General features: G+C 41.4%; 4 protein-coding genes across 6 annotated transcripts; 3 read left to right on the top strand and 1 right to left on the bottom strand.

The window, feature by feature from the left end:
* The first annotated feature begins 9,306 nt into the window (after positions 1–9,306).
* Positions 9,307–20,762, top strand: parp10 (poly(ADP-ribose) polymerase family member 10). Its single transcript, XM_047605707.1, has 11 exons — positions 9,307–9,381; positions 10,353–10,528; positions 12,751–12,993; positions 13,806–14,036; positions 14,128–15,158; positions 15,304–15,516; positions 16,329–16,440; positions 16,512–17,519; positions 18,858–18,991; positions 19,105–19,279; positions 19,364–20,762. The coding sequence occupies exons 2-11, from the start codon at positions 10,354–10,356 to the stop codon at positions 19,660–19,662; spliced, it is 3,621 nt and encodes a 1,206-aa protein (XP_047461663.1). The 5' UTR covers positions 9,307–9,381; position 10,353; the 3' UTR covers positions 19,663–20,762.
* Positions 20,763–23,715: 2,953 nt separating this feature from the next.
* Positions 23,716–39,399, top strand: cpsf1 (cleavage and polyadenylation specific factor 1). 2 transcript variants are annotated; one of them, XM_047605175.1, is made up of 38 exons: positions 23,716–23,829; positions 24,713–24,878; positions 24,963–24,990; positions 25,097–25,230; positions 25,325–25,405; positions 25,509–25,660; positions 25,746–25,892; positions 26,013–26,152; positions 26,277–26,387; positions 26,497–26,590; positions 26,674–26,761; positions 27,098–27,241; positions 28,027–28,078; positions 28,869–28,942; positions 29,046–29,120; positions 29,213–29,293; positions 29,596–29,691; positions 29,803–29,982; positions 30,156–30,297; positions 30,425–30,603; positions 30,768–30,907; positions 30,987–31,167; positions 31,481–31,687; positions 31,783–31,872; positions 31,952–32,098; positions 32,204–32,356; positions 33,228–33,344; positions 33,620–33,710; positions 34,645–34,729; positions 36,206–36,347; positions 36,435–36,587; positions 37,019–37,195; positions 37,383–37,449; positions 37,523–37,570; positions 37,647–37,802; positions 38,771–38,900; positions 38,981–39,119; positions 39,196–39,399. In XM_047605175.1, the coding sequence occupies exons 2-38, from the start codon at positions 24,735–24,737 to the stop codon at positions 39,241–39,243; spliced, it is 4,413 nt and encodes a 1,470-aa protein (XP_047461131.1). In that variant the 5' UTR covers positions 23,716–23,829; positions 24,713–24,734; the 3' UTR covers positions 39,244–39,399. The 2 variants fall into 2 exon arrangements, with proteins under 2 accessions (XP_047461131.1, XP_047461130.1); XM_047605174.1 differs by having other exon boundaries at positions 23,766–23,926.
* A 933-nt stretch (positions 39,400–40,332) lies between these two features.
* adck5 (aarF domain containing kinase 5) lies at positions 40,333–47,905 on the bottom strand. Of its 2 annotated transcripts, XM_047605176.1 has the most exons (15): positions 47,522–47,905; positions 46,750–46,841; positions 46,487–46,636; positions 45,051–45,126; positions 44,345–44,545; positions 44,118–44,258; positions 43,918–44,031; positions 43,695–43,826; positions 43,521–43,604; positions 43,349–43,430; positions 42,483–42,561; positions 42,311–42,402; positions 41,975–42,227; positions 40,842–40,958; positions 40,333–40,742 (listed from the first exon to the last, which is right to left on the bottom strand). In XM_047605176.1, the coding sequence occupies exons 1-15, from the start codon at positions 47,558–47,560 to the stop codon at positions 40,640–40,642; spliced, it is 1,755 nt and encodes a 584-aa protein (XP_047461132.1). In that variant the 5' UTR covers positions 47,561–47,905; the 3' UTR covers positions 40,333–40,639. The 2 variants fall into 2 exon arrangements, with proteins under 2 accessions (XP_047461132.1, XP_047461133.1); XM_047605177.1 differs by lacking the exon at positions 47,522–47,905 and having other exon boundaries at positions 44,345–44,540; positions 46,750–47,003.
* Positions 47,906–50,747: 2,842 nt separating this feature from the next.
* ctdp1 (CTD (carboxy-terminal domain, RNA polymerase II, polypeptide A) phosphatase, subunit 1) lies at positions 50,748–125,197 on the top strand. The gene is made up of 13 exons (XM_047605514.1): positions 50,748–51,444; positions 52,736–52,819; positions 53,411–53,504; positions 54,198–54,326; positions 55,651–55,801; positions 56,710–56,800; positions 58,318–58,484; positions 61,776–62,804; positions 64,929–65,070; positions 65,183–65,401; positions 67,136–67,289; positions 86,663–86,928; positions 122,388–125,197. Exons 1-13 carry the CDS (start codon positions 51,134–51,136, stop codon positions 122,569–122,571), a joined length of 3,021 nt encoding a protein of 1,006 aa, XP_047461470.1. The 5' UTR covers positions 50,748–51,133; the 3' UTR covers positions 122,572–125,197.
* The last annotated feature ends 16,578 nt before the right edge of the window (positions 125,198–141,775 follow it).

Genomic DNA, 141,775 nt, shown 5'->3' with positions numbered 1-141,775 from the left:
TGTGCAGCAGCTGATTAAGCAGTCATACTTCTTATTAATATAGTTTTCTTTTTTTCAAGACATTTGTTGTCCTCGTGTCTTCTTTTACTGTGAGGTACAGAATGCATTAAGATCTACCATGTCTTCTTCATTCCCATTGTATTTATAGTTCAGCCTTTATGCGCTATACATGTCACATAAAAATTTCAAAAAGCCCAGTGCGGCTCAGCAAATATCTTTGTATAAGCTCATAACAATGACATGGAAAGTTAATATAATATGATCATATATAATGAATGCACCAAACTGTAGAGTTAGTTTAGCTTCTGCTTGATTTACAGTGAATTAAAAAAGTTTTTGTGTAGATGTTCAAATTCCCACTGGGTAGGTGTGTCATAGGTGCCAGATTAATTCTGCAGCATCACAATGGGCCCAAGCTTACAGCCAGAATCATAGTTCAAAGGCAGGTTGGAGAGGACGCTCTGCAGAAGATCCCAATCTAAGGCCTAATCTCTTCATCACGCTCCACTTTTAAGATTTAAATTTTTTTTATTTTTGTCTTATTCTATTTTTTCTCCTTGACTCGTACTCTTATGTCTATGTCTGAATCAGCCAGCCTCTCCAGGACATCTGGAACAGGTGTCCTCAAACCACATTGGGTTTTGGGATGCTCTGATTTGATTTGACCTTAACATCTGGATATAGTTGTCATTCACAACAATGGAAAAAAAAAAAAAAAAAAAAAAAAAAAAATGATAAAAAGGAGCTCTGTTGGGTTGAGATCTGGTGACTGTGGAGGCCATTGAGGTACAGTGAACTCATTGTCATGTTCAAGAAACCAGTTTGAGATGATATGAGCTTTGTGACATGGTGCATTATCCTGCTGGAAGTAGCCGTCAGAAGATGGTACACTGTGGTCATAAAGGGATGGACATGGTCAGCAACAATACTCAGGTAGGCTGTGGCTTTTAAACCATGCTCAGTTTGTACTAAGGAGCTCAAAGTGTTCCAAGAAAATATCCCTCACACCATCACACCACCACCACCAGCCTGAACCGTTGATACAAGGCAGGATGGATCCATGTTTTCATGTTGTTTACACCAAATTCTGACCCTGCCATCTGAATGTCACAGCTGAAATCGAGATTCATCAGACCAGGCAACATTTTTCCAGTCTTCTATTGTCCAGTTTTGGTGAGCCTGTGTGAACTGTAGTCTCAGTTTCCTGTTCTTAGCTGACAGGAGTGACACCTGGTGTGGTCTTCTGCTGTTGTAGCCCATCTTCTTCAAGGTTGGACGTGTTGTGTTCAGAGAGTTCTACATTCCTTGGTTGTAATGAGTGGTTATTTGAGTTACTGTTGCCTTTCTATCATCTCCAACCAGTCTGTCCGTTCTCCTCTGACTTCTCACAAGGCATTTTCATCCACACAACTAAAGCTCACTGGATAGTGTCTCTTTTTTGGATTCTGGATTTTGGATTCTCTGTAAACCCTAGAGATGGTTGTGTGTTAAAACCCAAGTAGATCAACAGTTTCTGAAATACTCAGACCAACCCGTCTGGCACCAACAACCATACCACGTTCAAAGTCACTTAAATCTCCTTTGTTGTCCATTCTGATGTTTGGTTTGAACTTCAGGAAGTTATCTTGATCATCTCTACATGACTAAAGGCACTGAATTGCAGCCATGTGATTGGCTGATTAGCTGCAGAAGCTGCCTGTTAAGAAGCTATTTAACAGGTGTACCTAATAAAATGGCACATCAAAAGCAGCCTGTCACCGAAACGAGCTTCTCTGACTATGGTAACTAGTGCTAATAGGTAAGTATACTGTAATGAACTGTTTATGAACTATTATGTATGAACTCTTTTTTTTAATTACTACTGAAAATGAAATACTGATGAAATTACTTTTTATTTTTTATAGGTACCCTTTGAGTTCCTTTTAGCCTCCCTCTGAAGCACTCTTACCTTAAACCAGGCATGTCAAACATACGGCCCGCAGGCCGGACCCGGCCCGTTGGGTCATTTAATCCGGCCCGGCATAAATTTCTGAGTATGTCAAAAAAAGAAGCGAGTCTCTAGCTAATTTCTATTAAAAGTTGTGATTTTTTAAAATAAATACAAACCAAATGCTCCCTCCGGCCGCTAGAGGGCAGTAAATGTGTAAAAGCGCTCACGTCAAGCATGCGGCACTGACACGAGTTAGTCACAGGAAATAAACATTCGCAACGTGATGTGTCCAAGTAAAAATAAACCGGCAATGTTGCTTCACCATTCACCACTACTAAACAAGTTATCGGTCAACACACCCTTCCCAAAATGGCACTGTCAAAAAAAGAAGAGTGGACACGGAGTGCAGAGTTTTCCAGGAGAAATGGACCGAGAAGTATTTATTCACAGAAGTGAATGCAAAACCAGTGTGCTTGGTATGTAATCAGCAAGTTGCAGTGTTCAAAGAGTTTAATATTCGGCGCCACTCATCATAAAGACAAGTATGTCATATTAAAGACAATTAATATTGTGCAGTATATTCTCAGCTTCAGTAGGCCCAGCCTAGTAGTTTGATCTGATGTAGTCTAATCCTATCGCCCATGCACTGCTATAACTTTTTTATTTATTTTATTTTATTTTGTATTTCTTTTTTCATTATTTCAAAGCAGTATGACAATTAAGGCGAAAATATTTTTTTTATAGCTCCCACTTGAGTTTGTTTAGTGTGGTGAGTTGGTTCAGGTGTAAAACTGCATTCACTCAACTGTTAAAATAAACCAGTTGTTAACACATTCACGGCCAAACATGAAAAATAATTTTTTTTCCCATTGGTTTTGAATAAATGTGCTGTGCTTAGAAAAGATCCCTTGTCATCCGTGATTATAATATGTAGGGTAGGCTACAAATGTAGGCTGAATGATAAAGCATAGTACTGAAAAACAAAGCTAAATATTTGGAGTTGACATTCTTTTACTGATCCGGCCCCAGAGCCAAACTGAGTTTGACATGCCTGCCTTAAACCCAAGTACGCACTAGAATGTCTACATACACATAAACAATGCTATTTATAAAATACCATAGAAAAAATGAATAGATACAGGTAAGTTTTAACAATTTACTTTTGTAACTATTAGACACACAAATATTTCAATAATGGAAAATAAAAAAATAAAAGTAATATTCAAGTTCAAATCAGACTTATTTGTCCCTTTAAATCACGAGACCAATCAATAAATTTAAAGAACCAGTTTCTCTGCCAGTTCAATGTCTTTTTTTTCAACATGCACCCAAGTTTCAAAAGCACAACATATAAATTATTTCACCTATATTCGGCACTTTCATTCTCTAAATGAAAATAAAATGCAATTAAACGGAAAAGGATGGGATGGAATGGGTACCCAATGTGTCAGTGGAGTGATGCAGGCCTGGGTCGATGCTTGCGTTCGTGGGAGCCCGAAAACAACAATGGCTGCTTCGCGCCACCGCGCTCAAGAAACGATGGCAAACTCACGGCAGTAATGGCGTCCTCGATCTTGACCTTTCCGCGGTACAGCGGGTTGCTGCGGCCTGGGCCATAGACAATTCCTCCCCGCCGTTCTCCGTGGTAGACACTAACCGCAGATCCTCTCATGCAGGTCGTTTACACAGCAGGCTAAAAGGCTTCACATTCGCGAGGAGCTGAATGAGCTGTTCGGTCGTGAAGGCCTTCAGGCTACATTAGCTTTTAGCTGCGCTTCTCTCGAACACTCTTTTCCAGAAAGCTCTTCCTGTAGACTCACGCACGGTGCTACATTGACTGAACAGTCATTCTGAGACCCACTGTCCGTTTGTCTCGATGTACGTTCCTCAACCAGCGTGTTAACTTCTCAAAGTATTTTGCTTTGCCGTAATGTTTCGGCCGCCATGCAGTTTCTCACTCTCCTCTCCGTCTTCTCCCTCGCGGTTCTCTGTGATCCCTCTTCCGGTTCCGGCCGAACTCTCACTCTGATCACGGATTGGTTTAGTTCTCCAACAGGTAAGTAAAACATGAACTAATGTATATTTTTACATTAAAATGATACCTTTATATACTTTTACCAAAAAATATGTATTATCACAGGAAATAATAAAATAAAAGAGATATACAAAAAATAATAAATGAATGCTTTTCTTTACCCATTATTTATTTCTATATATTTTTTACTGGGTTACACTACCATTTATGATTTCAGATGCCATAGGAATTATTTGTTTTAAACTTAGCATCACTCGAAGTGGACCTACTGAAATATTTATCACAAGCAAGAAATATTAAACAGCACAGGAGCTGTGCGGCAAGTGCCTCATGAGTAAAGTGACAGATACAGGTGAGTGACTCGTGACAGATTTACGTGGTGTCACAATCATATCATACTTTTTATTGACCCAAAGCTAGAAGCATTGGTTGTTTTATTGGTGCAGCGGTCACCACATGTAATTATTCACCTTTTTAATGATATAACCTATTAGAAATGATTTTGTGGACCCCCAAGCTATGGCTTGGGGACCGCCAGGGGTCCAGGGACCCCACTTTGAGAACCGTTGGTGTAGAGGGTGGTGGCCATGATGGACCTGGAGTTTGTTCAAGGTTCTTGCCTCCACAGAGCCCACCTTCTGTATCACTTTGTCCAGTTGCGAGGTGTCCTTCTTCTTAGTGCTGCCTCCCGAGCACATACAGCGTAGAAGAGGGTACTGGCAAGGATAGTGTGGTAGAACATGTCCAGATATTAAACAGCCTTAGCCTCCTTAGGAAATACAGACGACTCTGACATTTTTTTTAATATACTGAGTCTATGTTAGCTGACCAGTCCAATTTGTGACCCAGCTGTTACTTATAGGTCTGAACCGCCTCTACACACTCCCAGTTGATGGTTAAAGGCTGCAAGTGGAGCCTGGACCTCTGGGAATACACTACCATCTCCTTGGTTTTGATCAGAAGTTATAGGTGAGAAGGCGACATGTGAGATCGTCTTTAGACCCCCTACAGTTTGCCTACCAGCCCAGTCTGGGGGTGGATGACGCTGTCATCTATCTGCTTCAGCTCACTCACACCTGGATGGTGGTGGAGGCTCAGTGAGAATCACTTTCTTTGATTTCTCCAGCGCCTTCAACACCATCCAGCCTTTGTTGCTGGGTGAGAAGCTGCGGTGTTGGTGCATCCACTGTCTCCTGGATCACTGACTACCTGACAGACAGGCCACAATTTGTGCGTCTTGTAAGTATCCTGGCTGATGTGGTGGTGAGTGGTGTGGGAGCCCCACAGGGGACTGTACTTGCTCCGTTCCTGTTCACCTTATACACCACTGACTTTCAGCACAACTCAGAGTCATGTCACATCCAGAAATTTTCCGATGACTCTGCAGTTGTGGGTTGTATAAGAGGTGGATGGGATGAGAAGTATAGTAGTAGTCTCCACAAATCTGGTGGACAGATTTGTGGAGTGGGCAGGAAGGAATCACCTGCTGCTTAACGTGGGCAAGACCAGAGATGGTGATTGACTTCAGGAGGAAGGGAACAGCTCCTCAGCCCCTCAGCATCCTTGCCAGGGATGTGGATGTGGTGGGGGAGTACAAACACCTGGGAGTGACCATCGACCACAGACTGAACTGGAGGACCAACAGTACAGCTGTGTACAAGAAAGCCTGCAGCAGACTCTACTTCCTGAGGAAGCTGAGATCCTTCAACGTGTGCAGTAAGATACTGGAGATCTTCTACCAGTCTTTTGTGGCCAGCACCCTTTTCTCTGATCTGGTCTGCTGGGGGAACAGCATTGCAGCCAGTTACGCCAACAAACTGAATAAACTGATCAGGAAGGCTGGCTCTGTCATTGGCTGCACACAGGAAACATTTGAGGTGGTGGTGGAGAGGAGGACACTTAACAAACTGTTACCAATCATGGATAATCCTAACCACCCTCTCCACCAGATGATAGACAGACAACAGAGCTCCTTCTCCAAGAGACTCAGACAACTCCGTTATGTCAAAGAACGCTACAGGAAATCTTTCCTGCCTCCAGCCACATGCCTGTTCAACTCCTCACGTGCATGTGACAAATAACACTCTGTACATTATTTCTTTTCCCTCCTTGTATACACTTTTTGTTTCAATTCACTTATTTTTTATAATTCTGGAAACTTTTCGGGAGCGTCTCCATCAGGCTTGTCAGTTAGCCCGTGAAAATTTGGCACAAAGCCAAGCTAAAAACTATTTATAACGAAAAGCATCTCCATCCTGTCAGAGTGTGATTTCATCCAGGTGAACAAGTTTTGGTGCTGCTTCCACTACCGGGATCCAGCTTACAGGCACAGTTCTCCGGGCCATACACAGTGGGAAAAAAAGTCAGTGACACCGATTATGTGATTCAAACCCCTGATCGGAACGGGAAATCTCAAGTATGTCACATAACTATGCTAAAGCATTACTTTTCCAGAGAGAGTGTTCCCCTGCCGCCTCCTGCTGGGCCTGTGATGACCGTGGCTGCTGCGCCCCTCCAATACCATCTCGCTGATGACGGGTTGTCGAAGAAAAGTGGTTTGATGCCAGCTTCTCGATTAAGAAACTTGGAGGAATGAAGTGATTTAGAGGGTTTTTTGGCTCATCTCGCTCAGTCAACTCGTGCAGATATCATAACGTTAATTGAAGACAACTTGTTGCTTTTTTCCAACCATTCCAGTCAAACCTCTGTTTTGTATCATGACATCGATGTGGAGGGCCACAAACCCATTAAGCAGCATGCCTATAGAGTAAATCCAACTAAACGGGCCGTGATGGCACAAGAGGTGAGCTATCTTGTTGAACATAATCTAGCTGTCCCCAGTATGAGTGCATGGAGCTCTCCCTGTGTGTTTGTCCCAAAACCCGACAACACTCCTCGCTTTTGCAGTGACTATCGTAAAGTAAACGCTGTCATGAAGCCAGACTCTTTTCCACTCCCTAGGATGGAGGATTGTATAGACCGAGTAGGCTCCGCCACCTTCGTAACAAAGCTGGACCTGTTAAAAGGTTACTGGCAAGTTCCTTTAACCCCACGGGCTGCTTTTGTTACCCCCAACGTTTTTCTCCAATACATGGTCATGCCATTTGGGTTGCCTAACGCTCCCGCTACATTCCAACGTCTCATGCACACCGCTTTAGTAGGAGTTGAAAATTGCGAGGCTTATCTAGACGACGTGGTTGTCTACTCCTCCACCTGGTCTGACTATCTCCACACTCTGTCCCGTTTTCAGCCGACTCCGCAATGCCTCCCTCACTCTCAACCTGGCAAAATGCGAATTCGGAAAAGCTACTCTAACGTACCTGGGTAAACAGGTGGGTCAGGGACAGGTTCTGCCCTTGACAGAAAAGGTTCAGGCTATTATTGATTTTCCAGTCCCCCAGACCAAGAAAGCCCTGCGCCGCTTCCTTGGGATGTGTGGGTATTATCGAGGATTTTGTGGATTTTGTAGAACAACTTTTCAGATGTGGTGGCTCCGCTCACTAGCCTCGTTAGTCCCCTGAAAAGTTTTGTTTGGACCTCTGCTTGTCAGGCTGCTTTTGAATCCGCTAAGACGTTACTGTGTAGTGCACCTGTCCTTGCCGCGCCTTGCTTCACCAGGCCCTTTAAATTAGAAGTAGACGCCAGCACATGTGGGGCAGGCGCTGTGCTTATGCAGGAAGACCACCAAGCAATTGACCATCCTGCCTGTTATTTTTCAAAAAAATTTTAACAAACACCAGTCCAACTATAGTACTATTGAGAAGGAAGCTCTTGCTGTTCTGCTTGCCTTACAGTACTTTGAAGTCTATCTCGGGTCCAGTTCGCAGCCAATCCAAGTATTCACCGATCACAACCCCTTAGTGTTCCTTGCAAATATGCGAAATTGTAACCAACGCTTTATGCGCTGGTGCCTCCTTCTGCGGGATTTTAACCTGCAGATTTGTCATAAGAAGGGCACAGACAACATGATGGCCGATGCTTTGTCGAGGTCTTCTTAAAATTCTTAGAAATTAAACATCATAGGGGGATGTTTAATTTTTAGGTATGGGGATGTTCCGACTCTCGTCGTAGGCCCCCATTAGTTTGTTTCAGGTGTGTGCTGCACGGAGGAGATGATTGGTGTGGGAGGCTCCGGTCCTGGACCCTGATTGGCCGCGGCTGACGGAGGATGCCTATATAAATATCCAAGATGGCGGCCAGGGCTGGCGGCAGGTTTTCTCTCATCTCCCTCTGCTCCCAACCAGCCACAACGTTTGAACCTTTGTTAAGTCGTAGGGGTGGACTGCCATTTTTGTTCTCATGTTTTCTCCTGTTTATTTAGTTAGGGAGGTAAGTGTTGTTAGGTTATTGAATTAATTTCAAGATATGGTTGTTTCGTTTGTTATGTTGGCCTTGGTCCACCCTGAAGTCAGAATTTCATTTGTTTCTCTGTTGTAAATAAATAACCAACTTTACATTATAAATCTTTTGATTGTCTTGGTGGCTATTTGGGACAAGGGGAAGATGGGAGCCTAATCATGCTGTGTCCTAGACACCCCTGTATGGGGCATAACAAATGTGTATGTAGTAGATTGTGTTTTTTTTTTCCCAGTTATATATTTATAGTATGTATGGTGTTGAGTGGCTGTACTTTGCTGCTGTAACAGTGAAATCTCAGTTTGGGACTAATAAAGCATCTATCTATCTATCTATCTATCTATCTATCTATCTATCTATCTATCTATCTATCTATCTATCTATCTATCTATCTATATATATATATATATATATATATATAGAGAGAGAGAGAGAGAGAGAGAGAGAGAGAGAGAGAAAATTGCAACACAGTATGCAGGGCTTCAAGACACTCACAGAAATCATTATGACTGCACACCATGCCATTAAAAAAAACAATTCTGTGTAACAAATTAAATGTTTCATAAGAGTCAGTAAATGCATCTAAGTAAAAAGTGCTAAAGAGTCTAAATATATGTACATTTAACAACATAATAAGCTATAAGTAATGACAAGATTTTTTCCATGTGTTTTAGTGAAAAGATTAACAAGTAAAATAGGAATTTATTAGGATTAATAAACTATCTTTATCCTCAAATTTGGGCATATTGCTGTCCGTTGTTTAGTCCTGTGTCTCACTGTTGTGGTCCACTTCTCTGATTAAATAACTTTACAGATTAGGTTATTTTCATTGAAGAATTGTAGTCTGGCGTGCCGCTTTTGGCCCGCGGACCGTGTGTTTGACACCTGTGGCTTGACAATGTTGAACTTGGTCTCTCTTCTTCTCGTCTTTAATAAGACAATATCCCTTTAACACGTGCAGCCCATTACGCCTCCCGCCGTCCAACAGCAGCACAACACGGAAGTAGGTTCAGCCGTCGAAGTGGAACTGCGGAGAGCAGATGTTTTCCTTGTAGCACAGGTAAGCAATTTAAGATAAACTCAACAACGTCCCAAACTCCACTGTATAAAAATGAAACTATAATACCGTGCTTATCGGCCGCCGAAGTACATATATTTTACGGCTTCAGCGTCCAAACACGGCAAGTGTAGCAAGTGGTTTCACTTTACTTATTGGGGAAATGTCAGCGCATACACGTACTCTAACGTTACTGTACAGGAACTTCAAATAAACTACGCAGTAAATAAACCGTACTATCGCCACGGTTTCTGTAAAACTGTTAGGAATTGTCCGCTTTTTAAACACCAGCATGGCACTGTGGTCCTGAAACTATGCGTGCTGAAGGTGTCGTAAAGGCCGTGGTTCCTGAGAGCTGTGAGGTAGCTATGAGCTCTCAGTGGTGTGTGTCGGCCATGACAGTCAGCCCAAGCGTCGTGCTGACTCCTTGTCAACAAACACCCAAATCAACTTCTTCAACTCGTTTGAGTCAGAAAAAAAGCTCCAGTTTAGCGTTGTTTGAGCTTGAAATGTACTCGCTCAGAAGTATGACTGGTGTGGAATTTACTGTATGTGTTGTAATTACTAGTAAACACATGGATAACCATACATTTGTTACAAATGAGATACGTCATGTAAAAGAAAATTTTACAGTGTTATGACAATGAACTCATGTAAAATGTAAAGTGCCAGCCATCTATAATACATAAATGTATAATACTCAGTACTACTTAGTGTATTAGAATGTAGTCAGACAAATAATCATATGTGATCCAAATAATACAAACATTATGCTGTAATTAGTTATTGGTAAATTCAAATGTTCAGTCTTGTACTAATTATGTTTCACAACAAAAAAAAATTGACAAAATACAGAATAAAACACCGCCATGATCTTTCACTGGCTTGAGTAACTTCTCTCAAGTTCTGTTGCAGGGCCAACAAATGATTTAAAAGCCCTGAGTGAGTAACATATATGTGTCCTGTGTTTTTAGGATGCCTGTTGAAAATACGGAGGAGAAGACTCTGGAGGTGCTGGCTCTGCCTGAAGGAGTAGATGAGGAACTACTGTGTCTGTACTTTGAGAATAAACGGCGCTCAGGTGGAGGGCCTCTTATATCTGTGGAAAAGAAGGGCAACCGTGCTGTACTGATTTTTGAAGAGGCTGAAGGCAAGTCGCAACAGTATCCATTTGCTACTTTTGTCTGTTGAAAACCTGCCCAAAGCTCTGAATATAATTAGAACCATGAAAGCCTCCAAATACATGTAATAGTGTCCATGCTGTGCTCTTTGCAGCAGTTGCCGTGTTTCCAATACCCCTGGAAATGTGCAAAACCTAAATATCGCAATAAAAACCTGGTAAATGAAAAAAAAAAAAAGAAAACTCTCAAATACAACTTTTAAACACTTTTATGCTCTCACGAGGCTGATTTCCATAAGCATTGATATAAAAGTGTATCACAAAATTACAATGGAAACACTTTTCGCAATTCCCCATCACCAGAGTCACTGGAGATGACGCAGGGGGTTTTGCCACCAGTTAATTTTGTCCTTGTTCCTCAACGTGAAATCTCACGTGATGAGTATTTAAGAGAATTATGTGTCATTGCAAGATGAGACTTTACATCTCATTCACAAAACACCTTTCAATGCGCAGTTTTATTTCAGAAATATTGCGTTTATTCCGCTTTAATGGAAACGCAGCTAATGATAATGAACAATCTTTGATAATAAAGGCCCTACTGAGAAAAAGTTTAAATCTAATTTAACACATGCTGTTTGTTGTATTGTTTTGCTTTATTTATTAGTTTAATTAGTTAACATCTACAGTGACAAAAGATATTTAAAGGTTTTTCCTGCTGATGATTAGACAACACTAACGTACTTTTGCCTTTTCTGGTGGTCCATCATTCATAATAGTGCCTGTTTTCTCCTGAGGTGCAGCCCACGGTACAAGCCACTGTTTTGTTTTGTGCTCATTTAAAATACTCCTGTACTTTAAAGTGTGAAATGAATGAAGCAAAAGTCCCGTTGTGCAGGGGAGGTCATTTGAGGTCACAGCAATGCTTCATCAATGTGGCCCTGTTACACTACTAAAACACTGTGGTCACATGCAGCCCAGTCCTGCTCTAACTGGTCTAATGTCATGTTCAGACCCTGCATTAAGGTCTGATCTGGGATATCCAATAGCCAGCTTTAGGTATACGTGTTGACACCTGGAATTTACATGCGTCTCCAGCCGGCTCTTCAGCTCCAGCCCTGAATGTTTTCAAACGCACCGTCGTCTCTGATAATAAAGATAAATGAGGACACAGTGAATAAGGAAATGAACACTTGCCTCCTTATACAATATATCAAGATAACCTCACCAGTAATGAACCACATGCTGATACATTATGTAATGACACAATCACACTCATGTACTCAAATTAAATATTTTCATTTTAGTAGGTAATTCTTGTTTAGGTGTATTTATTTTGTAGTTCATTAACAGCCACAAGGATGAAATATTTTAACAGTCTAAAAAACAGACATCACTTATGGTGCTTTTTCTGTTCAGGCGATCGTTTATAATATAGGTCATGTTTTTGGTCAATGAAGAGTGCCCATGTTGAGTGTAGGTGATCTTTAATGTGAGTCGGGACGATTGAGGTCACGCTACCATAGGAACCCAGACCACCTCCAAATGTGGTCAGAGATGACATCTCTCAAACGCGATCTCAGAGCATCCTGGGGGTTTTCACACACCTGTCTTTTATGCCACTTTCGATCGGATCACCCAGATCAGATCTTAATGCGAGGTCTGAACAAACCTAAGTGATCGGCCTCAATCCATCCTGCAACCTAAATGTCCTTTATCCGAGTTTCTTAAAAGTTTTACACATTAAATATAGGACTATAGGAACAGGTCATTTCAAAATTACAGTAATATTACTGGCATTACTTTCAACATTTCTATAGCTTTTGCTATGTAAGTAGGAAGTTTATACTTCACAATCCATCTCATCTCATCTCATCTCATCTCATCTCATCTCATCTCATCTCATCTCATCTCATCTCCTACTACAGCTTAATCCTCACTAGGGTCACGGGTTTGCTGGAGCCTATCCCAGGTCTCAGTGGGGGTGACAGAGGTGGGGTACACCCTGGACAGGTCGCCAACCTATTGCAGGGCCAACAGCATAAAATACTTCATTAAAAATCTTCCCCTGAAGGTTTAAAAAGCTTGTAAACATCACTCTGTCCTTTCTCCAGAAGCATGGAAGAAGATGCAGCACTATGCTAATCACTATGAAAATACTAACTGAAGACAATGAATGTAGATGGTGCATTCATTTGTCTAGAATATACTGTGTGCTAATTATTTTGTATCTGCTCTGATCATTTTGACAGTTGCTGCCCGAGTGTTGTCTCAAGGGCACCACGTTCTGCATAATGTCGAGCTGAGTGTGAGAAAGCCTGCGTCGAAGGACCGACGCAGGCTGCTGCTGCGGGGTGTCAACCCCAACACCAGCACAGAGATGATAGAGCTGTACGTGGAGAACATGATGGGTCTCAACGTACAAGACTACACCCTGTGTCCCTCCCCAGGGAGAGATTTCATCCTCATTCATCTCACTCAACCCTTCTCAAAAGGTCTGCTAAATGACATTTTTTTTTCTTATAGACCACCTCAAATGAAAATCAGGGTTTTAACTCATTCATAGGGTTTTTATATGCTAGAAGATGTATGAAGAGCAAAATAAGCCTCATACATACAAACATAAATTTATCCAGCAAGGGTTTCAAACTGTAACAGACTTAAGGAGCATCAACTTGTCTGAGATCTAAAGAGTTTCTTCCTAATGGCATATTACGTTTCCAAGATAACCCGGTTGTCAGAGCCGTGGCCGCAAACACTATCATCCTCCTGATAATGTAGTCACGCTGGCGGCTCATGGTATCTATCATGGTAACATTTCTAACATTGTAGAAATGTATTCAAATTAAGATACCTGTCAGTGACCCTGTACAGTTTGTTCTACTTCTACTTTTTCTTTGTGACCCTTTCACTTTTTACAATCCGGTGACTACAAAATGGATTATCTTCTCAGTAGTTATTTGGCTGGCCTTTCATACCTTTTATAGATAGGTAGTAGCGTAGAGACACGGGAGCAATAGTGTGAGCTAGGGCACAGACTGCAATCACACCTTAAAACTGATGTTTTATCCATGTCCCTAAAGCTTTATTTGGTCTTTGCTACTATTTAGCAAATGTCTCAGACCAACATTCTAAACTGCAAATCATCAGTATATTAGCATTGTCACTGTAGAAGTGTTTGCAGGCCAACATTAGAATTTAGCTCAAAGAATGTTTGTGTCACAGTACAGCTACATAGAGTTTTGAACATCAGGTTGTAATTCATGTCTTTTTTTAAATTATTTTTTTTACTATTGTTTATTCACAGATTTCCAACATCTCAGCACAAATATATCCAAAAGGAAACTTGATGGGGCTCAGGTAATTCTCGAACAGATTAACCAAACTGACGCCATCTTGGTGGAGAACCTGCACCCTGGCATCAATTCAGACATGCTCACCTTGTACTTTGAGAGCACGCGAGGTGGGAATCATGACGTAAAGGGGGTCACCATGCTGTCAGAGAGTACAGCAGTTGTGTCCTTTGTTAACTGTGATTGTAAGTATTGCATTATATAACCTTTAAAACGCTTGTTTTTTTGTTTTCTTCAGTTAATTTAAATAGGAAATGTGTCTGTTTGCATTTACAGCTGTGGATGCTGTTCTGGATCACACACACAAACTGGGTGATGCCAACCTTGTAGTCAAGCCCTATTTTGACTTTCTTCAACCTATGGAAAGTTCAGCATCACAAGACTCTGGATATGAAAGGCAAGAAATAACGCGGAGTAACTCTGAGGATCTGAGTGATAGTCAGATGCAGACCAGTCCTCCCGCAGTGGTCGGTTCCAGCAGTCCACCATCTGCCTCCACCTCCTCTTGTCAGACTGCTTCACAGCCACTTGCTGCCTATGAGGCAGAAGAAGAAGAAGCCATGGAAGATCAAACTGAGGATACAGATTCACTATCAAGCCACATTGCGATTACTAATCCAGTAAAACATTCTTTGCTTCGGTGCAGCATCTTTCAGCGGGACTTAAAACAGGCTAATCCAAATTTTACCATCCAAGTTAACGATGATGGTGTGTATATTGCAGGACCTGACAAACTAAAGGTTGAGCAACTGAAAGACACCATCTTGGACTTTCTTGGTAACATGACAGAGACTAATTTTACCCTGGAGCCAGAAATGGCTCAGTTCCTTGCAAGAAGTGATGTAAAAGAGCGGCTGTTAGAAAGCCTGAATCAAACCGGCTCCTCTACTGTTTACACAGTGTTAGGCTCCCAAGTCATGGTAACTTCCCTGTCCCAGGACTCAGCCTACCAGGCATGTAGCTTTTTAAAATCTCAAGTGTGTCGCTTCAGCATACCCATGGACACGGAAAATGAAGGCCTGCTGTATTGCAGAGAGTGGTCAGAGTTTTTGGAGGCTCTTAGCTTCTCCTCTGTCAAGGTGGCAGAACATGGAGGGAATATTGATGTTCTGACTCTGAAAGGGATGGAGGAGGAGAAGCAGACTGCAATCCTGAACTTTCTGACTACACCTATTGAAAGGGAGACGGTCATCTCTATGGAGCCAGGCATGCTGAAGTACATTCAGAACCACTGTCATCAGCTGTTGGCTGACATGGACCAAGTATCTATTTTCCCACTCGAAGGCGAAGATTGTTGTGGGTTAAAGGTATGTGATGTATCTTATGTGAAAGCATGCAATGTGACTGCAGGGGTAAATGTCCTTACATTTTATTTTGTCATGTCATTGTTTTTAAATTCTCACCAGATTATTTCAGCAATATGTTACACGTATTTGTCAATCCACCCAACAGATCCATGGCCATGCTGTTGCATGCCAAATGGCAGAGGAAGTTCTGCAAGGTATCGTCTCCTCTATCTGCACCAGAACCATCACAGTAAACACTCCAGGGGTGACTCGCTTTTTAGGCGAACAGGACTGCATTAACGTTCTGAATGAGATGGAGAGAAAGTTTCAAGTCTACATCAACATCGTCCACGTGCCCTGGAAGCCCCTCCCACATCAGGTAACCTAAGACAGAGCAAAGCAAAAATGTTGTTTTCCTGCATTTCAACTTGTTAGGCCAGTTGTCATTTATCACGATGGATGGAGTGCCTCGAGGACTTATTTAGCGTATGTATGTAGCCTGAGAAAGCCTGAGTGTTTTTCTACTGTCTGACATATTATTTCTATATATTACATTGCAGATATATTTGCTTGAATTTATCATTTACAAAGTTACATCTTAAGAATAAATACACCCATTTAGACAATTTTGTAAAGTAATGTACATTTACTTTACTATGAATGACATATAGGGATCAAAAAGTCCTAAAAAGTCATAAGGTTACTTTCATCTTTTAGTAATGAGGGATCTCCAGATACTTTCAAATATTTAAGTTAACCTTTCCACTGGAAGAATTGCTAACATTAGCCTTATCCACAGGGTAGTGCTTCGCCGGTGAATGTTTGTCTTAACAGTCCAGTACTTTTTGGCATACGTAAAATTAAGGTTTACAAATTCGCCTTAATTTCATCTTCTGAACTTTATCAAAGAATTCACCTTTGCAACCATAAAATCAAATTTGGCTTCTATTTTCATTCTATACTACTATGATAGGACACTATCATAGTTTTTGGACTGAAAACATAAAAACATGAAAAATGTAGTAGGTATCTGGGTTAGTTTTTCTCCTCTCGTGTACAAAGAATCTCCATCAAAAGTCTAATTACATTACATCAAGTTAGACGATGTTAGTTAACATGGAATTGTTAATTTAGGTTTCTCTGCACGGAAGCATCTGATCTCCAAAGAAACATTGTATTTTTTTATTCCAGGATATTTTTAAAACTGCATGGCAGATGATGTCCCACAAAAATTTCCAGAAATTTGCACAGGAGCTGAAGTCAGATTCAGTGCAAGCCGTTCATAATGGAGTTTCAGACCAAGGTAGCTTCTTACTTCCTCATTCATTTCTCTTATTTCTGTGAAGTTTCAAACAATCTGCTTTCCTCTTTTAGGACTTTTGGAAGAGGCAAAGAAAATTGTCTCAGCTGTTGATGAAAGACCGCTGACTGGGGTGTCCCCTGTAGACCAGCTCGTTGACATGGACAACCTGGACCTGTACACTGCAGAGGAACCGAGCAGCCCCACGGACCAGGGTGCTGATCTGACAGTCGTTGATGGTTCTCAGTCCTCAGATGAACAGAACGCTAACACTGGGTTGCCCCTGAATAATGATGGAGCTATGGGCCTTTCTAGCGATCTGGAAGAAGAGGCCCAACTCTCTTTAGCCATCCAGTACTCTATGGAGTCAAGTCATTGGTCTTTGGAGGATGAGGAGCAACAGCTGCAAAAAGCCTTGGAGTTGTCCAAGGAAATGATCCAACATGAAGGTTGTTCTTCTAGTGGAAATAACAAAAGCCCACTGGTGGACCAGAAGGGAAAGACCTCCTTACAGGATGCAATCACGGCAGCAAACACCCTGCAGCTAATTGTGTTTGCAGGTTACAACTCTGACTTGATTCGGGTGGACATAGCCTTTAATAAGAAGGTTAGCCAGAGACAGGTTGAGGAGAAGGTGGAGCACAGGGGCATAAGACATTTGTCAGAGTATCACAAGATGTGTCTGGAGATGATCAAAAGGAAGCATGCAGTGGAAATTGAAGTTCAGGGCACCATAATTACAGTCTCTGGGTTTAAGGAGTTTGTGACTGGGGGTGTGTGGGATTTGAAGCTGCTCCTGGAGACATTGTCCAATTCCGTGTCTGACCAGGAAATCCTGAAGACTGTCCAGTGGGTGCGGCATGACCCCGCCTCCTCAGCCACGACATCATACTCTGCCGAAGCCACAGTATTCATTGAGAACATTTGGAGGATGAAGATGAACAAAGTCGATATCTTGCTAGACAATCAGCCCCACGTAATCAACTTTGAGAAGATGGAAGAATACAACATAGCTGCAGGGAAATCTGCCAAAGTCTCCAGGAAGTTGCTGGACTTAGGGGACGTGAATGAGGATGTACCAGGTACAGTAAAAGAATGAATTGTGCCATAGGGCATGATGTTTTCTGTATAATAATCATCCTGTGTATGGAGCCACAGAACTGACAAACTGTAGTAGCACATTAACAGACCAGTCAAAAATATAACTCAGTACAGGTTTGCTAATGATGGAGGTAACTAGCCAACGGAGTTGTCGAGTATCTAATCTATCTTTATTTATTTAATCTGTTTTCAAGTACATGTTTCTTTACTGCGCAACTTTGTGTCATTTCCTCGTACTGATCACACTCTTACTTAAATATTCTAAATAACCATGAGTTATAAGTTATGGACCCATTGCAGTTTAACATGACATGTTCTGGCTGGTGTTGCTGATGAGGAGCGTTGGCCAGCGCGAGGTTAGCTGTGATTTCAAGCCGGGTCGCCCCACATTTGTATTGATTTCTCCATTGATGCTTCATGTCATGTTGCACACGGTGTAAGCATGAGGAAAAACTGGAAATGTGGGTAGTAAAATGGGAAATAATTGAATGCGAGACAAGTCAAAATAAAAGGTTGCAGAGCTGGTTGTACACTAATTAGGGCTGGCGGGTCGATCCCTGGCGCCTGTCCACATGTCTAAGTGTTGTGCCCTTGGGTAAGAGGCTGCATCTGGCATGGAAACTATTGGTGAGTGTGTGTGTGTGTGTGTGTGTGTGTGTGTGAATGAAAGGCAAAGTACTTTGTAAACTTTTAGGATAGAAAAATAGTGTGAGCTAAAGTCTGAACATTGCAGACTAGCATGAAAGGGAGAGTTGCCTCCTGCTGTGGGTTGGTTTCTCTTCTGCTCACAAGTCGTGTTGACTTACGCCACAAACCTCCAGGTAAAATACTGTGTCAACTTTTTATTCAGTTTGGAGTTTTGCTGTGAGAGATCCAAGGATCCTTCATGGTCTGGTCTTTATTCTTCAGTGCCGTGTGCACATGAACACAGGGACTGCACTGGAATATCCTGATTAGCTTGGTGCAGCCTTGTTCGCTCTCTGAGGACTGGCATTGGTTACCTCCAGAGTACATTAAATATGTTTGCTGGGGCCACATGATTGGATCAATGTGGAGTGGTGTTACCATTAGCGTTTGTTGCTTGGGAACATGCTTGAACCCTAAAATTAAGTCTGAAATTACCTGTCAAAACAAGTTTAAGATTTCCACAACTGTAGTTAGCATACAAGTATATATTGTGCGTTCATTCTAAGTAACGCATTGTTTATTTATCGATGTGTTCAACTGTATTTTTTTTACTTGTCTGTTTTTTTTTAAGTCAGTTTTGGGGCCTCATGTCTGTGTTGATAAATGATACAAACTCAATTGTGTGTTAACAGAAGAGGAGTACTCTCTGCTGTCAAATCTGCCAGAAGCAAGCAAAGTAGACGAGGAATCGGACGAATTTCAGAGTGTGGTGAAGAGTTTCTATGAGACCATACAGGAATACCACAGCAAAATCAGAATCATCCAGGTAACAAGAAGAATTACGATATATAGTGTTCAACAAACTATTGTGTTGTGCCCGTGGTAACATGGAATATGACCGTTTTTTTTTTTTGTTTTGTTTTGTTTTTTTATTCACAGGTGGAGAAGCTCATGAATCGACTGCTGTACAACCAGTACAAGCTGAAGAAGGCGAGTGTACTTCAGCGTTCCACGTTCCCACAAGTCGAACGGACTCTGTACCACGGCACAAGTGAGACGAGCGTGAAAGAGATATGCATTCATGGCTTCAACAGAAGCTTCTGTGGAAAGAATGGTATGTTTCACTTTCCTTTTATCAGTTCTGATGACTCAGTTCGTCTCATCTGTCGACTTCTAATGTTGTGATTCCTCCACACAGCCACGGTCTACGGTCAGGGGGTGTATTTTGCCGTCAACTCCCATCTGTCCGTCCAGGATCAGTATTCGCCCCCAAACGCAGACGGATACAAGTTTATTTTCGTATCAAAGGTTCTTACAGGAGACTACACTAAAGGCTGCCATTCGATGAAGGCGGCCCCGCTGAAGGAGACTGGTGATATTCCCCTCAGATACGACAGCGTGACCGACAACATCACCAAGCCGACGATGTTTGTCATCTTCAACGACACGCAAGCTTTTCCAGAATATCTCATTACGTGCCAGAGAATCCACCGCTGAAAGCGCTGAATGCTTAGTCACAAGAGAATAAACATAACATTTTCTATGTTTTACGTTTCGACCTTGATTTAAGAAGTGCATTTGATTAAAGGGCTAATGTGTTGCAGTGCACAGTCTGATCAATCATCAAACCTTATTCAACTCCTTCACCTTCATTGGTTTCTGTGCTTTTCAGATAAGTGAACAAAAATCCAACAGCTGAACCTACAAAGCCAGTTTCAGCACATTATGTCTCAGTGTGTCTTGTCCTGACATAGGTGTGACTCAGCAGTGATAGTCACTTTGGTGTTTCTTAACATCACTCCTAAACTCCAGTGAATATTAACCTTGGTTAAACTCATAAGCATCCAAATAAGACTGTATGTATGGTGTAAAAATGTAATTGCACGTAGTACTTGATCTTGATAAATACATGTAACTATCATGTAATGCTTTGATGTGTACTACTCCAGCCTGCTGACAGAGATAAATAGACACTACTTCTAACAGTAGGCGCACAATGCAAATCAACAAGTGTGTTTATTTTACTTTCAGGTTAAGTTGTTTGCTGCAGTGTCCATGTTCAGCAGATCTCTCTCTTGGTCTTGCAAAGATAGCCCCTAAATGTAGCTAAAAGTTTTTTAGTGAAGCAGCAGTTGCATTGTGCATTGACAAAATGGGACAATTAAGACCCTGGGTGACAATGATCGAAGCCACACAGTGACTGTGCACTTTAAATACATGTGTTTTTATTTTAATATAAGTAAATCAATTGTCAGTTATAGTTCTTATAGTTCTTATCGCCCTGTTCATCTATTCCTTTCTTAACGATGATTGTGGACATCATGGTATATTTGTTTACCTGTTTCCTCTTTTAAGTGCTCTGACAACAAATATTTAGATTGATTGAAATCTGGCACTACAGCCTGGGAATGTGTTGATCATAGATCTTTGTTTTAATTTCTTATTGCAAATGTACCCCAAAAATACTATTATGCTGGCTTTTTGACTGTAATTTCTTATTTTGCTATTTGTTTTTTTAAGGAAATGTGAAGTATTGCAGTCTTAAAAAATATTATGATAATTTTTTTTAAGAAAAATAAAATGCTTAATATAAGAAACCCTTTGAAATTCGTGGGAATTTTTTGGTATCATCTACAGTGGTGGGGAAAAGGTTTTTGGACACTCCATGCATTTGTGAAATATTGCATTAAGAATCACTCTTAGGTCTTAAAGTGCAATTTCTTTTAGTACAATCACAGACAAAATACCAAACAAATCCTAAAACAGCCATTAAAAACTTAAACTGAATGGGTTCCATAAAAATACACAAGACATTTATGAGTATTGATTGGTCCCAGTGATTCACTAATGAAGGCCCTGCTTTTTAAGAGACACATGTTTTTGTTGCCATGCTTTGTGTCTATATAAAGTCAGTACATTTGGAAGTTCTTCAGAGACATAAATAGCTAAAACAAGGAACCTAATGCAGGAAACGCCTGGAGATACAGATTCTCAGCCTGGAAGGATACAGCTGCCTCCAGACCACCAGGAAGAGTTTTGTTTTTCTTGTGAACAATAAACTAAATAAATATAATTTGTATTTGTTTGTGTCTGTCTAATGTCTAAAAGGTTTTTCCACAAATATTTCATGATAATATTTGAGACTGTGTAAAATTTGAAGAGTGACCGAAAACTTTTTTCCACCACTGTTTTTTATTATCGTATGCTGCTATAAATATAAAACTGTGTGAGGCCCGTTTTTCACACAAGATCTTTATTGAATATTGTGATCATAATAAACGATCAAAATAATAGGAACATGTGTCAGTACAGGACATTACAATTCAATGATACTATAAAACATGGCCAGCAATAAGAAAATACAGTTGAATCAATAGCTCACTCTGTTAGTAAATTATTTATTGTAATATTCAGTGCTGTGTGTTTATGCACTGCCTGGCCTTCTCCTATACCTCCCGAAGATTCTCAATGGGATTAAGGTCTGGACTCTGTGGAGGCCAATCCATGTGTGAAAATTATATCTCATGCCCACTGAACCACTCTTTCATTATTTGAGCCTGATGAATCCTGACATTGTCATCTTGGAATATGACTGTGCCATCAGGTAAGAAAAATCCACTGATGGAATAACCTGGTCAGTCAGTATATTCAGGTAGTCAGCTGACCTCATTCTTTGAACATAATATTGCTGAATCTAGACCTCCTCAACTGCAGCAACCCCAGACAGTAGGCATTAGGCATGATGGGCGCATCACTTAATCTGCCTTTCTTTTTACCCTGATGCCGCATCGTGATGGTTCCCGACTATCCTTAGAGTTTTTAATAATGCATTGGGCATTAACTCAATTTGAATAGTTTCTGCTTCAATCTCCTGAGAGGTTTTCTCTCCTTGATGCAGCCAATGATATGACCCTTCTCAAACAGATTAGCATCTTTTCCACAACCACAGGATGTGTCTTTCCACGTGGTTGTTTAGGAAATGGGAAACTAGTCATTGCATCAGTTGGGGCTGAATAACTTATTGCCAGCTGAAAGATAATCGCCCATGCAGCAATTATCCAATAGGAGTCTCGTGCCTATTTGCAGTGTATTAGAATCTGGGACAGCTGGTATAAATGGGCTAACAGGGCTCCGCCCTCCCAAGCTAACACAAAAAAAGATGAGAAAAATATTTTGTGGATTGTTTTAAGTTTTGTAAACCAAAGGTAGCAACACCACCAAAAAGTCAAAAGAAAAACAGAATATCTCTAAATGAGCTGATTTTTTTTTTTGTTTTTTTTTTGACAGCACACCTGGTCCACTTTCATTCATTCATTCATTCATTCATTCATTCATTCATTCATTCATTCATTCATTCATTCATTCAGTCGTTTAATTCTTGTAAGTGATTGGCAGATGTCATGTCACGCCCCATCATTCACTGATCATTTGGGCTAAATCCAGTCAGCCCTCAGGCTGCTGGTAAATAGTCAAAAGTGTGGCTGGTGTCAGAATGGGAGGATGGAGAAGAAGTTCAGCATGAAGCAGGTGGATCACTTGATTTCTAATCCATTTTCCTCAATGTCTTTGGAGGAAAAATTCGAAGTCAAACGATGGGCAAATAACTCAAAGTGACAAATGACAAAATCATAAGTTTTGTGTTTTCTGGTTTGAAAGAAAGGGCTGGCTAGGACTGGCAAGTGTAGCCAAGAATTCACTTTTTCTGACATATTTTTGTTTTTCCCCCCATAGTGTAATGCAGTGTTGGTTGTCATAGATTCAGTTAAGTGAGGATTCTCAGCCAAAGCTACATAATTTGAGTTTTTTCATTTTTTGTTAATATTTCTGAGTAGTTGCATTTTTAAAAAAGGAATTTTACATGAGAACGCCAACTGAGTGTTAAGAATAGCTGGTAATGAAGTGTTCTGATTGTCATGTCAGCCTTATGATTAATGCTTGAATAAGTGACTAAATAGTTTTAATAGAACAACAACAATGAGATAGCCAAAGCTACATATTTTGGGCCTACTACTTCTGAGTAGTTTTTATATATTTGGTTGGTTGGTTCTGAATTAAAATGCAGCTAATTTAGCGTAAGAGGGAATAGATCCCTCTCTAGCATTGTCACTTTCTGGTCGTTTTGCTTTCTCATTGCGTTTGTTTTTTGTGTGTTTTCATACTGTGATATTCTACTATCTCAGGTTTAAACTTCTCAATTTTTTTTATTCCATAAATTTGAAAAGTTGATAATTTTCTTACATTTAGGTCTTATCTTGTCATTAAAGGGTGATTAAGGGGTCCAGAAGCCAGACCACTTGTGATCCACTGATGTAGAGCTTTAAAAAAGTATAGTGTACCTGTAACTGATGGAACTGTGTGTATAGCAGGTGATATTTCTTTTCCTGCTGTGTTAAGTATTTAATCGGTATTGTATGCATTTGTAAGCCCACCCACCAAATTAGAATATATTCGTTGTAACCCGTGTATCTAGTACGCGTAGCCTAATTCTAAAAAACAATTCTGCCACCCACATTTGGAATCTGTTGGAGCAGTAGTTCGCCTCGGTGCGGTTGGTGCGTCTGAAAAACAGCATCAGAAGAAGAGCGGCCGCGGCCCGCGCAGGCGCAGACGCGACCACAACACAACGACGGCTAACTGCTAGCTCACCTGGCTCAGCTAGCTTGAGTTAGTATTCCACCCAAAATATGACGCGCTAAATGTGAACCGTAGACGAGTCAATAAAGCTACGAGCTCAGATAATTTGTCGGACGCGTGTACGTTGGTATGTTAATTTATCATTCAGTAAAACTAACCAGACACTGCACCATGGGGCTGGCGCTATGGCACGCTAACTATCTTGCTAGCTATCATGCTATCTATGGATGGGGACATTAGCGCTGCTGCCGGCTGTCCCATACATTCTCTATCTGGAGCTAACTGTTACAGCCAAGAGCGTTTAAAAGAGCAACTGGACTTGTTGAGTTTAGAGAAGACGCTTCGCCATTCGCCCGAGTAGCTTCTTCAGTTCTGAGGGAAGGGTTTCTGTCTTAAAAAGTCTAAAATTTGATAATCCCAATTTAAGGCCTTAAAAGTCTTAAATATGAACATATTTTGCATTGTATGCATTGCATGTTCTAAGCTACAATTAGTCAAGTCCTAAATCCATTTATTACCACTTCATTTGTAGTATGACCCCCTCTGGCCCCGGCCTATTATGTTCCTGTTCCTCATTAGTGGAGCCCACCCCAGAGATGTCCTGAGTTGATGGTTGAATGACGATAAATTTTATTTTGAAAGTAATTCTGGCTCTCCCATAATGGTGTTAAAAAGTTGTAAGTTTCACTTCAACCTTCAAAACCTTCAGAAAACCCCGAAGGAACTGGTGGGAAGTTTGAAGTTTAACTAGGGAACTCTGTTATCTGAGTAGAAGATTAATATTTAACAGATGCAATCTTAATGTAGATTTTGCATATGGCAAATCAGAGCTGGCTAGTAGTCATCCTGGAATAATGTTTGTAGCTAATTTAACTTTTTGTATTCCGCTGACTCGAGTGCTGTCACCTCTCAGGTGCTGAAAACGGCCTTCCACAATGTATGCCGTGTACAGACAAGCTCATACCCCCACTGCTGTGGAGTTTTCTGTCTACTGCAACTTTATATCCAGCAAGGAGAAGAATTTGGTCGTTGCTGGAACGTCTCAACTGTTTGTCTACCGGATCATCCACGATGTGGAGGTAAGTGACCGTCAGCTTCAGTGTAAAGTACAAGCATTACAGGGCTTGTGTGTTGTATGTAACGTTTTTTTTTCATTATTTCAGAGTACATCCAAGAGTGAGAAGTCCTCGGGTATGTCTGGGCCTCCTTCTCAAACATATGTTTTGTTATTGATAATGATAGATGTGACAGATGTAGCTGTTGACTTTTAGCTGAGACTTGCCTCCTTGTCCTACAGAGTCCAAATCTCGTAAGGAGAAGCTGGAGCAGGTGGCATCCTTTTCTCTCTTTGGCAATGTTATGTCAATGGCCAGCGTTCAGCTTGTAGGAGCCAACAGGGATGCTCTCCTCCTCAGTTTCAAAGATGCAAAGGTATGACTGTCTAAAATGTTCGAAGCTTAAACAAACTTTTAATTCCCTTGAATTGTTTTTCTCTGACCTCCGGATGTGTTTGCTTTCTCTAAAGTTGTCCGTAGTGGAGTATGACCCAGGGACACATGACCTGAAGACGCTGTCTCTGCATTACTTTGAGGAGCCGGAGCTCAGAGTACGTTGAAAAAGAAAAAAAAAAAAGAAATAAACTGAAGTAAATGTTGACAGGTACAAGGGAGTTATTATAAAAATAACTTGCGCTCTAATTGCATTTTCAGGATGGGTTTGTACAGAATGTACACATTCCCATTGTTCGTGTGGATCCAGAGAATCGCTGTGCTGTAATGCTTGTTTATGGCACCAAACTTGTGGTGCTGCCGTTCCGAAAGGACACGCTCACCGATGAGCAGGAGGGTGGAGTTGGAGAAGGGTACGGCCGGAGTCTTCTATGCATTCTGCTCGTTAATATCTCTTTGTATCTGAATGGGCTAACTATCTTTCTGTTTCATCTACAGGCCTAAATCCAACTTCCTACCTAGCTACATCATTGACGTTCGGGAGCTAGATGAAAAGCTACTGAACATCATCGACATGAAGTTCCTCCATGGCTACTACGAGCCCACGCTTCTCATTCTGTTTGAGCCCAACCAGACATGGCCTGGGTCAGTTCATCACCGCTAGAGTGGCAACTAAATGTTGTTTTGTGAAATTCCGATCATCCACTTTGTGCTTGATTCAGAGAGTTTTCACTTGTTTCACCTCTGTTGTATGGTCTCTTGCAGGCGTGTGGCTGTGCGTCAGGACACTTGTAGCATTGTTGCCATCTCCCTCAACATCATGCAGAAGGTTCATCCTGTCATCTGGTCTCTCAGTAATCTACCTTTTGACTGTACACAGGTCATGGCTGTTCCCAAGCCTATCGGTGAGCTCAGTGTTTTTCAAATACCCGCCAAGATGATTTCATCGAACAGATATAGATTTTCAGTATGTAAGGAAGCGTGTTGTGTTGTCAAAGTGCGAGTGCTGACCACACAAATGGTTTCTAGGTGGCGTTGTGGTGTTTGCTGTGAACTCTTTGCTGTATCTGAACCAAAGCGTTCCGCCGTATGGAGTTTCTCTCAATTCACAGACAAATGGGACCACAGCGTTTCCTCTGCGTAAGTATCGCGTGAAACAACAAACCTTTACTTTTATTTTTGATGCTTTTCTTGTTACAGAATGCACCATGTGAGGTTTATTAGTGGATAACATGTTCTGCTTATGCAGGTGTTCAAGATGAAGTGAAGATCATGCTAGACTGTGCTCAGTCTGACTTTATTGCTTATGACAAGATGGTCATCTCCCTGAAAGGAGGGGAAATGTGAGTTGCTGTAATTGTCATCATGATTTATGCAAAGCCTGATGGAAGAGTATGATTTAATGCTGGCTCGTTTTGCCTTGCAGTTACGTGCTGACCCTGATAACTGATGGCATGAGGAGCGTGCGGGCTTTTCACTTTGACAAAGCTGCTGCCAGCGTCCTGACAACCTGTGTAAGTAATGCCTTTATCCGCGATGGTCTGATAATGCAGGAGGTGTGTGACGTAAACGCATACGTTTACTTTTGTGTGTCTGTAGACAAACACATACGGCAGGAGGGATTATGTTTAGACAGGCATGGGGCTTTAAGATTAAAGAATGCTGGAGGAAACTCTTTAGACATTACCTTAAACCCATAAGTTGATTATATTTGACCGACCTTTCAGGATATAGGGTATAAAGTAGGGTATAAAAGTATATACTGAATATTCTGCATATCATACTTTCCAGCTTTTAGAGAATTTCAAATAAAGGGTTTTGGAAACTGACGTTGGACGTTTCTTCTTCAGATGGTGACTATGGAGCCAGGCTACCTTTTCCTGGGTTCCCGCCTCGGAAACTCTCTACTTCTGAAGTACACTGAGAAGCTGCAGGAGACACCAGCAGAAGAAGGCAAAGAAAAGCAGGACAAAGACAAAGATAAAGATAAGCAGGCACGTTTGTGTTCATAAAACTTTTGTGGAAACATTATGCAGATTTAGGGACATGTGTTTTTTTTCAGCAAGTATTGAGCAATTCATTTAGATTATGTGCTTTCAGCCTGTCACTATTAAAACGTCAGTGCGTTTGCATGCATGTTAAAAAGTGGATGTAAACACGTCACTTGGACTAAAATCGGAGTTCTCTTTATCCGATTGAGACACCCAGGTAATAGGACTGGAATTCGGTTTTCTCCACCATGTATACGTTTAATGGGACTACAATCAGATAACGCGTGTGCACGTGCTCCACAACTGCTGCGTAAGCGTGTGACCCCGGAACAAAAACATCCAAGAAAGCCGGTCGCAGAAGAAGACGCTAAACAGAGTCGGTAGAAGAACCACCGGAGGGATAGCACATATCTTACTTGCACCACAAGTAGCGTGCACTTTACGTAGAAGGTTAAAAAATGTAGTATTATATGTCTGGTTGTCGTTTGAAATGCCGGTCTGCTGCATGAACGACTCTTGTTTATTATATCACGTAATAGGTCAACTGGAAAGTGGGCCGTATTAACGTGTTGTCAACCCGCTGAAAAGACACATATCGCCACCTAGTGTGGAGGAGGAGCACATGTTCCCGTCAGTTATTCGATTTTCTCGCGTTGCATGTAAACTGGGACAAGGACTGTAGTCAGAAAGTTGAATTTCGAGCATAGCTCGATTAAGCTCTGCATGTAAACGCACTGTTATATTTTTTGTTCTTTAAATAGTCTAAGATCATTGCTAATGCTTTCCAGGAGGAACCACCAAGCAAAAAGAAGCGGGTCGAGTCTTCTGCCAATTGGACTGGTATGTTCATTGTCACTCTGATGTGCACCATGCTTGTGCACGAGCTAACAGTCTGTGATTGTGTTTACCAGTGTCCTGGTTATGAGGCTTGATAATATACAGGACATACTGTTATATTGAACGCAGAGAAATGTGGTTATTCATATCACTTTCATCCTGGTTAGTGATTGCTGCCTGCTGTTAGTGCAGGTGGCTGTGATGTGCTTTCATGCAAACTTGCAATGAGTGAATGGAAAATATGGAAAATACTTAAGATAGATATGGCTAAATTTAATGGTTAATGGTCGAGGCTCGGCATACATTTATTCCGTTAGTAAAGCCGATGTCATCAACAATATCTTTTCAGGTGGTTCTGATGTCTTGCCTTATGTTTCTTTTCATTTGTGACCTTAGTTTGTCCACTGTACGTGTTTGGAAACTGGCCGTCTATAGCCTTATTAGACATTGTTTAATGCTTGTTTTCCACATCTAAACTGCCAAGAATGTTTTGTGTTACCAGAGGGAAAAACTTCTTTATTGCTCCAGAAGTGAGCTTTTATTGCCTTCAAAGATGTGTTTACGTTATATCATCTTGCTCCTGTGCATTCAGTCTGCAGCATCAGAGACAAAGATAAGATGTTTAAATGCGACAATATCCTAGTTTGTTTCAGAGTACTCTACTGCGCATAAGTGGCTTTTTCAAAACTGCAATATCAACGGCTTCTCAAATTGGATTGTGATGTTTACACGCACAGACACAAAAATGAACTAAATGGGCAAAAGATTTGTTACACCCTTTTTGTTTTGTCAGATGAGGTGGATGAGATAGAGGTGTACGGAAGTGAGGCCCAGTCAGGCACTCAGCTGGCCACCTACTCCTTTGAGGTAAAAAAAAACAAAAAAAGCTTAATTGCCTTTCCTAATGTTTTCTGTAGGCGTACACGTCTCTAGATAACGATGAAGGGTGTTTTCTGGTGTTTTCTTACAGGTGTGTGATAGCATACTCAACATTGGACCTTGTGCAGATGCCTCTATGGGTGAACCTGCTTTCTTGTCTGAAGAGGTACACACATGGGAAAGATTTTCAACTCTTTAATCTGGATGTTGCTGTTTTCTGTTAGACTACAAAAAAAAAAATATTTCTTACACCCACAGTTTCAGAGCAACCCTGAGCCTGACCTGGAGGTTGTTGTATGCTCTGGCTTCGGCAAGAATGGTGCACTGTCTGTACTTCAGGTAAATCTTCTTAACTTTTTAGTCTGTCGTGTCACGCATGGGGACATAGATTGTTGTATGCTCGATTACTGTCACCGCACCGTCCTAAAACCTGTGGTCGCAAGGGCCGTCTGCCACAGGTCCAGTGACGGTGCTAAAGTAACGTCTGGGTCTACCAGGGCTGCCTCAGAGATCGACGGAGTAGCCTGTAAACACCCCAGATACAGCCTCACTGAGCAAAAGCTTGTGTCTGTCACATGAAAATTCAGTATCAGTATGTTTTCCTGCTTTCTTTCATGCTGTTATGTTTCTTCCGTTCTCAGAGGAGCATTCGGCCACAAGTTGTCACTACGTTTGAGTTGCCAGGTTGCCACGACATGTGGACGGTCATCTCAAGTGAAGTCAAGGAAGACAAGAAAGTACTGTCTATTTCAACACTGTCAAGTTTTCAGCTCAATGTTTAAATCGCTCCATCGTCTTTTTCTTTTTTTTTTTTTTTACCTTTTTTTTTTTTTTTGCTTCTTCCTCAGGCTGCAAAAAGTGATGAGTCAGAGGATGGAGGAGAGACTGAGCCCGGTGAGGATGGCGAAGAGGGAGAGAAGGACAAGGAGGAGACTGAGAAAGAAGAGGAGAAGAAGACAGAGCCTCCCCTGGAGGATGATGCAAAGAAGCACGGATTTCTTATCCTAAGCAGAGAAGACTCAACCATGGTAAAAACGCACGTCAACGCATTTCGCTGAGTTTTGAATTGCTTAAATCATGGTTGAAGTGGACACACAGCTTGGATTGAAAAAATACCTAAAAAACAGTTATGAAATGTTGTATTTCCTTATGATGATTTAGCTTTTATGTTGATAATTTGACTGTAAGTGTTTTCCTGTAGATCCTTCAGACAGGTCAGGAGATCATGGAGCTGGACACCAGTGGTTTTGCCACTCAGGGACCCACTGTGTTCGCTGGAAACATTGGCGATAACAAGTACATCATCCAGGTCTCCCCTATGGGCCTTCGACTCCTGGAAGGAGGTAAAGCGACAGTGATTTTTGCATTTGGAATGGAAAGTAAATGGAAAATACTATGAATACATTCATGTAGTTCCAATATTTTGTGACACTTTTTTTTTTTTTTTTTTTTAAATCAATTCTGCTTCAGTGAAACAGCTGCACTTCATCCCGGTGGACCTGGGCTCTCCCATAGTGCATTGCTCAGTGGCAGACCCTTACGTGGTCATCATGACTGCCGAGGGAGTGGTCACCATGTTTGTGCTGAAGATTGACACATACATGGGGAAAACGCACAGACTGGCTCTGCAGAAACCACAGATTCCCACTGTGAGTAAGAACGTGCTCAGTAGCACTTTTCAGGTGGTCTTTATCTGACAAACACGCCCCCTCCTGGCCAAACCAAAGCCCCCACAGTTAAATTACAGCATCTTCACCTCAGATATTGAGCAGGTGGATCCAATGTTTAACCCACTGCCTCTCTCATATAACAGCAATCTCGTGTGATCACACTGTGCGCGTACCGAGACGTGAGTGGGATGTTCACCACAGAAAACAAAGTGAGCTGCTCCATCAAGGAGGACAGCATGATCAGGAGTCAGTCAGAGACGGAGACCATCATCCAGGACCTCTCGTAAGAATTCACGCTGACGCACCCGACCGCTTCCTGTCTGTTCACAGTTGTTGACTGTTGATTGAATGTGTGCGTGCAGCAACACGGTGGACGATGAGGAGGAAATGCTGTACGGAGACTCCGGTGCCGGCGCGTCAGCTGTAAGGGAGGACGTCGCCCGCAACTCATCAGCAATGGGGCCTTTTGGAAATGACGGAAGCTCAGTAAAAGCAGAGCCCACCCACTGGTGTATGATCATCAGGGAGAATGGTGTGATGGAGGTATGGCACATGAGGAGTTGAAGGTGGATTTACGGCTGTTTATTTGCAACTGGTACAGGAAAACTGAGTTGATATACATAAGGAAGTCGGTTAGATGCTTTAAAACGGTTAAAGAAAGACTGTGAGATCTGATTACGAGTGTTTCTTGACTTGAGAATTCATCTTGGCTGTGTTCCTGATTGCAATTCCCTACATCTGAGAAAGATGTTGCTTCTGATTTGTGTTTTTTCTCTTTAGACTAAAATATTGGGATTATTCATTGACAGGACTTTTTCTATACGCATGTCTTTTTACATTTCCTTTCTTCTGATAGATTTTCCAGCTGCCAGAGTGGCGACTAGTGTTCCTGGTGAAGAACTTCCCAGTAGGCCAAAGAGTGCTGGTGGACAGTTCCTCTGGCCAGTCAGCAACACAGGGGGAAGGTAAAAAAGAAGAGGTGACTCGCCAAGGAGAAATCCCATTAGTCAAAGAGGTTTCTTTGGTCTCCCTCGGCTACAATCACAGCAGACCGTATTTGCTGGTGAGTCCACTGAAGTCCTTGATCTCATCTGACATGTTGGGAAAAAAGAAACTGAACGAGAACAGGGTTTGACTGAATGTTTTCTTTCTTTCTAGGTCCACGTGGAACAGGAGCTTTTGATCTATGAAGCGTTCCCGTACGATCAACAGCAGCCACAAAACAACCTGAAAGTCCGCTTCAAAAAAGTAAGAGTCACGACTGATTAGACCACAGCAAGTCACTTTCTCATGAAGTCAGTATTAACAGTGTTACTGCTCCACGCAGGTGCCCCACAACATTAACTTCAGAGAGAAGAAATCAAAGCTTAAGAAAGATAAGAAGGCGGAGAGCAGTGTCACTGAGGAAAGTTCAGGCGTGAAGGGACGTATTGCCAGGTTCAGGTACTTCGAGGACATCTCTGGATACTCAGGGGTAAGGAAGCCACTTTTAATAATTCAATAATTCACCTAATTATCCTAAAACCACGCTATAATCTCTGGTAACCATTCAACTCTCTACACTTCCTCGTCGGTGCAGGTGTTTATCTGCGGTCCGTCTCCTCACTGGATGTTGGTCACCTCTCGGGGAGCGATGAGGCTTCATCCAATGACCATCGATGGCCCCATCGAGTCTTTCTCCCCCTTCCACAATATCAACTGCCCCAAAGGTTTCCTCTACTTCAACAAAGCGGTACACAGCACACATTTTCACTTTACACAAACATGTTTTCACAGTAATGCACTGACCAAAAGGTTTCCAATCATCTCAGTCTAGTTTCTGAGATGTTATTTCATCAGGTGTGGCAGGACTCATAGCTTGAAGTAGTACATTAAAATATTGTGAATAATCTGCACTTTATTTTTTTTTTTCTCAGTTATGCACCTATACTTCTATTTTTCCCTGTGTGCTATGTGTAATTGTTACTGTCTGTACTGTATTACTTGTTTATCATTGGCTACAGGTGCAACAATACATTTCTCCTTGCATTGTACTATGTATAACTGCAAAAACCTATTTTATCTCATCTACATTATCCAAGCTATAAAATTGGAGCTTCCTCTTTGTTGTTGCAGTTGAGTGCATGATAACATACGTTAGCACTGGTCCTTAAATTCACTTCATCTTGGACTGACGTCAGTAGCTGCAGATAGTAAAATCCGTTTTCTCTACAGCATTAGCTTCAACTCACGAGTTGGAGTTAATGTTTCAGTTTTATTCCCAGACTCCTTTGGACTTTTTATTAATAAATATCCAGATATTTGTTCATCTGTCCCTGTAATCATTCGACCGAGAGTTTCATTTCCATCCAAGATATGGAGGAGGATAGTTTTTAGAAGAAAAGGATGAGTTTTGACTTGTATCACTAGGGATTCCTGAAATAGCTTTTTATCTCAATCATTTGTTTTTTTCCAAACGTGCATGAGAGCCACTTTAACAAGCACTGGAAGTGTGAGAAGTTCACTTAAAACTGTGAAAATAGTTCAGAAACGGCTCTTTCTCTGTTTGACTTTTCTTCCACTTTGTAAGTCTCTTGACCAGTCTTCTGTGTGTTCTCCCGCAGGGCGAGCTGAGGATCAGTGTCCTGCCCACCTATCTCTCCTACGATGCCCCGTGGCCAGTGAGAAAAATCCCGCTGAGATGCACCGTCCACTACGTCTCCTACCACGTCGAATCAAAGGCGAGTCTCCTCTCACTGAGCCCCCGCGGCACCAGAAGCACCAGCGCTGCGACGTGACGCGAATTCAAGGCCAGCCGCGTTCCCGGACACCTCCATATGCATGACACGATGCAAAATAAAAGCATATCGATCGAGCTGCTTTGAAAAGTTTCACATGAAAAGACTCGGGCCTTGAAGTTTTCCTACTGCGAAGGGGGAAAAAAATCAATGCGGGTGACTTTGAAGGGATTAGTCTTTGATGTGAACTTTTTCTGTGTGTTTTTTTTCCCTCTCAGGTGTACGCTGTGTGCACCAGTGTGAAAGAGCTCTGTACTCGCATCCCCAGGATGACTGGAGAGGAGAAAGAGTATGAAACCATTGACAGAGGTCAGACAACACACACTCATATCTAATTCCCAACCTTACGTTTAAGTGTCTACAAATTAGAATTAGATTAAATAGATTCTAACCACTCGTCCTCATTGTCACCTAGTCAGAGCGCAGCATTGGACATTTACAGACACCTGTCGTTGAGGCTGGTTATCTCTGCTGATTCCTGATCGATTTAGTTCATCATTCCTGTATTTCATTGGCTGGTCTTTGGTTTCAGAGACATTTTACCTCTTGCTGGCTCGTGTTGCCTGTGGCTTGGCTTTGCTCAGCTCTTGACCGTGCTCTCAGTCTGAGTTTCTGTCATGTTTTGGATCTCCTCCACACACGGGTTAAACTTGTTGAGCTGCGATGCTATCTCAACATGGCAGCCACATTCTTAACAAGAGGATGCAGGAAATTAAATATTTTTTTTAAAAAAATGGTTCAAAATTTTCAAATTTGAATGGGAAAATGGATTTATTTATTTATTTTTAACTTGGCCCTACCTACCTGCAGCTACTGCTGGTTACAGTGGTTTAATTCTACAGCTCACTGATTTCTGGGGGCGGCAAAACAAACTATTAGTGTTTTTAATAAAAAAGTCGGTCGATAATTATTCGTTGAACAACTGCGTCTAACATCATTTATTCTGTGGACAGCAGGACCCTGTGAAAGGAGCTGTAGCTCTTCATCTAACAGCTCACTATGGTCCTTTTTATTCTATTACTCCCTGAGTTAGTTCAAACTGATTCACTGTTGGAAAATGATCGCCAGTAACTTTATTAGTTGTTGCCAAAATTAAAATTTGCTATTTATGATAATATATTATATTTGTAGCTACCTTGAGCCTCAGTTTTAAACCGAATTTTAAATTAGTTTTTGCATTACACTGTCTGTAATCCTTATTTTTCTGTGTATTTTTCTGTGTGGCTCCTCTTCCACTCTGCAGATGAGCGTTACATTAATCCTCAGCAGGAGAAGTTCTCCATCCAGCTCATCTCTCCAGTGAGCTGGGAGGCCATTCCCAACGCACGGTAAAAAACAGTCTCTTTTACACATCTTTAGCCCTTTGAATGGGACAAGTGCAGCTTGAGAGTGTTGTTTTAACAGACAATGGTCAGCTAAGAACAAATTGCATTGCATGAGATCGGGCCCGTTTTGTTTTCTCATTTTCTCTGCAACGGGTCGAGCCACTGGAGGCTCTGTGCTGCTTTCAGAGACGTGTGGGCTTTAATTGAAAATCTTGGCTCATTAATCCAGGCTGTGGACAATTAATCTAGTCTCACTTGGCTGCTTACCTTCATTTCATTCAGGGTCAGTTGCAATTATTGAATAATTTATTCAAGTTCCTGGTCATTTAACTGCTGCAGCTGCATTATTACAAACTGCAGAGGAGCTCAAGTTCAACTTGAACATCCTCTGACTGATAGATGTTTGAACATAAACACAGAGACACTTAAGACGACTAGCTTGGTTAAGTTAATCAAAGGGAGCTGGGATGCATGCATGCTTTTGTAATTATACTTTGTGATTATATTTGGTTAAAGCCTAAAATTTCTCCGACCGAAAGATTTTAGTGGGTGAAGTTTGGTCTGGAGTCTCCACTGGGAACTGATTGTGCTCCAACAAAGATCTGCCAGACCAATCGAAACTTTTGGGTGAGCTAGTGGACAGAAGAGTAACCAGAACAGCTCATAAGTCCACGTGCTGTGGTAGCCAGGAAAATTTGTTGTTGCTTAGTTTTTGAATCTTAGAATAGAATTCACTATTCATCATTTATTAAGGGGAAAACTGAAATACAAATGGCAACAGATTCAGTTTTATGCTTCACATTTAGATGTTAGTTTGAAATGTGTCATTTTTTTTAAGGGCCGATACCAATACCTATTATTTTTCTTTCTTTTTTTTTAACACCAATCTTGACCAATATGTGCTGCTGATTTTTCTGAGCCCATACTGCTTTTTCCCCATTTACATGATAAAAAATGACAGTGATAAAAAATGTTCCAAGTTTCAATTTAAGTATATGCATCAGCGAAGGCACCCGCGTATCGGCTCATGCTGAAACCAGTCTATAGTGTGTGTTTTTATTTGGACTTGGTCGGAGCAGAAATGTCCCAGCTCTGTTTTCACAGATGACTACAAACAAAGGACAAGTGTGAATGTGGAGAAATCCTGGCCATAGTTAACAAAACGACTGGATGAGTTGCTCTGAATTCTCACTTAAGTGTTTGTCTAGTAGTTTTAAGAGATCAGGCTATAGATGATGTATGGATACGTAGGGAAGAGGATGTAGATCAGCTCTATAGTCACATCTCAGCACAGTCCTAAAACTTTAGACCCTAAAAGTAATGAGGATGCCATGCGTTCATACAGAGGAGAAAAAAAGAATATGCCTCATGTTGTTGAGATGTTTTCAAATCATTGATACCAGTCCTTTGTCTAAAAATGTCATGGAAATTGTGAACACAGCGTAATGATGGAGATCATTCTATCTGTGTCCCCTTAAGGATCGACCTGGAGGAGTGGGAACATGTGACCTGTATGAAGACGGTAGCTCTGAGGAGTCAGGAGACGGTGTCTGGACTGAAGGGCTACATCGCAGCAGGAACCTGCCTGATGCAGGGGGAGGAGGTCACCTGCAGGGGCCGGGTGAGACCATCAACACGCACCTTCTCTCCAAAATAGAGGCGGGGCCGCTTTGGTTCTGTCATTTCATGGTTTGCCTCTCGCGTTCAGATTCTGATCCTGGATGTGATCGAAGTGGTGCCGGAGCCGGGCCAGCCCCTCACCAAGAACAAGTTCAAAGTGCTCTACGAGAAGGAGCAGAAGGGACCGGTGACGGCTCTGTGCCACTGCCACGGCTACCTGGTGTCAGCCATCGGACAGAAGGTCTCCACCACACTCTCACATCACACACGGGAAATCACAAAAGTCTCACCGTGTAGAGCTGTGACACACTAGCAGAGCTGGAGCCATTCTCTCATCTTAGCAGGGAACGTGTCTCTTCCCTTCTGTCTACCCTGTCTTAGGAATGGATCGATGTTCTGTATTATATTTGCATGTGATATTTCTTCAGCTGACTAAAACGAGTCATATTGTCAAACTACATTTCAGTAGTTTAGAATTGTGTGAACCAACATATTCTGTCAATTGTTTAAGCTTGATAATGCACGAAAATATCATTATTGGAGCATTTTCCTTAATAATTTGTCTCATTTATTGGGAGCTGTTCAGTGAGTCCTCAGCAGTTCTTGAATTGTGAACTTTGAAGATGTAAACATGTAAAACCCCAGAGTGTAACGCCGTCCATGTCCGTGCAGATCTTCCTGTGGGTCCTGAAGGACAACGACCTGACGGGCATGGCCTTCATCGACACGCAGCTCTACATCCACCAGATGTTCAGCATCAAGAATTTCATCCTGGCTGCAGACCTGATGAAGAGCATCTCACTGCTCCGCTACCAGGAGGAGAGCAAGACGCTGTCTCTCGTCAGCAGGGTGAGGAAGTAACAGCAGCACTGAGCAACACTGCACGGCCAGTTGAGCAAAAGATAAATTTATAGCATTTAATGCTAAGGAGAAGGTTCTTAGTCAACCTGTACTGTTCTATTTAGTTAATCTTGAAACATAGCTGCCTTTGTTGGAACTGACCTTTTTTTTTTTTAAATTATTGTTTTGGTAACAGGATGCAAAGCCCTTAGAGGTTTACAGCATTGAATTCATGGTGGATAACAACCAGCTGGGATTCTTAGGTAATGATCAGCTCAAGCAAGTTGCGTTTAATTAGCAGCTACTGTTCTCATTAATGCTTTACTTTCATTTCAGTGTCGGATCGAGACAAGAACCTCTATGTATATATGTATCTACCTGAAGGTATGTATTACAGGTGCACCTCCAAATTTAAGCCAAGTTATTATCCAGTCTCACGATGCGTGGTGTGTGTTGGCAGCTAAAGAGAGCTTCGGGGGCATGCGTCTGCTGAGGCGAGCCGACTTCAACGCCGGAGCCAACATTAACACTTTCTGGCGGATGCCGTGCAGAGGAGCGCTGGAGGCCGCCAGTAAAAAGGCTCTAACCTGGGACAACAAGCACATCACCTGGTTTGGTAGGTGGCAAAGACCTTTACAATCGGCCTGTGCAGTTCATTTACAAAAATACTAAACACAGACGTAGCATTCTATAGACAAATAAGTGTTAGATTAAATGATCAGCAGAGAAACCTAATTTATAGTAAGAAAGTTGGCTTTTTTTTGTAGCTCTTATAAAATTGAGCTGTCTGGAGTTGTTTCTTTGGAAATCTCTTGTGGACTAAATGTCCAGAGCACAAACATCTGGTTTTGAAAAGTGGCAGCAACGTCAATTTTTATTAGTGAACAACACAAATAACTTCTTGTGCTCTGTGTCGTTTTCTCTGTTGGGTACCTGTGTGTGTTGGGGAGGGCAGGGAAGAGAGATGCTTTCAACAGCAATAGGAAAAACACAACGTGGTTTGAAACATGCAAAAATATTCATTTTGAGACCACTGCGGTGTAAATTAGACCCTGGTGGGCCGCCGTAGTATTAACACTTTATCGGAAACACTGCTAACAGTATCAGTTTCTCCCTGTGAAAAACCCCTCATGCTAAAAAATAGTGTCTTTATTCCGTCCTATTGTTTTTGTCTTCTTGTGGAGAACATCCCACATCCTGAGAGCTGACGTCTTTTCTACTGTTAATGAAGGTTGAGAGGGTCCAGACATGTCCTGTTGACGTCAGTCAGATCTTGTAGTTTGGAGACTGATTTTGAGAGGTCTTGGCAGCGCCTCGCTCCACTTGAGCAGATTCAGACCCTACCTACCCGCCACTAAAAGCAGCCACAACTTTAATGCTGCACAACTAACTCCTGTGCAGCTGTTTTATGTGGGAAGATTCATTACATTAATAGTTAGGTATTTAAATAAGTTTGTCCATTGAAGCCAACCTCAAGAGGCCATTTGTGGAACTACAGTTTTTGTCACTGAGCTTAACTGAAAACATCAAAACTACTCATTTTGTGTACATAATAAAAGTGAACTAAACCTTGTGCTCCCACAGCGACCCTGGACGGAGGAGTTGGGATGCTCCTCCCCATGCAGGAGAAGACGTATCGTCGTCTGCTGATGTTGCAAAACGCTCTTAACACCATGCTGCCTCATCACGCTGGGCTGAACCCGAAGGCCTTCAGGTTGTTGGATGTGGTTCACGTTGATGTGTGTTGTCTGTCTGAGGACTGGATAAACTGATGCGTTACTGTCTCCCATCCAGAATGCTGCACACTGACAGGCGGAGTCTGCAGAACGCCGTGAGAAACATCCTGGATGGAGAGCTCCTCAACAAGTACTTGTACCTGAGCACCATGGAGCGCAGTGAGCTGGCCAAGAAGATCGGGACCACTCAGGACATCGTGAGTATCCGGGACAGCAGGACAGACCAGCAGCTGGTTTTCTCATGGTCTGACTGTATCCTCCTCCTCTCAACAGATCCTGGATGACCTTCTGGAAATCGACAGAGTAACGGCTCATTTCTGAGCACCACATTCCTCCACCTTCTCCACTGAATGCTGTTTTATAGTGAATGGAGAAAAGGCCATTTTTGTGCAAACCTTGTTTTTCTTACTCGTCAGACAAAGAGGCCTCTCATGTTTTGTTAGAATATTTTGTATTAAAAAACAAAACCAAAAAAAACACCAAGTACCACTTGTGGTTTGTTCACATTGACTTTGAATGTATTAAGAGGAGGTAGAACCTTTTATTAACATGTTAAAATATCATTTGGTTCGATGCCACTGGAATATTCTTAGAACTGGTGCTGGTTGAACTGAGAAGACTGGAAGACTGACAGCATAGATTCAATTAAAGTAACCCTGAAGTCATTCTTGTATTGCACTGCCTTCATCCAGACTGTAGTGTCTCACCGAAATATCTCAGGGGACATGTGTTCTCAGAGGAGACGGAGCTGCATTCTTCTGTGTAGTTACACAAATCAAATTAAGATAGAATTTCTTCAAAACATACAGTTAGATCCATACGTATTTGGACACTGACACCATTCGTTGTTTTAACTGTTTCCTGATCCTTTCAAGCTACAATTGTTCAACGTATCTGGGCTTCAAGTTCTATAGTATGTAGCTCCCTACATAGCTGACTAAAAAAGGCTTCTCATGGCAATGTGAGGGATGCTCCTTCATTATTTCTTCATCAGTGAAGCAGGTAAAAGGTTTAGAGTTCATTACAAGCGTGGCATTTGTACTTCAGTGTTTTCAGAATGAATATGAAACAGGCTCCGCTTAGCATATAACACCAAAATCAATCCATCAGAGAGCCAGCATGAACAACAAAAAAAAAACCCTTGGGACATTCTGAGGATATGAAAGCCTGGATGTCAACAGAAGATGGCAGGGCATGGCTTCCATGGTAAAGAAAAACCCCGTCCACAGCTGATAAACAGTCTCCAAGAGGTAGGCGCATCATTACCCAGGTCGACCATAAAGACATGAGTTCAGGAGAGCATGGATAGATGGACCACGACAAGGTGCAAGCCATCAGAAAAATGCAGAAAAATGAAGAGCTCAGATTCAGCCAAGAGACTGTCACCGGTAAATTATTTCAGGACATAACTTCATCTTAAAATATCTCAAATCTGAGCATGATTTATTTCATAAGATTATATTAAAACCACTAAAAAAAGACTAATATTTAAATTAACTAAAATGCTACTCTGGAGTGGGGGCTTGGTGCATGGCCGTCCTGTTGTTCAGTACACACTTGTCCATCTTGACGTGAATGATTTGGCAACATTGCGCACATTGAGCAGCACCGCAACCAGCAGGTCCCTAAGGTAGTGAAGAGCTCCTTGCTGCAGAGCTGCACTGACTTGGTTCGGATGGATCCTTATCCTGCGTTCCTTGGTGGCAACAGGAGTTCATTATGTCAGGTACTCGTACACATCGGCGTCCAAAGAGGCAAAGCCAAAGTACTCGAGCAGCCTTAGGAACACGCGCGTCAGATTCATCATGGCCATCTCTGACCTGGAAAAGGAGCCGTATCGATAGCATCTTGTGTGTTCAATAGCAAAACATACAGGAAGAAGGACCTTTGTTGCTGATACAAACTAAATGAACGCTCACCTCAAAGCCACTTCGAACTTGAGGCTTTCCCACGCTGCCCTCCCCCAGGTGAAGATCCGGAGTCTAGGCAGTAGCCCAGATTTCTCTGCCTGAATCTTTCCCCAGCCTCGCACAGCACTAAAGTAAAATTAGAAAGAACATAAATAAAAAAAAATGTGCCCAGGGTCTCGCTAAGATTTTACACTACAATGTGTATCACACTACAAGCGGTTCATAAAATAAAGCAAAAAAGGATAAATTCAAACCAACCAGATGAGTCTAAAGTGCATTTTATGCACTTTAGATTTTGCACCCTTCTGGGTGTACAGTAAAAATAATTTGGTCCCAAAACTGATCCTTGAGGGACACCATGGAAAAAATAAAAGATATCGTAGTTATTGATGGAGACAGAACTTTTGGTTTGAAAATTAAGAATTGAACCTAAATATTCTTGCCATGTGCCTCATGCCATGCTCATTGCTGTATGGATGTTCCTAAATTCTAAGGGATTTTGGAATTTTGGAAATTGGCCTGGGATTACACTCCTGGTAAATTTAGAGCAAAAAACTTCGGCTCAGCAAAGTTTGGAGCTCATACACTAGAGAACTAATCCTCCTTTTTTCTCCTTTCCTGCAGGGCTACGGCCAGGACTTTAAAACATCTGGATCCTGAGGTGCACAGACACAGCCCCCTCCACCCTCTAGGAAACTTGATGAGAAAGGTTTGGAATAATTATTAAACAGTGAATTCATTCTCCTCTCGTGACAGTTCTGTTATTAAACAGATTGATAACCTATTTATTCTGTAAGCTTTATTCCCCAGCAGATGCGAAAGATCCTGAACTACCTCTATTTAGCTCTGTATTGTTCCTTTCAGGCGGTTGTTGTAACTTAAATGGGTGACATGTCCTTGAAAACCACACAGGACATTAAGGTCTAAAAGTTAAAAGCCTTAATAGACAGACAAACAAAAACAGAGTCACTAGTACAAAGATGTACATTGAATCTTGGGAGCTGTTCCACAAAGAGAGATTAGTGTCTAAGTAGGTCCATTTCACAGTCTTCAATCTTCACCTCTTGGTTTGGAGCCATGGGCCAGTGTGTAATGAAATCTGAATGTGATTCAAGTTGATCTTAAGTTGTGACTGCACTTACCACTTGGCCATGACAAAGTAGCGGTCTACCGGCGCCCCGAGCGTGATGTTGATGCTTCGGACCGTGTTGACGTTCCGGATGACGAGCAGCATGGGCCGAGGCATTGACTTCAGCACCTTCATGATGCTCTCAAAGCGTTCTGTGGCCATTTTGCGCATGTAGGCTGTCTCTTCTTTGCTCAGGATGTTGGACATACCCAACTTCTTCAGGTTGATGGGCCGCTGCAGCAGCATCTCGCTGAAGAGCAAGTACTCTGCATAGCAAGAGTGAGTGGCCAAATGCATTTCTTACAGATTTACTGACATAATATGTTTGAACAGTTATTCATCTACTCACGTTTGACACCGAGGGCTTTGGAATACTTCTCCATGGCAGCCTCATCTCTCAGGACTACGGACCTCCAGAGTTTACAGAAGGCCTCTCTGTCACTGAGGTCAGAGATCATAGTTAGAGCTGAAAGCACATCGTTCTTAAGAGTTTTTATTGATGCAACTAATCCAGCTCTTACTGTTGACTGAGGTGTTCATACAAGCCGTGGTCCAGCAGCACCAGCTCCGCTTTGGCGTCAGGACCTCGTCTCACGAGAACTGCCGACACAGAATATGCAAACGTGGAAAAATTTATTCAGGGGTCAAATTATCTTTCATTTCAACCTCTTCTTTTTGTACAAATCATAATGCCAGATAAAGAGTGATTCATTCAAATATCAGCCATTTTTCAAGTCATCAACTAACTGAAAGCTTTAAAAAAAAAAATACACCATGCTGTTCACTGTTTACCTCGCACTGTAATGTACTTAAATGCGTAATGATGATGTTGTCGACGTGATGACGCGTGAGACGCAGGAAAAAAACAGCAGGAGGTCTGCTGGCCATGTGAAAGCGCACCGGAGGCAGCTCGACCCGGGTCTGACAATCCCGTGTCAACCTGGGATCTTCAGACCAAGATGTGAAAGGGCTACAAGAGACTGTTTACGCCACATTTCAAGAAATTCCCTCAAGGCGTTCCTGAGATACTGCGTCCAGGAGAATACGCCACAGGTACGTCATTCAGACAATTTATGATACTGGATTTATTACAGTGAACAAAAAGCTGATGTGTATTTCAGAATACACACAAATCATTTCTGATATGGTTTCCACACATGTATTTTAAGTTTGATTAGTGACAATACGTACAGGGTTTTTATTAATACTGTACATGCAAACGCATTTACTCCCATTCAACACTACGGCTACTGTAGCTACTTATGGTTACATACTGGCTGCCACATTTGCAAATACAAACCTATCTGAGGAAAAGAAGATACTGACCAAGCCCATGCATGAGACCAGTTCTACTAGTGAGACATACTGAACACTCTGCTGTACCTACCATTTCCAGGATGAGGGTCAGCATGGATGAAACCAGTGTAGAATATCTGCTCAGCAAACGTTCGGATCAGTTTATCTGCTGTCTGGAAAAACAAGAGTTTGACGAGGTATTTCAGACACCACTTCAGTGATAATACGCTGTGTGAGCCGTCAGGCAGAGTGGATCAACTCACATCTTTCAAACTTAATCCTTGTCGTTTGATTTCTTCCACGTTGTTGATTTTGCAGCCATCGCAAAACTCTGCGGTCAACACCCTCTTTGTAGAGGAGAGGAGAAAGGGACACACCAATGAAAAAAGGTGGACAGTATCGAAGTAGTTATTTTGCACCAAAGGTAAGATCCTCACCTTGCTGGTTTGTTCCCACATGACTTTGGGTACGACAATGAATTTCAGATGCTTCAGCTCCTCTGCGCACCTCTCAGAATTCCTGCCCTCATTCTCAAAGTCCAGCTCTTGAGCCAGTGTACCCTTCAAGTCCTACAGAATTTTCAGTTAAAAATACATAAGGGAGGGCTTTCTCTTGGACACACACAGTGGATCAGACAAGTAACGCAACATTTTTCCTGACCTTAAGGACCCATCGGAATCCAAAACTGGGGTGCATGAATTTAATAATATCCAGCAGGATCTCCAGCGTTCTGATGTCACCATCAAACCGATCCCTGAGGTCAATGTACTGCACCTGCAGAAGAGGTCGGGGAAAAAAAAAATAAATAAAAATCAGCACTGTGAACACTTTGGACCAAAAATAAATGCTGAAGTTCTCACCTTCACAGCGACAGGAGTCCCATCTAACAGTTCTGCCTTGTGGACCTGAGCTAAGCTGGCAGCAGCTATGGGTTCATAGTCAAACGTCTTAAAAAGCTGCTCTGGGGTTTTATTGAAGTCTTCTTGAAAGAGCGCATCCACCTGGTACACAAACACAATCATGAGAAACGTCAAGCTGTCCTTCATCAGTGAGCTGCGCTGCTGCTGTTTTGAGTCGCAGTCCTCACCTCTTTGTACCTCCTGTCCAAGGCCCTGTCTTCCAGGACTTGCAGGGTGCGGATGTACTCGGGGGGCAGCAGGTGGTTGAAGGAGCACAGGCCTTGGCCCAGTTTGATGTATATGCCTCCGTTCCTGATGGCTCCTTCCACTATGTGGTCTGCTGCCCTCTGGTGGCAGGCTGACATCTCGCTCACGTAGGATGAGCTGCTCTAGCAGGCGAGGACAGAGGTAAGACATGATTGCACAACCAAACGAAATTAGTGTGAAAGCTAATCCCAGTCACGTCTTCAGCTTCAATCCAAATTTCTCTGAGAGTCAACTAAACATCTGAGCAACACTTTAATGGTGCATTTTTGGTGCATTTTAGCAGCTGGTGCAAGTAGTAACATTTTGAAAAAACTTGAAAATGATCAGCAAGGGGAAGAAAAATAGTTTTCCCACTCTGCTGGGTGAACAGCCAGCTGGTTCGTGAAGGCGATGTGAAAGTAATTGGTACACTGAGGCCATTATGATGGACATTTTCAGACAGTCTTGCCCAGAAAGCATTTGCAATCTTGCACTGTAAGTGAAAAGTGCCAAAAAAAAGTGCCAGAGCTTTTTAAAAAAAAACGTATGAATCCAAGTCTTTCTACTCTAGCACTTCTCATTCAGGAGTGTGGCCGGGGCCACACCAGCCAAACCTCCTTTGGCCCGCTCTGTTTATATGAAACTTACCTCATCTTCTCCGCGCAGAGCCACATTAGTGGTCCACCAGTAATCCACAGAGATATATATTCCCACAGAGAGAGATCTGAGGACACAGAGATGAGACGCTCACTGGGACTTCTGAAGGTTTCTGATGTTTGACTTGTGTATGACATATTCATTGTACGATCAGTACGTTTGGGTTGTCAGAGTAATGGTGTGGTAAAGTATGGTAAAGCCTGTAGAATCTTGGGAGAAGGTAGTGAAATACCTACAAACATGCGGACGGGTTTCATGCAGCCATGGCCTCATAAACACATAAACCAGGAGTGTACTTTTAAATCTTTGGCTACAAACACAGCATCAGCACAAGTTCAATAAACGTTTACTGTAAAAGAAGGCACCAGATGAATGTTGAATGGGGTAATAGTGTGTTTTTAATACGCGACTTTATCCAGTCAGTAGTACCTTCTTGCACTGCAGAAACTAAACCCTGTTTCTGAAACAGCTGAGTCACTGCGTGAAATGTAAAAAAAAGCAAACTGACTTGGATCCAGTGAATAGTATTGTTAGCTAAACGTACACATCCTACAGGGATAAATGTGATGGAAGTACATCATACAACAGTCAGCCGAGAGAAATGTCCAGAAGGCGCCTGCTCGCGGCTCAACATGTGTAAACAGCGCTGAGGGAGACGGGGGCGCTCAAAGGCAAAGCTGGTGTTTGCTGCTGTCAGGTCCACTGTGACTACATGACACAACCAGGTGAGTGTTTTGCATAATGCAACTAACTCACATAGATATGAAATGCACACAGAATACGATTATAACCACCATATTAATAGTCAAGTGAGTAACACTAATTTTCTTGTTAAAACAGCACCTGTCAGTGGGCGAGGTATATTAGGCAGCGAGTCAACATTTTTGTCCTCAGTGTTGATGCGTGAGAAAAAGGAATAAATGAGCAAATAAAGGATTTGAGTGATTTGACAAGGGCCAGATATTAATGGCTGCACCAATTGGGTCATGGGTAAGCGAGGCCCACTGACGCCGGCCTGTGAGGTCCGATCCAACAGATGGCTGAAAAGGTTAATGCTGATAGAAAAGTGTCAGAAGACACCGTGCATCACATTTTGTTTTTGTATAGGGACGTGTACCCAGTCAAGGTGACCAGGATGACCCCTGTCCACTGCTGATATCACCTGCAATGGCCCTGTGAGCATCAGAACTGGACCAAGGAGACGTGGAAGAAGGTGGTCTAAGGTCATGAATTACACCTTCTTCATACATATCACTTATCCGGAGAATGTGCGGCGCCAGGTTGCAAGAAGCACCTCCTTGCTGCTGACACGGGTGTGTGCTTGCTCTACAATAATGCTTAGCTGATCTGAAGGAGATTACACTGCAGCAGGCTGGTGTATCGCAGGGCTCATTTTCTGTTTGCACAAAAAAAATACGCAGACAAACCTGCAGAAGCGGTGGAATCCTTCTATCACGATCCTCATCTTCCTCCTCTCTCTGGGCTCCGACACGACATACCTCACACCCACCGCCACAGGCGCGCCGACCGAGAGGCCAACAAGAGTCTTCCACAGCAGCCCTCTGCGCTTACCTTCCCTGGAAGGAGCGAGAAAGAAAAAAAAAGATAACATAAGATAACAACAATAATAACCATTTATTCATGGATTGGCACACATGTGTGATGGTGCCCTCGACTATATACTTGGTACCTGAGTGAACTGAAGGATCTGGCTTTTGGGGGCGACCAGCTGGGATGAGGACTTCTTCGGAACAGAGCAAAGTGACGCAGGCATAATCTTAACTAAAGAAAAGAAAGAACAGCACAGCATGAGTCTTTCAGGATCACATCTGAAGCCAGGTGTCACAGAATGATGAAATAATAAATAGCGTCTTATCTGACTGTCATCCTGGCCCCTGAGTTATGTGAAGGATGAAGCGGTGGCTTGGTTTGGAACAGAGACTGAACTCTGGACTCTGACAAGGGCCATATTCCACAAACGACCTCCCCAGTAAACATGAGAGTATGTGTGTTTGGAGTTGTTGTGTTTGGGAAAAAAAAAAAAAAAAAAAAAAAAAGAGGGGGCGGAGGGGTCGAGATCAAGGCCAATATTATACGACCAACCGGGATACTCTGTTGTTTTTGCTCGCTGTGTGTGTGCGTGTGTTTTTTTTTTTATCTGAGGGACAAACTGTCTCCACTGCTGTCACATTGATTTACTGATAGCAGCCAAGTCAGGGACCTAAGACACCAAACGAGCCCTGTCACTTAAAACCCCAGAAAAAAAAGGCAGTCACTGACGAGGAATAGTTAACGGTCCGGAGTTAACAGTTGATGACAGCAGCAGAAATTATGCTACAACACCGACACTTTTTTAATGAAATATTACGTGTTTAGTTGCTACCGTGACCAGCTTATTTCAACTGTCAGTGAACTGCATCAAACCCTATATGGACAAATGGTTAAGAAATATAATAAATTACCATTCTAGACGTTTCCCCTGTCGCGTCTATCGGTTTCATAAACAGCTCAGCTTGTGGAGGTGAATTTATGTCCAAGACGTCTTTCCTATGCTGAAAGTCGCGATAGTCCGTGCAGCCACTTATTCTTCTTCTTCTTCGCGTATTGCTGTTCTTCTTCTGTGGTGCTTCTACGGCAGCTTGTATCCAGGGTGTCGCGTTGCTGCCATTGCCACTTCCACGTGACTTTTCACTTTTCACTTTTCAGTGAGCTTTTGGCCCGAACTTCTAGTCCATGTATCACCCGTCCCACTCCCGCAATTTTGTCGCCACAGAGTGCTTTTCATGTGTATATTTCACGCACGAACTGAAATAATGCTCCAGACTGCTGCTGACTAGGGTTTAGCCAAAGAGTAAGTAATAACAGCGAGAAGGTACACACCCACCTACTTCCGGTTCGTGATTTCTGAGAGCATGTTAGTCTACGTTTGTTACTCCTTCCTGTTTTGTTTTTAAAGCAATATCAATGACCTATTTAGAAAATATTGAAAAATGTTTAAACCCCAAAGCGACCAAAACAAGAAGACTGTGTGACAAAAGAACATTGCCTGAACATTGCCTAACTGCATATTATCCATTTCATCCATACACTGCATTAGTGTACTTTTTCTGAATATATTTTGTCAATAATAATAATAAAAATAACTCCTTCCTTCCTGTTTTCATATCTTAGCCTGTATGTATGTATGTAGGTATGTGTGTGTGTGTGTGTGTGTGTGTGTGTGTGTGTGTATACACGATGTCCAACCAGAAAGGCCTGCCTCAAACCCAGACCTTCTCACCGGGAGGCATTAGTGGGCTGTGCCGCCCCCATTCACTGATCATTTGGGCTAAATCCAGTCAGTCGTCAGGCCCCTGGTCATTGTTCAAAAGTGCTGCTGGTGCCAGAGTGGGAGGATGGAGAAGAAGTTCAGTTGTAACGGCGGCTTTAGCACCAAGGAGGTGGATTATTTGCTTACTAATTACCATTTTTACTATTTTCCTCAATGTCTTTGGGGGAAAGTTGGAGGACAAGGGAGGAAGCTAAGGCCTGTGTTCAACAACAAGCAGAGGAGACCACTAAAGTTAAAGCTGCATAAATGATACATTTTTGTCCCTCAACTTAAAAGTTCTAGCAAATATCTGATTTCCTTTTCATTTCAGTTACAATACATTTCTATTTCTAGCTATTTGAAGGACAGAGCTAACGTTATGTGATAGGACAACACATGTGAGACAAACAGTTTTGGCTTGTTTTTTCAAAAAATGTGTCGACCACATGTTAGCTAATGTCAGGCCCCTCACTTGAAAGGGAGACATAGACATACTGCAGTGAGTGGAGGCAAAGATTAAAGATTAACATCATAAGTAAACATGACATTTTCCAAAATACTGTTGAAAAGTAACAAAAAGTTATGAAAAGTAATCAAAAATAACAAAACTAATTAAAACTAGCTAAAAGAAAGGACACATGAATAAAAGGAATAAATAGGTAAAAGGTTATTATTATTATATACATGTGTCGCTCCCAGATTATATTATCTTAAGTGTGACTGGCATCTCCAGCTTCACACATTACAGTGTTATATACAAAAACACAAAAGACTTTCAAATTAAAAACCCGCTGAAACTCAACAATAGCTTGGATGTTGACAAAAAGCCACAATTTTAAACCACTGCTGTAGATCATAAGCTTTGTGAGGCTAAAGCTCATTACATTCTCCACAAGTAATGAAAACTTGTTGTTGTTCCTTAAGTGAGTCAGATCAAGGACAATGTTTGTTCTATTCTTCACAAGAAACTCAAATGCAGAGCTCTGGGAAAGTCTTCATAGAGCTTTTCCACTGCATCATACGTCACACACATCTTCTACTTGATCAGTTTGGAATCTAGAGAATTTGGAGGCTGCATCCTGCCATCAAGGAGTGTCATTGCCATGAGGTGGGTGTGCCTCGCCTGGTCTGTGTGGGTGGTGCATGTCTATTGCACAGTTTATATCCACGTCAATTTGACGCCATCAGTCCAAACCCCGCGCAGATCCTATTCAGAACCGTTGCAGCCTGACGTGCACCTTCTTAGAAATGTAACTACACATCACGGCAAAGCAGCCTACTTATTAGGCAGTATTTAAGTTGTTTAGGTTTATTTATTAGTTCGTTAAAAACTGAACAGGACGATAGATATTAAAAGGCTGTATTTTATGCACTTCTTTGGTGCCTTTTTTGGAGGTTTGTCATTGACTATATTGCATGTGTGGGTAAACAAGGGTAAATGCCAACTTTTTCATTTACAATCATTTGTTGTACCTTAATGTAAAATTTTTTGAGAAGGTGGCACTACTAAAGCTGCATTTCTATTACAGATTTTCGCAAAAAACAAACAAAAAATGATATTTCTGAAATTTGGATAAATTACAATTGTGCTTTCTACATGTTTCCATTGAAAGGTGTTTCGCGAATGAGCTGTAACTCATAATTATGTATCCCAGAAATCTCTTAGGAAGGTGGACGTCAAATGAACTGGTCACATGACCCCTCACGTCATTGTCAAAAAAAGTGTTTCCATTGAACTTTTTGCGATAAACTTTTATATCGATGCATCTGAAAAAACACCTAATGAGAGCGTAAAAGAATTTTAGCGATAATTGAGAAGATTTTCGAAATGTACTTACTGAAAATGAAAAAATTAAATTCATCTGTTTTATTTCCTTCGTCTATCGAGCAGCGCCTTCCTAATTTCCTTTGTGTATTTTGAAAGAATAACAGCCCCTGACAACAGTTGTAAATTATTCCACCACAAACAAATAAGCGTCCCTCAACTGCCCCGCACGGGACACTGGCGCGGTATTGTTCACATCTTACATCATCTTACATCAGGAAACGTCATGTCTCTGTGGGTTAGATTTAAGCCTTAAATTAAAGTTGTAGGAAAAGGGGAAAATGCTGCGATGGCTTGAGTGCACTTTGTGATCACCGCCACATCTTGTTTTGAGTGTCATTTTTAATTGTGACACAGCGTTACAAATGTAAAAAACTTTTTTTCTCTTTTCTTTTTACGCGCGTGTCGTAAATACTATCGGTGAAGACATGGAAAAGTAGTCTGGCCTTCAAAATAAACGTTGCAATATAATCAACTAAAAACATCAACATATATTTAATATTTCATATAAAAAACAAAACAAAGAATGATACGACCAGTACAACAATCGGATAACGTACGCAATAAAATTGTAGTTTTAAAATGCTTCCCCGACCCACGCGACGCTGGTATTTTATACAGAGTTTTATTTTGAAATCGCTAGCTAATGATTGTTTTTGATGCAGCTTCTTGCAGTAGTAGTGTACCGGATGCTGTAGCGAGCCGTGTCGCTGCAGTGTTGCGCTTTCCTGTTTACGGGCGGGAAGAGCGAACGTAGCTGACTGTCTGTCTGTGGAGTCTCTACTGTGTTTAAATCTGAAGCAAATTTCTTTTAATTCCGGTCAGTGCGGATGGCTTGCGCGTTTTAATGATACCAGAAGCACTGCAAGGTCTACAGGAGACGGTTTAAGAGGACCATTGCAGAAAACTAAGGGGATTTTTTTGGAGCGTGTAGGGCAGATGGAGGATCCTCCTGCAGATTCTGGTGGTGGCGGCGGCGGCGGCGGCGCAGCAGCAGCAGCAGCGGAGGGCCCCGCGGTGCAGGTGGCGGATATCTGCTGGCCGACCGGGGCTCTTCCTCTGCGGCTTCTAGAGTGGAAAGTCAAGCCTGGGACTCTCGTTAACGTGGACTCGGTGCTAGCACTGTGTGCTCCCATAAGCCAGGAGAAGGGGGCAGAGGCTGCCAGGCTGCCAGAGAAGAAGGTGAAATCGGACCGTGCTGGAGTGGTGAAGGAGCTATGCTGTCGACTCGGACAAGTCATACCTCCCGGGTGAGTCACACTGCTTGCTATAGCTAGCTAATGTTAGGTGACCTGTCCCCTGCTTGGAGAGCCTGTACGCGGTGTGTCAGCTTACATCCCCAACACCAGCGTACGTCAGCCAGCTAACGAGCTAACAGCGCTACGTTGATGTTAGCATGTTTGCTAGTAGCCTCACTCAACCCAACGCTCGGCATCAAGTCCGTCAAAACAAACAAGCTTACTCTTAAAAGGGACATTCACAATAAAGGCGCATTTTATTGAAAAATCACATTTTTGCGCCTTTACATGCGCCGCAATGACAGTGCAAGAGCAAATCAATTGCCTGTGGATTTTTCATCAAACATTAAGTGACTTCATTAGTCCCAAATTAAATGAACCTGCTGTAAAACTTTCAGACAAAATATGTTACACTTTTATTTTGAAGGGACATCCCGCTTGTAGTATCGTATCGTGCGCCTGACTTGACACGGCCACCCCTCGCGTGCTCATAGTGTGTACAGGTTGACAGGTGGGAAGCTAGCATGTAGTCAGCGGTTGAAAGGAGCGTGGCCGGTATTTCTTTTTCTTTTTAATCTCTCGTCAACAAACAAACACCACGTATTTTACGCTTTAGCTGCTTAATTAAACTTGCCCTGTTTGCATTCGTTTTTAAAACAGTCCCCCCTGCTGTTTGGGGTTTACTTTCAAATAACAACTAATAAACAGAAGCTTTTTTCATTCACATAAAATTGGAAATAATTATTTTAACACGTTTTGATATTGTTAAACATTTACCATGTAAATAAAACAAACAAACAAAAAAACATTCAGGTTTGTGCTGCCTGAATAATGTGACGGTAAAGCCATAGCTAGACAGCAAGCTTATGCCCCTTATTAAAAATGTATACTGCAGGTTTGAAAGTCTCTGTTACTCAGATCTCAGTCCGGGTGATTGCTCGAATAACACTAGACATGAACTTAGTCCACATTAGTTTGTTTACATTCGTCTGCAGTAGTAACAAATGCACTCCCTTAATTACAGGCAAAGCCACTTTGTGTGTGACACTAAGCTTTTCATTTCTGGTCATGGGGCTATGTTTAGATGATAGGATTTACAGCTTGGTTTCTAAAGTTTTGAGCCAACATTTGCTGTTAAATCAAAGCAGACCTTCAAGGTTTAATTCACATCTTCATCTACATATAGGCCTTCCATTTTGCAGAGGTCACGCAAAAGTTCATTTAAAAAGAGAAAAGAAGAAGAAAAAAGCAGAACTAATGAACTGTAGTAGTTTGCTCACTGTTGTTTCTTTTCTTTTTTCAGGGGTGTCATCATCAGAATACAAGAATGCAGCCATCCCATAGTCATGAAGGGCTTGTGTGCTGAATGCGGTCAGGATCTGACTCAGTAAGCAAATGAAAACTCATGACACTTTTTCGTGTGTTAAATGCACCTCGTTAGAGGACAATTCAAAACTTTGTACTCATAATAAAAAGTTACACAGTGATTTGGTGTTTGTAGCCAGTGGTATTCATAGTTGATCCTGTTTCATTTAGTGCCATCAGGTGGCATCAGAGATCATAAATGGAGAGCAGAGCACTGCTCAGGCCGTGCGGTGTTCATCGCTCAGCACTTGTGTCACTTATTATCAGGTATTATTCAAAAGTCAAAGTGTGGTCGGGTTTAAAGGTGCTGCCAACGTTCAGCGCCTCAGTTTGCACTGTCTGGTTACATGATGTGGACACCTGTTGCCACATAAATGTTAAACAGCAGGGAATACTTTGAAATGTCACTGTAGCGTGACAGGCGAGGTGAGTCTGAATTAGCTCATAACTGCTAGCAATCAGCTGCACAGCCGTGTCTGCGCCCACTGCAGAGGCTGTCACGTCAAGCCAATTTGTGTTTGCATATTTCTTTCTTTCTTCGGCATGTTCCAGGAGTCGAGAGAGGCACAAAACTCATGACTCCCACTGCTTCTTTTTTTTTCCCTTTTCTCAGACTCCAGAGCACAAATGGGAACCAGCAAACTCCCATCTCCACAGCAACAGTCTCCATGGTGCACAGTGTTCCCGAGCTGATGGTCAGCTCCGAGGTGAGTCATATGATGGAGATACCTGGAAGCCTGGGCTAGCAGGGCCCTGCAACACCTCACCCTCTGTGTGAGTTGCTCTTGGAAGCCAGGTGCCCCTTACCCTTTGTAATAACTTTCCAAGCTTTTACACTCGCTATAGTTTGTCAAATATCATAATCAAAATATGTTTATACAACACAACACAGATCAGTACACAAAACACAGTTAAGTCAACAGCTCTCAGGCTTATTGGAAACAAAGGCTGAATACCGTAACCATCATGAAGCAGAGATCTAGTGCAGAACTGTTACATTCTAGTTATATTATATGTCACCAGTGTCACTAATGAACTAGAGTGAGTGTATATCGATTTACTTTAGTGCTTTAAATGTAAAACTTTCAACAGCATTTAAAGCACATAGCTCGTTAAGGAGAGTAATTCTAATATACATAAACATGCTCATGTTAATATGTAATTAAAAGCAAGCAATTTGAGCATATCAGAGCGTTTTCATTTTGAATAAAGAAAAAAAAAATAATTCACATTGTTAATCACAAACCAACTCCAAACTTTAAGCCTGTATGCAACTTCACACAGGGCCTGAAGTAATTATTGGTTACGTAATACACGCTGAGAGACTTTACCAGAACGTATAATGGTAGTTGGTCAGATTTTTCTCACATCCTGCCCCTTGTCTTCCTTGACTGCAACAGCAAGCTGAACAGCTGGGCCGGGAAGACCAGCAGAGACTACACCGGAACAAAAAGCTGGTTCTCATGGTGGATCTGGACCAGACTCTGATCCACACCACTGAACAGCACTGCCAGCGTATGTCCAACAAGGTAGTAGTGCCTCAAATCATTATTAAACACGCGCGTACAAAAAATAACATGCAACTTTTCTTTTGGTAAATCCACCATGTTTTCTGTTGTGCTACAAACTTTATTCTGTAATAGTTTATTCATTTAATGCCACAACAAGTCTGTGTGACAAGTTACCAATATAGACCCAGACACTGACTACTGACATAAAACAAATGGCGAAACTGAATTGTTGCCTCACGTTGCCTGTTCCTTACGCTGCTAAAATGTATTGCTTTTGGTGCTATCAAAGAATTAAAACTTTAAATCAGATTAATCACCAGGTTACTGTGATTAATTTTGATTAATCATGATTAAATCTCATTTATTTTGAATCTATATTAATCGCGTTTTGGATTCTAAATTGACCTTAGGTGTGAGTGTGAGTGCGAATGGTTGTTTATTTCTGAGTTGGCTCTGTGTTAGACTGGGGACCAATCCAGGGTGTTCCCCGCCTCTTGTCTGATGTCAGCTGGGACAGAGTCCAGCAACCACTGTGACCCTAGTGAGGATAAGCAATAGTAGAAGATGAGATGAATTACATTTCATTTTGCACGAGCAAGTGGACTCAAGGAACAAGGGAATATATTTGCACTTAACGTGTTGATTAAACACCTTCAGCAGTTTCGGCAAAACAACTTAACAACTCTTTGTCTCTTTTTCCGCATTAATGTGGCCCTGTTACTGCTCTTTCAGCAGCTACTAAGACAAACTAACTTGTTGACATAGACCGAGAGGAGAGCTGACCACTTCTTATTTACAGTGTACCTGCAGCTGAGAACAGTCTCTCACACAGAGCAGTGGTTGCTGGAGAGGACAGAAATGTGCAAGCCAGCATCGCCTGCTTGTCTTTGTCTTGGTTTGTCTGAAGCTGGCTCACACGTTAACTGAAGTGCTTCCAGAATTCCAGACTAACATATGCCAGTGTGCATAATACTTAATGTTGGTCAACTTCTCCGTCTTGTTTTTTTTTGTACTCAAATTTCCCAAAGAGAGGGCCAACGTGCTGTTTAGTGTCTTCCATCTTTATTGCTTGGTTCTGTTACCTGTCACCACCAGATCAACTGCCCATTTGCACACGACGTGGCAGTCACTCTACATGAACAAACTGCCCTAAATTAGTTGCCAGAGACATTCAGAGTCATTCTCCGCTGCAGATGGGTTAATTGGGTTAAAATGTCTAATCTGATTAATCATGATGTTGGATTAATCGTGTGCATATTCATTTTGGCAGCTTTAGATGTTGAGCTGTAACGCTAGCTTTGGTGTGGTTGTGTCATAGTTAATGCTCTTGTATTTCCTCCAGGGCATTTTTCACTTCCAGCTCGGCCGAGGAGAGCCCATGCTCCACACGCGACTACGCCCACACTGCAAGGAATTCCTGGAAAAAATTGCTAAACTGTATGAGTTGCATGTCTTCACGTTCGGGAGCCGCCTCTATGCACACACCATTGCTGGTAATGGACGGACCGCTTTACACTCAACACTATTTTTGCGTCATAAGAGTATTTTAGCCACAGACTCGGTTCTTCAAACATTTCATTGTGGTGTCAGAATGAAACAGGATACGTAGTGTTTAGAGTTAAACGGTTGGTGAGCCTCTTCGTTTTGTACTGACTGTTTGTGTCCATAAGAGGGAAGTATCTGCTCACACTTTCTGTTCCAGCTCATGCTATTTTAGTTCAGTGTTGTGCGTCTGCTGTCATGTTTTTGCGAGCAGCAGGGGTGCTCAGTTTTAAAATGCATATTAAGGCGGATCGTATTTTGCTGGTTACCTGACAAACGGGTAGGTAGTGTAGAAAAGTTTTCCATTTCACGCTGAGTTTATGAGTTACAAGTCTGATCCTGCTTTCCTTTTAAATCACAAAGATTTCTCAGTTTCATCATTCAAGGTTGAGTCTTACTGTTGGTGTTTATACAGTAACCTTTTGGTATTCAGGATGCAGTCTTTCATTATACTTTATATAATGGGGCAGCCCCGGTCGAGTACTGTTCAGCCTCTACATGATGAATGTTTAATGCATTTTGTATTGGATTTTATTACTGTCTCTGATCCAGGGAGGTCAGCATGTTTCAGAGCAGCGCTCCGCTTGTTGCCAGATTCTTTTGTGTTTAGAGCAGAAATTACTACAGCTCTCTTGTTCAAACAGGGTAGATCTCTGCTCCATTATGAAGTCTCATTATGTCTTTTTAAACATAATAGGAAAGTCGACGCACGATTTTGTTCATTTGAACACTGAAAAAAGTCCCAAAATTGTCTTTAAAAGCCCACTTTCTCTACAAGTGAATTCCCTCCTGCAGTCTTGGAGGAGAAGTTACAGCTGAGCTGGCATTCAATTATGCATTCTTTTTTCCCTTGTTTTAGGCTTTCTGGATCCTGAAAAGAAGCTTTTCTCCCACCGAATCCTGTCTAGAGATGAATGCATTGATCCGTTCTCCAAGACGGGGAATCTTAGGTGAGAATTGGCCTCTGCCAAAGATGACAGCTAAATCAATCTCTGGCACTTTAAACTGTGGGGATCCTACACTCGCCCTCTCTCTGAACTGTATTGGAAACCAATTTTGTTTTCAGGCAAACTGAGTGACTTAGATTTTGTCTTGTGGTTTTCCTATAAGTTTATGAAGGGGATTTGATCCTATTCTCTCCACTGGGATGGCAGCAGTAATTTTGTTCTAGGCATGCAGCAGTACTCTTTTTTTTGTCAGACTAAGTGCAGCTACTTCCATTTGGTACCAATCACTGATATGAGCGCTGAATTCACTTCAATACATGTATATTTATATAGTGTCAAAAACAGTCCATGCTGTCTCAAGATGCTTTACAGATCCCAGGTCTGATAGTGTCACGTTTTTTGTTTTGTTTTATTTTCAGGTCAAATTATGTGTTGTATCATTTGATATTTTCAGATTAAATCGTGCGTCACTGCTCCAGCATCTCACTTAAGTTTAACCTGTAACCCATTCAGTGGATTTCAGTAACCAATAACGTACCACTCTTAAAGAACAAGTCTGGAATGATCACTTAAAATGTATGTTGTGCTGTTTGTGCTGCCACTTCCAGCATTGAGTCTCTTCATCTACAGTAGGTGAGCCGCTGAATATGTGCTGCTGCTGGACAAGAGTTGGAAATCGCAATTTGTAAACCCCCCACCACAGATTTAAACCCTCATCAACCCACTTTATTTTTTTGTTATGGACCATCATTAGTCCTCACCGTGGAGAGGATTATTCTTACTGGGGTCCAAGTATTCACGCTTAAAAATGATCTGAAATAAAATGGAAATTAATTCCTTAAATTTTTGAAGGCAAACAGAAACCAAACAACAACAACACAAAACCAATTCTACAGAATCAGAATTTCAACTCAGTGTGCCGACGCAAATATTCCCTATGAAGCTGAAATGTCCTGCAGCAAACAGCTGGTGCTCTTTTCCACAATAGTTTCTGTGATGTGGTGAAGGTTAGGAATCACTTGCTTGGACTCTGGTACATTTAGAAGATGTTTGAGCTCCATTATCTGATCATCAAGAGCAGTGAACTACAAAAGAGCTTTTGCTGTTGTATCTAATATTTTAATATTACTTTAGTAGTGTTTGCTCGAAAGCTTGTTACCACTGTTGGCATTAGCAAATTCCTTGGATGCAGCACTCTCCATCTCAGAAACTCGGTTAACAGTTAGCTTTACCTTTGTCGTCACTTCTTAAATTGTGTCAGATTGTGGATGTTGCTGCTTCTACATCTAGCTACATTGCTAACAAGGGGCTTGTTCCTTGAGGAATCTGTCCATATTATATTTACTGTACCAACAGTAAATATATTTTTTTCTCCTCAGAGTCACTAGTAGTCACTTAGTGGCTCCAAAAACTTGCCATGTGTCACTAAAACAACCCAACAGTCAAAGACAAAAAAGGTAATGGCTTGTCAAGTAGCTCCGTAGTTTTACTAGTGTTTTGCGCTTCATTTTTCACGACAGGAACCTTTTCCCTTGTGGGGATTCGATGGTCTGCATAATCGACGACCGGGAGGATGTTTGGAAGTTTGCACCTAACCTCATCACTGTGAAGAAGTACATCTACTTCCAGGGAACAGGAGACATAAACGCTCCCCCTGGATCGCGGGATGCTCAGGTTGCACGGAAAGGTACGTCGCTCCCTCACATCTCTGATGACGCAGTGTGTTTGTGGAAGGAGCCGGCAGCAGTGAAACTGCTGACGCTATATGCAACACAAGGGGTCAAATGGGAAACCCAACGTAAGCACTGTGGAATGAGTTTTTTCCACTACAATGCACACTTCGCTGTGAGAGACACTCTGAGCTAAAGTTAATAAGCAAGGAGTGAAATTCAGTCCGTTACACTGAGAAGCACCCGAGTGTATCAGCGTACTTTAGATGAACGGATACTTAAAAGGGTTTTTTATTGCAAATGCTCTGTAATTGCATGTTCCTTGTCATTTTCAGTGATAAGGGGTTACCATGTTAATGATGGCTTCAGTTTATGACCACATTATCACATTATAGATTGTGATGACGGATGGCGGCCGGCCCAGACTTAAGTATGTCCAAAGCTAATGGAAAAGTCGTTATGGGGCTTTAAGGAGTAATTCATGGTTTCCATATGCGGCTACCTACTGCTGGATGTGGCAGTCCCCTGATTATCATTATTATTGAGCACTACCATTACATTTGTAACAGATTTTTATTTTCCACAAAATAAGAATAGTTAAAACTGCCATCATCTTCATCTATCATTATCAGCTAATGTTCTGTGCCAAAACATCAAACCTACACGGACAACGATGGACATTGTCTGGTGAGTCTTTGTCTTACGTGCAAAGAGTCAACCATGTAAATTCTAACATTTTGGAAAATTTCATTTTACAAAACATAAAATTAAAAGATATTTTATTTTGTTTTTGTTTTTTTAGAATATTATCAAAGCGTGAAATTTGAGGATTTTAAGTTTGTAGCTACAATTTAAGTTAAAGGTTTTATAACATAGTTTGAAACGTTTATTCTTTAGTTTTAAAGATTCTGAGAATGTTCCATTTCATTTCATAAAATCTGTAGCCTCTGTGCAGACCAGGCTCAGCTCTGAGCTGAACCTAAATTTAGTTTATCACTCTTTACTCTTCAGTCGGACAGCAAGACTAAACAACATAGATTCCTGTTGCACTGACTTGCGAAGAGAATCTCAAGAATTATAACATCTATATAAATACTATCAAGAATATAAATGGTTTATATTATCAGACATTTGATTAATTGATCATGGTCCTACACACCTCCAGCCCCAAACCTCATTATGAATCGAGAGCACAATGAAGAATAGTAGAATGTCTATAAGGGTTTCAATGCTTTCTCCTTTGTATGTCCTTCTAAGCTGTCAGCTCGTAAGTAGCGTCCCTTCATAAAAGGAGTCATGTCAATGGTGCAGTATTACTCTCTCGATCATCATAACGGGAAACAAGCTTCTTGGAGACAGCCAGTGTGTCTCCTTGGGATCTGCTGTGGGACCCTTATTTACACCCACTCTCAGGCTGTCACATCAATTAGCTCATAACTGCTTGTACTGGTCCCAGGTTACTAGAGCAGCCAGTCACAGTAATGACACATGTACATAATCCATCAGTTTGCTACAGAAGTGGGGCACACACTGGACCTCGTTTATGTCACTCTATTATATTTTAATCTGAACTGATATGAATCTGAATTTGTTTTAATGTAGACGCACAAAAGATTTAAACATGTGTCCTTGGTCAGTGTCCTGCTGCAAGTCAAACAGTTCATGCAGATGTTAAACTGTACCAATTTAAATGTGACCACATTTACAAATGATGGATCAGCAGTTTGATTTGTGGCAGCATTTTTACTAATGCCATTTGAAAATAGAATAAAAAAATTATTAAATAATTATTATATTACCTGACACTTTTCATCAGCACACCAAGGTTGTATACACAATATTTGCATAATACCTTGTTAGCGTTAGAGTGAGCTTCAGAGACTTAAAAACCAAAGCAATCAGCAAACAAATCCTGTCACTTCACATGTGGTCCTCTGACCTGTTGATGTTACAAACAAATGATTACAAAAAATGTAGAGATATGTCCTGTTACGTTTTAATTCTTGACTAACAAGCTCTAAATCGTCATGTGTAATTAATGCCGAGTCTGTCATTTTTGTTTGAAATTCACATATTAAAATCAACCTTTATGTAACGTCAATTGATTTTTTAAGTACATAGTATAAACTCGGCTGACGAACTCAAGTATTAAACGCTACCAGCCAGAAGTTTGCACACACTTTCTCACTGAATTGATTAAGAAGGTGTGTCCTTTTGTTGAAAGCGAGGCAGGTAGTAGAAACAAATATTAACGTGATTGGCAAAAAAGACACAGCACCAGCGAGCTGTTGTTTAAGAACAAGTCAGACCGACGAGTTGTGCCAGTAAAAATAACTCACACTGGCGAAGGCTACGTGAGTTACGGCGTTTATGTCTCGCAGTTCTCTGAAAGAGCCTTAAGGTTAAAGGCTTCTTTCTGTTTGGGGAATGTATTAAACAGAGTTGAAAGGTTTTGCCCACAGTATAATTCCCTGTATTCTTATTCTGATAACTGGCCTGCTCTAGCGTGTCCTGTCTCCTCGTTTTATGTCTCTTCCCTTTCTTGTCCATCCAGCCCAGTTGGTACAAGTGATGCATTACGCTTGAACAAACAAACTTGTACGTTATTCAGTTTACAGAAAAACTTTCTGTACCAGTCAAACATTACGTGCTTGGTCTCGTATTTCTCAAGCTCTCATTTCTCAAGTTTGACTGTCACGGTATCAGTGCAACAGTTTATATAATTCTGCCTTGTTGACAAGCTTGACAATTTTACTTTTACGCTGAAACAGAGTCACTTAACACTGGAATGACTCCATGTACCCAGGAAGGAGGAGGAAGATCCTGCTCCAAGAATTGTTTGCCAACAGGGGCAAGCCCAGTAGATCTTCTTGAGTTGAGCTAAAATCACGATTATGCCTTGCATGTTTATGAGTGTGAAACATTAAGAAGGTTTATAATTCTAGAGCTACAGACCATAGAGTCATAGAGTGCACATAGAAAGTACATGTTGGACCAGGCCACATCTATCAATGCAAATCAGGTTTTGTGGTTCCTAGTAATGTCATGTCATTTAAAGCAAATGGATACACTTGATTTTAAATTTAAAAAATGATCAATAAATGAATTTGGTTGTATTGTTGGCTGCTTAAATAGCCTGATAGTTCAAGTTTCTCGTCGGTAGCTCTACAATTTTTGGGGGTTTAGAGTTTTTGTTCTAGATGTGACAGGGAAGTACTTGTTAATCAGTATCTTGCTGTAGCCTCACATATTAATGCTGATGCACCTGTCCTTGAATACTACATGACTCTCATTTCTTGTTCCGGCAGGAGGCCCCTCAAATCGATCGTCAGAGAGCCCAGAACAAGGAGGGGCGCCCGGGGCCGATGAGCAAAATAATGGTCTCAGGAAAAAGGCAAAAGACCACGGTGTTTCTGGAAAGGACGAGTCCGCGACACCTCAGTCTTCTCAGGGAGTACCAACAAATGAACGGACACATGCCACAGGGGTCGTGGAGGGTGAATTAAGTCAGAGTAAAGGGTCGGGGACTGAGGCAGAATCTCAGGAGGGTGACAAAGCAAGCATTCATGATGATAGTAACAGGACACAAGTGGCACAGGAAAGTGCAAACTCATCCGCACCGAGCCATGAATCCAATAATCTAGACTTTGATCTTTCAAGTGACAGTGACAACGACTCTGTTACAGACAAACCTCCTTCATCAGACAGATCATCAGATAGTGAGGGCAGGTCTGGCCGGACAAAAGAGCCTGGTCAGGAAGGGGTCACGCAGGAGACCGCTGATGCGGACGGGGCAAAGGAAGGAGACAGTAAAGGTCAGGGCGAAAGCGAAAACAGCTCTGACGTAGCGGAATCTTCGGGAGTCCTTCTCCCCGATCCAGAGCTTGGGAATGGCTGCTCAGATAGGAGAGAGCCAGAAACAGAGTCCCAGAATAGTGAACAATCTGGGGTTACCATGGGCGAAGAGCTCCTGGACCAGAGTATGGAGGACGAGGAGGAAGAGGAGGAAGAAGCCGATAACGACCAGGACGATCACTTAATCTACCTGGAGGAAGTGCTTGAAAGGATTCACGCGGACTACTACGCCCGTTACGAGACCTTCCTGAAGAAGGACGTGTCGGAAATGCCGGATATTCGCAAGATTGTCCCAGAGCTCAAGAGCAAAACACTGGAGGGCACGACGATAGTGTTCAGCGGTCTGTACCCCACCAACTACCCCATGGAGAGGACCCGTGAGTACTACCATGCCACAGCACTGGGTGCCAAGATTGGCAAGAATCTGGTTTTTAACTCTAAAGACCCTAATCGGACGACGCATCTCATCGCTGCACGAGCAGGTACGCAGACATGCATGCTGTTGAATAGATTTTATTTATTTGCTGATTTGACAAAGATTGAATTTTCTAACTCAAGTTATTCTTGTGTCTGACACAGTAAATACAGTGTCATAGCTATTAATGTGTCTTAATTGACAGAGGCACCTCTCATGTGGCAGGATGTTTCTGTTTCTGTGTGAGTTAGGAGCAACTTAAAATAACTCTGATATGATACAAAGAGGATGACTTATAAAAAGCAAGGTAGTTATCAATTGGTACGTTTACATGCACATGAAAAAAGCAAATTATTACTGGTGTATGACCCTTGGTCGCAGACCACAAGGGATAGCGCACATCTTATCAGCACCATAACTCTGCATTACCTTCGAGATTAAAAAAGCTGAACTGTTACACATCTTGTTGTTGTTTTAAATGCTGGTCTTCCACATTAGACACATCGCCACCTAGTGTCGAGGACGAGGACATGTTGCCATCATTTATTTGATTTTCTCTGTTGCATGTAAACTGGGACAAAGACCACATTCACAAAGTCGACTTTTGAAAGGGTTGCTTTGAATATAAATTCCTTAAAAAGCTTACATTTCTGACAAGACAAACTCAAGTGGCAGAAACGCAGTAAACTGCATCCTAATTTTACATGTGTTTGCGTACATGTTTTCTTTTTGTTGTTGTTTTTTTGAGGACCTTAAATCAAATGGTTCCATTTTTCCAGCCATTTTCCAGCCAAAACAGTACTCTTCACAGAAAAGGCCAAAGCTGCTTTTACCAAAAAAAAAAAAAGCCTGTCTGAAGAGCACCAAAAAGTGGATTAGCACCAATCCTGCTATCCAGTTTGCCATCTGAAAACAAGCACAGGAAGTGGCACTGTTGCCTTGGGAGCCGGCCCCGCTGAGAGCAGCATCGCCAATCACTCTCCTCATGCAGCAGCAGGAGAGAAAAATCAGAGATGGAATCAGGGCAATATGAGCGGCAGGTCGTTTAGTCTGGAAATAACTGCTGAAATTGCCTGTTGTGTTGCATCAAGAGCATATTTGCCAGACATTCATCACATGTGTCAGATTGTTAATTGTCGCTTTTAACAACCGTTGCTATTTACCTGTGTAAGGTACAGCTGGAAGTGGTGCGCCTCCCCCACAGTTGTCTCGATGATACAAGTATTTGCAAAAAGTCATGCAATTTGGAGAAAAAGGGACTTTCCGGAAGACATGATTCACAGAAAATAGCCACATGGGACAAAGTTAGATATTTATATCCAAAAATGTCTGTGTCTGGCTTTTAATCTGCAAAACTGAACAAAAAAGGTAAATGTCAGGGTGTTTAATTCCTCATCTGATCCAGGCTGGAATATCTAAAAAGTATGACTTATCGTAAAAGTTGAGCCAATCGTTAATGGTCTTTAAAGGGTAAATCCTCATTCTTAAATGAATGCAAAACTGAAAACATTCCTCCACTCTGCTAATTCTAATAGTTGTTTCTAGCTAACAAATGCTACCGTGCTGTCATTCATAACTGAGATGATGCTGTGACCTTGTGATTGAATTGCACCACCTTAGTGCAGTTAACTGGTCCACTAGCATGGCCTGGAGACACTGCCTCTAGGCTTGGGCTGGGGGAGAACTCGAAGGTTTACTTCACCTTTGACCTGCCTTTCCCACTTTAATTTCATTTTCTCGAAATCATAGAAATCTCTGTTCCAATTTACAACCAAACCTGTACTCCAGCTGAACAGCAGATGTGTCCAAATGATGGTTGTCCGTATGCAAAGAAGAGGGAAGCGTTTGATTTTTAGCAATGCATTTTAAAAACTAACCTTTGCTCAATAGGTTTCTGTGCTCAGGGAATCAATTTGGATTTGGAGTCAAATATGGTGTTATTCAAGCAGAAACAGTTCTCTCTGTTGACTTCACCAAACTAAGCTTGGAAAAGCATAAAGTGAAAAGGGGGTAATTCCCAAAGACAAATCCTCCTCATAACCTTTCAAATAATATTGAGCAGGTAGTTATTTTTTCCGTTCTCTTTGAGGAAAGAGACCATTGATCTGAATGACGGCGCAGATGCTGCATTTGATAATAGCTTGTGATTTGAATGTCAAAACACCCATTCCCTTTCATTCTTGTCAACCAGGCACAGAGAAGGTTCGCCAGGCCCAAGGATGCAAGCACCTGTATGTTGTTAACCCAGACTGGCTGTGGAGTTGTCTGGAGCGCTGGGAAAGAGTGGAGGAGATGCTGTACCCACTGAAAGAGGAATACTCCAAGACCCCACGGTAAGAGGGCCGTGGTCTCATCATGAATCTCGCTGATATAACCCGATAACGTGTCAAAGTGACGACGTTAAATCCAGCTGTGCGGGCGTTCTGTTTTCTTCGATGTGTAAAGGTGCAACAGTCCGGCAGCGTTCCCTGACAATCAAGGCTCCCTACCGAAGCCTATTTTTCATCCATCCCCCATCCACCCCAGACCTTCAGCTCCAGCTCCAGAGGTTCGGACCTATGACCCGGTGACAGGGAAGCTGATCCGCCGGGGGCCTCAGGTGTCACGGCGACCGCCCTACCTCCAGGCGTCTGGGTCTGATCCCAGAGAGCCATCCGGTCTCAGGTAATGCAGGAGCTAGGCCATGAGATAGCCTGAACATACTAGGTGCCTTCTCTGCCATGTGAGTGCCACATACATATCATATTGTAAATTGCAGTTGTATTGGAGTCAACCAGGATGATATCCATTTTTAAGCACAGACAGTGTCCAACATATATAAGCTAATTAGTTTTTAACAAACAAACCAGGAGCAGTTATATCCTATAGAATGGAAGATAACTCATTCTCGGACAGTTTAATTCCCTGTCAATAGGTCATGCATCTTTTTGCAGCATACAGTAATAACCCCTAATAACGCCACAAGGGAGCATTCACATACAGAAATGTTGTATGAACGGCAAAATGGCCTTCACGGGAATTTTATATTCCCAAATGGTTCCAACTGAGACTTCCACCCAGAGCAGGGTTAAATTTTCTTTCTTTCGATAAGTGAATTCCCTGAAATCAACAGTAAAATTCATCAGCCTGTTCATCCCATCCCATTATTCTCATTCATCATTTTAAATAGACAGTGGAAGTCCCCCTGCACTGCTTTTCTCCAGAAATACTGACCCTTGGGGGGTAGTGCCAAACGGTAGGAGGAATGCTATTGACATATTTGTTAAGTATCGACCACAAGAATGGCTCAGAAAAGTCCTTAAATGCATAGATTTGTCCTCTAAGCCTCATTTCCATCCATACCTTCTCTGTAAACTAAAACAGCTGCTAGTGTAATGATTCCGTACTGCATGAATTACCCCCCATAGAGGTCTTAAACTTCTTCAGTGATCAATCGAGGAGCGATAAAACCCTCCAACAACCCTTTATGGATGGATGGATGTCGTTTGGGGATTGGGGATCATGTGCAGTCTGCAGCTCCTAGACGAGCCTCCAACCTCGTGTCGTGTGTTTTATCAGCCCGTTGGAACTCAAACAAAAGCACCGTCGAATTCAGGTTGTTGTAAAGTCTTATTTTTCCTCATGTAGTCATTTGATTTCCCACCTACAGTCTGACAGGGATGATGTGGCAGGTGCAAGAAAGGTTTCTCAGTTCCTCAAAGCCACCTCGCTCTGTGATCGTTCATCTGCCAGTCATGAATGCTAATGAAGAGAGTGTGTTCTTTGTTTATCTGAAGGTCATTTCAGTGCCATAAGGAACCTGGGGGGGGGGATTTGTAAATAACGATATGAATACATTCGTGTGCACGTATTACTCCTAAATGCAACTTAAAACCTTATTAAATGGAATACATCTGTGATGATGCTGTCTAATTAATAATCTCCTGCTGAAAATTGGCCCACTTTATTAAAGGATTAGAGGCAGTGTGAAGTTTTCAAGGAGTTGCATAAACTTGGATGGAAGCATCAAAGAAGATCTGCTCAATTAAGCACTGCCAAGAGGGAGCGTGGAAACATTTACATATACAGTACATCTACTGGGCCCTTGTTACCGAGAGAAAGCCTAGTCACTCAGGGTTTTTTCTCTAGCCTTAACCTCCATGCTTTGTAGTTATGAGATATATATGCTGATTATGTGCAGTGTTTGCGAATGAATTCAGTTCCTTTGTTATTGCTTTACGAAGAACGCAAAGAATGAAAGAACAGAGTGACTGAAAAATAAGTAGTTTCAGATATAAAAGCTAATTTCTTGACACAAGTACGAATAAAAACCCTCAGCTTTCTGTTTCTATCTATTTAGCCATTAACCCTGCTCCACACACCCAGATTTGTGTTATTCTCTCTGTCACTTTATTCTAGGGGAACCACAAAGGGTCAGCAAGACGAGGCGGCCGGGTCCAGTCAAGACGACGAGCAGCCGGGGCCGTCTCGTCGCAAAAGGCAGCCGAGCATGTCAGAAACAATGCCCCTGTACACGCTTTGCAAGGAGGATCTGGAGAGCATGGACAAAGAGGTAAGGCTTTGCTTCTACTTTCAGCCCTGATGCTGCTGGGAGAAAAAGTGAGCAGTCTTCAGAAAGGGTGCAGAGATCTGTCATGTTAGCAAGTGTTTTACCTTCAGAGTCATTTGCTGTGTGTACTTTGACAGACAGCGCAAACGTAGCTAACAAGGTATTCCAGTATAAATTTCCGCTGCAGCCTCTTAGCACGGAACAAGTGCATCCACCCGCACCGGTGTTACTCTACGTTTGAAGCTCACACTGTGCCAGTTCCCTTAACGGAAATAAACGTGGCTGATTTCAACGTATATGGCTTAATTTTCAGGAGACTTTCATCTTCATGATCTGAATTTACTGCTTTTTAGCATGCATTCCATTAATAGCCGGCTATGATGTGATTTATATTTATTTATTTGTTTATTTTGCATCTGACCAAAAATACATGCACATGGCATAGGTACATGGAGCACCATCAGATATTTATATCCAAAAATATTTCTGTCTGTGTTGGTATTAGTGATTGTTTTCTCATGCTGATTTGCTGCACAACACCTGTAGGTCAGAAATTGTGTTAAATTAAATCTAAAAAGTGACCAGCAGCACTTATCTAAATACAATTCTGCTCTAGTTCTGTTAAAGATGTAAACATCAACTGCATTTTGTAATTTCTGGTCTCATCTTATATTTTTCTGTGTACGGTAGCTGATTCAACAATATCTATATTCTGTTGCTCGTTGTTTTTGGAAAGAAAAGCTTCATGCAGACAGTATGCTCTTAAAAGCTCTCCTTTCGTTGTATGGATGAAATGCTATAGAGTAGAGCGACATGGATAGACTAGTAGACAGCTTCTGGCAAATGTCAGTCAGTGAAAAACGGTATGAACCTTTAAAACATAAGAGCGAAACATGCTTAAATGCTATATACGTCTGCCTTGCCATCTATTCTGACGTTCACATCCTTCCATATGCTAACAAGTCTGCTCTCTGAGTTTAATATTTATTTTTTGCCCTGAAAGGCAAGTGAAGTGATTACTAATGCCTGAGAGCTCTGCACCTCCTGCTTGGATAATACTCTTTAATGGAGTCTGAATTCGGCTAATGCTTCAGCAGGGGAAAATGCGCAAAGCAGATCATTTAGATCTGCTAAGAGCCTCTCGGTAGGTAATTATTCTGAAGAAAGAGCTTTGTGGCTTGTTCACAAGGGACATTGACATGTGACAGGCCATGTTTGAAGTGCAGTCACGTGTTAGTGGTGATTGCTTTCTTTTTCATGTAATGGGAATAATTCACATGATTGCGTTAGTCATCTCTCTGCTGCTCTGTTTTTCTGCAAAATTAATTTAAAAGTCAGTGATACAGTATTCTGGCATACAAAAAGATAAGGTGTGACTTACTAACCAACGCTTTTGCTTTACTAATCAGTAAATTTGGAACGGCAACATGTGATGTGAAAGGTTTGTCATTTGTTTTGACAAATTTAGTGATGGTTACCATCTAATTCTGTAGTCTCAGTTGCTCAGGGTATTTTATCACATGTCAGGCTCTTTATTTATGATCACAACTCACAGCTCTACTGTTAAGTTTGACTCCCTCTGTCATAATTTTCAGTGCGATGGTATGTGTGTCATGTGTAGTTTGGCAATCAAAACAGATTGCTACGCCTTTTTTACGATTATTTGCAAGCTAATTTTTCTTTGCTCGTCCCAAGATCAATGGGTTAATGGAAACACAAAGGACAGAATATCTATAATAATTTCTAATAATAAAAGAATGCCAGATTGATTTGTTGTTTTTGACAGAGTTGCTTAGCTTCTCCTTAAAGCTTAAATACAGGGAATAACCCCTGCTAGGAAATTGGACTTTGTTAAGTCAAATAAAATTGAATGATGTGGATGTCATTGTGATTGGTCATGCTTTAAACGACGAACCCGCTCTGTTTACTGGCATGCAAAACACTCTGCCAGGTTATTAACTCAATTGAATTCCGAGGTTAAGTGACTTTGTAACCGCAGGCAACAACTCAGACAAAAACTGCTGTGCCATGGCTTTCTGGAAATAGACTTTCTTCCCCTTTTCTCCTCCTACACTTACTTAAAGAATACTTAAATGCAGAGATGCATCATACTGTATATACCTTTTAAAGCAAACAACTATTTCACATGTATCTTGTGTTATATGCATATTCAAGCTTCCAAGCTTTATAATAATTTATGAGAGTGCAGCCTTACACTTATATACACAATAAGATTCCACCATCCAGACTTTGATACCACTGGACTAATATTGTGTAGCAAATACTTTTGAGACTTCTGTGCTTCCAACTCATTTTCCCCAGCTCGTCCAATCGAGATCTGGGGAACTTGAATTCCCGATTCAACACCTTGAACTTGTCGTCCTCCTCAAACCATCCCTGAACCACGTTTCACTGAGGCAAGATGCATTGTTCAGCTGAAAGATTCAATACTGCCCACAGGGAATACCCCTGCTATCAAAGGGTGGATGTGGCCTGCAACGATAAAAAACGTGTATTGGAATTGTTCAACAAATAGTTGCTTCAAACAGTCTAAGCTCTGGTTAAATTAGTTTCTGTTAACATACTGCTCAAGCTTTTGATTAGATAAAAGAGATTTCTAACTTCACACTAAACTTGTAACTTCCTCTGGCTGTCGGCCTAATTAAGCCATGGTGCAGCGAAATAATGAAGTCCGCATTGTGCTTTGACCTTCGATGGAGGGCTAGGTTACTACCTGAATACTAAGCCTAACTCTGAAGCTACGATTGAACAGTAGATATTTGGGCATTTTTATTTGCTAAAAATGTGTTTCTTTCCTGATGAATGACACAAAAGTGCTCATGGTATTGGGACCAATGTTCCAGATGATGTTTTGGTGAAACTTTCTAAAGGAAATTGCCCATGATGGTGCTAAAATTGTCCATCAATTACTGCAGCTGTGGCAAAAGCAGGATATTTTTCACCTATGTGTTTGTCCCTGTTGGTCATCAGGACGACTGCAGCGGGAATGGAAATTGTGTTTCCATTTTTAATCTGCAGATGGTACATTATGTCAGCATTGCGGTCAGCCTTTGTGTATGATTGTGTCTGAGATGGGGCAGTTAGACTGAAAAGAAAGACTTTCTCTTTGGCATTCTCAGCTGATAAGATACGGGGTATTATTAAAACCATATTTTCATCATTTTCTATATGAGTGGAAACTTTACCAATATGCTATGAACTTTCCTGATCAACCTTTTTATTGTTTGTCACGTGAAAACATTTACTATAGTAGGGTTGCATCCAAGTGTGGTTTTATATTTTTCCCTATCACCTAGTATAATGGATTTTGGAGATTTGTCCCCACTTATGAAATGTTTTCTCTATGTTGAAATGCAAATTTTGTTACAAATTATGATTTTGTGCCAAAGGAACATTTTTGAGAATTGATCACACTAATATAGTAAATATTCATAATCTCTGAACTCTAGGTACACAATCTTCTAGTGTAGGAATAAATGCACTTTAATGTATCATTTTAGGTTTAAAGTATCACTCTTAATTTTTTTCATTGATCAGTATCCTTGTTCAAGTCAAAAGAGCAACATGCGTGAAGTAAACATTAATTTACGGAATTACACGGAAGTCTTGCTGATGTAGCACTATAATACTTGAAGATTGAGTTGGTTAATGAGGTGTTTTGTGCTCACACAGAGCAGTGTTCCCAAAACACCAGCTGCATTTGTGTAAATGTGACATTTTGGGAGCTTTAGCATTAAGCAGAGTGACGTTCGCCCGTGAACAGAGATGATTCGATAAAGCATTTCCTCCATCTGGTTATTTTTGTCACATAATAGTGCACTTAGCCCTCTGTCGGTACAAACAAGTCTCATCTATTTCATTTTGAAAGCTGAAAAACAAGCAATAATATATTCAAAAGGAAAATGTCAGGCCTATTTTCAAGCGCTCGACCAAAAACCCAAACTGTAGTTCTGACCAGCTGCTCACCAGGCCGGTGAAACAGAGAAAGTTTGACTTTTTTCAAATGGCAAGTCAAGTCCGTTTTCAAAACATGACATGACTGGATGCGGCCACGAAAAAGGGAAGAGAAAGCATAGAGAAAAAAAAATGTGATAAACCAAACCTAATCTCAGAGTTTACACAAACAAAAGGCCCTAAATTGGGTATGCACATGTATAATATTTAGAATGATGTATCAGTTCAAACATGTTCCAACAATGATTTAAAGCCATAACTGGAAAAGATGAAAAATGCTAAGTCACAGAAATGCATCTACTATTGAAGTAAAATTAAAATAGTCAAAACAATTGTGACTCATCAGAGAATGGACATGGACCTTCTGAGGGTGTCCTGTGGTGTCTGGTAACAGGATGTTGTTAGTGGGAGCTTTTGGGTTCTGTGGGTTGAGGGGAGGGGTCTCTGTGGATCATCTCACAGATACTTGATCAGTTTAAGATGTATTGAATTTGGAGGCTAGGTCAACACCTCAAGTTGCTCCTGAAGTGTTTTTGTGCGTGTGTCTGTGTGGGGGTGGGGGTGACCGGTCTGGTCTAGGTGGGTGGTATATGTCTAGGTAACATACACATGAATTCCAGGTCCAGAAGTTGATCACTCTGTATTCCAGTGTCCAGATAGAGCTAGGTGGATACGCCTTTGAAACACAAGGAATGTGGTTCATAAATATATTTTATATTTAGACACCTCTAACAAGGCTTGGAATTTTTATCCCTGGATTAGATATAAAATCTTCCCGCAAGTGCAACCTAATCCTTGTATAAGATCTTTCGAACAGTCGAAATGTTAAAAAGTTGACTCACAGAAGGATCCTTTGTAGATGCACTGTATTTCAAATGTCATCCTCCTTGGACTGCCTTAGCTAAAGGGCAGTCTGTGACATTCTTAAACACTCTAGATCTTCAGGGGCAGAGGGAAAGAACCACTCTTAATTGGCTGGCACAAGGTACAGATCTGAGTCAGGTAGACAGCCTCACATTTAAATGTCACCAATGGTTACATGGTGGTATGTGTCAGTTTACCTGGAGCAACATGTGCAGAGTTGCCCAGCAAAGAATGACAGCAGCGTTACCAACTGGGTGACCTTTCTTTGAAATTACTGTTCCCTTGTTGGCTGTGTGATAACCGGGACTGACTGGATTCCCTTTGTATCTACTGCCTTCAGTAACAGCATATGCATCATATGGAATGTCAGTCCTTTGTTGGATGTTAGTAGTCAGGTGCTATATAGTCCTCCGCCCGGACTGTCCCTTCTTAAAAAACTATAATCAGCATGAGTTTCAGCACAAGCCTAATTCTAAACTACACTTGTATAATTGATCTTCAGTTCATTTGCTCAAGTAACAATCTAATGCAACAGTAAGGTTTGGATTTTATGAAGTGAGAACAGCCTTAACTTGATGCATGATTGTTGCATGTGTGGTGTCGCATCTGGGCAGCTTTCACTGGTAGTATTCAGATTTTTATTTAATTAGAATGACGTTCTAGTTTGTTTCATTACATGTTTCTGTATTGAGAAATAATCGCCTCATTTACTGACATGACATACAATGAGTCGAGTGGACATGGAAAACTTAAACCATGCCCACAAACTGTTTAACTGTTTCAGTGGCATTTCAGTAACGGGATCTTAGTTCTTCAGGGGCCACAGTGCCCACAAAGACAGACGCTTTAGGGAACAGTTGACACATTCACCAATAGAAACAGCAGACTAAAATAATTCACTAAAAAACAGCTGATTGATACGTTTTATGGGCCCTATAACCCAGGGGATTAGCATTAGCAACTCTTTCATATTAAACTGGAGAAAGTCATTCCATTCCCTTGCACCTTTTTATCATATTCATTGAATTTGAATCTCCTCGCAGTCCACTAGCTGACCGTTCTGTCTGTCCTGAAAACCTGACTGTATATAAATATGGAGGAAATGTCGGTGACATCACTCAGAATTTGAGGTCATTTTGAGATTGACTCACTTTTGAAGCCTGCCCTCAAGTGGCCATTTGAAGAACTGCTCTGTTTTTCCACCCCGTATGTTGCTGCTTTCTTTTGTACAAAGCCCCGGCTCTGTTAATGGGAAACCAAGTGGCTCAGGCCAGTCCACACCACACTATTCAAGCTAAGCAGCAACAGGAGAGTTATGAATATTAATTTGTGGAGTTCATGTGCTGCCCCTGTGAAACGATCTCTGTCTCTCTGCATGTTAGCTTTGCAACAACAACTGAGGAAATAGTTTTCTAACTGGCTCGTGTTTGTTCAGTTACACGTTGTGTTGTCTTTTGCCCTCTCTTGTTAGTGTCTGTCCTGGTCATGTGTATCCACAAATACTTAGTAGGTCCAGAAGAAGCACCAAAGAGTGTGTTTGTTTGGCTCTGAAATGTGTACTCCGCCTTTAACAATCCTTCAAAAAGCCCTTTGGTTCCTTTAGAGATGAACCATGTAAGATAAAAAAACAATTGCTTCGTTCCCATTTAATGAGAATACTCAGTGATTTCCAGGAACTAGCACTGTAAGAGTCAAATGTGCAGTTTAAAATGTGTTACCAGGATCCAAATAATCTATTAATCTTTGACATTAATCAGTGAACAAAAATGCTGTGCATTTATAGTCACTTAGGTAACAAGTTATAGCTGGTTTTCTCTACCAAGCTTATTTCTTAACTGTCATGTACACAAGAAACCTGGTTACCATAATTGGTAGGGGATTAGAGAAGCCTGATTTCCCCTGGTAGATTTACTCATTAAACAGGATTCTTTGCCACGTATACAGTAAATCATCTTTCTGTGTTTCAAGTGCACATGTGCCAGCAGAAACCCTAGAAGTTGTCAAGAAAACTGATTTGTGAGTAGTAGGCAGAGAGCCCAGAACATATAGAACGTATTCCATCTGTTTGCCACAACGAATCAGTGTGGCAGCTAATGTCGCTATTACCAGGTCATCAAGCTCTTCTCCATGAAATATTGGTAACTAGTGAATAAATTATTATTGCACTAATACAAACAGCCTTTCATTGACCCAAAGGAAAGTTTTATCTGGTCTACGGGAAAAGTTGAGGAAGGCTGAATTTGCTTGAGTCCGTGTTCCTTAACCCATTAGCAAGTCAGTGCTCTGAACTGAAACATCCAAGTCGGATTCCTTGAAAAATGCAAGTAGTGCTTCAAACATTCATTTTTAATAAAGCTCAATCACAGTCCATTTATGTGAATGAGTGTGGATGTGGTCACAGTTTAGGCTGCACGAGTGACCTACGAGTGGATGCTCACTACACAGACAGGTGAGGATTTTAGACGCCGTCCAGTGTTGCTGTGACATGTGTGGTGCCATAGAGGCCCTCAGAGATATGGGTCATTAAGCCTGGGATCACACAAGATCTTGCTCAGTCATCAGTCACTGTGATCCCAGCTCTCTCCCCGCCTACAGGTATTGATCTGTTACATCCTTGGTGAGATATAATCCTTGGAGGTTACTGAGGAGGACAGGTTTCTGCATGAGGCAGCAGAACATGGAGGCTCATTAGGATTTTTTTTGCTTGATTATGATGTTTACCAATCAGGCACAGCATTAGGAGCATTTAGCTCATTATTTGTAGGTTAAGGTTTGGCTTTGACTCAGGAATGCCATTGAAGGTTTTTTTTCCACATTTGGCAAAGTTGTAGATTGAACATAAGGATGAACTTGAATCACATTATCATATTTGACAGCAAATCAAGGAGCCTGAGAGGCAAGACTCTACGTCCATGTCGGGAACAGATGACGGCATAGAACTGTCCGATGTTATTTGAATTGCGTTGTCAATCATTTGTGCAGCAATCTCGCCTAACCCCTCAAATGAAGCACAGACTGTGCTTCAGCAAAAAGTAGTAGTAGTTCACCAGCAAATGTCCTTGCCTCCAGGATCAGGCTTTTGTTGTTTTCAGATTGTTTTGGAGCTTTAAACCAGTTGCAAGAGAACACTGCCAAAAAGAAAAAGAAAAAAAGAAACCACCATCTTACCAAGCCCATCATTGTGTGGTGAAGTTTATACACAGTAAATGTTGTAAGATCCCCTCTGAAAGAACAGTGGCATATGAGTGCAAATGTGCATCTGCCAAGGTTTAAAACCAGTGTGGCCCTTTGTGAGAATTTTTTGTAACTCTGGAAAAATATTGTTCATACTTTCAAAACACCATGCCACCTTTAAACTTAGTTTCAGTCTGTTAGATTTAAGCATTCAAACACTGAGTTTCACTTCTGAATCTTGGTACGACATTAATCCTGCAAAATTTGTGTTATTTTCTGTATTAATTTTTTTCTTGGTTTGTTTAAACAATTATTACGTATTAAGGCCACGAAAAATGGGCCAGAATTATGGAACGTAATGCAACATAAGGGTCAAGTTGTGGTTTCTCCAAACCACAGGCTGTATAACAACGGACGGATTGACAGCAGAACAGCCAAAGCAAGTAGAGCTCCCCCTGGTGACTGGCTGCAGTATAACTCATAAGCTCCACCTCCATGTTAGTGGATGGGACTTGGGTCAAATTAAAACTCTAAAATACATGTCAAATACTTTTCTTTTCAAGGACACTTTCTGTCATTTTAAGTAGTTAATATAATATTGATGCAAGTTCAAGCACCAGGTTTTCTGCTAAGTTGCATTTTAGTTAGTTATTTGACACTAGAAACAGGATGTGACATAATGGTGACTACCAGTTGCCATGCCAACTGCTCTGTAAAGTGGTCAAACCATGAGAGTTAGAAAAATCAAACTAAAAATAAGTACAGTGTATAATCCAACATTTCCTTGTAACTGGTGGAGGTAGAGCAGAACGTAGTATTAATTAAACAAAAATGTGAGTGAGTCAGTCGTGAATGGGTCATTGATATCACAGCTCTACTCTCAAACTGTACTGCAGACTCTGACTAAAGTCGCAAGATGGCGCTGCCCATATTCTTGGGAAAATAGTGTCAGTTTGGCCAATGCAAGGAAATGGGGACACGACCACATTTATATACAACATTATATACATCCTGTGCTCCATCATAGAGTAAATGTGTTTGTCATGGTTCCATAGAAAGGAGAAGGCCAGGAGAGACGCGCCATTGTCAGAAAACTGTGATATCAGTTTGTAGGGAAATTGATAAAAAAGGAGGCACAGATTATTGAATACTGACTAAAAGTAGGAAGAAGTAGAAAAGTTACATCTAAAGCGTCAGACAGATAACCTCGATCCAGTGTTTGAGCGGTGTGAGGAAGACGTAAAGTTTCTGAAGCAAATCATTCGCCGTACAACTCAGACCTTAAATCTAGTGTGAAGCTGAAATCAACCATCTGTTGCCCTCAGCTCAGTGTGTGGTGCTGTCCGTGGTGCTGAAATTTCTTTCAGCTTACAAAGCAGCAGGCTGCGAGACATTCTATGAGCCCGGCCACACCAGAGCTATGCGGTCAGGTGCTGTCAGACATTGAGACCAGCAAATTACCGCTCCCAGACGGAAGCCACTCCATCGCCTCAAGTCTTCTCAATATTCCTTCTCCTTCCGTTTCCATTTGCACAAGACTTTGGCAGCCTGACAGAAATATCTGATCTGTTCACCTTTGGTCCGAGATCAAAAAAAATGCACCCCATAAGGAGTAATTTGGCCAGAGAACTTTGTGCACTGGGCCCATCATTGATATAAGAGCTCCCTCCTGTAGACTCTGAATGAGCTCTCTGAAGTCATTTTTTCAGCTCAGCCTTACGTAACTCCCCTCAGCTGCACAGTAGCGCGCCTTTCTGAGACGACGGTGAAAAGAAGCCAATATATTTCTGCTTGCAGAGCCTCTGAAGAATTCTTGTTCTCAAATGATTGTTGCTTTCTCTGTGTTTGAGCACTCCAGCCTTCACAGATGTAGGAGGAGCAGGCGGAGGAAGAGCGAACATGTGAATTTGTGTAGCGATTATTCCCACCAGAACGCCCTTGACTCAGTAGCACTTTTGATGTGACCCTGAGCTAATGAATAATCCAGGTGAATGCGGCTATGAGCAGATAGGTTGGAAGGCCTTTGTGCCTGTGATCCATCACTCTCACCACCTTTTCATTCCTTACTTTTCCTTTAGGCTCACTAGTAAGCAGCATATCTTCACATCGACTTCTCATGCACATTTACATCAATTTCTTTTTCCCCAGGGCACGAGGCCAGCTTTTTTCCAGACCCTTTATCTTCCTCGGCGCCCACATTAAACGACCCATCAGTCGCTTCCCTCCCTCCATTCAGCAATCAGCTGCCGACCCTATTACCACATCTGACTACCTTTCACAGATGTAGCCAGTAATTTTGGCAAGGTGTAAATCTTATGTAATCTTCTCCTCAGTGGGACCTGGCTGTGTAAAATTCTCCCTGTGCAGTCCAGGCTCTGCTGAAGACAGGAGCTGCTAGTGCAATAATTCAGCACAAACGGAAACTGATCAAGACAACCAGCTCTGATTGGCTGCACGGAAATGAGCCGAGCTCTCCCTGGGACTCCCTAATCCACCTATTCCATTGCTGAATATTTCTTGCAAGTATAGGATTGCGTCTGTTTGATTCATGTCTTTCCTTTTCAGTCAGACCTCGGGTGAACTCCTCGAGAACTTTACCGTTTCTTCACTAACTTCGTTGCAAGCGAAGTTTCTGTAAAGATCATTTTAATCTTTGTCATAAAGCGCTCTGCTGCATCGCAGTCTCAGCGGTTGACACTTTTGGTATTTCTGAATAATAATTTTTCATCTACTGTATATTTTTATAGCATTTTTTGAGCGACGTTTTTCCAGGTCTTCGTGCTGCGACATTGAAGTTTTCTCTGGGGTATAGTGAATATTTCACACCTCTCAATCAATTCATAAATGGCAGAAATCAGTTGTAATAACACCACTTACCGTCATGTTGACAGAACAGACAAGGCTCTACTGCAGGGGTGTCAAACTCACTTCAGTTCAGGGGCCACATACAGCCCGATTTGATTTCGAACTGGCCGCACCAGTAACATATTAGCACGATAACCTATAAATAACAACTTGTCCAATTTTTTCCATTATGAATACAATTGTATTTGATGAATTATCATTTTACAAAACATTTTATGAACAACCGCTAATTTCTCAAGAGGAATTGTGCCCTCTGCTGTTCAGTTCTGCGTCACGTCCACAACTCTTACGACGACTGCGCGACCCCTAGTGGAAAGATTAGGAACATTTAGAAAAATAGTTAACGCAGTTAATGTCTTCAGAGTCATTTTCACGCTTTGCAAATTTATCCTCTGACAGCCCGGTTTTGTCACACAGGCGTATTTTTGACACCCTGCTCTGCTGCAAAGGCACATTGCACCTGCACAGCGAACAGCATTCACATACTAGTTGTAGTTCATCTTCACAAAAGGCAAGCGATGGGGCCTGTTTTGGATTTAATGACAACAATAAATCTGCAAAAATCGTTGCAGTGTTGTATTGAACTCCAGCACGAACAATTGAGACCAACTGATATTTAACCTAAACCAACTGTTGGTTGGTGCTGAAAAATAAAAACTCCTCTCGTCTTCAGCTGGAAACACTCCTGATAAGACAAGACTCCAAAATGTGTTCCTTGAGATGACTTCATTAATAGCTATAAAACATTAAAGACTTTTGTTTTTTTTGACTCATAAATCAATTTTGAATGAAACAGACAGCAAGGCTTTTAATAGTACAGTTTCCCACCACTAGCGTCAGTACAAAGGGAAGCAGCATTACAGTTAGCCCATGGTTTCAAAACTCGCCTCAGTTCTTTGGTCACGTTTTTTTTTTTTTTTTGGGTTCAGTTAGTTTTTTTGATATTTTGTTCAACTTCTTCTCCATAAATACATTGCTGACTGTGGTGTTTACTACCTTTACATGCTGTTTGGGATTCATTTGGTGAAGAATTTGGTCCAGGAACTTGTGGACAATGTATCTGTAAATACTTATTGAGCATTTCCACAAGCTCACGTCTCCCACCACTGAAGCTGCAAATTATTTGCAATCATCACATTCCACACTGTCGTTCTGGAAGACATCAGCAAAGGGCTGTTGCTTTTTTGTTTGCCAGTATTACCTACTCAGCCATCCTGCTTTCTGACAGCGATGGCTGGGTGATGGTGACAAAGACGTAGAATCCTGCTGGAAGTGTTTCTCCAGCAGAGAAAGTTCAGAGTGAAATACAAATCCTGCAAATCAAAAATACTGCTATTTACGTATGGATGCTGCACCAAACGCTTAAATAATTCAATATATATTCAGTAATATCCAGTGCAACAGAGCACACCCCTGACCACAACCATCAACACGGAGAAGGTTACTTTTTTACAACCAACATTGACATCAAATTTTTAATATATATATGTACACACACACATACACATATATACACACACATACACATATATACACACACATACACATATATACATATACATACACACACACACACACAAAGGTGTCACTTCTCATAAATGGAAGACAAACATTTCACTGAAATTACGCAAAAGCACGTTTTCACACTTATTAGTTTGTGTATTATTGATTATCATTCACAGAATACTGTTTAGGAAAGACGTTGTTGAAATGCTATTTCATTTTCATCCAATAAATCTGAATACAATGAATGTGATGACACCCTGACAGGATTTATATTTGTATATTTGGTGAGTGTGGTTTTATAGCAGCAGTCTAATATCTGGCCTCAGCTCAGTTTAAACTCGTTGATCAATAATAAAAGCTGCTCCTAACTGCTGGCTTTGATTTTAAAATAATTGACCATCAGCTGCTTTTGCAGCACATTAATCATTCAGTGTGAGAATGATGCCCAAGGCCGCATTTAGAGTTGAATTATAAAGGTTCAGAGTTTAGAAGCTCATGTTTTAAGCTCTCATCTGCTTCTTTTTGAAATGTATATGTTCATGCTGGTTCCATCATATGCCAATGAGCCGGATGATTATGACCAGTTACAAAGCAAATAACATTGATTATCTTATAACAACAGGGCATGCTAAGGTTTTACAGTCAGTGTTTATTGACTGTAAGCAAACTGTTTGAAATCATGTCATATTGTTTTAACTTGGCTCCATTAGTCAAAAACAGATGGTAATTATTGCAAGTCAAAATGCCTGGCAGTGATGCTCATAAAAATGTCGCCATGATGATGCTTTCTCTGATAGTGGCAGGCATGACGGCACTCGACGGTAACCGGGATTTAACTTTTGCAACTGATTCTGAAGTGCCTATTCAGCGAGCTGTCCGCTGACTGGGCAGCACTCACAAGAATGTTCTGATGCGTCAAACGTGTCAGCAAAGAGGGGCGTCCATCGCACTGCTGAATTGGCACAGCGCTGTGGAGTTGAAGATAGAGTAATGGGTTAGAAACTGCTAATGCAGAGGTACTGCTCAGCGTCCATTATGGTTACATGTGTAGCACAGACTCTTATTAGAATGTGACCAGTAGGTTTTGCGGTAAAATAAATTCATTCAGGACACCACAATGTTGAATTCTAACCACTACTTATGTGTTATGTGCATTTCCGTCATCTTCATCTTCATCTTACTCCAAACGGATAAATGATCACGATGGACCACAGAGTGGTTACAAACAGTTCCTGGTACAATAGTTCAGTAACTTGAGCATTGAGCCAAAAATAGATTCTATGCCCTGGATTCACACTTGTATTAAACTGTACTTGCAGCCTGCAGCGGTGAGACCCAAAGACTGATTCAAAACCAACTTGGAGGGGGTGCCGTGCTGTGCTTTGAAAAGTTTCATGATGGGCTCTTTGGTTGGCCTTTGATCACAGCCAGGGAAAAAAAGATGCCGTGGGAAGTTTGCCATGCTGTTTGTGATTGTTAATGCTTTCTATTCTACAAAGGTTGTAAGGCCTTTCCTGACGCAGTAAACTGTAAATTGGTTTTAAAAGGTAGAGATCAGAGGCAGATGTGGCTCCACTGACTGCGCAGTCCTCCGCGGTATTTGTCTGGAGTCAGCGCCAAGTCCTCTCAGTATTCGTTATAGTGCTTTGCTTTTAAATCAGAAATCTGAAGATACTCAGATTCTGGGCTGTTTTAACCATTTTACAGAAGAGGATTCATTTTCTATGTTGGTGTGATTTTCTACTAACACTAATTGACTAATGATCTCAACAAGGGAGAGGGCTCACTTTTTTGGAACACTACAGCCTGAAGTGATTCATAGCCTCTTTCAGTGCGTCCAATTAGCGCCGTAGTAATTCAAGAGGTCAAGCTCTTCACAGCACTGAATATTTGTGAGCACCTCTTGGACTTCTAAGTCCTACAAAGAAGTTAGGCTAACAAGCATATGCTCAGAAAGTCATCTTAGTACTCACTCCTGGAGTTGCTGCTTTGTGTCATGTGCTCAGTTGTATCGGTAGTAACTGAAAACCCTCTGCAGCAAGTATAGAAATGCCAAATAACAACACACTACTTTTTATTTGACTTACTGTCATGCTGTGGAAATGTCCCCCAACAAATACATTAGCCACAATGTCTGCCAGAACTAAAAGTGAAAATCATATAGCTGATGTTTTTATTAATTATAATTTTTTTTTTGTTTTTGTTTTTTTTTGTGTGTTATTTTTTTGTCGAGCACAGTTTCAATTCACCGTTCTGTCTGCTGTCTGAAAGCTGACATCTCTGCTTATTGTAGCTATACTTCCAGCCAAATGTTCCTGCTTTTACACCCTCAGCAGGGCTCACAGAAAAGTGGCTCGAGTTAAAATAGTGATCGGCAAAATGCATAATGATGAGAGAATTATTTATTACACTGGAATAAAAGGCAATTTAAAGATGGAACAGCAAGACGAGCAACACCAACCTCACGTTTCTTTTTTATTATTATTTGTTTAGTTTCCCCATCGCCTCAGGCGCTCTGATCTTTACCAAGGTGCTCTGTGGCTGTCCAAATAACCAACAACAAGGCTTTAATGAGCCTGGCTTGATGGCGGTAATGATCCCCCAAGTGAACATCCGTCTGCATTAATCCCAGTTCTCCTCAAGCCACGTGCACCTAATGAGTCAATAGACAAAGGCTGCTCTGGCCATATTCATTTTTATTGATAATTGGCTAACCTCTTCTAAATGGTCGATCACCACTGACATTTAAAATGACGAGCTGCTGATGGAACACAAGATTGATGAGGTGACAATTGTCCCTTTAGTATTTGCCATGTTTTTTTCCCCCTCTGGACACACTTGTATTTAGCTGTGCCCTTTCCTCATGCTAGAAATCAGATGGGATGAGTTTATTACCTCACCTCAGACACAATTCTTTCTGCGTGAGGAGGATGAAAAAAAAAATAAAAAGAGCATGATATTATCCAGTGGCTCCTTCTGACAGCTTTGAGTTGAGTGAATGTCTGGGACTAAACTTTTTTGGGGTCATTTTCAGTATTTAGCTATTTTATGGTGGTTTTCAACACGGAAGTAGAATATTGTGAATGTGTCTTATGGAGCAGAATGAACTGGGGGCTACATCTTTCATTTTATTACATACAGTGGGGGAAATAAGTATTTGATCCCCTGCTGAATTTGTAAGTTTGCCCACTTCCATAGAAATGATCAGACTCTGGTTTTTATGGTTGTTTACTGGTTATGGGTATAGACAGAATATCAGTCGAAAATGCATAAAAAACACACAATCTAAAAGTTATAAATTGTTATGTATTTTATTAAGGGAAATAAGTATTTGATCCCCAAGCACAACACAAGTCAGTACTTTGTAGAGAAACCTTTGTTGGCAAGCACAGCGATGAGACGTTTCTTGTAGTTGGTCACCAGGTTTGCACACAGCGCAGGAGGGATTTTGGCCCATTCATCTTTACAGACAGTCTCTAAATCCTTCAAGTTTCTTGGCTGCCTCTTGGAAACTCGGAACTTCAGCTCCCTCCACAGGTTTTCGATCGGGTTAAGGTCTGGAGACTGACTAGGCCACTCCATGACCTTAATATGCTTCTTCTTGAGCCACTCCTTTGTTGTCCTGGCAGTATGTTTTGGGTCATTGTCATGTTGGAAAACCCACCCACGAGGCATCTTCAGTGTTCTTGCTGAGGAAAGAAGGTTTTTGTCCAAGATGTTACAGTACATGGCTGCATTCATTGGCCCCATAATGCGGTGAAGTTGCCCTGTACCCTTTGCTGAAAAACAGCCCCAAAACATGATGTTTCCACCTCCATGCTTAACCGTGGGTATGGTGTTCTTTGGGTCATACTCACGTTTTTTCATCCTCCAAACACGGCGGGTCGAGTTAATGCCAAATAGCTCAACTTTGGTTTCGTCAGACCACAGCACTTTCTCCCAAGCCTTCTCTGAGTCATTTAGATGTTCACTGGCAAACTTAAGGCGGGCCTGTACATGTGCCTTCTTGAGCAGGGGGACCTTGCGGGCACTGCAAGAGTTCAATCCATAACGGCGCAGTGTGTTGCCAACTGTTTTCTTGGTGACGGAGGTCCCAACTGCTTCCAGATCATTAACAAGCTCCTGCCGTGTTGTTTTAGGCTGCTCCCTCACCTTTCTCATCATCATCCTCACTCCATGAGGCGAGATTTTGCGGGGAGCTCCAGACCGAGGACAGTTGATGGTCCTTTTATGGTCTTCCACTTGCGAATAATGGCACCAATAGTTGTCACCTTCTCACCAAGCCTTTTGCTGATGGTTTTGTAACCTATACCAGCCTTGTGCAGGTCTACAATCTTGTCCCTGACATCTTTTGACAGCTCTTTGGTCTTGCCCATGGTGCTGTAGAAGTTGGAATGTAAGAAACTGATTCTTAGAGCAGGTGTGCTTTATATACATGACGAGTTAAGATCAGGAGTATTGGTAATTAGTTGACTGAGCACAGCTGTGTGCCACATGCGCACCAGCCAATCTGTAGGAGCCTGAATTCTAAGTGAATTGTTGGGGATCAAATACTTATTTCCCTTAATAAAATACATAACAATTTATAACTTTTAGATTGTGTGTTTTTTATGCATTTTCGACTGATATTCTGTCTATACCTATAACCAGTAAACAACCATAAAAACCAGAGTCTGATCATTTCTATGGAAGTGGGCAAACTTACAAATTCAGCAGGGGATCAAATACTTATTTCCCCCACTGTAAATGATAAGTCTCAGAAGATAGTGGCTAAAATATTTGCACAATACTGTTTAGATATTTGTAAGGCAGTTATCACCAGAACAGAAACAGGAGGAGGTAAACCTGGCCAACCCGCAAACACCTTTGAAATCCGGTATCATCTCTGTCCTCTTAGTGTGATTTTTATTCATCTAACTTAAATGATGGAGAGGGCCACAGTCTTTCAGGGGGCCATAGAGCTGCAAACTTTCTTACCAGATATGACAAAAAGCCCATTTTAAATAAGACCAAAACATGTGCATATGTCTGCTTTTTTTAAAAAAAATTATTGAATCAACACATCACAGTATCTCATTTCACTTCATTTCATGCTCAAATGCATCTATAACGATCCACTCTTCAACAACAAAGGGTTTGAACATGTAGGCAAAAAATAACCATGTACTTTGATTTTTTTATTCAAGTGCAAAGAGCTTTCATAAATAAAAAATTACCATTCACAGGTGGAACAAAACGGCTGCACAGCAAATCAAGATAAAGCGCTAGACCTCATTTTGTTCATTTTTACAATTCATAGATTAATATTTTTCCTGCATATCTGTTATACATCACAACTAGTAAATCAGTAGGACGGTTTCTCTTTTAATGAGAAACTTGTAGCCTGTTGGCTATCCAGTTTTCTTTCCGCTGTATTTTTCGCCATGGCTGCTTTGACCCCTCTTTCTCGCCTCGATCTTCTTCTTCTCTTTGGTTTTCATGCCGACTTAATTCTTTTGTAAAGCGGCGTTGAGCGTTTTTCAGATCAAGGTGTACATTAATGACTTTATTTTTTCTATATCAAATCTTAACAAACGTCAAACAGCGCCATTGACATTCACCTGGTATGACAGGGAGAAACCAGTTGACATCCAGTTCTTCCTTTTAATCCTCTGCTCCCATAACCTTCTCCGTTTTTGTTCACTGGGGAAAGTTTCCCCCATTTTTTTTCCCGATCCTGTGCTGGAGCCGTAAGCTGACCACTGTGGTGTATTTTAACTTTTAATCTAGTTTTATTCTGTTATTGTCACTTCTCTATGGATGATCCATTCCCTAGTGGGCCAGACTCTCTCTAATATACGTCTCTGGTGCTAGGAAGCGATGCCTGCCGTCGGGCGGTGGACTGGTTGTTGCAACTTGCAACTGTTCTGGAGGAAACATTTTCATAATTTTCAAAAGTGAATCCAGGGGCCACTCGGGCGTGGGCGCGGGCCAGTTACACATCCCTGGTCTAAGCTAACCGGCTGGTTACTGAATCTTATTATCATTAAAACAGTGGCATCATAAAAAGCCCCTAATCACAGTCTGTTAACATGCACTACATTGCCAAATAAAAGAAGGATGCTAGAAAAAAAAACAGTGTTGCTTGATATATGCACGCACATGTCCTATTAATCAGAATATTATTTATTTATTTATCTATCTATCTTTGACATGTACAAAGTGGTTCTGGCTGCTGTGCAGCATCAAATGTGCAGGAAAATGAACAGAGCGCTAAAAGGTTTCTTCATTTCCCTTACCATCAGACCAATTAGTTCTGACTAAGAGGGTTATGAGGCGTGAGCCAATTGTGATCTGATGTTATTCTTATTATTAGCGCAGTGTTAGTATCCATGAAAACAAATTGCTTGTTCAAATCAAAGGCGTGTTTGTGAGTTTGGTGTGTAAAACGGCAAAAGAGTTGACTCCATTTGACATGAGACTAACTAATTGTTTTTGAACTATTCATTGTGCTGCAGAAATCTTGTATGAGCCTCTTAGCTGTTGGTCCAAAGTTTACTCACCATCCAAAATTGGAATACAGTACGTCATCCAATTACTGATAGAGGAGAAAGCACTTTCCAGCCATAATTAGATCCATAATTGGAATCTGGGGTACATCATGAAACTAGATAATACACAGGGTTCCTCTTGATGATACTTGGAGCATAACTTACACCTTTTAATCGCCATTGTCATTATTTCTATTCGGCGATGACCTACAAAATAAAAATGAATTTCTGCAAATTGTTAAATTATGTAAATAAGTGATATGGTGGTTGTCTCTCACAGAATAACAAAAAGCACATCCATTTATTTCAGTGTTTGGAGGGAGAAATAATTAATCTCAGCTTGACAAAATGAGAAGCGCAGGCGTGTTTTTGGTTGTGCCAAGTCCAGGATGTATTCATGCCGTTGCTGCGGAACGTTGCGATGTACACAAAAGCTCACAAAAGCGTCTTTTTTCGGAAAAGGTGGACGACATCTTAGGCGAGGAGAGCGACAACGAGAGTGAGGGGCGAGGGAAGGAGAAGCCAGGTAGCCAGGAGGAGATGGAGGAAGAAGAAGAGGAGGAGGAGGAAGAGCAGCGGCAGCAGCAGCAGCAGCAGCAGCAGGAGCAGCAGCAGCAGCCTGGAGCCGGACAGACAGCAGGTGGAGGTCTTGGTCCTCAGGCGATGAGCGTGGAGCAGAGGCTTCAGACACTATCCAGTGACTCCACTCAGTCCCATAGTGTCCCAAGGTGAGGCCCAGATGTTCTTATGTCATACGGTTTTCCTCAGCTCACTGAAGCCACTCCACTTTACTTTTACATAAACGCTTAATCAGTTTTTCAGTGTCAACTGTCTTGACACACACCATTCATTCCTCTCACCTTGCGTAAACACGTCCAGCTGAGGACGCAGCGCAACGTAAATTGCAGCTGGCAAGACTCGAGCTCTCCTGAGGATCTTTGCAGAACGAACCGTAGATTTTCAGGTCTTACTTCAGAGGCGACTATTACCATAACACATCACTTCATCAACTTGGCTGTGCTGAAGCCAGACGGTCTGGTCCGTCGCCATGGAGACTAATTCCAAACAGACAGCAGGCATTGGAAGAGTTCTGAACATATGAGAGTGTCTTATTGCCGAGGAACAGGCCGAGCTGTCAGACAGCCAGGATTCATTCTCTCGCCACAAATCATGTTGCTGTCTGTGGTGCATTCTAAGTGCTGATTATCTGTTCATCGTATGAAATAACACAGAAAACGTTAGGGTTTACAGTGTATCTGCAGCTCTCAAACACACACACATTGACAGATGTTTTAGTTTTGTGACCAAAATTTGACATATAATACACAGTATGTACCTCTGTGCCATGATGCTTTAAGTAGGAAGTTGACTAGTCACTGATCACATGGCACTAACAACACGGACGCCTCGGAGAAGACAGGTGAGGAGCTCAGTGGCTCAGTGCAACAAACTAGCAGCGGTTCATCAAGTGTGGAAACACTTCACTAAAGATGAAGCCTTTTCTATCATGACATGCAGAATACGTGAGTCAGTCCTGAAATACAACAAAAGTACTACTGCAATACACACCTATCTGAAAAGGTATCTGCTAATGGTAACAGAGTAGCCGTCCATATCCTCTCAACGTCACTCAGTTAACAACTTCACAAGTGGTATCAGAGAGCAGGAGGATGCACGTCAATAATTTGTTAGTGAACTTCATTGTCTTAAGTTATTACATCTATAGATGCTATACACAGTGAGGAGACATACCACATTGATTATCCCAGCTACATTATCCTATATTACAACTCTTACAACTCTAATGATCCGCTAGGTAAATTGCTTAGTCACAGTGACTTAGTTATAGATAAAAAAACACTCTTAAAAAATACAAGTAAAAGGAAAGATGAACTAAAATAAGCTTAAAATAAAATAAAAATGAAAGTACTATTACTTGCTACTCATGGTTCTGATTCATGTAGGCTTAAAATATCTGCAGCGCAGTAGTGTTTATATCCTGTGTGGTGTTCTGTCAGTTGACATTGTTGCTGTGGTTGTAGAGTGTTTCTTTTGAGAGCCTCATATTAACCACAACTGTCTTATCGCAACAATAGTCTGATTCCGGGATTGTACGATGATTTTCAAGTTTTCCATTAACATGATGCTCAACGTGGGCGTAAACAACTTTTTGAACATAAATAATACAGTTGCATTTCCAATCAGCAACTGACATTAAACCATACTCAACACTGTGTGTGCTAATTAATGACAGCATTTAGTAAAGACCTTATGAGAGGATGTTATCTAGTGACAAGTTAATCAAAGAATTAGTCCACTACTCAGATAATAATGAATATTCCTACATGTGTCTGTCAAGACAATAAGCTCAAACTGACGCTAATGATGAATCTGTTTTGGCGCTCGCTGTTTAGTCTCGTCCGGATTAAGATCATGTAGTTGCCTGATTATCTACAAGAAGTTACATCACATCAGAAAAAATGAACTTTCCTCTCTTCTTTTTATCAATACGTTTATTTAATAAATAGTTTCTCCAGCACTGACACCCCGGAAGCCGTGTCCTCGTAATACGAAGAGCAAGTTGAATTTTAATTAAATAGCACCAAGAAACTTTGCCCAAGCTTCCGATGTTTTATTCACAAGGCTCACCCACTATATTTACTGTGAACTGTAGGGCATGGTAGCCAAGGACCTGAACTTTGGTAGCTGTGGTGAAATTAACGTATTACAAAAGAAACTCTCAAATGAGAACACTGCAGCACGCATCCTCTCACTAAGTCTGACCAAACGATAAAAACAAGCAAGTGTTTCCAAATGTGTGCCACATTGGTGCTCCCATTTTTAAAGATTTTTTTTCAACAGTAACGGTAACGTTTCGAGATTGGGAACATTTTGGCATCGTGCCGTAAAAGTGAAAAACACCTCCATGAGTTCTGCGCACAGATGCGGATCTGTCTTTGAGCGGCTCAGATGGGTTTGAAGTGTTTACTCCTTTAGTGCGACATTTTCTGTGACACTATTTATATACTGACTCAAACGCAACATACCTTCTCACACAGCTCTTCGCGTGTGTCTTTTTCTACAAGTCAAGTCACGACGATGGCTCCTTTCCAGCAGCTATGCAGTGCAATGCAGCTTTTTCTTTTGTCAGTACAAAATGCGTGCTATGAAAAGGATCTGTTTCACTTTAACTTTCACTAGATAGATGGATGGAGAATATCATCCATCACCCTTCAGTTGACCAAACAAAATCCCCTGCCTCCAGCCTGAGCTCTTCACATAATAGCCCTAATATTAGTCCGCTCCACCTCTTTCACCAGACTCGGGTTTCCTCTCACTAAGTCAGCGCTGATCCTCTCTGCTCTGGCTGACGGAGCTTAAAATGGAGTGTTTTTAGACACCTGCATTCACTCAAAAACCACTCTTCTTTTTTTCCTTTCTGGGTGGTTTTGGCTGTGGCTCAGTTTCCTTTTCTGTCCAGACATGTCAGTCCATCTGTCACCTGGTCCGACACCTTTGGTAGCTGCTAATGAGTCAAGCCTAAAATACCGGTCCACAGCGGTGTTTACTTACTGTCGAAAGCCTTCCATTCTGTGCTGTGGTGCAGAGGAGCAGGGCATGATTAAACAGTCTGACACAAGGGGAAGGGGTGTAAATTTGATTCTGAAAGCATTGTGGACTTAAATTGGCAGGTTGGTCTTTGGGTGCTTCCATAGAAAGATACCAGCGGCGTAGGCTAATAATATCAACTTGTGCTTACCCCTGCTATGCCCTGACAACTCTTTCTGCTTGTAAGGGGTTCAGCTCACGGGGACATACTGTATGAGGTTAAAAATGCACCTTGCCTGACTGATTTGTACTTCAAACTTCCTTTTCTTCTTACTTTTTGGTAAGAAAGCTAGCTTTACTTTTGGTTTTGAGGAGAGCCCATAGATTTATATCTGCCCTAGCTCACTAATTTCTCTTTCAAAACAAAAGAGCAACAAAAGGAAGAAAAGGCCCTGTGGTTAGCACATGCCTCCCAGCGAGAAGATCCATGTTCGAGGCTGGAGTTTGCATGTTCTTCCTGTGTCTGCGTGGATTTTCTCTGGGTACTGCTGTTTCCCAAAGACATGCTCGATTCTAAAGTGACCCTAGTTGTGAGTGTGAGTGGTTGGTTGTCTCTGTGTTGGCTCTGCTATGGACTGGCAACCCATCCAGGGTGTACCTCGCCTCTCGCCCAATGACAGCTGGGATAGACTCCAGCAACCCCCACAACCCTAGTGAGGATTAAGCGGTAGTAGAAGATGAGATGAGAGACAACTTTCAGTAGCTTTAACTTCACCCGAAGTCACAATATATCAGTTATTGCCGCGTACAACAGAGAAGTTTTGCGTATATTATGTCTGAAGACTGTTTAAAGGTAATCTCAGTATCAATTACTCACTCTTAATAACCTGAAGAACAAAAGGTTACTGTTAGACATGAGAAGATTAGCCTTTGGTCCTCATATCCTCCAGATCCCTTTAAATCTTCGCCATACTCCCAGCATGGCTCCAAACTCTGCGCCGCATCGTGACTTGCAGCTCCCCACACGTGGTGATGACGCAGGCTACAACAGCTATGATTGGTCCAAAGATTCTCTGTACGTGCCTCTCAGTGGCCGGACGAGCACAAACTTCACCCTCCTTCTGCCTCGGATTACTCAGTGGTCGGACACATCTCCTCCAACGTCTTTTCTCTTTTCTGCATTGCAGTGATTTCGGTAAAAATAACTGTTGTTCAGCAATTATTCGCTGCAACTCTCAGCTTGATGCAAATAAGGTCAACGTAGTGGCACACTGCTCTCTGACCTGCACAGAAGTATAAATGCTCCCACCAGTGTAGGGCTAATGCCTAGTTTATAACATAGACTTTGTGTGGTGTCATTATGTAAGTGTAAACCAAGTTTTGTTCCCCTCTGTGCCTGCAAAGTGGTTTCTAGTTTCAAGTCCCAAACCCCCAGTTTGTCTCACCCCTATACTTTAATTAAAGTAATCCAACTCATGAGGAGATCATTGAGTCCTGCTACCAGCATCAAAAAAAAATAAACGTTGTGTCTGCCAGACTGTGTTAATGTAAGTGTCCTGTCTGACAGAGAAAAGAATTTGACTGCCATGTTGCCCTGTAGGCCGTTAGAGACAGTTAAACATTTCTAGAAGCGGTCATTTAGCTGCTTCCTGATTAGGACTGGACTCCATGAGACCTCCAGTCCTCTGGGAACTGGCTTAGTAGTTGCCACTCTGTCAGTTTCCATCCCCGGCTCTACCATTTTCTTATATTTGCTCCACAATAGGCCGACATCTGTTGCTAAGATACTGTAGCAATGTGAATGTCTCCGATTTGTTCTCACCGGTGCCCCTGCCTTTTTTTCCCCTACCCTTTTCTTTTTGTATTTCTTGTTTCTGTCTAATGTGACAACAATGCTGCTCTTTTTACTGTTCTTTTCAAACATGCTGCCATTATCCCCTAACTTCACTCAAATCTGCCATTCAGACACTCACACCAAAACACCAACACCTCAACAGCAGATTTAGCCAACTACCTTTTATTTTCCCCAGTTGAGAGCCATCCTACTAAGCAGGAAGGAATTTACACCCACAGCGTCAGGCTGAATCAAGTCTGTTTTTGTCGAATTCAAGCAGCACTTTGTGTCCTAAGAACCAATGCTGGCAAGCACAGTGTGAGGCAAATCAATAATTAGCTTCAGCAGAGGTTATTCAAACAGCATTTATTTTCCTGCACATTTGTAAAATCTTCACATAGATTTTTTTTTTAAATTTTAATTGTTGTGAACAGTTCTACAGAGTCTTAAACAGGAAAACACAAGTGCAAGAATGGCTTTTGGCTTTTTTTTTTTCTTGTGCGAGTGCAGTGCAGCGAGTGCAATTGAGAAGTCAGTTTTATGCAGGTCAGAGTCACGGCTAATGTGTTTTGAGCATAAACGCTTCCATTACTGTCTCTTCTAATTAACTGCAAAGCTAAAGGAAGAGTTTACTCACCTCATCCAGTCGCCAAAGCCGCCTTGCACCAGTTTAACCCCGACTGTCCCTGAAACTTTCTGTCTCGATGTCGAGATTTTTTTTTTAATGCAGTTTTAAAGTGGTTTAAAGGCTCAGAAAATACAAAAGTAGGCCATTGCTTGTGGATGTGTTGGTGGTGATTAGATTCTAGTCAGGACCAATGTGAATGATTTATGATGAGCAGTGACACTTTCAGTGACTCTTAAACAGATTTAAGATTTAATAAGAAGGCTGGCGGGTGGATATAAAAGGTGGATGAACTTTTATCTGCGACAAGATAACAAATCCTTTTGGGTTTCAGGCAGTGTTGTCACACTTCCTAGCCACTGCTGAAGCTAACCTGTCGGGCTGACATTTTTGTGTCTGATTAACTAATTTGGTTAAAAGTTTTCTTTTTTTTCTTTTTTTTTTTTTATTGGTGTGAACTTCTAGCCTTCAAATAGAATACTGTTTTAAATTGACATACCTCCTGGTGAGGACTGCAACACTAATGCATGAAACTAGGAGTACGTGGAGTGTTTAATGACGACTGGATCAAAGTTTTGGCCTTCACCTCGGGCTCCTTCTCTGCTTGCTGCTGGTTTCCTAATAAATGTTAAAACGTCTCCAGTTCCTTGGACACATTAGCACGTAAACATCTTTCTCTTCGCTGCAGCCTTTCAGAGGATGTAACACTGACACATACAGAAGCCCGTTCCAGGCACAGAGGATGTCACATTCCTAGCTTCATCTGCCTGTTCAAATGGTGCCATTTTATCATACAGACATAAATATGTTAATGTTCCTTTTGGCTGCATCCACACATGACAGGACATTTATGTAATGAGCTGCATGCACAAGCAATGTTTGGCACTGAGATAAAGAGAGAACATCACTGAGTTAACAAACATTTCACAGCAGTTTCGTCATTTGATGTTATTTAATAGTAGATTCCCGACTGTTGCACAGTGTACATGAAGCGTTGAGTGATGAGATGTTAGGTTGGGACTGTTGGCTCACATGCTGTTGTGTATCGTTGTGTTTGCCAGCCCACGACTGTGAGGTTTTTAACATCTTTTTTCCCATTAACGAGGTAATGAATTACCAGTGATTCTAAAAGACTTTTCTAAGATGTGTGTACTGCTGCTGCCTCTACCTGAGTCTAATGACTTGAGGCTTCTGCAAAGGTTCAACATTTAGAAACATTTCATTATGTCCAGCTGCCACAATTGTGACCTGATCAAAGCTCATTCAGCATAAGACCCTTGTGTTAAATTGCTGTAATGTAATTACAGTTAATTATGTCTGAAAGGGGGTTATCTTTTTTAGTTTTTATCCAATTTTGCCTGTGCTCTGAGAAAATGTGGGATTCCGTGTGACATAATAGGGTTTTAATGTCTTGCTAAAGGGGACACCAGGAAAAAAAAAGATTCTAGTTTAACCTCATTTATGCAATGTGCTCAGTTTGTTTTCTTCATTATTCAAATGAAACTCCTGTCATTTGCACAGTATGTCCACTTGATTATGGTGACTACCAGACAGCTCATCTGGCAAAAAGAAAAAGGATTTGTTTTTATCAGGAAAGTGGACAGAGAGAAAAATACAGAGGAAAAATGTAGGAGATATCGAGAACTCATTTTCTGTTGACATGAATTCATTTCTTCATTTGCACTTGAACTCAATGCACAAACTTCCAGGAAGTTCTCCAGACTAAACTGTGCAAATCACTTTAATGGTAGATTGACTCACTGCAAATGGGCTGAAAACACTTACTAGCCCAGAATCCCTGAGGCCACAAACAACCATTCACTAAATAGAACGACTGACAGTCCGGAACATCTCCCTATCCTAAAGAGAGATTCCTAAAGGGTCTTTTTGAAGCTCAGTGTGGTGACTTGAGTAATCGCCATCTTGGCAGTACCTGACTCCTGGCTAATTCAGAAATGTGCAAAGAGGTGAAGCAGACACAGACACCTGGGAACCTGTGAAAAGGCCAATGGTTCCCAGCTTTCACTCAGTGCAAACGCCTGTCATTCTGCCTAACTTTATGAGTTAGTCATAGTTGTGTGCTTGTCAGTGACAACGCCACCCAAATGACACTGGGTGTTTTTTGCGAAATACAATAGTGAGCGGAGCTTTCGCAGATATTTTGGCTGAAATTTCACCTCCTTTCAAGATCCGTACAAATTCTTGATTGATCCAAATCAATGCGTTCAAAAATCGTGGAGATGGAAAAGCAGCCTGAATGCTAAAGCGGAAACACGCAACAACCAGTGGACAAGTGGACCAATCACAGCTCTTGCTGTCGCATTGCACACAGTTACATTTCTGGATAGGTACACATCAGCCACACAGCGAGATCAACACAAGGTCTGTGTGGGGGCCTGCTTTGGCGCAGGAGCCTGTGTCACTTTAGTGCACAAGCATAAATTATGCGTAAGCCTTAACATTATTTAAATTACTTTACTGTACCATTATAAGAGATGGGGATAGCAGCTATATATTCCAAAGCAGGAATTTTTACTAGCCTGTAAATCCGGTTCTGTCTGTTATGACTTTTTAACATGAAGATTGACTCGCTTTTAGCGGCCGCCTCAAATGGACAGTTGAGGAACTGCAGTTTTTGGCATGTCCATTTTTATTAATTTTTCAGTCACTTAAAAAATAAGACTCATGCAACGCTCTCTAGAAAAAAAATCTTGTCTTTATTTGACTGAGTTGGAGAAGTGGCCATTTTTGGCCCCTTCCCAGACAATCCAGCCCCAAGCACACTTGGTAAAGGGATCACTAATCATTTACATTATTCCGTTCTGTTAACTTTTGGTTTGTTGTATAAACGATGATGTTACAAACTGTAGCCGTGCAGCTAATCAACCTGAGGATAAGTCTGGGGGATTTACTTCCAACTACTGCTGCAACTTTACTACCACGATAAACACGACTGAATGTGTCTTCCAGTGAGAAAATTGTCTTGACAGGTTCAGTTGATTAAGTGACCATTGTCAGTCTTCCAGTCCTCATTAGCTCCATTCAGACTGAATCTATTTAGCTGAGTTGTTGGGGTTTTATTTTCATCTTTCCTGGTCAGTGATTTTTATCCAAGTCAGAGCACATGTATGAGCCATTTTTCCACACTCAGCCCAGTGATAATTACAGCTAAAAATACCCATTTAACAGTGAAGGTGCTGCGCTTCCTGTAATTTGAATCCTGACCTTATTACTATCACCATTTTATATGTCTGTTCTTTTTCCATGAAAACCTTTTTTCCTCTCCTGCCACAACATCATAACACCAACATATAGGCTCATTTGGGAACCAGCATGGCATCAGAGAGTGCTGAGAGTGCTGTGGTATTGTCAGCGACTACTGTGACTAGTAGAGCTTTATTTTTACCTTGTATTTATTCACATTTTAAATTGATACCAGATGAAATAAAATGATGCAAAATTAGCTATTAGCCCTTCCTGTATGTGGTGTAAGGATGGATTCACAACCAGTTATCAGGATCACAGAGAACTGAGACTACACTCAAGTAAAGCGCTAGTAAAGGAAGGGCTGCAATATTCAGATTTCTGATTTTGAAGATGCAGAGGTGTTAACTATATTCTGACACGTCTGTGAAGTATCCATTTGAAAATGTATGAAGCCTCGATTAATGACGCTCTTTCCGTGCCTCATTGTTAACTCATCCAAACCTTGTTCTATCTTCTGAACTTTTCACATCACATTTTCTTCTGACTTTAATGGCCATTAGAGCAGCTTTCTGTGCAGACTCCTGCTGATATCAGTAAAGCTCACTGTTAAATCCCAGCCTCTCTATGCCACGTGCAGACATTCAGATGCCTCGTATCTGCTTCTCCATGTTCCGTGTGTCTCTGGAGGATATTTATTTCTGAGTGAAAAAGAAAGTGTGAAACTTGTCAGCTTGAGTGAGCATGGTATTATGACATCGCTAGAACTGAGGTAATGAATGAGGTAAACGAGTTGTAAAGTTTTCCATTCAGTTTGTTGTCAGACGGCAAGGTGGGAAATTCAGGATGTGTTTGGTCTTGTGGGACCTTCTAGTTTGACGTCTGTGACTGCTGTTAGCCACGGTGGCTGGGTTAGACTGTGCCTTTGTTTGTGTGTGTCATTGTATATTATATGACTCTAACGTCTTTACATTCTCTCAGTTGGAGAACTGAGCCCCTGTGATGTGCAGCGATATCCCGTCCTTATATAATGTGCGTTGATAGTGGTGCTGAAACTGCGTGAAGCATTTTTACAGTAAATGTCAGGCTGTTAAGGAACAATGTGTCTCATTGCTATGCTGTTCATGTAAGATAAATTAGAAGCACATCCCCTGCTTTGTTTTGTGTTATATAACTGAAGTGCTACATTATTTTTCCTGCCAATACTGAAAGGTTTTTCTTGTTCTCTGGGCGTCGTGCGCGGTCAACGTGTATTTCCCACGTGTGTAACCAGTTGTCCTACACAGGTAATGAATGTCCTTGATCAAAGCCGCACCATGCACTACACATGTGGATAGCGAAAGCTGTGTCCTGACAAAAATAACTTTCCATTACAGCCCACACTGACACACTGACACACTGTGTTCTTATCAGAGGAACATTATGAATAAGTTCAGCTGTATTATACCTGTAGAAATATTTAGTTGTGTTTGACTTATGAAGGAAAATCTGCTTTCACGCTGCTTTCCTACACTTAGAGTGTTCCCCCTCCCCAGGTCTGCTCATTTGTGTTAGTGTCAACTCAGCATTCTCACTCTGTGCTGACCTGAAGGAGAGATTTACAGTAGGAACAGAGGTAACTTACAGTCTGACAGGATTAGTTCAGAACACTGGTACATGAACCACAGTGCAGCAAGAAATACCAGCCCACACAATTACTGCCCCATTTTTTAGTTTTTTCATTTGGTTACTTCCTGATTTCCCGAATTGTTTTCTTCTTACATAATTATGACCAGTCAGAAAACTGTTTGCAAGAACATGATCGCTCATTTGCCCTGTGAACAGGAACCACATCCAGGTTAAAAGCAGCTTTCTAACATACTGTATTATATTACCCCCTGAATCGGAAGGAAATATAGACGTGCAAAGTGTTGAATAAGTGTGTGTTAATTCTTTGCAATGACTTTAGACATGGACCAGAGTGTAACAATAATAATAGAATGGATTTACATTAACTACAACATACAGTTGGAGTATGTTGCAGTTTACATTCAGTCTGTCCAGACAGAGTTTTTATAGGACATTAGGGTTACACACTGTGAAGTTGATATTTGACCTTTTGTATATGAAGTATCTCCTCATTTAATAAGCCTAGACATTTGCGTGGGATCATTGTGGATCATTTGTTGGATCACAGCAACCTCTGACCATTCATTTCAATTTATTTCAGTCTTCTGAGATATTGCTTTCACAGAACGGATGTATTCACAGACCCAAGAACATTATTCCTCTGGCCGCGGCTGTCACTGGCACAGGGAAGCATGAAAATTGTCTTTCAGATTCAACCCACTCATTCAATAAAACAAGTGTCCTGTATCCACACGTCTTTCTTCTATTGTGTAGATCCCAAAATTCAACTGTGTATTTTTTTTTTTTTGCCATTGTGATTATCTGTTGAGTATAGCACCCTAGCTCTCCTAGGTCTGTTTTAAAAGTCATGAATTGGGTTGTGTTTTGCTGGATGAACAGTGTTAAAACGGATGATTAAAGATTATGGGCGCACAGTTGTTAGTTGGAAGGGTCTTAAAATAAAGCGACAGACTTTCAAAAGATCATTTTCAAAAGTATTAAATAGAATCATAAATTCAGCATGCCGGGCAGCGTCCTTGTAAAAGTACCCACCGGAATAGGAGAGCAATTATTAAACAGCTGTGAAACAAGCTGAACAAAGATTTGACTCCCTAGCCAACTGCTTTACAGGATAACAACAAAGTATTATATATTAAAATGAGTTCAGTTCTTGCAGGCTCTGAGGCAGAGATGATCAGATTCACCTCCTCCTCACCAGCAACATTGGTCCAGCTCACATCAGGAGCAGAGGGCTTATCTTCATTATTATCATTTTTCCCATGATCAATAATGTAATTTTGCAGAAAGCTCAACATCCTGATAAATAAATGGAACGAAGAAAAAGAAATCTGTACAAAAAGTAGCTAAAGCGTCTGTTCAAGTGGAAAACTAGATAATAGGACAGAGTGGCCCTCCTCAAGCAGGAGTTTCTCAACCAAGTCTAACCAACTTTTCCAGAGGAGAATCCAGTGATTAAATGGAGCCCTTCATTAATCAAAGTATAGACGTGCAGCAGGGCAGCAGACCATGAAGTCATGTCTTTCTTTTGACTGCTCCCACTGCGTGATGTCAAAGAGTTTCTGCACTCTGAGAGTTGATTAAACATAAATGAAACACAAAGCAGCAAAATCCCAGTGCTTTCCTCACTTCTAAAGCACAGGTGTCAAACATACAGCCCCCACCAGTTTTAGTCAGAGAAGTGGACAGAACACTACACTGAGACCTAGGACTTAACAGCAGACAGCAATGAACCCTAATTGCACTGATTTTTCTGAAGACATTTATTTGCTCTGAGCAACGTGATGTCTGTGGCAGTATTTGTCTCAGTCTTTATCGTTTGTTTTTGCATTTACAGCATTAAATAACAGTATTTTGGCTTGAACTAATGATTACAATATTGCGTATTCAGTTGGTCTGTCGTAAAGTTTTTATCTTACTGAAGGAAAAATCCTCCCCATGGTGTTTGCTTTGTAAGGTATGGAAACAGATGGTGACTGCAGCCAACATTAGCTTCACAGAGTATTAGAGTTCTGGCCAGAGGTTCTAGTTCAGATATTTTAAAGTGGAAAAGCTTTTACCGATATTTTAAAACCAATGTACTTGAGTTTCAGGTGTTCCTGTTTGAACTCTAACTCTCTACCAGTCATTTAGAAGAAGAGAAGCTATTACTGATAGAATGAGAAACTCCCTTTGTTCTAGCTTTGAACAAGTGGAACATATGAATGTTATTGTGACTGTGACTGTGATTGTCTGTTTTCCTTTCCAAATGAATGGTACTTATTGACCGCAGATTCCAATCTCCGAGTGTGACAGGGTGAAATTTTGATGTTAAGACTGTGTAAACTGATAGGTAGAAAAATGGATTGGTAAATTGAGGATTAGTGGTTTTCCAGTCGGACATAGATTTCTTCCTTTCCTGATGCTTAAGTCCAAGTCAAATATCCTCCAGCCAGGGCCGTGTCCTGACTTCTGTGATGGGGGTGACACACTAACTTACGCAGGGGTGGCATGAAGTGTGAACAGGAGTGCCTGCACACACACACAAGCAAATGCACATCTACACACACAGGTGTCGGTATAGAATTATTTTACCATTTTTGTCCCCACAACCCATATCTACTTAAATACTAACACTTCAAGTAAAAGCCGCAACATACAAATGTGACTGACAAATTCCATACTTTATCCTTTTGGGGGGGACAACCTGCCAAGATGCACATTCAAACATAGGGTTAGTGTATAAAAACGCCAACAAAATCAAAATGAATAAGCCTATTTGGGCAGAACATTTACTTGACAAAACGTTTAATGTGGCACAGTGTAGTTGGTTACTGTAGTATTTTCAGCAACAGAGAAATCTGAACTCACGGTATCTTATTTGAATTTAATAAGTGGCATCCCTCCTCATGTCTCTACATCCAGACCATCAAATCTCTTTAACATTTTAAACTGACCTGACCCACATACAAAAGACAATCCACATTCCAAAACAGTGTAAAGTGCCAAAAAAGTTTCAAGCCTCTTTGGGCAAAATATTTACTTGACAAAACTGTGTAACAATGTTAATGGTTGGATGAATATTTCATTTCATCAGAGAAAGCTGACCTCACCACAGCTTGTGCGCATTAAAAAAAAAACAACCTTACATCACTTTTAACAAACACTTGTTCATAATGCAGCAACAATAACCCTGTGACTCCAAAAGCCAACATAGGTTACTGTTTATGAAGTGCAAACATATGTAAAATAGTTTTTTACGTAAAAAATATTTTTTTTGAAGAAACCTTCAGTGTGCCACAGTGTTGGTTACTCCTGTATTCTTACCAACCCGAGAGACTTTGCTAACTTACTTGGGGAAAAAAAGAGTAACATCCCTCCTAACTTGCAAATCATTAAAAAAAAAACTGGCTTGCAAACACCTTGCTTTTACCATTTTAAGTGATACTGCTCTTGCAGTTTTTATGTCCAAACGACTGTTGAATTTGAGATCATTGCTCCCTCACCACTCATTTAGGTGGCCGAGGCATGGCCAAGATGGACTTGCTCTGAAGAACTCTCACTCATCATGAAGAATTTAAACAGTTATTTCACCCAGCTGACAACATCCCCGCTTCCATATTTTTTAACTGCTCCGTTGTCTTTCATGGTGTGTCGTAATTGAATGCCGTTTGCTCGACGTCCATCAATATCAATATTTCATTCTTATTCCGGTTTGGTTTCTGCATCTTAAAAATATAAAGCCAAGAAAAGAGGTTGTTGCAGAAACCGCAGTTGTGAGGGGCCAAGCAGTGTGCATCAGCCACTCATGTCACTGTGTTTCCAAGCGCTTTCATCAGCTTGTGCTCCTGCAAATAGAGGCAGAGGCCGCTCTTAAGTAACATGTTGTTTGCGAGTAACTGGCGCCCTGGGAAACATTTCACATAATGGTGCATGTCCACCTTTTCTCTGTGATGATTTTGGTGTTGCAGCAATAAACCTGAGGCACATTTTTGAAATGGGGCACTGTGGTAAACTTAAGGGAATGCAGCACAGCACGCATTCTGCCTCAGGGAACGGGAACAGGCTTCTAGCAGCATTACCGTATGTAATACTTGTGCTGACCCAGCACCATTTGTTTAGGTAAATTATTAAAGAATTTTCATCATTTGTCTTACATAAAGGGTCACCTTATACATTCATAAGTAGCTTTGTAATGGCCCCAAGGGCACTGTGCTACATAAGCAAACTATGGAAGTACCTATATGGAATTGCGATCAGTGCTCTGCACTTCATTTGGTCTTTTCTTTTGCTGCGCAGCTGAAAGCTTGGATTCAGATGTCAGAAAATTTCACAAGCTTCTGCATAAGATACATTGTTTCTGAAGCATGCTCGTGTCATGCTTTTTTATTTATTTTTTTTTATATGCGGTTTCTAGCTGCCAGAACACACTGTACACATAAAACATCACATTAAACAGCAAATACTGCACCGGACCACTTTACACAAGAATCTCATTGATGCATGATAGCAAAAACTTAAATGGAATTGTTTTTTAACTGATTACATCTTCCCTCTACCTTCTTATCTCGATCATAATCGTGTTAATTAATAATTTTTTAGGAATTGTTCATTTAAAGCTCAGAAATTATGTACTTAAATCCTTTTAGGTCCTTATTGTCACAGATGGTTGGTTTTCTTCCCAGAAAACTGGTGATAGAAGCAGTAAGTCTCCTTCTATGATGTATTAAAACAATCTTAAAAGTCTAATGTAATGTGGTGACCACTGTAGGAAGGCGCTGGTCTGGATACATTTTAATGCTTCAAAGGCGTTTTACAGACTCCAGGAAGGCTGCAGCACCAAATTAAAAGCCTATTTCTGTCATGTAAATTCCACTGTTCAGATTTAACACTCCTACAGCTCTCTAGGTTGTATAAGAGGAGTCCGTATCTCATTGAAACTGGTGGAACGCGGGATATATTACAGGCTGTGTAATGCAGCACACCTTGATGAATAGGACCTGGGGTGTGAAAGTTGTTTTTTACTGTTCTGTTTCTAACACGAAAGGTTTGCCAACTATCTCATCCAGGCACCAGTTCTAAATTTCTTTGGAAGGGTTCGTTTTCAGAAGCAGCAAGTAGAGCCTGTTGTTCTTGGCACCCAAGATTCATTAGAGGGAAATTGCTTGTAACCGCATCAAGAAAATCAGTCTGATTGCTGCAGTTATCATTTCGTTCCTGTTTCTTCTGTGTAAACAACTATTTCTCAGTGAAAGGAGAAGCGCTACTTCCTGCAGGATGGCACCTAATGTTGGGGCCCCAGTGTTGTGACTTGTAGTCAAATCAAAGCCTCCAAGGAAACACGAAAATTGCCAGTCCCTCACTTCAGCACTGCTTTCAGATGTGCTCTGTTCCAAGACAAATTCATTCTACAGACGTCACTTTGCACCACGCTTTGTTCTCTCTTTGATAAAGTGCACATTTTCCTCCAGGGTGAAAATGTTTCACCTGTACATTCTCTGACAGCTGGGTAAATTCAGTACACGCTTCCACCGTGGTGAAGCTTTAGACCTGGGTTGATGGAACTATTCTGGCTGACTTCACCATTGTCTCGTCAGGTCACTGCAACGGAGGAACCGCAAAATCCATCAGCAGAGTTTTAAGCCGATGACTCCGAGCAGCATCAAAGTTTAGCTTCACTAAGCTGGATACAGCATGGAAATGTCTGCCAGGCCAGCCAGACTGTGATGCTTTATGCAAATGAACCAAAGGGAGAGCGGAGTCTAAAGATCTACTGGTCTAAACTGGATAGAGCTCCTTAGGTTTCCCTCGGGTGAATTTTGGGATTTCTGGTTTGGGCTTGTTGCAGCCCAAAATAATGTAGCGTAGAGAATAGTGTGTCCACTGTTCACATTGTGTTTAAAAAATAAAAAAAATCTCTTATTGTGTACACTGAAACCATCCACAGAGACAGTTTCAGCATACAGTCCTTCATTGGCTAATTAGCTGAGTAGTTAAGACAGAAAATACTGGTGAGACTATATGAGAGGCAGCAACTGTGAGCTCCATGGACCTTGCTAATAAAGGATGAAGTCCTGACAGTGTTAACTCACACAGATGGACTCTTGAGCTGCTGGGCCCAGTCTGTGCAGTAATCTGTTTCGAAAATGAGGGTAAGACAGAAGTCAAATCACGACATGGAAATCAACTCATAAGCAAAATTTGTGGAGAACGCGTTTATTTGCAGCCGATGGCAGTGAGTGAGTGATGTAATGTTTTTTATTCCAGGGCGGCTGGTTTTGTTGCCCTTAAGCTGAAACGTCGGCACACAATGGAAACCTGCGTTATATCACTGTTTGGAAACCCACTCAGTGCCATCTTGCTGGCTGTCAGTAATGGCTTGTTTGTTTGCAGTGAACCCTGACCGCCCACCAGAATGCAAATTTGCCTAATTAAATAATAGATCCTTTGACACAGCACAAGTTCTTCAGTGTCAATTTTTTTCTCCATAAACATTTTGTGCAGCTGCACTAAATTACCGTACTTGACATTTATCACATCATCAAATTGCAATGCAACTGCCCCCTCACAACTTAGCCAACATGACTCTGGCTGATTCTATTGTGACCTGTACATAAGTGGTACTTAGAAATAAGATTAAATGAGCTTTCCACACTGGCAGCGCAAGATTTAATTATTTGGGAATTTATTTAAAAAGGGACTGTATTTTGGACAAGGCATACACACAAACGAACACATAGTGATGTATTAATGTTGCTTACAGGCTCCCTAGCTTAGGAAAACACCCCAGCCTTGCTTTGCTCTGGTTATGTAAGATGATATGCAGAATTTAGATTCCCCACCACCACTGCACATCTGTAAGCAAACATTCATAACTGCATCTGAAGGAGAGTACATTTTAATAGTCCTATGACACCATGTTGATTATTGGGATAATAAGTCTGATCTTAAAACATCCCGTTGTGTTAGGATGAAATAAACATAGCTATAAATCCTTCCCCCTTTCCTTTCCCAAACAGCAGAGCAGAAACAACAGATTCGGGCTGACTGGTCTCATCAGCATTTGCCGCCTTTTGTTCAGTGTGCGCTTTCGCTGAGATGAAAAGGAAAAGTAAAAATACAGCCCTTCTTGGCTTGCTGCGAATTGGACTCGCTGTGGTCTCGCTTCCTTCCTCTCACTCTCTGTTTACTTGCTCTTTTCTCCCACCTCGGTACCTTTTTATGCTCCTTCTCCAGGCTATAGTTCTGTGTGGGGCTGGCTGTCTACACTGGGGATTAACAGAAAGCCTTGCATTTGGACTGCACATTCTCAACAAATTGGTCTACTGCTTTTAATCATTCAGTGTGAAATTTGAATTCCTTCACTGAGCACTTATGTAATTATTGCCAGTCTTGTGCTTGCTGTTTTGCACAGGTTATTTGTGGGTATGGTGGTTGTGGTCATGCTGGACTGTCTCTACTACAGTACGCCATAATATTCAAGGATCTAATCCTTCGCATTTTGAAACAAAATCACCTGCCATCTACTAAGCCAACTAAAAGATAGTCTGCTGATATGTATCTTTTACTGGCTTACCATACGGGAATGATCATTAATAAACCAACAGATGGCACCAAATGTTTTAACTCATCATTTGCCCCAATTTTAGCTCTTAGGCTAAATACAAGCTGCCCTATTATCTCGGTGGAGGTCTGCAGATGAAGGTACGCCCAGCTGCTTAGCTTATTATCTGCCTACCCCATTGCTTCCTTTTAAAGGAGCACTTTTCTTTGCCTCCAGTTCTTTAGTGCTTTCTCTTGTGGTGTCAGGCTCTGCTTCTCTAAAGCATCTTCAGATGTTCTTGAATGCTATTGGCCATGGATGGACACAGTTGAATTAAAAATGTAATGGTATTTACTGTCAGTATTTATATTGTATTGTGTGTGTGTGATGCGTCACATTTTAGACAGGGATTCACTCGTAGGAACACCGCAGCTCAATGAAAACACACCGTTGTGCACGAAAAAACAGGTTGGACATAAATCTTAGACGTTCCAATTAATTTTTGTTTTTGAAAAGCGTGAAATTGCAGACTTAAGCCCAGATAATGCTTTTAATTCTTGCTGGAAAAGCACAATACACAAACCTTCTAAACAAATTCAAGCGTAAAGAAACTGCTAATAGACACTGACAAGATGATGTTCATTATATCTGATTCATTCCTGAGCACGTTGAGGGAGCAAATGAGAAGACGAGGCTGTTTTGTTTATGTGTGTGTTGTAAGTTAGACTCTGTGAGCGCTCCAATTAGAACGCTTGTACCCGAGGGCCGTGTTGTGGGTAATTGTTTTCAAGGATCGCCTGATACCTTTGAAGACTGTTGAAATGGCACTGTATCTCTCCACTATGTGGCACAAATTATTCTATTTGCATTTACTGGAGCTACTTTCGTAAACCGATAGACAGAGCTTTGCTGTACTAGCTTTGCTTATTTTTCTCCTCTGTAGAGGCAAAGCTTTCATATCTGGCCTTCACTGCAAGCAAGACACACTCATGCTCGCTGCAGATTAATTACGTGTCTCCAGTTACAGCTGGAACTCTTAACAGGTGTCAGACATTCAGTGTGAGAGCTACACAAACGGCATAATTGAATTAAGCCTGTCACTTAATACTGTTTTGCCTCTGCACCTGTTTCCTTGCCTAAACTCAGCTGGCTGCATTGATTCCATCCTGTTTGTGTGCGACATGCTGTCAGAGCCGTTTCTGTTGGGCCGGGTTCCGTGATAATGTGATCTGTCGAGTACAAATGCTGTTCGGCGGCCGTAAACAGCACCGTTGTGTCAGTGAACAAAGCCTCTGTTTCCTCCAGACGCGCTGGCCTGAGATTCAGACAGACCACTGCTGAAAAGCTGAGTGAGAATTTGTTGGGGTTGTTCTAAGGTCAGCTGCCAGATTAGCTGAAGTGGTGGGGTGTGTGTGCTCTTGAGAGCATGGACAGTTTTTCCTCTGCACACTGTTGCATTGGAATCTCTGCTGTTGAACAGTAGAGACCTGTACCTGTTTACTACTGCAGCTTGTACTCATATGAACCAGCAAATGTGTTCAGGCTTACATGAGCTAGGGATGCTCTGTGTATCCGTTACAGATAAGCAAGAAGCTATTATTATTCCGATAATGAAATTTCACCTGATAATTACTTCCAGTAATGTAACACAGGTCAGCAGAAAAGCAACTGAAAGCCCAGTTGTGGGTGGTGATTTGTAGCTTCGTCAGCTTTTCTGTCCTTGCCTTTCTGTGCCACTTTTTGCACAAGGACAGGATGGACTGAGTGTGACTCGGACGCTGTGTGTGAGCACAGTATAGAATATAAGTATGTTGTCTCTATAGATTCTGTCGATACAACCATCTGTGTATTTCATGTCGATGATTGTTTGCTTCGGTGCCTGCGCCACCGCACTGGTGTAAAACAGGACGATGATTCAAACTGCAACTCAGACAACCAAAGCTGGCGAAAAGCTAGATGTCCAACTGATCCTCCATGAGACTGATCATTGATCAGTTTGGGAAATTAATCAGCTGTCCTCAGGCCTCAGATTGTACATAGAAGACCAACCGCTGTCAGAAATGTAGCCCAATGTGGAGGGCTTATCTAAGCAGTGGATGACTCTGCTGTGAAGGTGGAGACATGCAGTGGTGGTGTATTTGCATCAATAAAAAAGAAAAGAAATCTGAAGGAGCAGCAGCTAGGATTTAGGAATGGTGGCCTGCCACTCCTAAATAAATATAGAGGAAACACTGCTCTACTTAAACCTCTTGACAACTTCGCTGCTTCACTTTATTAGCATCAGTCTTGGCACATGTTCATTTCCCCTAACTCAGTGATATACATATAGCCCAATTCTTACACCACTACATTAAACTTAGAAGTGTTGTCATTATCATAAGACAGAGAAACCTGCTCAGATATACTCAGACATGTGTGACTACGCTGCTGTAACTACTCCTTCCATCAACCTGCCTAAACGTTTTTATCGGCCCTCCATGTCAGACGAAAAAGAAATTTGGGCTGGCTTCCAGGCTATTTGTTTTAGGCATATGAGCAAGAGTATGAAAATGAAGCCTAGGGTTTAAGACATTAGTTACTGCAAAAAATACGTATGTAAATGTCACAAAAGCTGTAAGCTGGTAAAAACCTGTAATGTCTGCCTGGACTCAGTCATATTGATACCAATGGATCCATCAGAATATGGCATACACGGTGTATTCACAGAATGGAAGGAGCTACAAAAAATGCTAATCATATGCAATGGCTAAGCTTAATGAGTTGAATCCTGTTAGAGCTAGAGGCTTAGCCTGACCAGTCGCTGTCAGCTGAAGGTACCAGTGGGACAGTATATCTAATCATATCGGCAGCACTGGGGAGGGCAGAGCAGAGGGGGGCCGTTAAGTCGAGCCTGTGGGCAACTACTAATTAATCCAACATTATGTGAAGTTATTCTAATGATCTTTGTCTCTCTGACATGCATGTCAATAAGGAGACAAGGTCTGGTCATTAATTAGGGTATTTAAAAGAAAAAACAATATAATCCACAAAAACAAAGACTATTATAGTGTTACTAGACTCGATAAAATTTCAGTCTGATATCGCAGTGAACTCCAAACCGTTTAACAGGTCATTATAATGGCTCAAGTATAACTTGTTGAACATTAATACTTGTTAAATGCTTTAATAGGACAGGGTTTTAGTTAACAGTGGTGTAAAGTCTTCTCCTACTTTCAGGAATGCTGACATTAGAGCTGAAAAAGCCCAAAACTGATCATGGAGTTCTTTAAACTAAGGCCACGTTCACCAACGTATACCAAAGCTGCGATCTATTTTTCTCTGGTTTTTCTTGGCGTCGTTTTGAGAATTTCTTCGTAAAGATGGATCCATTGCAAAACCACATCTAGTTGTAGAAACGCTGTAGTACATATCTCGGGCCTACGTGTGGCGCTGTTTCCGCTACAGAATTCAGCAAAGGGGGAGACTATCTGACCTTCAGTTTGTTTGTTAGTTGTTCAGCTACCTTTCACCATGGATATTTCTGCCTTAGTGCAGTCCCAACAAATTTTCAAACCGCTGTCATCTTAACCAACGTTGTCAGTGGTTTGTGACACCAGAAACATCCTTAAAGACATGACAACAGAAAAAAAACGTGCATGTGTCATGAGGGACAGCTTTAAGACTTTGTTGCCCCTCATTGAGTGGATCCGTCAGTCAAAGTCCCAGGAGACTTTTTGTCAAGTGACACCCACCTTTCCTGTTAGTCTGACAGGAAAGCCTAACACCTGAATCCCAGTGGTGCTTTGAAAGATGCACAGATTTAAAAGATACTGACAGCAGTCCACCTCACTCGGCTGCACCGTGTAGGAACCCTGAATCCAGCAATTCAGCAGAGGAGCAGGGTGAACGGCGCGATAATCCCCGCGCTCCTTGTCCCTTGTAATCACAGTTCAGCGGTGCGAGAGGAGGTGGCAGACCATGGGGAATGGGACCGCTTACTCAGGCTTTTCACATATACGAAAAGAGAAGAGAGAAGATATACTTACAGAGAAAAACTAAAACTGCAAGTAATCTGACCCACTTATTCCCCTCCAGGCTGATGATGCAGGCACTTTTTCTATTTATGCTCTTGCTTTGGATTGATCTCGCTATGAAGGAAAGAGATGCATCTCAGGGGAAAGCTGGCCTGTTAATAGCCATTGTTTATCACAAGCCACACACACAAGTATAAGTTATCTCTCCTCACGCTGAAACGCATATCCAGGGTGTTTCTGCGTGAGGAAAAGTAGGATTTGCTGTGCTTCCGAGGACCTTACATAGACTGCATAACTTCAGTCTTCTACTCTTACTTATTGTTTTATATATCATTTTTGTCCCTGAATGCAGTTTCCTCCCACCAGCCTCACATAGTTTTACTTTAGGTTGTGACTAACAAGTTCACATCTGCCAAGAACAGGTTATAAAGGCTGCTTATTTTATGGGTATTTGGAAAGGATAAAGGTTACTTTTTAACTTAAGAAAAGTAATTCACAGTCTTGAGTCCTATGTTTTGTCTGACTGGCTGATGGACACTACTTGGTGTCGATAGACCATGGCACAGAAGCCTTAAAGTCTTGGCAGATGGTGTTCAGTGTTGGAAAAACCAGAAGCTAGAGGATCTAAGAGCTGTTAGCTGTGGAGAACCATAGTACCTCTGTTACACTAAAGTAAAGAAGTAATGATTAAACATCTCTTTTATACATTAACTGTGCATGTGCTGTCCCATTTATAACAGTTCGAATGTAGATGTACTAATACAGGTGCTGGCCAGTAAATTAGAATATCATCAAAAAGTTGATTTATCTCAGTAATTCCATTCAAAAAGTGAAATTTGTACATTATATTCATGCAATGCACACAGACCGATGTATTTCCAATGTTTATTTCTTTTAATTTTGATATTTATAAGTGACAACTAATGAAAACTCCAAATTTGGCATCTCAAAAAATTAGAATATTGAAAAGGCCAATGAAAAAAATGTTTTTTTTTAGAAATGTTGGCCAACTGAAAAGAATGAACATGAAAAGCATGCGCATGTATAGCACTCAATACTTAGTCGGGGCTCCTTTTGCCTCAATCACTGCATTAATGCGGCGTGGCATGAACTCGATCAGTCTGTGGCACTGCTCAGGTGTTATGAGAGCCCAGGTTGCTCTGATAGTCGTCTTCAGCTCCTCTGCATTGTTGGGTCTAGCGCATTGCATCTTCCGCTTCACAATACCCCATAGATTTTCTATGGGGTTAAGGTCAGGCGAGTTTGCTGGCCAATCAAGGACAGGGATACCATGGTCCTTGAACCAGGTACTGGTGGTTTTGGCACTGTATGCAGGTGCCAAGTCCTGTTGAAAAGTGAAATCTGCATCTCCATAAAGTTGGTCAGCAGCAGGAAGCATGAAGTGCTCTAAAACTTCCTGGTAGACAGCTGCATTGACCTTGGACCTCAGGAAACAGAGTGGGCCAACACCGGCAGATGACATGGCACCCCACACCATCACTGACGGTGGAAACTTTACACTGGACCTCATGCAACGTGGATTCTGTGCTTCTCCGCTCTTCCTCCAGACTCTGGGTCCTTGATTTCCAAAGGAAATGCAAAATTTGCTTTCATCAGAAAACATAACTTTGGACCACTCAGCAGCAGTCCAGTCCTTTTTATCCTTGGCCCAGGCGAGACGCTTCTTACGCTGTTTCTTGTTCAAGAGTGGCTTGACACACGGAATGCGACAGCTGAATCCCATGTCTTTCATGCGTCTCTTCGTGGTGGTTCTTGAAGCGCTGACTCCAGCTGCAGTCCACTCTTTGTGGATCTCCCCCACATTTTTGAATGGGTTTGTCGTCACAATTCTCTGCAGGGTGCGGTATCCCTAGAGCTTGTACACTTTTTTCTACCACATTTTTTCCGTCCCTTCGCCTGTCTGTTAATGTGCTTGGACACAGAGCTCTGCGAACAGCCAGCTTCTTTAGCAATCAACTTTTGTGTCTTGCCCTCCTTGTACAAGGTGTCAATGGTCGTCTTTTGGACAACTGTTAAGTCAGAAGTCTTCCCCATGATTGTGGAGCCTTCAGAACAAGACTGAGGAACCTTTTAAAGGCCTTTGCAGGTGTTTTGAGTTAATCAGCTGATTAGTGTGGCACCAGGTGTCTTCTATATTGAGCCTTTTCAGAATATTCTAATTTTCTGAGATACTGAATTTGGTGTTTTCATTAGCTGTCAGTTGTAATAATAAAAATGAAAATGAATAAACACTTGAAATATATCACTATGTGTGGAAGGAAAGTATACAGTATACAAGTTTCACCTTTTGAATGGAATTACTGAAATAATTCAACTTTTTGATGATATTCTAATTTACTGGCCAGCACCTGTAGTTAGCGAGCTCTTTAGCTCAGAGATTTCCCAAGGGACACCGACAGGTGCCATCTTGGTGGGAAATAAGTTACTACGGTATCTCTTCAAGCTTCTAGACCAAATATTTCACAACATACGTTATGAATAACCAGGCATTTAACATGCATATCTGTTTACAATACTATGAGACTGTCACACTGTTCAGTAAATTGTCAGATTGTGCAATATGTCTGTGAAAGTTCAGGTGTCTTAAAAACTTCTGAAACAAAGACAACTGGAGTCAACAAGTCCAGCCACCTTAGTTTCAGCTGCTTTTTGGTAAGGCAATGCAGTATAGAATTGTTCAAAACTCGATTCAGTTCAGTCACTCTGCATTTGTTTTGCCGGAGCCCCGCCAACACAGTGGTTTCATTTAAACAGAGCAGGAGGCTATTTGGATGCAGGGATAATGTTCCGGTAATAGCCTCAGTGTAGAAGTTTGTTGGTGTTGACCTTGTGCAAAAAAAGAAAGAGGACATTCATAAAAGAGGTTAAAATATTGAATTCCTGAACCTTTTGCTTTTACCAAAAGCTAAGATCCCGATCATCTCTGCTTAGAGCTTAATACTGAGAATTAGACAATTACTGTTTTTCAGACAGCTGCCAAAAATGGAGGTGAAAAAAAAAAGAGAGAGAGAGAGTGTGAGTGTGTCATTAGGAGCCACCTCTTCACACTGGGGCAATTAGTCTGCTGCAAAGGAAATGCTTTGAGCTCAGAAACTGCTCAGCGTTCTCCACCTACTGCATCGACTGATGAGGAGAACATGGATGGTGGAAAGGTGGGATTATCAAAAGTGTTTATGGTTTGAGTGCTGTAATTAAATTTTATTTTAGAATCTCAGTGTTAACCTTCAAAAGCCATTTCCACCCGCCACATTTTCCTTCTGAACACCGTCTGTGTAATGAGGTACAGAATTTGTCTTATTTTAATTAGCCTCATTAATGTAAACCTTGCTAGAGATCAGTGCTTTTAGCATCTACACCACAGCCTTCCCTACAGCTGTTCCTACAGGACACTTTGAAAATTCTGTTTCATGTTTAATGAAACATCCAGCAGAGGTTTTTTCCTCAGCAGGTATCCTACTTCAGATGGAGTGATATAAAGGCATAAATCAATACTGTAATTACCTCAAACCCTCTGTGTGAACTCAAAAGAGACATTATTTACAGCAGCGCTGTGTATGGCTCCTTCCCCTTGTCATCCTGAAATCCATTAGAGAGTCAAAGATAAAACATAACTTGTAGTATAATCAGTGATGATATCTGAATCAATGTTCATGGAAAAGTTGGAAAAAATTACATTTTTTTTTTTTTTTTTTGCACAGTTTATGTGCCTTTGCCTTCCTGTGGCTATACCACCTTCCCTGCGTGTTCAAAGAGTTGATTGACACTGCTCTCATATCTGAAGCTGGAGCAAATTCTGTTTTCCTGCAGCAAAGAAATTAAAAAATACCTAGAAAAAAGGGGAATTTGCTTGACTTCTTTATGCTTGAATTCTTTTTGTTGCTCTCAGAAATGGCTGTTACCACCTGTCCTGACATAATCAAACTCAGTTATTCTAATTTCAGTCTAACATTGGCTGGATATGCTCCTAGGCTAGTTACCACCACTACCTACAGTTGTCAACTAATCAACAACCAGGTTATTTTGGCTTGGAGAAAAATATTTATCAGAAAGCTAAGATTGTAATCTAGGGTTTGTAGTTTAGAAAATGCACAGTTATCATTTTCCTCCCTTCAATTTAACTGCACTGAACATAGGAACACTGACTGTAGGATTCCTCATGTAGGAATCAAATGAGATGGGTGGTGTTTTCACAGATATGCATTAATTATTCTATATGACTTTCTCTCAGCCAGGGTTTGAGGTCCCCTATACCCAGAAGATTGTAAAGGCTGTCTGAAGTTTGATAAGAGACATTCAACGTGTCACTCAACTATTTTGAATGTCATCCCTCTGCCCAGCTCTCATGTGTCACCTATCATGTTACTTGAATAGTCTTTAGTATTCGGGACGTGTGAAAGAAAGAGCAACAGGGGTGTTTGGTTTGACTGGGTAGATTACACAGACGCAAAACCCCAAAGCAAAGATTCATTGCAAATATTTTATGAGCAGGGACATTCTGAGCTTATAAATGTATTAAGCAGCGTTAGAACTAGACCAAAGAGTTTTTTTTTGTTGTTGTTGTTTTTTTTTGTGTCCTTTCTGAAGCAAAGTTGTGTATTTTATGCTTGCTTGATGGCGCATTTACTATTGGTCTTTATGGGATAGTGTCTCAAACCAATGCCCCCGACTGTTGGCCTGTAAAAAATAAGCTGACACTGTTCAAATCGTCGACAAGTGAAAAGATCAGGAGCTTCTGCTGCTCAGTTGGTAGACAGAGAAAATAAGTAACTCATCTGAAAGACGGCTGGGGTCTCTAATGTGAAACTGCTGCCTGTTGAGCCAGAGATGGGGGTGGTGTGATGCAGACATCGGTGACAGGGGAGATATAAATGACACTGACGGTGAATCACAGAGTTGACACGCTGCATCACACCAACGTTACTGTCAGCAAGGTTTATATATTTCCACGCATCTACATTGTGTAGTTAAAAAAAAAAAAAAGTAATTTATTGTACTGAAATGTAGCTGACTGTTTACATCAACTTCAGTTACTGGTATCACCGCGATATGTAAATCAATTTTCACTCTCTTCAAGTAATTACATGTAGGCCACAATGCACACAACACCAAGTTCAGGTATATACAATGAGTACTTTTAATCTGGGCATCAGACATCATCCAGTGCGTAGTAAATAATGTTCGATTCATTTCATTCAGTACCAAATTCAAGTCCAGATGGTTAAAGCCTGTGTGATGAATAGCCCCGAAAATTCAAGCTGCATGAGACAGACTTTCTTATTATTCCTTCATGAGCCACATGTTGCAGCCGATGTCAAATAGAAGCCGGTTTCCATGAGGTATTTTAAAGAATGTAATTTCCCTGTACGACAGAGCCCCATGTTGGTAAGATAAATGTTTCCCAGTGACCTGACCATTTTTAAAGCTGAACAAATCTGAGAGTTTGTTTCGTCATGGTATTAGCATCTGTTTTTAGAGAAACGGCTGCGATAAACAAACACAATGAAAAAGGAGATGAATATTGTACTTTGGATTTTGAAAACTTTTGCTTTAATGCTTTTAAAATCAACGCTGCTTGAAACGATAAAAACATGGCGAAATCTGAGAATACAGCTCGCGCTCTCTCCGTCCTAAGTGCCTCCCACACAGTGAGTCTGGGCATAGGCGTGCACTCTATATGCTGGCAATTTAAGCAACATTAAAGCCACTCATTCATTGTAAATCTAACAACGCAATCTAACCCTCCTCCACAGCGCATTTAGATATTATAGGTAAAGCTGGCAGCTTGCCTGTCTAGGAGAAGTACGAAAGGCTCGGAATACAGCTAATGGATTTGCAGAATTCAGGCTATGATGGGAATTGTTTTTCTTATGTTTAATAGCCTAACAGTTGTAGTTTAGTTAATACTACTCTGGATGTACAGAGTTGGTTGCTTTAATATCTTTCTCCCAAGAGATCATTTCTGATTGAACTTCTGAAAAGGGATGCATCTCAGAGTAGTTTTGTGGGCTACTCTGATGCTTCCTCCATTGGCCCACAGAGGACATGTTGTACTAAAAAGACTCCAGATGCACAGTTTATCTGTCTAACCCCGACTGACAAATCCTCACATGACCCTAAACTGACATTCCCAACTCACCAGGACAAGGATTCGGGATTTTGTCCCCAGGCTTTTACTCTGGAATCATGTTAGGAAGGATCTCTTCACAACCAGAACTAGAGTGTCCATAAACTGTGGGCCTCGCAGAATTGTGAAAAGTCGTCGTTTGCAAGTGTGGGATTTACATTTGGAACCAACAACTTGTTTAAAGGAGCTCTAGATAAATGTGAATCCTAACTGAACAAACCCATCAAAGAGATAGCAGAAACAGTGGGAGTGCACATATGAACTGCTTGGCACATTCGGAGATTAAGAAAAAGGAAAGAATGAGCTGGTGGGATTAGCATGATGAAAAGGCCTGGATGTCCAAGAGTGGTGGATGACCGCAGTGTCCTTTGAATGGAAAAGAAAAAAAGCCCTTCACAACATCCAGAGAAATGAAGAACACTCTCTAGGAGTGAGGGATTATCCATGTCTGCCATAAGATAAGACTTCTGAAGAGCAAATACAGAGGACTAACCAAAAGCTGCAAACCATTTATGAACAGCAAAATAAAATAAGAAATAAATAAAAGAACGGATAATGGCTGATGATCTTGATGCGTGGCCATGCATATGTGAATATGTATATCACAAGTCAGACAAAGCAACAACTCACCAGCTCTTCCTCATGAACTTCTAAAGCTGCCAGTACATATACTAAGAAGTAAATTTGTTATCCCTTTGTTTTGGCTTTTCTTCCACTAGAAGCAAACAGACAAATGCATAGCATGAGCTCTGCTCTGCCAGTCGCCTGCTTCCTCCAGACATTACATTTCTCCGCTGCCAGCGCCCCGCCTGAGATCATTGTCAACATGTATTTTTTCGAGGGAATTGTTTAAAAAGATGTCGCCGCGAAAAACTATTTAGTCACGGTGAAGAGTGCTTGCATTTCACCGTGTTTGTCATTTCCTTTCAACACCCCCGGGAGTTGTGCCGTGTTGGTCGCTGAGCAAAACTGACGCGTGCCTCATGAACCCGCGAGATAATCAACGCAATCGTTTAACTTGTGCTGCTTATCAGCTCCCTGCATGTGGAGCAGGGGAAGGCAATCTAGGACGAGAGCATCTGTATGTGCGCATCTGTGTTTGCCACATCTGTTAATTGTGTGGGATTACATACAATTACACTTTAAGATCAGAGATAAAGATGTTTCCATTCGTACTTGTCACAGCTTTTGACCAAAACTTATTCTGTTTTTTATTTAAAAATATATATAAATATATATTCATTATGTTCTAATTTCATACCCTCCTTCCTCTGCCTGCTCTGTTTCCTCCTGTTTCCCACTTCATTTGCTCCATTCGCCTTTTTGCCTCGGCCCCTTCCTTCTTCCTGTGAGCATGTCAGAATCATTTGAAGTCATTTAAAGTGCCGCCCTCAGCAGTCCTAGATGGGGATGCCGTGAGTAGACTTGGAAGGCTTAAGTAAGAGCTCTTTATCAGCGAGGATGGTTCCAATGCCCTTTCCATGTAATCTTTCCCATGTAGCCCTTTCAAGTGCTCCCCTGGCTCGTGCTGTCTGCTTTGAAGCATGCGTTCTAATAAAAATGTATCTCATTTAGGCGCAGCCACATTCTTCCTGGCATTTTATATCGCTTATCTGTCTCTAATGATGTGTTGAGGCTGGTTTAGCTTCCGGCTGTTTGTTTCCAGCCGACACTCTGTAGTATGTCCTCCTGACGCCCTTAATGCAATCCCATGGATCATATACAGCATCTCAAGAGTAATGACTCCAACATCCGTGTTTATAATAACTTGCTCATTATTACCTTTTGTACCCTCATAACTGACTTTTCTGGCATTTTTGTGAGGAATGCAAGTACAAGTTACATTTTCAAAATAACTCAGGCTGCCGGTTACCAGCAGGCAGGCTAGCTACATCTTACTTGATTCAGAGTGTTCTCTAGCGGCGCAGGCCTTAATTTATTAAACTGTGAACATTTTACCACTACTGGATGCCTGCATTTTGGCATAATCATATAACCTCTCGTGCTGAGAGAAAACTATAACACTTTAAAGTACATTGTTAGCAACTTTCTCCTAAAGTTTTAATGTTTTTCACAGCTGCCTCTTCAAATTTGCCGGCCAGTGAAAAGTCCAGTAATGAGGACATTTCAATAAAAGAAGTGCGTCAAAAGATCCCATTACCCATGCCTTCTGCCAGCCTGCTTCCAGAGGTCCTTCTTGGTCTGTGAGCTGGCGAGCGCTTTCACTTACGTCTCTCCCAAGTTGGATTGTACGTGTCGTTCTGACACGTCTATGGTTTCCCAGTGGAAAAGCTGAGAGATGTGTCAGGTACTTATAGTAATGGGACTGCACTCCTTTCAAAAGGAAGCCTGGACTTTGCAGAGAACACTTGAACGTTAAATCCCTCTGCTCTTATTAAAAATGCCATTTATTCTACATTCAGGAAGTGATTCAGTTTGGGCTGCACGATAAATCATTAAAAAAAATCACGATCTCGATTCACACATTCGAAACAGGATGATTCTTAAGCATTTTATTTCACGAGCTGCATCACAAACAAATGCTCCCATTTCTTCCCTGATTTCGCTGACTCCTCCCTCGACCTGTGGCTAAGGGTCTTTACAACACGTGATTCCGTCATTGGAGGAAGCCCGCCACAGTTGAGTGTGTGGAAACAGTGAGAGAGAGAAGCAGAGAAAAGTCAGTGGTAAAGAGAGTTAAATGGATGGTGAAGAAACCCCAGGTGGTGGTGGCCAGTCACCACAGAATTAAAGCTCATCAGTGAAATAAACATTTTGTAAAAAAAAAAAATCGCGCCAAAGAACTGGATCTCAAGTAGACTTGAGAAAAAAAACTCGACTCACATCTTTTCCAGAATCGTGTAGCCCTCGATTCAATAATGAACTAGTTTGTTTGTATGTATCAAGTGGTTTCAAACCCAACTAAAAAGGACAGATAAATTAGTTTGTTGTTGCCATGAACAACTCAAGAACCAAACTGGCATTTTATTGTGGTCCATTCCTGCTTCTTAATGGAACTTTGTATCATCAATTACCCTACATTACAACAGCAGTTACATAAACCTTTAACTTTAACCATTTAATATCTAAACATGTATTTTATTTAATTCCAAGCTCAGAACAGGATGGGATCACTTATCACTTTAAAATGCCTTAAAAGTAAATAAACTAGTAAACGGCAGGAAGCTCCCTTTGTAGCGGCGCAGTTTAACAGCATGTACAACTGGTAAAGATCCGCTAAAAAAAGCGGGAATTAAAACTGAAGCTTGTTTTTTTTAATCTGCCGCGAGTGAACGTGATGGAAGCGCCTTTGAGTGTGTGTGCCTGTGGGTGGTTGGATTAATAGCCGAGGATTTAGATTGGATGTGGTGATGCAAGACAGAAAGCAATGGGGAAACTCATCCCAATTGGCCCCCCGTTGTGTCTACTGTTAATATTTGGAAATGGGAGGAGGATGGTGGGGAGCGGGTGTGGAAAGACGTATTCATCTGTATGCGTACGCACACGTAAGCTATGGTGAGTCACACACAGTCATCCACGAGGTAGCAGGAACATTATAATTGTCTGTCCTTATCAGTTTGTCGCCAAATAATACCAATTAATTACTGAGCTCACCCTTATAGTGCCATTATAGATCAGCCTCACATTATGCTCTGACCACGATGCCTTGAACTTCTGGATTTGAAAATTAAAAGTCTTGTCAGTTTGGAGGATCAGAGCTGTTCTTTCGGAACACAAACACCCCTTTCCTCCCGCACGTACACTACACCCACTGCAGGGGTCCAGTGTAACTGTCATGTTACCCAGGCTCTCCTCTGATAATAGCCGACATCTGACCTTTAATAAAAACCGGCAGAGCCCCTGCTGTGGGAGGTTAGCGAGGCTGTATGACAGCGGTGAGGTCTAATGAGATGGGCCCTCTGTACAGAGCTGGTGTCAGACCACCTCAATAACAATACAATACCCCTGCACACCTCATTAGCGTCATGCTAATAAGCCACTCGGCAGAGGATGCCATGGAGAAACTGGTTAGGGGTGGAAAGAGGGATGGCATGTTTAGAACAATATCAAATCGTCCTCTGGCCGCCATGGAATGTCTGCATTTCATCTCACCTATTTTAATCAGTATCCACTTATTTGCAGCAAATTCATTCTCAGTTTAAAACGCATCTCCGTCTTAAACATCTAAACTACGACGTTGGGCTGTTGGTGAGCGCGAGGTATCCTAGTTATGCACCAGCACCATTATTTGGACCAATAACCATTCAGCATGTTGTGTCTGCAGAGTAGGGAGACATCATTTTGACTGAATAGCTTAGGCAACACGTGCACAAGAAGAGAAATAGAAATTACAAACTAGTGCAGAGGGTACATTCACAGAAAGGTGTTTCTGTTTTACACCCTAATCTCTCATAAATATCTCAGTAAGGATATTGTTGTTCCTGGAAGTGGAAGAACAACTGACTGGCATCATTCTTCCAAGTCTCCTAACTAATCCTCAGGTTTCCCCTTTTGAATGATGAACACAGATCACTCACACTTTTTGTTATGGAGAAGCATTTCTTCAAGAAAAAACAGGCTACAGTTGAAACCCCTTGTAGTTTTCTTGCGTGCATGCCTTTAGTCACCATTCCCTGAACTGTATAGCCGACATTTTTATACTCACCTAAATGTGTCTGTTGCACATGCACTGATCAGCTATAACATTATGACTACTGATAGGAAATGGAAGTAAATACCATTGACCAGTCTGTGACAATTGTTCTGCTGCCATACCTTTGAACTTAGCATGGATGTGGATTTTATTTGTTCCACCCACCCCATAGCAATGACTCTCCTTGATGGTGGCAGCTGTCCCCAGCAGGATGCAGCCTGAGGCACACACAAAAAAATAACAACTCAATAAAACATGAAAAAAAAAAACACACTCTCTTTTAGGATGATGGTCATAATGTTATGCCTGAGTGTACATGAGTACTGAAAACTGTCAGATACTAAAAGCTTGAATCCAATATCATTTGAACCCTAACTGTTTGCCCGTTTATTGCTGAATGTGTTTTTATGAATGTGGGCAGTTTTTATATGTTCAGCGTGTAGCCTGAGTCACAGTTTATTTAGTCTAGTCCGTGGTCATGACCCCATAGTGTCACAGATTCCACGGAGGTCATCATGACCTCGTAATGTTGTCTCCATTTCAAATAACTTTTGGCTGGTGTAAAATAAACCTCTACATCAAATCAATAAACCAAAAAATATATAACTTGCTACTGAGTCAGCCATAGAGGTGTGACGTTGGTCTTCTACATCCTTTCAAGTATTAACTGAAAGTAGTACCGTTGTTTTTACTTTAACATCTTTTTAGTAAACTGACAGTGTTGTGTATGGTAACATCATGGTATTGTAGCAGCACCCAATAACCAGCCCTACTTGTGACATTTCTTTGTTAATGTGACCGTCTCCAGAGTGGATTGAGTCTTCACAGCCTGGCACCTCATTTACACTTAACTTTTATGAGATCTTTCACTCCTCCTTTTCCCAAGGGCCAAACTGCCCTATCAATTTGTCTTTGCTCTTCTAATGCTCTTTAGCCTTCTCACACTGCTGTCCCTTGTCTCCTTTATTTGTGTCTCCTCCATCTCAGTATCCCTAGGTTCCTGGTTATTCTGAATCTTGAATTTTGTTCTATGACAGCGGAGGGCCTTTGTATCTCCTCCGTGTCCTTTATTAATGTCTTCATCGCAGCGAGAGTTCATCTGAACACAGGATACAGTGTGTATAGAAAACAAGCTCTTGTTAATTGCACTGTTATTCTCAAGGGCCCATGCTGTGTTGAACATGCAGCACAGCAAATGATTTCTCTTTTCTTTTTCTGTTCTTAACTGAACACTGCAAGCACTCACAATCCAGTCAACCAACTATTATTGATTTTGTTCTCCAATTTGTAGACAGTCTACTGAAAGCTCAGTATTTGTTACCGGCTGAACAGGTACTCGGACACATGCAAGACTCCGAACTCCTGAATAACTACCATTACAGTTATAACTATTACTTTTCTCTCCTTTTGTATTTTCACAGTCTGGTTTTTAATGGTTGGTTTAGAAGCTCTGATCTGTTTCAGGAGCTCAATAGAGTCATATACATGTTGGTTTGTATGAAGCTACGCCGGTCTAAGCATTTATACCTGTGCCCTGGTCTTTGCATTCTGTAATCATCTGAAATTACGCCACTTATACACTAGTTGCAACTTTCTCTGTGTACGTTAAACGATAACAGTTAAGAGCCCAGCCCATCATGTCAGAGTTAATAGATGTTGAACAGCAGGTAGTTTTGCTGAAATCACTGCAACACAGAAAAGACAAGTAGCCGGTCTGTGCGATGTGATGTGAGGAAATGTAGTTTGGACCAATCACAGCTATAGTGATCTGTGATGCTGTGTCGTCACATAGGCCTTGGTTTAATAAATCAGTTTTCTGATTCAAATCCTGCTTCCCCTATTTAGAAATTTCACCGCTGTCTCATGAGACTGGTTTCATATCGGTCGTCTTACAAGAACAAAATCTGAATCTGTGTGAAGAAGCTCCAACATATCACAGAAGTTGACGGGTGACAGGATGTCAGGTCTAAATAGAACATGTGGACAAAAGCAAAGCCATAATGATGCAAACTCATTTTGATTTTTTGTCATTATTACACAGGATAAGATGTTACAATCCCTTGTGCCAAGATCCCAGACAAAACACATTTAAAAGCCCAGTCCCACTGAAAAACAACCAGCAGCCTAGCAATCAGCTACCAGCTAGCAACCAACAAGAAGACACCAGATAACTAGCCTAGTCACCAGCAATAGGCAGCATGTAGCACATCATTGGGGTTTTCAAGTGGGCATCTCCCTTCACCGATGTTTCATTAAGTTAGGCTCACGACACCTCAAGAAGGATTAACAGTCAGTTCCAGCGTCCTGGCACCACCCCCCTCAATGCTGCCGGCGCACAACCCCCTGACTTTCAACCACAGAGAAATTAGCTTAGCCCTTTTCACTGCTATTCAACAAAATACACAGTTGTATCGGTCAGGTGTCTAAGCTACCACTTTATTGAGTAAGGGAAGGGCTGGGATGAGGATACACACCCTGGTTCGGTTAGGGGATGGGGATTGAGGCTACAGGACTAAACCACGACCCGCACATGCAAACACTGAAAGCTGAAATATCTGACTGAATATAATGACCTCATATTGAACTAAATTCATTCTAACTGGAACCTTGTGTATCGTTATCTAATCCAATAAGAACGTCAGTAACGACACCTAGTCGTAGCTGATTGTGTGGGGAAGTACATATGACTGAGAACCTTACCGATAAAAGTTCTTTTAAATTATTTAACACTCAGGGAGATTTCTTTAATCTTTTGTTGACAATAATTCCATTAGCTGCTTAGTTTATCACAAACTAAACTACAAGTCTCACTCTCTCAACAGCGGGGCTCAGTAACTCTAAATATGTCAAATGTGCAGTTAGTATTAGGTTAATATATTACAATTAAGCTACCAGGTCAATTTGCTACAAGCACATTTTACTTAGAACAACGTTTTGTCCACAAATGGAAATGAAAAAGAAATGAAAAGACAAGATATGCTCGTCTTTAAAAGCCCTCTTTTGTCATTTCTCTAGGGGCCACAAACGAAAGCACGATGAAGACAAGGGGGAAGACAATGACGGCGTGGAGGAGAAGAGGGAAGGGGAGGACTCGGCCGACGAATCTTCCAAAGACTCCAATGAGGAAGAGGGAGGCAGCAGCTCAGAGGCGGATGAGATGGCCGCTGCCCTGGAGGCAGAGCTCAATGACTTTATGTGACATGTGATGGCAAATCAAACCCTGGTCCCCCCCTACGAGTGGTACCTAAAAAAAAAAAAAAATAAAATTATTTTTCTGCTTTGGAATATTTGTGTACTTAGGATGTTTGAGCCATGAATGTGTGCTGTAATTAAAAGAAAACTGAATGTGCTGTACAGACCTGATGATGTTGCAGTGTAAATAAGGCTTAGATTTTTGTAGCATTGATATACAGCCTTTTTGGCATAAACCCTTTGATGTGGACATTTTATTGTAACATAAACTGTAGGAGACATGAAATTTGATAAGTTTGTTTTCTATCTCAACTTTTATATTGATGATTAAAAAAAAAACAAATGAGTAAAATCATAAACTGTAAATTTTGCTGATTGTACATGCCAAAGAGTTTGGGACAGGTTTGCCTATGTGCAGCTAAATATTTTACTCTTGACTTCCATTTTTTTTTTTTTTTTTCTTTTGGCCTCCTCACTGGTCAAAATCCAACCAGCGGCTCTAGACGTTTGAATGTGTTTCTTCCTGCCCATCGTGTTTGTACATTTGATAATGATAAGGTAAGCTGTTGGGTCTTTTGTGATGAATGGCCCCTTTGGTGCACTAACACCTTCAACTGAACCCAGCTAAATGTTCTTTTTATATGGCTCACTCATCCATCCTCAACCACTCTGACTGTTAGAAGGGACAGCTACTGTCACTGGGCCTCTGCACATACACTGGAGCTATTCACTTGCCAAACGTTGTTTTTTTTTTAAAGGGTTAAGTCACCTAATTTACAAATGAAAATCTCACTTACCTTTGCCGTCGTTTATCCTCACGAATATTCTAACTTCTGATGCTTCTGACTCATTTCTGTCTGTACCGTGACCTACAGAGCTCAACACCAGTAGGAATATACAAACATTTTGGGACTGAACTCTCTTGCTGAGAGTTAAATGAGTGTCAAGCTACCACCAGTAGTCAGTACAAACACTGGCGACAAGGAGAAACAATAGGTTGGCAGTTATTTTCATTATTATTCCCTTTTCATTTGCTGTTTCTGGTTGCTAATGGTAACGCTTCTTACTTTATCCACCAACGGTCAGTCAGAGACGACGCTTCCTTCATCCTGGGGCGGAATGGTGGTTTAGGTTTAAAGAGGGTTATGTGATCTGATTCAGTGTTCTGTTTTTGTACCTATAGGACAAACGAGATTAGGAGGATTCTGAGGTGCAGGTAGAAGGCTTTTATTTCCTCCTGTTTTCAGTCAGTCAGCTCTACCTTTGACAAATACTTGAATTATTCCTTTAAGGAAACATGCAAATAGATTTAAAAAAAAAAATAAAAAAAATGACATAACATACAGCAAAACGAATTGCATTGCAATTACAGACAAGCCAATCATTTCAAGCCAAAATTTCCCAAACAGCCTGAGGATAAAATATGGAAAATTAGATAACAGCGTTTAACTTAAACATTTTTATTCAGCTTTTTCTGCCGTAGCCTGACTCAGCGCTCAGTATGTCTGACAACGTAGTCTGGATTTCATTACGGGCTTGTTTCAGCTGATAAAGAAAGGAAAAAAAATATCCCTCTGCACACAATTAGATGGTCCTGCAACCGATCACAGCAACAAATGATGTGACATTAAGTGATGAAGGTTTAATCAAAGCTAACTGTTCATCCTTTTAAGTTATTTTGCTGTCAACGTCTTACAAGAAACATGATAAACGGCTCACTTCTCAGACGACAGCCATCCTTTTATAAATAAATACACCTCCACAGAGTTCAGATGACGCGTGTCACTGTTAATCTGTCCATCACCACATGACGCCCTGCCAAACTATTTTACTCACCCCAGCAGGCAGGTTACAGTTCCAGCTTTCCACTTGAAAAGATTTGTGGGTGAGGAAGTTGGTCTTTCTTCCAGGCTACCTAACGTGAGCATTAACCTCTCCAAGAGCTTCGTCGTGTAGTTGCGTACCACATGCTGTTGTCGATGTGTTTGTTTATTTATATTTCTTTTCTCCCAATCTCCCTGAGGTGTTTCCCCTGCGGCACAGAACAGTGGCGTGACATTAAATTCTGCAGACCGTTTGTAGAATATGAAAATGAGTTGCTTACCAAACCCAAACACCTAAGCAGCACTCACCAGCGTCCTGGTGGAAAATGTCAGCACTTCAGGGATGTCCCACGTTACAGGATGTCTTTATGACCACAGATGTGGATTGTCCTCACGGAGCATGTGTTGCAGCAGGTTTGCTTTAACTTTAAAACTCAGCACCATTTGTGTGTTTTTTCTTCTCAGTGAAGTAAACCGTGACGATCTTTTATCGTCTTCTAATGGTAATCACTATCATAAGGCAAGAGGGCTGGTGTCTGTTTGGATCTTTGTCCGTTAGATGTTCTACCATGAACCTTTTGTCTTCTTTTTAATTTTTTTTTTTTTTTTTTTTTTTTTTACCTGCTACACCCATAAAACTGAGTTTTCTTCTTACAGTGACAAGCCATCCTATGCGTGTGTGTTAGAGGTGGTTTTATCCTGACTGTCAATCAAACAACTGACATGTAAAGTATTTGTTGAGTTTATTTCCTACCTGACCCAGAGACAAAATGTCCTTTCATTAAATAAAGATGTTTCTAAGTAACAGAACCAGTATTTTTGGGAATTATATTATTTCTAATTAATAGATAGATATAAATACAGAGAAGAGAGGAATCACAAGTTTGCTCGCCTTGACTGCAAAGTATAAAAAACTAAAGAAAAAGTGTAATGAGGAGTAAAGGTATGAAAGTATATTTATATATAAATTGTACTGTATATGTATACACTAATTGGTGTTAAGGTCAACCAATCGATGTTACTTAGACATAGCACCCACCCACCTAGACCAGACCAGACACCCCCATAAAACAATGACACTCCTTGATGGCAGCAGTCATCCCCAGCAGGATGCAGCCTGACACAGACACACAAATGGTTTAGGAACTAAAACAAAAAAACAAACAAACAAAAAAAAAACATGAAGAACAGCACAAGGTGTTGACCTGGCCTCTAAATTCACTAGATCCCAAATTGATCAAGTATCTGTGGGATGATCCACAGAGGCCCCTCCTCTCAACTCATAGGACCCAAAGACCCCCACTAACAACATCCTGATACCAGACACCACAGGACACCCATGTCCATTCTCTGGTGAGTCACAACTGTTTTGGAGCCACAAGGGAGACCTACACAGTATTAGGAAGGTGGTCATAATGTTTTGTCTGATCGGCAGATATGAGAGTATAAAATATGTCAAACCCCAGATAAAGCCCATTAGCCTTTTGCCTACTCGTCTTTAAACATCAGAAACATGCATGATACTGATAAACACCCATCACAACACAATGGGTGGTGAAGAATACTCCATCAGGCCCTGTTCCATCTTGCTGCTTGCTTTGCTTCATGTGCAGGCCATTTGTTGCAACCTTTTTTTTTTTCCGCTCTTAATATATCAGCGACGCACGCAGCCTTATCGTTGGTGTGCACCGACCAAACAAGCCATCGGTTTGCATTTCCAAGCACAGGAGGGAATCCACGAGGACTGAAGGATTCATTTGTGCGTGTTAAAATCAGCCTTTCCCTCACATTGTTAGCAGTGTGCCTTGGTGGGAGAGGGGAGGCTTGGCTGGCAAAAGAAAGACATCTGCGACATTAGACTGCCATCTTGTCATTCAGTAATGGGTCCTCAGGTGAGATGTTGATTACACAGGATGCGGCAGGATAAATCATGGGTCATGAAGTCTATTAAAAGCGCAACTCTGGCAGCTCTGCTATGGCACTTGATGTCTTTCTCATGGATGGAATGGCTGATGATCAGCTACCTTGAAATTCAAAGCAAACAGAGACACAGCAAGGGCCTTTCATTCTCTCATAAATGCTTGCTTTTCCCCACCAGTGAGAATTTGCCACAGTGGTGAGTAATGGCCTGATGTCCACATTTGAATGTAAATTAGAGCCACTTTGCAGCTTCAACACAGACCAGATGGTCTTAAAACATCCTGCAGACAGGAAGTGAAGCTTAACTGCAAAAGTGATTCATAACTTCACAAAATTGTTGTCGAATAAAAGGTGGTTTACACCAAACGGTACAAGTGCAAACTTTTTTTCAGACTTAAAGTTAATAACCCAGGAAAACCTAATGATGTGGCTGTGAATACAATTTTATAGCCACGCAAACATTTTTATAGATTTCACAGGCGCATTTAACAACTGGAGACAAGTACAGTACTGGGACATCTGGATAGTTGTCAGTAATTACTATTCAATGGCTGAGAATGACAAAAAAAAAAAAAAAAAAGGAAAACAACTACAGATCATAAAATGCATGATTGTAGTAGTATAGATTAAATGTGCCTTTTAACTAGTAATTTCTTTCTGGTAACACGCCTTTTTGGATTTCATTATGGAGCGTGCAAACAAATGGATAGTCCTACAACCAAACAGAGCTGCTCCACAGTTTAGATGATGATCAGATGATCTTCTATCCATCAGCGCATAAAGACTGCTCAAATAATTAGATTGGCCTGGCAGATCTTTGCCAGAGAACAATCAGTTCCCAACAAAGTGCTTCCTGACCACAAAACAGTGGTCAGTGGGGAGTTTGAGCCAGCCTCTAGACTAATTGACATTGAAAAACTGCAACCAACAAGTAAGATACTTTATTCATGACGATAAAACCTTGACTCAGCTGTGCACTTAGCTTTTAAAGAAGCCTTTTACTACGCCTCACAGCTTTATCTTAAAGGTCTCGCAGGGATAGTTGGATAAATGGTGACGGAATTTTCAGACCCGGGTCAACTCGCCTTCGGTGTACTTTCACATCACCAGAAGTCCCGGGTCAGGCCTCCCACTGTGAGAGCTGTGTGCCTGTTTTTTCCACCCTCCAATACTTCACCACGTACATTGCGGCTAAACAGTGGGCACTATGGGTGTATTTTTTTTAACGCTTTCAGTTTGTTGGTGACCTGAAGAATGGACCGGTCCAAACCCCACTCTTTCAAAAGGCTGCTGATATTTGAATAAATCACGGTGTCCTGCACAGAGCCCGATATCTGCAGCCAAATCTCCTCTTCTCCTCGGATGCCGAGCAGCTCACGGATTACCAAATGCCATAATCATTGAAAAAGTGTGGGGTAACACTATCACTATCAGTCACACATGCATTCCCTGATCGGTGCATTTCCCAAACATGACGTTAGACTAATTCACTTATACTCTTCCATTAACGATCGTTGTAACAACACATTTGATTTGTTTGACTGAAAAAAAAAAAAATTAAAAATAAAAAATGAACAAAAATCTCAGAGTTGGGTCTTTATGGGAGAAGACCAAGGCTTATTTTTGAGATAAAACTTCTACAATGATACAGTCTCGTAGGCCATAGAGTGACAAAATCAGAATGTGATACATCAACATCAGAGCAAAAATCCCAGGTCGATTGCCAGGTCGACCTTTTCAAATGTTAAAGGGGCTATACTGTAGCCTGGTGAGCTATCAGTTAACATAGCTAGTTGGGAATACGCTAGCACCCCTCTCTTTATTCACAGTGAGTTTGCTGACATTTGGAAGGTTACGGTTGATGAAAAACAGTATCATGCTGACATGGGTACATGATAACAGTCGTCAGAATGAACAGAGCTTTTTCATGGCAGACATCCCAGTAAATAGCTTGTAAGTGTAAGTAAGCCCAAACACACAGCAGCAGAAACATGTATTTGTAAATGTGTGTGATATTCTGACATACACATCTGATGTGTGACCTTCTCTAATATCCGTTACATTCCACCCTCTTTCAGTGGACTCAGAGTTTGAATTTGGAAACAAATTTGAACACAGTGCAAATGTTTTGTGTGGATTTACTTCACTGTGCTAGCGAATGTACTGATGTACAATTCTATTGGCAGTCTACACTGTAGTATTCTCCTGAGGTTGCTTGGATAGCTGATAGCTCTGAATAACCTCGTAACCATAAAATTGTCACAGTTAAAATTCTTCTCTTCTTTGTTGTGGGTTAACTTACAAACCTCTTGCTGTTTAAATAATCTACGAATACAGATGAGGCTGCAGATAATGCTGTCTGTCATCGCTCTTTCCTGCTGATGTTGTACTCTGATTGGACAACATTAAAAATACTTTCCTTGTTGGTGAGTTGCAGCTATGCCCTCCTGGGATACACCTTCAACTCTGGGATGTAACTTCTGCAGTGGCTCATATTCTCCTTGAATAACAGAAAGGAGCCTTCAGGGTCTGTTTGCCATTTACCTGGACACCTCCGCCTTAACAGAGGTGTCAGCTGCGATGTGTTGACCGGACTGCAGCTTCACTCTGCATGTTGGTGTTTTGGTTTTTGTGGTCCGATTCCCTTAGCAGGAACAAAACAAGAAGCTATTAGAGAAACATGAGAAATGAATAAAATGACAATGTGCAGATACTGTTACACCAACAATGCTGCAGTGGGGAAAAATTTGTCATAACATTAAGGGTGTTACAGTTAGGAGCTAGAGAGTGGATCTTCCATCATGCAGCTTTTGAATTAAAAAGTAAGAGAGCTTCACGAGATGGGAATAACTATGCCTCAAGAATAGAAACATTTTATGTGATTCTCCTCCTCCACATTCTTTAAAAGAACATACATACTGCTGTATAGACAGACGGACAGACAGACAGACAGATTTCATTTAATTTATGCTCACCTCTGTTTAAAGATGCCACCACACCTGCATGATACAGCATGATCTCAGTCTGTGCAGCGTTGGCTTGGCTTACTGTGGATCTCTACAGCTTCTGTCATGGCAGTGCATCCCCAAAGGTGAAGAAAAATAGCAGGACTCAGATCAAAGGTTGTCCAAACCTTTCACACCAATGATTAGGAGAGTGCTGACAAGCAGCAGCTGTTAGAGTGCACTATGTAGGGCAGTGGAGGGAGGTGGAAGTGGCTGTAAATCGATGAGAGCTTTCGTTAATAAGTGAACAAAATCACTCTGATTTCACAGAGCCATTTATCCCAGCATCCACATGCTTACTGCTTCAGTCTGTTAAATAACTGACTGAGACTGATCATACATTTTCATATAGCTGCTTTTAGAGCATCTTTCATACAGTAAATAAATTTTATGTTACCCATGGAGCCTTTGAGTTTCAGCAGCAGCTGCAGCTGAGTTACTCCATTGTTGTTGACCCCAAACATAGCCTGCATGATACACATGTTTTCAACCATGTAATTCTTCAAAATCTTTAAATTAAATAAATAAAAAATAAAATTGTTTTACTGGAATAGGATCCACAAGCATGATAATCAATCATCCCTGGTGTAAGTTAGCTAGATAGATAACAGCATGGGCCGAAAGCTGCATAATGAAACATCTTAAATCAAGTCAAACATGCGACTTGACTGCCAGAGGGCATCTTCACTGAAAGAAATATGTTCCTTTTTAAAGTGCCTTTAAGTCCCAGCACTGACCGACTGGATCCCACTTCTAAAACAGGTCAGCAAATGTACCAATATAATGAGTTTTTAATAGGATCCAGAAATAAGCGAGGGACGCAAATTTAATAAAGTAGAAATGTGGAGCTGATGATAACTGGGTCAGGTCAAAATGCTAACTAAAAACCTACTGGAAAAGTGTCATATTCTTATCCTGTGTATTGATTTTGCTTGAAGCAGCATTAACAACAAGCTATCAATGACTACCATGCTGTATCTGTTATATTGGTCCAAATATAGTGATGATTAAACTTCATTATTAAGCTTCACAATAAATTCAGGACTATTGGTTCAAAGTTAGCATACATACAGTATAGTGTTATTTTAGACATAAACTTGAAGACAAAGCTTAACTACTGACGGAAAATACCTAGTCCTGGCTCAGTATGTATGTGAAACACTGCCTACCAACACTGACCAATAGGCTGTGGGTAGAAATGATGTGTTTGGTGAGATGGAGGGTAAAATGCAAAGTCATTATGAACAGGTTTTACTACCATTCACCTTTTACCTTTTCCCCTGTTAAGTTGCATTTCTGCTAACTGACTAAACGGTTCTCTCTCGCTAAAGCACCTCATCTTCAAGTGGTAACAATTAAATGTGCCATCATGCTGATCTTTACTCCATGGCTAACGGGACTCCTGGCTCTACACTACTGATCTGACATGAAAACAGCGTTGATCTTTTCATCAAGCAAATGAGTAAACAAGAAAATAGTATCAGTGTCAATAAATTAAAGCTCTTCACAGAATGAGAACAAGTTGTTGCTGTTTTCGGGAGCACTTTGGTTAGCTTCACACTCTTCTTTTACTCCGTTAATAATACTATAGCAAAAACACATCTTGTGTCTTAGAGAGTAAAATCATAATGACTGGGCATAGTATATATGCATGTATATCCAGATGATAGACAGCAAACAGTGCGTGAGGCTGAGAAAACACATCTCAGACTCCCGTACCATCAGTACAGGTGCCCCTCAAGGCTGTGTCCTTTCAGCCCTGCTCTTCCCCCTGTACACCAACAGCTGCGTCTCCAGTCACGAGTCTGTCAAGCTCCTGAAGTTTGCGGATAACACCATCCTCATCGGGCTCATCTCTGATGGGGATGAGACCGCCTTTAGGACGGAGACAGACCGGCTGGTGACTTGGTGCAGCTGTAACAACCTGGAGTTGATCACTTCCAAGACAGTGGAGATGATCATGGACCACAGGAAGAACACAGCCCCACTCCTCCCCATCACCCTGTGTGACTCTACAGTCAACACTGTGGAGTCCTTATGGTTCCTGGCCACCATCATCTCTCAGGACCTCAAATGGGAGCTGAACATCAGCGCTCTCATCTAGAAAGCACAGCAGAGGAAGTACTTCCTGCGGCAGCAGAAGGAATTCGACCTGCCAAAGACAATGTTTGTGCACTTCTACACTGCAATCGTCGAGTCCATCCTCACCAACTCGCCTCTGCTAAGGCCAAGAGCAGACTGCAGCGTGTCATTCGCTCCACAGAGAAGGTGATTGGCTGCAGGCTGAAGTCCCTCAATGGGCTGTACGCTTCCAAGACTCTGAAGAGTGCAGCTAAGATTGTAGCTGATCCTTCTCATCCGGAACACAGACTGTTTAACAGGCTCCCCTCTGGCAGATCTATCGAATGCACGACCACTCACATGGTGAACAGTTTTTATCCATGTGTAGTGCACCTGTTAAACAATGCCAGAGCCCCCCATGAACACATTAAACCCACCACCATCCTACTGTAAATGTTCCTTTTGTTGTGTTGTACAGTGAATATATGTTTTGTTTATTTTAGTGTGTATATTTATGATTTATTATTTATCATTCTATATTTTTTATGGAACAAACACCAAGTTCCTTGTATGTACAAATATACATGGCAATAAAGCCTTTTCTGATTCTGATATCTCTTAGAGAGATATGCTTTACGAGCCGACAACTCTCTGGTCAGGAGTCACTAGCAACGGACAATATTAATCATAATCCAACACCTCATGTAATTTCCGTTCCTCCAACACTCACCGGTGCCGGGGCTATTTTTGTCCATTGTCCTGCTCTGTGGTTGATTTCTTCAGCTTCTTTTCTGAAGTCATCATTGGCTTACGAAGATCATGTTGTGTGTCGTATTGGCAAACTTCTCCATGGCAATGGGGGCCATTGTCTATAACAAAGATTTTCAATATACCAGAACTTTGCAATTACAGCGTGGGGAGCAAAAAATATCCATCTTAGCATGTCAGTTTGTCTGGCAGTGAGCCTTAAGAACAAAACACACGAACAATGCTCATAATTCAGGGATTATAGCGCTCATTTACAATGCGCATCAGTTTGATTTGCCCTTCCTGCAGCCAAAGAGAACATGTCTCCGTGTGAGTCATCTGCACGGAAAACTCTTTTGACAAATCTCTTTTTCATCTCAGTTTCAGGGACCAAATTTCTCAAAAGATCACATAAAGCACTTTGAAGGAGGAGGTTGACAAAAAACAAAGAAAGAAGTAAAAATCAAGTCAAAAATCAAGCTTTATGACTAGCCAGTTCTATATCGCTGCTTCTCTGTGGGATACGAGGCACAAATCGGCATCACTGACTCGTGTCTTCTTTATATCACTTTACAAGCTATTTCTAGGTGACCTTTAGATCCATGATCTGTATCGGAGAGATCAGCAGTGTGCACGTACATATACCGACCGTATTCATGTTATTGATACCATTTTGCTTTTCCTACAAAACCAAGTAAAAAAAAAGTCTTATAATCCTGTCAACAGGCCATTTAACAATAAAGGCAGCAGAAAATATCTATTTTTTTAAAAAGACCATTTTCGTCTGATCTGTTTCCTAGTTCTGGCCTGTGTCAGGAGATTTCATTTTTCACACTTTCTGAGTTAACTGCGCTCCTCTCTGATAATATAAACATCATTATAATGTGATCAGATGAAGAGACATAATCATATTAGAGCTAATGTATATGTTGCCAGTGCCAGCCTTGATAATGAGGGGAATTATATCTGCACCATTAGGGATGAACAGAGAACTTCAGGTTTGATCCATTGCACTGTCAACCATAGCAGCAGTAGGTCCACTTCAATAAAAAACAGCGCTTATATAACCAGTCTTATATAAATCATACATATCTGCACTAGTTAGATTTAGAGTCCTCATAAAACAAGTGCCCCTGAGCTCCAGGGGGAGCCACAGCATGCCCTCCCCATGTTTCAGACATGGATAGGAGAGAGAGCGAGCGGACAGGGGTTAATTAATGGATGAGTACCTTTATTGCAATAAGAGTAGGACTTCACTTGTTTTTATCACTGCAGCAGTTCAAGTCAAACTAGGAGCCCAGCATTGATCTTAATGTCGGGGGTTATTGGCTAGCTGTAAAATAGCCTTTTATCACTCTTAAATGCTCTAGTGTGAGTATCCTGACAAGAAAAAGATGCTTTGTGTGTTTCTTTATTTAATCATTCATCTTCATCTGTGCTCTTGATCTATTTTCTATTTTGCCTGGCATCTTCTTGAAAGCACCAGAGACTCAAAGTCAGTGTAGACTTCTTAAGAGTCTGTTGGACTACAAGTTTACAGCCATGCTCGTGGGTCTGTGCAGTCGTACCATACAGGGAGGCTGTCAGTTAACATGCTAACATGCTTGCAATGAGAATGCGTCACTATAGACAAAAACATCCAAAGGTCACCCAAGTCAGTGGGGTACTTCATATGTCATCCTCACCATGAAGTCAGTAGGATTCACCCTCTTGTGACCATGATATGTCTGCGAAAAACATTTCATTTTAATCCGTCCACAAGCTGTTTCCGTCTGAACTAGGTATTTGAGTAGCCATGTTTCTGTGTTGAACATTTTCTTACCATAAATAAACGAAGCGGCCTCAAATGAATGGGGTACTTTGAACGCTGTGAGGGTCTATAAATTACGACACTGTATTCTCTGCAGCTGTGACCCTCTGCCAGTGTCACCCTGTGCCAATGAGCAGTGAAGGAGACAGCGTGGAGACAGACAGAGAGGGACGGTGGGCGTAGGTGGTTGTCGACACAGGCAAACCCAAATATCGCTGTGTGACAAGACGGACGTTCCCTGACACCCACAGCCCACTCCATTTATGACATGTCTCCTGCAGCTCGTGACAGGAGCAACAAATGTGGCAGGCAGTGCCATCCCATTAACCCCCCCCCTGCACGCCTCTCTCTGGCTCGCTGCTGATTATGTGTGGCAGTGGAGCCATGCCGGAAGTAAAGGGCAGCAAACACAGATGCCCTGACAACCTCTGAGGGAAAGAAACAAAACTTGTTGCTCCGTGTGACTTCAGGAATTTGGGAATGAATTTAACGTGCAATGTTTCACTGTATTTTCTGAAATAACAAGCTGCACATATGGTCAGCATCAGGTTTCTGCACCTGGTAGATCATTGTTTCATAAAGCAAAGTGTTCGTGTCAGCATATTTTGTTTACAGTCTGATGTTCTACAAGTCGTGCTTACTGTGGTTGCTGTCTTTGTTTTGCATTCATGCTAGCAGTTGCTAACTAATACAAGACACATTTTGTACATATGACCAAGAAACTAACTGAACCAAAGACAACTGGCCTTGTAGAGTTTCTAGAATCACGTTTTAACACTCATTCAAGAATTTCACGAGACGGGTGAGGAGTTAAATACATGTTAAATACGAACATGTGTGGGTGTTGGCCATCCGCATGCGCCAACTTGCATAACTGACATGAAGAAACTGTTTTAATATGGTTTTCTTTTCCCAATTAATGGTGCAATTAATGATACAATTAATGGTACAATTTTCAACACCCACAGATATTCATTATTAAACCCAAAACTTCTCATCAGTCTTTCAGAACTGAAGAATCTACTTGGATGAGTTGAAAATATGTTCAAGAAACTTTACATGTCCACCTGGCTTTGTTTCAGCTTGTTTTCAGCTTGGTACATATGAGATTGATCCAAATGCCATTATGTTTGCAAGGATTGTGTAATAAAGCGTGAAACATTTTGAGCCAAGGGGCTATAGTAATAACACAGTTAAGTCACTGTCATTTAATTCTATTCAGTTTCTTTCTTTCTTTCTTTCTTTCTTTTGTTTAAACAGAGTGAAGACAATCTGCTGATGAATCCGAATCCTTATGCCTGTTTTCAGAGAGGCTTGCTTGTTTTCTTCGTGTTACACGTGCAGCACTCCGCCTTGTTTTATATCAAGACGCTGGCCCTCACTCCTGTAAAAAAATCCATGAGAAGGAGATCTGCACTGGAAGCAAGTATTATATACTCTATTTTTCTTTTTTTTTCTTTTTTTTTTTTTTGAAGTCCCTGGACAGTTGTCCCGTCTATCATATAGCTACCACACATAGAGACAAACAAGCATTCACACATACAGCCAATCTGGAATCACTAATTAACCTAACAAGCACGCCTCTGTTCCGTGGGAGGAAGCTGGAGCGGAGCCAGAGAAAACCCAAGCAGGCTCAGGGAGAACTCCACACAGAAAGACCCCAGCCGGCTTTTGGGTTTGATCCCAAAGCTGTCATGCTGAGAGGCAAGAGTCCTGACCACCGCGGCTCATCTAGAGCTGCTGAAGCTGCGGCTGAGGCTTCCTCTGATGCTGGCAGGCCCTTTTCTCTATGTGTTCTGTGTAACAAGAGACTGTTACATGTAGTAGAACAGCTGGTATGAACCACGCAGAAAGAGCGCTGCGATTGACTCTGTCCTTTTTTTTTTTTCTCCAGATCAAACCGTGCTGAAATTGAGTTCAAATCTCTCTCTCTCTTCTCTGCAAATCACGTGTAGAAGGCTAATTCAGGAATCGTCTAGATGAGATGTTCCATTGCAGTGGACAGAGGTACAGCTTCCTCCTCTGCCACTGCAAGTTCAACAAAGATTAGATTTTTCCATTTGAGGAAGATGACGCGAAAGAAAAAAATAATCTCACAGCACTCCACCGTGGAGGTTGTCTCTGTTCCTCTTCCCTCTCTTCAATATTGCACATCCCCAGCAGAGCACTTGTCAACCTGATGGGGCCACTAAAATGAGAGAAAGACCAGCTCTCTGATGGGATGTGATACAATGTAGAAAACTCGTGAGGAGGTTTTACATTATTTAATGTCGCCAACGCTGACATCTTGACTGCAGCTCCAGATAAGAAGTACTTCACTGAGGCTGCTGCAGACTGGACTAACGTCTGTCTCCCAAATCTATGTTTCTTTTGGCAATTAAACCGACAGCTACACAGAGGTTAACTTCTTTAAATATCGGTTTTGGTGCATATTGTCCTCTGGAATCCTGTTTATGTATTGCTATGGATTGCTACATGGATAGGTGACTCACATGGCACCTAAAATATTGACTCTGTCCATCACTTTAAAAATCCACTTGGAAGGTTATTTCATGCAGGAAACAGTTCTTTTTGAAATGTAAAGTGAGAACCAATATGATGAAACAGACCCTGTGAAGCCTGTGATTCCCAAAAGGTTTCCCCTGACCCTAAAATAAAGCAACTCTTTAATCTTTTTATTGTTTCAAGGCAGGGGTTTGGGCCAGTACTAATCCTTTTTTTAATTTTTTTTTTGGCCACTTAAAGACAGCTAAGAACAAACATGGCGCTGTTAATACACTCTTCTAAAGTTGACATGGCAAAAAATGACAGGGAGAAGTAAGCTCTGTGAACAAGTTTATTATCTCCTGCCACCAGATACATCTAATATCCACTCACTGCCCAGCTCCTTTTTGATGAAATCCCTCTGCATTCACCACTACACAGGTTTAGTTCACCAGCTGATTGTGAACTCTACCTGTGCGCAGATAGATGCTGTTCTCATAGAGGACAGTTGGATTTGTATTTTTGCTGGAAGCAGTGCTCAACAGCCTAACATGCTTCCTGCAGGGGAGTTTTAGACTGGCACACCAGCTGTGGGTTTGTGGCCATTAATAACTAATTTCACAAAATAAATTATTTTTTTTATTACTATTAAAATATTGCTCGGTGCAGCTTTAGATCAAGCATTAAGTGATTTTTAGCTGATTGTGGACAGTGGAAACAAGCTGTAAAGACAGTGAAATATCATCACATTTAAACTGATCAGGTTAATGTGATACTAAGCATCAGCCTATTTCCACATCCAGCAGATATAAAGCATTCATCTTAAGATGCATTTCTGTCCACCTGATGACTGTAGTTCTGACATTAGTTCAGTTTCCGTTTTCTCCGGTTCCTGTGGGAGTTTTTTTTCTCTTTCTTTTTTTGACACTTTAAGTGTTTAATGGATAATGCTATTAAGAGTACCTGCAGAGTCAGCCTCTATGAATTCTCTGTTGATATGTCACTGTGAGCAGTACTTTTCACATAACCCATAGTTATCTGATCCATTGTTAAAATAACAAACATTGATCATTACAGCTTGAAATGTTGCATATGAATGAGAAGGAGTGAGAGCACATCTGAGGCTGCAGTCAGGATCCAGCACATTTCTCTGTGCTGCCTTGTAGCCACAGCGTCCGGCTTTGATTGATGCTTCCTGAACCCACCTCCTGTATGAAGCCGAGTGACATTTAAGAAAAAGTCCATAAAAAGTGGGAAAGTGCTAACAGTGAAAGGCATTTATGTAATTTATTCAACTCTAAAGTGCCCTTTTTTTTCTCAGCTAATTTGACCATTATGGATCATTATCTCATAATGATTACTGGATGTTGGAGAACTAGACCTTTCAAGCTGCTGCAGTATGAGGAAAGTATTTTTTACTTTAAGTGAAATGCCGGTTGTGAGGCTACTGTGGAAATAAATCCCATTCAGAGGTGACATTTTGCCTTTGCCCTCACTTTGTATAGGCATTTATTTGACATATTCCTTCCTGTTAAGATCAGCATTAGCAGTTGCCCCCAGTGACTGCTTGTCTCGTCACGGCCTTCAAAAAGAAAATGTAATGGAACAACTCCATTATGTTTGACAAATTTCATCTCCATGTCTATTTTTGTTTATATGTTTTATATGTGTCTCTTGTGTTGCAATGTACCCTCTGGATGAGTTCAGTGTTGCATGTCAGTAAACACACACACACACACACACACACACACACACACACACACACACACACACACACACACACACACACACACATATACAATGTGACACTGATGCATTTAGTCCTGCAAAGCACCTCCATCAGTGAATGTTGTATTGATTGGGTGTGCAAACTGAAACAAAGTTACGAGGCTGATTTTATACTATGTAGACATGACTCTTGAACACTTTACAAGGAAATAAATATATGAAATCCCAAGAGATGAAGCTAAATTTGTTCTTCTCTACTGACAATTGACTGCATGTGCTGATGGCAAAAGCAAGTAGAGCTCCCCCTGGTGACTGGATGTCAACCTGTGACACACTTACTAGATGGTCAGAATCATTTTTTTGTTCTTCACTAAAAACTAGCAGGCTACTTGGACAACAGCTTTGTAACACGTCTCTTTCATCCAGTCCTTGGACAGAAAGCTGCCTCATGCGGACTCACCCTCGTTTTATCCACTAATAAGTAAGTAAAAAAAAAGTAACAACATATCTCAATACTTTGGTAACCACTACGTCAGAGTGCACTGTAATCACAAGTTGCTCTACAATCAAAGCTTGATCTCTGGCTTGACCTCCATGGTGGAGAAAGATAACATTATGAATTCTACAACTGATGCTACTACCCCAAACTACAATATTGGCACCTTTACTTCTTCCTTTACTCTCAGCAGAGAAAGACTCATCCTTCTTGAGACTCTGAGCTCGTTCTTATTCACCACAAAGACTCCGGCCTGCCTGATCTCAGCGAGCAGTGAGCTGTGTCTCAGTGGACCGATGGGAAGACACACATCAACAGCTTGAGTCATTAATATTGAAGCCTCCTCTGCTGTTCTCGGATCACGGTAAGATCTTGCATTAGGTGAGCATCTCAGTACAACAGCAGGTCATAATCGTAAGGCCAAACCTGGTATTAGCTGATTCATAATTTAACATCATGGAGTGTGCACATGTTCGTCCAGACAGAGCTGCTGTGCCTTTGAAAAGGAGACCTACAGAGAATAGTAATCAATATATTGTACCAAGCAGGACCAAATAACCTTAACCCTAAAGCTAATACATATTTAATCAGTCCCATGAGGAAATCACAACTATAAAAAACTAGAACCTCTAGCTCACACAATTTGAAGAAAGAATCCATGAAATGGGAAAAACACAATTATCAGGGGTTCCAGTTATATAGAAGACATGTAGGGGAATATGTGGAATAGCTTTTAGTACAATCTGATTTACAATCCATCCACACAAAGCCTGTTTGTAGTAGAAACATACACTGGGGCATTGTTTCGATAAGTTAATGCATTGACACGGGATTTATTTCCATCCAGTGTTGCATTCATTTTTCTCCAAGATCTTGTGTTGATGATGGGAGAGTCTGACCACTGAGCAAAGCCTTCTCCAGCACATCCCAAAGATTCTCAATGGGGTTAGGGTCTCGACTCTGTTGCGGCTAATCCATGTGTGAAAAGGATGTCTCATGCTCTCTGAACCACTATTTCGCTATTTGAGCCCCATGAATCCTCTTGGAATATGCCTGTACCATCAGAGAAGAAAAAAATCCATTGATGGACCTCATTCTTTGGGCAGAATGTTACTGAAGCTAGACCTGAGCAACTGCAGTAACCCCAGATCATATACTGCCCCCACAGGCTGGTTCAGTAGACACTAGGAATGATGGGTACATCACTTCATCTGCCTCTCTTCTTACCTTGATTGCCCATCACTCTGGAACAGGATCAGTCTGGACTCATTATATCACATGACCTTCTTCCATTGCTCCAGAGTCCAATCTTTATGGTCCCTAGCAAACTGAAACCTTTTTTCTGGTTAGCCTCACTGGTTAGTGGTTTTATTAAGACTATACAGCTGTTTGGTCCCAATCCCTTGAGTTCCCTTCGCATTATATATGCTCTTAGTTTCACTGAGGTCTGCTCTTCGATTTGGTTTCAACAAACATTTAAGTGATTACAATCAATCAGGACTTTTTCTGACCACATTTTTCAAAGACGGCACCTCACTATACTTCCGGTTTTTAATAATGCAATTATATATTTTTTTCTGCTTCAATCGCCTTAGATGTTTTTTCTGCTAGATGCATGACAATGATTTGACCCTTCTTAAACAGACTAAGATCTTTTTAACAATGTGTCTTTTCACATGATTGTTTAAGAAATGCATTGCATCAGTTGAGGTTAAATAATTTGTTGCCACCTGAAAGGTAATTGCCGATGTAGTAATTATCCAATAGGAGGCTCGTACCTACTTGCTTAGTTAAATCCAGGTGGCAATTTAAAAAAAAAATTTTTTTTTGGCCAGTCAGTGTATTATCTAGGGACAAGACTATACTAAATAGCACAGGTAACTTTACTTACAAGTGACAGGTTTATGTAGGAATAGGTAACAGATAAATAGGATTACAGCTGAAATGTCTAACTGATGGTAGAAATAGCTCATGTTCAGTAAACTGCTGACATTTGTAGCTAAATTAATAAGTTCTTATACTGTGCAGCCCCAAAGAATTGGGAATAGGAATTCAGTCCTGAAAGTAGACCAAGAGAACACAATCCAACAAAGATATTCTATTTGTGTATTTGATTATTCAGGGAAATGAGCCAATATTACATATCTGCAAGTATCTCAGGAGTGACGAGGTAATTCCAAGGCCAAACTAGAGTCCTTTTGTCAAGAAGTGTGAACTGTTCAGAACTGAGACTCAGACGTAATTCAGTGTTCCGTTTTGTTTTTAAAAACTCAGGGATTTGTCACAGTCTGATGTTCACAACACATATTTGTTTTTTTGACCTTCACCCTAAACCAGAAAACTAATAAGAAAATTATTTGTGGACAGATGAGGCCAAAGTAGAACTGTTTGGTTTAGATGAGAGGCTTCATGTTTGGAGATGGATAAAAACACACTCCAATGAAACATGGACGTGGTAATGAACTTGTCTGAGCCCGTTTTGCTGCGTCCAGAGTGGAATGCCTTGCAATCACTTAGGGGCCAATCAATTCTGGATTGTACCAGCGAATTCTATAAGAACAGGACAGCTTAACAGGAATCTTAAGAGAAACTCGTGCAGCGAGACCCCAAGCACACAGGTTTTTTGACGAAAGCACGGTAAAAGAAGGACAAACTAATTGCCCTCAAGTAGGAATTTTGTTGAAAACCCTTCATGTGAGGAAGCCTGCCAACATTTATTAGCCACAAAGAGATCACGCCAGATACTGAAAATGGTTGAAAAGGGTTCACATACATTTGCAAATCACACAGATAATTACAAATGATTATTTTTCTCAAACAAATATGTGTGCAATTATCGTATTTATTTGCTTTCAGTATTTGTGTGAAAATCCACTGATATGCAGAAACATTCTGAAGGATGTGAAAGCCTTGTGTCAGTCTATCTGAAAGTGCACGCAATAGAAAAAAAAGAAAAAGAAAAAAAAAGGGAAAATAATCTTAAATTAAAAATAAATAAATAAATAAATAATCCTAAATAAACCCTCTAATGAATGAGCAGGCCGGTCATATGAGGTCCCGGGATACACATTAGTGGGAGCAAGCCTTATTAATCAGCTGTAAATGTGTCTTAGTCCTCCTTTGTCGGAAGAAAACAA

Source organism: Mugil cephalus, chromosome 14 (genome assembly GCF_022458985.1).
Source record: "Mugil cephalus isolate CIBA_MC_2020 chromosome 14, CIBA_Mcephalus_1.1, whole genome shotgun sequence".
Classification (NCBI taxonomy): Eukaryota; Metazoa; Chordata; class Actinopteri; order Mugiliformes; family Mugilidae; genus Mugil; species Mugil cephalus.
The sequence above is the reverse complement of the archived record's forward strand: the minus strand, read 5'-3'. Positions and strand labels throughout refer to the sequence as shown.

Coding starts and splice junctions, on each gene's coding strand:
- parp10 (XM_047605707.1), top strand. CDS start 10,354: ATGCCTGTTGAAAATACGGAGGAGAAGACTCTGGAGGTGCTGGCTCTG. Junction 15,159..15,303: donor AAGATTGTTGTGGGTTAAAG/GTATGTGATGTA, acceptor TCCACCCAACAG/ATCCATGGCCATGCTGTTGC. Junction 18,992..19,104: donor GCAAAATCAGAATCATCCAG/GTAACAAGAAGA, acceptor TTTTATTCACAG/GTGGAGAAGCTCATGAATCG.
- cpsf1 (XM_047605175.1), top strand. CDS start 24,735: ATGTATGCCGTGTACAGACAAGCTCATACCCCCACTGCTGTGGAGTTT. Junction 31,168..31,480: donor GGGAGAATGGTGTGATGGAG/GTATGGCACATG, acceptor TTCTTCTGATAG/ATTTTCCAGCTGCCAGAGTG. Junction 37,450..37,522: donor CAACCAGCTGGGATTCTTAG/GTAATGATCAGC, acceptor CTTTCATTTCAG/TGTCGGATCGAGACAAGAAC.
- adck5 (XM_047605176.1), bottom strand. CDS start 47,560: ATGAAACCGATAGACGCGACAGGGGAAACGTCTAGAATG. Junction 42,562..43,348: donor TGACCCTCATCCTGGAAATG/GTAGGTACAGCA, acceptor CTGTGTCGGCAG/TTCTCGTGAGACGAGGTCCT. Junction 40,743..40,841: donor AAGTTCGAAGTGGCTTTGAG/GTGAGCGTTCAT, acceptor CTCCTTTTCCAG/GTCAGAGATGGCCATGATGA.
- ctdp1 (XM_047605514.1), top strand. CDS start 51,134: ATGGAGGATCCTCCTGCAGATTCTGGTGGTGGCGGCGGCGGCGGCGGC. Junction 52,820..53,410: donor TGCGGTCAGGATCTGACTCA/GTAAGCAAATGA, acceptor CCCTTTTCTCAG/ACTCCAGAGCACAAATGGGA. Junction 67,290..86,662: donor TGGAGAGCATGGACAAAGAG/GTAAGGCTTTGC, acceptor TTTTCGGAAAAG/GTGGACGACATCTTAGGCGA.